The 104,649-nt window shown below is 58.8% G+C and overlaps 1 protein-coding gene across 1 annotated transcript; it reads left to right on the forward strand.

The window, feature by feature from the left end:
- The first annotated feature begins 31,297 nt into the window (after window positions 1-31,297).
- LOC144732228 (uncharacterized) lies at window positions 31,298-99,639 on the forward strand. Its single transcript, XM_078613627.1, is given in 15 exon segments — window positions 31,298-31,817; window positions 68,814-68,987; window positions 74,699-74,782; window positions 85,099-85,241; window positions 87,196-87,393; window positions 88,420-88,500; window positions 89,374-89,566; window positions 93,227-93,484; window positions 94,639-95,030; window positions 95,311-95,555; window positions 96,200-96,234; window positions 96,815-97,163; window positions 97,456-98,249; window positions 98,251-99,431; window positions 99,434-99,639. Coding segments are annotated over 15 exon segments (4,305 nt in total). The 5' UTR covers window positions 31,298-31,753; the 3' UTR covers window positions 99,548-99,639.
- Window positions 99,640-104,649: the final 5,010 nt, after the last annotated feature.

Raw genomic sequence — 104,649 nt, forward strand, 5'->3', positions numbered from 1 at the left:
GCTGTTGTTGCTATGATGCTGCTGCTGTATTGAGGCTGCTGTTGTTGGGCTATCGCTCGAGGCAGCCTCAGCTCCCAGGAGCCGTGAGAGTGACGAGTGAGTGACCAAGGTCTGATAATTCACCGGAGCAACCACCCGTCCCCCCCCCTCCTCCCCGTCCGCTCTCCTGGGAGGAAATTCCCGTGCACCCCCAGGCCCCCCCCCCATCCCAAGTGGGGGTGGAGGGGGTAGGGGGCAGGACAGCGTTCAGCACGCGCCGCGGGGGGTAGCCCCCCCCTCTCTCTGTAGAGACGCCCCGGCACGACTCGGAATGATTCCCCGCCGGAGTCGTTGCTGTTCGCGTTACACCAAGTAATCACCTGCAGCAGCAGCAGCACCATCACTCGCGTTCTCCCCTCGTCCTTCGGCCGTGTGGCCGCTGTCGCCTGTCGCTGCAGGGCAATAGCGAGCTGTGGTTCACATTGAGAGGTCGTCGCCCAGGATGATTTGCGGAGCGGAGCATCGCTGTGATGACGCCTCCGCCTCCCTCCCTCCGTATTTGCAAATCCGGTGCCGGAATCGTTTCATGCTCCAGGGTTCTGTTCTGGGCCCACTGAACGGAGATTTTTAAAAATGAATTTTCCATTCGTCATCATCATCAGCGGCGAGTAGAGCCGCCTCTGCCGTTGCCATAGTTTGTGTGCGGTCGCGAGTTCGGGTGGTGGTCCGTGAGATCGAGCCAGGGAGCTCGTGCGCCAGGCTTCTGCGAGGAGGAGTTTTTGTGGCTTCTTGTGCAGCACATTCGGCCTTCCAAGCATCATCGTGAGGGTTGAAGTTGCACCGTTATAATCACCAGGGTCTCATCAGCAGTACACCAGGACCCATTCACAACAGACAGGGACCTGCAGGATTGTTTCAAGCGAGACAGGGACCTGCAGGATTGGTTCAAGCGAGACAGGGACCTGCAGGATTGGTTCAAGCGAGTCTGACTGCTGACGAGCCACTGAATGCCAAAACCGGTGCGGAGTTTTTCGTGGGTTGAACCAATGCCGCTGACAATGTCGTGACGAGGCCGATGAGAGGTGCACATCATCATCATCCTCGTGGGGTTGTAGATGCAGAGACCCCGATATGTAAAGGAGGCGGATTGTGGGGTTATATATTTATTTATATTCATGAGTATTTGCGTGATCACCTGCGCAGGTGGCTCCCGCTGCTGCCGGCCTCCGTCTATCCCGGGGCGGAACGAGTCTGGGCGCGTGCCGAGTGCGAGACGGGAAGCGACTTGGGCACGAGTCGTACGTGGGACGCGTGAGACGCGTGAGACGGGGCCGTGCGCGAGACGCGTGTGTGACGGGACCCCGCGGGTGATGGCGCTGCTCTCCGACAATTATAATTACCAGTCCGATCGCAAGTGGCGTCTCCAAAGCCACCGTCTTAGTCGGGCAGCCTTGGCGGGGAGAGGACAGGGGATGGGGTGCAGAGGGGGGAGGAGGCGAGGGTAATAGCGGGCAGCGTGTGCAGGAGGGCTGCTTCTAGACGGCGTTTGTGGTAGGGTCAGTGCAGTGGATAGGGGGAATGGTACTGGAGTTGTAAACGGGTTGGAGTTGGGATTGGCGTTGCGCAGTTACTCTGCTGAGTGTCGTGGCCAGGACTATGGCTGTGTTCGCGATAGTGTGGTGGCTATGGCTGTGTTCGCGATAGTGTGGTGGCTATGGTTGCGTTCGCGTTGTTGGCTGTGGTTGTCGCCGTTGCGGTCCGCGTTGGGTGTCGTGAGCGGTGAGGAGCGGTCAGGCTGTGGCTGACCGTCTCGCCGCCTCTGGGCGTCAGCGCGCATCGCTGTGCCGACGTCGCCCCCTGCTGCCCGCAGCCTCAATCACGCGGGGAGCAGCGGTCAGCGAGCGGGGGGGGGGTCATTGACAGGGGGGATCATTTATCAGGGCTCAGTAAGCGGGGATCATCGATTAGGGATCGTGGATACAGGATTCTGTATCCGGGATTAAAGATCGCGGAGGAGGAGGAGGGCCGTCGTGTATGGAGGACGAGGAGGGATCAGGGCGTGGTGGATGCGGGGGCCTTGCACTGGGCGAGTTTGCGGGTCGTGGAGGAGGGATCAATGAGGAGGGATCGTGTCTCAGGGCCCACGCTGCAGGCAGCAGGGAATAGGGATCACGCGGAATCAATGTCGCGCTCCGTGTGGGGCCCCCCTCGTCGCGTTAGTGGCCGCAGGGGGAGTTGGGGGTGGCGGGCTGGGAGGGGGGGAGGACCACGTGGGGAGTGGTGGAGGGGGGGTGGTGGGGGGTGGTGGTGGTGGGGGGTACACTTGAAGTGGCGCTCCCCCCACCACCTCCCCCCCACCCCCCATTTGCATCTCGCGGTGGGTGGGGCGAGGGGGTTCAAAGCGAGTCCCCGGCGCTTGAGGATTAAGCATTGCGTGAAGAATCGCAATGCACCACTCGCCCCCCCCCACACCCCGAGCCCCCCCCCACACCCCGAGCCCCCCGCCCACACCCCATCGCGACCCCACGCGTGGGGTCTTGAGTCGGCGTCCCGCTTTTTGCAGGTGACCCCCGTGCAAGCAAGGGGGGTCTGATCCGGCGGGAGGTGGCGTGGTGTGTGTGGTGTGTGTGTAGTGTGTGTGGTGTGTGTTGTGTTGTGTGTGTTGTGTGGAGTGTGTGTAGTGTGTGTAGTGTGTGTAGTGTGCGGTGTGTGTGTGTGGTGTGCGTGGTGTGTGTGTGCGTGTGCGTGGTGTGTGTGTGCGTGGTGTGTGTGGTGTGTGTAGTGTGTGTGTTGTGTGGTGTGTGTTGTGTGGTGTGTGTGGTGTGTGTGTATGTGTGGTGTGTGTAGTGTGTGCGGTGTGTGTGTGTGTGTGCGTGGTGTGTGTGTAGTGGTGCGTTGTGTGGTGTGTGTGTGTTAGCTGGGGGGGGGGGGGGGAGATATCGGCATTGTCATTGGAGCCGCCACTGGGTGTGAGGGGTAGGAGTAAAGCCCCAGCCACGTTCGCACCCCTCACCCCTCACCCCGAGCGCCTTTGTTTCTCCCCCCCCCCCTCCTCCCCCCTCGACAACAAAAGCGGCGCCTCCGGATTAATTTCATAGCAGGACACGGGCCGCCCCCCGCCCCCCACGCCCCCCTCTCGCCACGCGCCCCCCACTCGCAGTGCAAAATGTCCTTCGCTTAACATTTCACTTAATTACAGAGCTCGTGGACATGCTAATGAGGCTGGCCACGCGGCGGCCGGTCGTGGCGTCCGTGCGCCGTTCCGTCCGTGCGTCAAATATCTCTATTTTGGTAGCGCGCTGGCGGGAGGTAGCAGGGGCAGAGGGGGGGGCTGGAGGGGGGGGGGCTGGAGGGGGAGGGAGGGGGGGGCAGCCACTAATGAGATCCAGCGCCGTGTAACCCGCGGAGAAGTGCGCGTCGCGCTATCTCCGCCGTGCGAGCGGCGCGGAGCAGCGCCGCTAATCTGCCGCTAACAGGCGGCCCAGTCATCAGCCCCAAAAAACTCGCAGCTCATTTGCTTATGAATAGTCATGCGGAGATAGCGCCTCGGCCGCCTCCTCCTCCTCTCTCCTCCTCCTTCTCTCTGAGTGGCCGCTAACGTCACTTGATATTCACGGCACACATCAGATTTGCATGCCGCGCGCCGTGGCTGTGGCCGTGTCGCTCTCTCTCTCTCTCTGTATTTATTTATTTTATTTCTCAAAACTTTGGCTCATTATCTCGGTGGCCATAAATGTGCAGATAAAACACACGCGGCCCCCCACCCCACCCCCCCAATTCGTAAGCAAATTCCTCGCGCGCCGCTTTCTTCATGCGAGGCGACCATAGCGCCGCTCGAGATACTTGATGATTTATATTTGTCCCCGTGCACCCTATCTGTGCTCATTTCACTTCACCCACACACACACGAGATACACACACACACAGATGATACACGTTCAGAGATACACACACAAACAAAGGTCTCACTCCATCCCGTGTAGCCTACGCAGGCCGATGGGGCAAGGGATTTTTAGCGAACGGTATCTACAAAGACCGGAACGGCGCACGAATGGGTGGTGTAGCCGGAACGACCACCCACCCCCAGCCGCCTTTGTCTCCCTGGTTATGATGTTTGCGCATCGCGCCGGGTGCTCACATGTGGCTGAGTCGACCTAGGGGAGACCCAGTGATATTTTGTCGTGAGCGAGAATCGAACTCGGATGGCCGGGTTCGTAGCGCAGTGCACTACCGCTCCCCATAATGACAACATTAGAACAAGAACAGCGGCCATTCTCAACTAAGTGTCTGTGAAGTCATCGCGGCGCTTGTGCCAGGCTAGGTGCACTTCTAATCCGCATGAAGTGTCGAAGGCTCGCTGACATGTGTTCACGGGACAGACGTAGTTGCCATGGATTGACTGAGATGACTGCAGATGCACCACTTGGGTTCCCTGCTGTGCCAACTTGCTGTATTTTAACCACCTGGCGCTCCGACCGTTGTTGTGAGCGTCGCTCGTCCGTCCCCCGCTTTTGTTGGATGGAGACTGCCTCCCACTGCCCAGCAGCGTCCTTCACGAGCCTCCTCCACAGAATCCGATCTTGGCACTGCTGGTACCAATCGTCGGCAAGTCCACTCAGCTCCACATCCTCCTGTACCACATCACTCCATCTCTTCTCTAGCCCGTGCTGCGCCCGTTCAGCACCCTCTATTCGATCAAACATTAGCTGCATGGGCAAGCAGTGTGGCTGGACATGAGGGCTACATGACCCAGCCAACACAGCCGTTCAAGCATAAAGGGAAGGCATAACTCGGCACGGACTGTAGAAGAGATGGACTGATATGGTGCAGGAGGATATAAGCCGAGCGGACTTGCCGAAGACTGGTACCAGCGGTGTCAAGATCGGCCGGCCTCTGTAAATGTGGCTTGTGAAGGGCGCTACTGGGCAGTTGGAAGAAGTCGCCCTCCAACAGCAGCGGAGGGCAGAGGTGTGACGCTCACAACAATGAGTGGCGCACCAGGCGACTAAAATACATTAAGTTGGCACAGTGGGGAGCACAGGTGGTGCAACTGCCAGTCATCCCAGTCAACCCGTGGCACCTGGGTCCGTTCCATGACCTCTTGCAAGCAAGCCTTGTACACCTCAGATGGCCTCAAAGTGCACCTAGCCTGGCACACGTGCCGTGGTGACGTCACCTGCAAACTTAGTGGTGAATTATGGCTATTGTTGTTGTTGTTGCTTTTGTGTGGTCGTGGTGGGAGATGGGAGGGAGAGTCGGAGCGAGAGTTCGCTATATGAAAGCATGCGGCCCGTATCTTAGGCGAGCAATTGGAAGGAGCTGATGAGGAGACAGACGTCCGCTCAGAGCTCATCAGAGGATTAGGATTACTGGGGGACGTGAGGAGCAGGAGCAGGAGGAGGAGCAGGCGCCGTTATCGGCGGTAGCAGCTCTGGTCGTGACGGAACGGGGCCTGCATGGGGGGCGGGCGGGGGGGATGGGGTGGGGGGATTGGGGGGAGCAGGGGGCTCCCTACCCCCCCCCCCCCCACGGCTCCTCCAGATGAGGCAGCAGGTATTTTTTTTTATCCCTAGAAATTAAAAAGGGAAATTGTGCCCGTGGTGCCGCCGCGCCCACCGCTCTCCGCGTGTGACGCGCGGCGAGCGGCGTGTGACGCGTCTCCTGTATTGTTATTGTTGTTGTTGCCACCTGTTGTCTGTAAACAGATGGCAACAACGTGGAGTGGCCAGCAACAACCGGCACGGTAAAAGTTGTAATCGTTCACAGGTTTCTTAAATTGAGCAAGGTTGTTGCGATAATAGCTCTGGGGGAAGAGGGAGGATGATGGGAGGAGGAACTTCCGTAGTGAAGCAGCACGAGGGAAGACGCAGAAAGAGAAGTGAGGTGACCTGCAGTTTGGTGAGTGGATGGGTGGGTGAGTGAGTGAGTGAGTGGGTGGGTGAGTGGGTGGGTTGGTGGATGAGTGGGTGAGTGGGTGGGTGGATGGGTGGGTGGGTGAGTGGGTGGGTGGGTGAGTGAGTGGGTGGGTGAGTGGGTGAGTGGGTGGGTGAGTGGGTGGGTGAGTGGGTGGGTGAGTGAGAGGATGAGTGGGTGAGTGAGTGGGTGGGTGAGTGATTAGAGAGGATGAGTGGGTAAGTTAGTGTGATTTGACCAGTAGTGTCCAGATTGGCCTTTGTGGAGGAGGTTCGTGAAGGACGCTGCTGAGGAGTTGGAGGCAGTCGCCCACCAGCAACAACGAAGGGCAGAGGAGCGACGCTCACAACGAGAGGAGCACCGAGCGGCTAGAACACGGCGAGTAATCTCACTCAGTCAACTCGTGGCACCTGGGTCTGTTCCGTGACCTCCTGTCAGAGGGCCTTCGACACTTCACGTCGCCTCAAAGTGCACCTGGCCTGGCACAAGCGCCGAGGTGACGTCAGAGTGATTGAGAACCCGGCACTCACCGATTCCCTCGTCGCTCGTGGGCAGTCGCCTCCTTGTCACTGTTCTATCGCGACTACCACGGTCACTCTTCCCGTGAACTTCACTGGTTGATTCCTGCACCCATCTCAATCGCAGTGTGTTCAACTTCCACCACACTGCATGCAGGTCATAAAAAAGAGACAAGGACAAAGATCCCCCATATAGCCTTAACAGACTGTTGGGGCAAGTGCTATTCACGAGCACCTATGAAGGCCGGAACGGTACACGAGGGGGTGGGTGGTCAGCACCACGCCCGATCGCCTTTGACTCCCCAGTGGCGATGATTACACATCACACCAGGTACTCATTTGAGGCTGAATCGACCTAGGGGATGCACAGGACCGGTTCAACTAATCGTCACTGGTGTTAACCGTGAGCGGGAATCCAACTCGGGTAGCCGGGTTCATAGTGCAGCATGCTAACCACTACACTACCGGTCCCCAGCCACTCACACCCACTCACTCACAACCACTCACAACAACAACAACCGCCATTCGCCACTAAGTGGCGGTGACGTCACCACGGCGCTTGTGCCAGGCCATGTGCACCTTGAGGCCACGTGAAGTGTTTGAACGCCCGCTGGCAGGTCACGGGGCAGACCCATGTGCCACGGGTCGACTGACTGAGATGACCGAGATGACTGGCTGATGCACCACCTGTGCCGCCTACTGTGCCAACTTGCTGTGCTTTAGCCACTCGGCGCTCCGCTCGTTGTTGTGAGAGCCGCTCCTCCGCCCTCCGTTGTTGTTGGAGGGCGACTGCCTCCAACTGCCCAGTAGCGTCCTTCACGAGCCTCCTCCACAGAGGCCGATCTTGACACCGCTGGTACCAGTCACCGGCAAGTCCACTCAGCTCCACGTCCTCCTGTACCACATCACTCCATCTCTTCTCTAGCCCGTGCCGCGCCCGTTTAGCCCCCTCGATCCGGCCGAACAAAAGCTGTTTAGGCATGCGGTGGCTGGGCATGCGGGCTACATGACCTAGCCAACGCAGCCTTGCCTGCCGGAGGAGCTCACCGATGGGACTTTGCCCAGATCTTTCAAGGATTTGTGAGCTCCTCACACAATCCAGCCTGGTTAAACTCAGGATGGATCGTAGGCAGGCCAGCCTAAATGTTTCCAACCGGCGAAGATGCTCCATTAGGGGGGTCCACGTTTCGCAAGCGTAGAGAAGGGAGGGAATGACTCACACCCACTCACTCACAACCACTCACACCCACTCACTCACACCCACTCACACCCACTCACTCACTCACTCACCCCTACTTACTCTCACTCACTCACTCACACCCACTCACTCACACCCACTCACACCCACTTACTCACTCACCCCCACTTACTCTCACTCACTCACTCACACCTACTCACTCACACCCACTCACACCCACTCACACCCACTCACACCCACTCACTCACTCACCCCCACTTACTCTCACTCACACCCACTCACTCACACCCACTCACTCACACCCACTCACTCACCCTCACTCACACCCACTTAGTCACACTCACTCACTCACACCCACTCACTCACAGCAACTCACACCCACTCACCCACACTCACTCACACCCACTCACACCCACTCACTCACCCCCACTCACACCCAATTACTCACACTCACTCACTCACTCACACCCGCTCACTCACTCACAGCAACTCACACCCACTACTTTGACAAACACGGGAGTGGTGTAGCCAGCACCACGTCTGTCTCCCTTTGTCTCCCCAATGTTGATGTTCACACATCACATCAGATAATTTACAGCACTTTGTTTATTCCACTGCTGGATGAAAGCCTGCCCACATCATATCAGTCATGGGATTTGTTTGGCTATACCTCACCACGCTGGGCAGTGCAGGTTGGTGAAGGTGGTAGTCAGGACAGCTTCAAATCTCACTCAACACCGATGTAACCTGGGTTCATAGCGCAGTGTACTAACCACTGCGCCACCGTTCCCTACGAACAAACAGCATCACACGCTCTCAAGAGACGATTCCCTCTGTGGTACATACAGACTGTTGGAGCAAAGACAAACTCCTCCGTACAGATGTTTTAAAGAAGCATGCTGTTACATCATGGGACCTGCTTTGCCTGCACCAAAATATGAGAAGAGGTTTTCCACTTTTTTCTGGCAACAAAACAGCTGTTAAGTTGTTTAAACACCAAACTGAAACCCTTTACACCGTTTTGAGAATAGGCTCAAAAGAAAGTTGTCTCTGGTGTGGACCAATCAGTTTCAAAGACAATGCATCAAATATTATCAGAGTACGTTTTTTGTTTGCATTCTGACCACAAGTATTGTGGTTAATGCAGACATGTTGCTGGTAAAAAAAGGTTTCAGTTTGGTGTTTAACATCTTAACACCTGTTTTGTTGCCAGAAAAAGGGAAAACCCTATTCTCAAGCATGCTGTGAGTGAGCACTTATTAAGGCTGGCACAACGCACGAGGGAGTGCTACGGCGGACAGCACACTTTGCCGTCTTTGTCTCCCCGGTGTTGATGTTTACAAACTACACCAGGTATTCATTTAAGGCTGAGTCGACCTATGGGAGATCCGGAACCAGTTCAGATATTCACCACTGATGTTAGCTGTGGTCAGGAACCACACTCGAGTAACCAGGTTGATAGCGCAGTGCGCTCACCACTGCACCATCACTCCACATGTTGAGACACACACAATATCATATTGACATAGGGGAGGTTCATGGCAGGTTCAGATATTCGCCACAGATGGCAGTCGTGACCGGGAACTGAACTTAGTTTGCCGGGTTTGTTGCACAGTGCGCCAAGCACGAACACCGCCGCTTATGGCTCGCAACCACTGCCGCGCTCGCGCACACGAACACACGCACACCCACGCACGCACACACCCACGCACGCCCGTCCGCCGTGAAGGAGCGTGTGGGTCCCCCGGTGTGCACGCGCGCGTGCCGTGCTCGCGAGCTGTGGCTCATTCTCCATGGATTCTGGCCTCTGTTGTGCAACAAGAATTGTGACAACACGACTCGCTTCTCCTTTTTGTTTCTCAGAAGTGAAGTGGCTCTTCCCTGCATGCATTGCCCGTATGCCCTCCCATCACTCTCGCCCATTAACACCATGGGGCCGACTGCCGATGATTCGTTTAGAAGATGTTTATCAGACGCATCGCACTTTCAAACGCCCGGACGGGTGTACGTTTACGCGCATGTAAATACTGCCCCTCCTCCCATTCCCCATTAATGAAATCTGAAATTTGAAACCGCGATTTCACGAGGCACGGCGAGAAATTTCACACGCGCGCCGTTGCCGTGGCGACATGAATGGCGAGCGGTGCTCTCGGGCTCTGCATCTCCGAGCCACACGCCGATGATTTCACGGCCTCGGTCACGTTTCATTGAACATTAATGGACACGGCAGCCCCCCCCCACGCCCCAACCTTCCAATCTACAAGGGGGGGCCGGTCGGGGGGGTGGGCATAGGGCGAAAAATCCCACAAAATAAAGAAGCCCTTGTCATAACAGGCGTGATGTATCATGGAGGCAGGAGGAGCGCCGAGCTCGTTTCGCGATGCGATAGCCGAGTTTGGCGTCAACAGGTTATCAGCCAGGAGCAGCAGGGCTGGCTGGACCATAACCGGAAGCAGATGCTCCCAGTGTCTCGACCGCAGACCCTGCCCGCTGGCTTGCACCACCTCCGTGGACCCGCGGGGATCTGCCCTCGTCCCTTGGCCGATTGGTGCCGGTGTCCCGCTATCGTGCCCTCCCGCTCTCCTCTGTGTCACCGACGTCAACCAGAAAATTTATTTGCGGTCTCCCGCCGCGGGATGATGCTGCAAAAAGCGTGCGGTTGGGCGGTAGCGTGGCGCGCGGCCCTCGCTCGCGGGCGACGGGGCGAGGAGCGGCGCTCCGCTTCGCTCGGGCCCGGTTGGGGCGCCGTCCACGTCGCGTGGCCCGGGGCCCCTTGGCTCAGAGACAAAGAGGAGCAGCTCCGGCCTCCGTAGCCTCCCGACATGGTGGGCCCCATCTGACCCGGCGGCGATGGCATCGTACACTCGCCTAACCCGCCTTCGCTCCGCGTTGGTTGCGGCTCATGAACACAGGCCCCCGTGCCAATGTGGCCCACGGCTTTCTTCTTACAGCGCAAAATAATGATTCACGTGGTTGGGGAGAATATAAGTAACTCAATAAATCATCAGACAATATGCCTGATTGAGCCTGACTGCTGACGTGCTATGGAATGTTGAAACTGGTCCAGAGTGCGCTTGTGTTGAACCAATACTGCTCAAATGGTGCACTCCCCGATGGCCCTGGAGGGACATATTTGGGAAGGAGGTGAATTGTCTGCTTATTGATTTAGTTTCTTCTGATTGTGTATGCTATTTTCCATCTCCAGGAATTATCCAGGTCAAATATTTAAATCGGTAAAGTAAAAAATTAATAATAATGGGTACCTGGGTGAGGCCACGCCACAGCGTCATGGTCTGCAGTGTCCCGTGCTTTCAGTCCTCCACCCAGTCCAGGCAGATGGCAAGAACCATCATCCTCCTTAATATGCGTCGCGGTTGGCACTTGTCCACTGCAATGTGGAGGTCATATCCAAGCAGAACCTGACGAACAACAAGACGTAGACAAATGAGGAATGCACATGGATGGACGCACTGCGACTCGCCCTCACGCGTGAATGCGGTGGTAGAAATGTTGCTGGTGAAACAACGCTAAGAGCAATATCCACAGGCAAAGGAGGTCCCTCTAATGCATTCATTAAGTATACGGTTCCTCCCATGCAGTAGATCTCGAGGCGCTAAAACATGGTGGGGGGGACATTTGAGAAAATGACAAAAGATTTAGTCCGTAAAGAAGTGATTTCAGACTACGTATAATTAGCAAAACCAATGTAGTATAGACAATACCCACAAACAACAGCGTGCATACTCCGACGGTGATTCTCAGGGTTGTGCTGCTCCGATGTGTTTTGTGGTTGTACCGCATGTTGTCTGGCACAATGTCCAACATTCTGGGAGCTTCTTCAGAAGCTGAATTGAGCTGCTCACCTTCTCTGCCGGTTACAAAGCATCATTGCTGGCTGCTGCTGGTTTCCGATGCAGGCTGTCCGATGTTGTTGATTCACTTCACCTGGGAGGAAACCGAAGGACCCGAAGAAAGGATAACGGCACTTTAAAAGTCCACAATTGTGTTTGTTTATTTCTTCCAGGACTCATGGCCGTGGAGGAGGGTGGCGCAGCACCGTTGGGCCATGAGGTGTGGGCTTCTTGTGCCGTCCGAGGGCCCCAGCGCAAGGTCTCAGCGCAAGCACCGGCCGTCCTGCCACAGTGATGACCCAGCTACCAGCGCGTGCCTCATCGCCGACGCGGGGCGGCACCGGCGGGCGGCTCACGGGCGGCGACGATGAGCAATCGCTGCAGGCGCGACCTCGCATCGTACATCCACGAGCATGACGGCGGCGGCGACACGGACGAGGCGCAATGGCGCGCGGAGGTGCTGTGCCGACGCTGCTCGTCAACGGATGTACGGCGAGCGGAGCATGTGGAGCACGTGGAGCATGTGGGGCGCATGGAACATGCAGCAGCAAGAGACGCCAATGTCTGTCGGGAGGCGACGGCGCACACGCAGGTGGCAAGCGCCGAGCGGGAGAGGGAACGGTGCGACTGCTGCAGGGCCCAGGGGAGGGCCGCTGGCCACGGTGGAGACGCCATACGTGGCCCAACGTCCCCAGAGAAGCACCGGGCGCCGGAGCGAGTGAGGAGGAACAGCCGTGGGGAAGGGACACACGGTGGTCTCTGCAGGAATAAGCCGGGTGGCCCCAAGAGCAACCCTACCATCGGAATTGCCTACCCGCAACAGAAGGCCGTTCCACACAGGAGGGCCCCAGGGCCGCGGCCGCCCGTCAACGGGAGCTACCGCTTCCACGTGCCCCGCATCCCCGAGCGCGAAGCCGAGCTGCAGAAGGAGGACATTGGCCACCGGCAGCGCGGGGAGGCACCGCACTTCCATGCCCGGCCGCCCGTGGGAAAGTGCCCGCCGCTGCCCACGCGTACCGCTCAGCAGCAGCAGCAGCACGATGCAAGCCCGCGGGTCTTCCCGGACGGGCGGACGCAGGGCGGTGCCTTCCGCGAGGAGCTGGGTTCTGTCGGTCACGTCCCGCACTTCCGCCGCGGCGCGACTGCCGCCACTCCCTGGGGGTTCGCGAGCGCCGGAGGGGAAGCGGCATCGTCTGACGAGAGCAACTTGCTCCCCGGCGTCGTCGACACCTCGCTCCTCGCACAGTCGCTGCAGGCCGTGTGCGGGCAGCAGCGGCCTCTCCCGCGTGAATCCCCCCCCGAGCCGCTCGCGCAGGGACCCTACTCGCTACAGCCGCCACCGCGCTTCTGCCACGGAGAGCACTCCGTGCACAGGCTACCCTACGGCGAGATGCACTCCGTACCTTTCCAGTGCACCGCGCAGCTCCCCGTCAAACACTTTCCTCTGCCCCTATTACAGCAATCCACCCTGTACCACCATGGGCCAATAGCACCCTGGGTGGAGTGCACGCACCCATCTGCCCCGTTCAGCCCCATGGAGCCCTCGGATGACGACCCGTCTGGCCCTGCGCAGGCGGCGCCCTTCGGCTTCCAGGGTCCGTGCTTGCCGACGTTCGACGGCAGCGCCACCTCCGACTGCGGCTTCCTGATTCAGAAACACGGCAGCCTGAAGCAAATGCCAACCAGCTTCTCCGCTGGCAATGCGGCCGAGCAAGTGGCCGGCGATGGCGTGAATGGCACGGACGCATTCCTTCTGCCTCCGTGGGAGCTGCAGGAGGCGCCGTCGCTGTGCGTGGAGGCCGACAAGGGACTACCGTTCCTGTGCGGGCAGGAGCCTCGCTTGGACCAGCTGACACATGGCACCTTTCCCAGCAACAGCAGCAGCATTAGTGGCAGCAGCGTGGGTCATCAGGAGCAGCACATGTCCCTGGGCCCGGTTCCCCTGGGCCTGGCCAAGCTGCCCTGGCAGCAGATCTACCACGCGCCCATCACGACAAACCAGAACCGGATTGAACTGTCGCGCCAGCTGAGCCACCAGCAGCACCTGGTGATGTCGGCATTGGGACCGCACGGCAAGGACTGCGCAGACAGGAAGCGCCCACCACTCCCTTTGGATGAGGTCTCGGCTTGGAGATGCGAGGCGGTTGAGGGCTACTCCGGGGCCCCGCAGGGCCCTGTGCCCGCTTTTCCTCCCCACGAGAGCCAGGAGCCGAGGATTCCGGGTGTTTTCTCTTTGCCGCAAGTTTTCTTCGGTGCTCACGTCGGCAGAGGGAAGGCGGCGCCGGTACCCGTTAATGCGGCGAGCGTGGCCGCTTCCCTGCAGATGTCGCCGTCCTGCACTGGTTCTGGAGGGCCCTGGTCGGGACGGGCGCGCGCAGGGCCCTGGGGCTGCGAGGGGGGCGTGCCACCGAGCGACGCGGGACTCGACTTGCCGGCGCCGGGTGAACGACAGTCTCGGCTGGACGCCGCGGGGCAACTCTTACAGGATTCACTGTGCAGGGTCATGGGAATGCACGTGGCTGCGCAAAACCAGCAGAGCTTCCTCAACTCCCTCAATGGTGCCAGCTTGGATGGTCTGGACGTGTTCTTGACGTGCCGGCAGTGCGACAAGAACTTCGTCGACGTGGCATCGCTGCTGCAGCACCGGCAGACGTGCAGCGTGCCGACCGGGCCGAGTGCCGCTCTGCTGGAAAGCGTGACCTCCTCGCTCGGCGGCGGCTCCTGTCGCTCGGCAACGCAGCGGCCCGTGTCAACGCAGCTTCCCGAGGGCGGAGGTGTGAGAAGCTTCGAGTGCGGCTCGAGGGGCTCCTCCTCCTCCGTCTGCGCCGAGAATATCCCGGCAAAAGCCAACAAGGACGAGCTCTCGGTCAACCCGAGCCAGCTGGTCACAGCTCCGGGCCACCTCGCTCACGCGACGGATTTGGACATGGACGACGCGGCCCGGCTCGACAACCTGATCATCGAGACGCTCAACGGACTGGGCTACCACACGGACGATGGCGAGCTGGACAGCAGCTTCATCGAGGCGTTCGCAGATGAAGATGCGCCCGTGCCACGTCGTGCCAGCGACGTCGCAGCGGCGGCCGCGTTGCCACAACCTCCGGAGAGCACAGCGGAGGTGGCCGCAATGGACAACGACGTCGGGAAGGGACGCGAGGAGACGTCGCCCACGGCGACCGCGGGGCGAGGCAGAGCCAGTCGACACCGGGGTAGGCGCGGGCGAGGCAAGGACATGCGGCAGCTGTACCACACCAGCCGGAGGAGCAAGAAGAAGCAGCGAAGGGGACGGTGGGCAGCCCTGCCGACCGGGAAGCGGAATGGCTATAACCTCACGATCACAACACCTGTGACGTGCGTGCCCACAACACCTGTCTACTTGAGACGAGACATCCTGGCACCATCACCAGACAGCGCGAGTAGCCCCCTCCGGCCACACCATACATCCTCACACGATGTTGGTGGTGCCACTGGTGGAGGTCTGGGAGATGGCGCTCTTGATGGGAACACGTGTGGAAAGGATGGACTCGGTGCTGACATGGTGGAGTCCCTCGGCTCACGCCCGGAGAAGCCTCTGCCCTCCGTGTACAAACCCATTGCTCACAGGAGCATTAAACATGTGGACGTGCTGAGCCGGAGGGGAGTGAGCGGCCGGCTAAACAAGGAGCTCATTCACAAAATCGTGCTGCAGAAAAACAACTTCTATAAAGTGAGAATGAAGCCATGGAGGTCGCCCCTCGACAAGTTGAAGCTCGTTTTAAACATCCCAAAGTCCGTGGAGAAAGATCAGCCACTCAGCGAGTACGACTACATATCTGATACAGACACGGATTATGATCCCATGGGAGCCAAGGGCATAAAGACCGACCTAAGAGAGGTTCCTTTGAAACAGCCCATCGCACCAAGTGAGAGGTTGAACATCGCCTCTAATACACAGACCACCACAAATTTCTCACTGGGGAAAAACAGACTCCAATCTGATACTGTGCAACAATCAGAATTTCCTGAGCACCAGAAAGAATCACACGCCTGGAAGGAGCAGCACAATGAAGACACAGAGCTGGGCATGGCCACTGAACATTGTAAGCATGACGGTGGCAGTTGTGTCAGTTCCGGCGAGGCGGCAGTGTCAAGGCAAGAGGAATCTCAGCCAGGGATGGATAGGGGGTCCCTTGGGGGCATATGCAGCCCAGGGCTACAGGGAGGGCCCCAGTTCCATGAGGGAGCTTCTCTACAGGCCCTCACCAGTCCCTGCTGGAGACTGGAGGATCATGAAAGGTGGAGCGATGCCGTGAGCTGTGAGTCAGGGAGCAGCAGAGATGACCCGACACAGAACTGGGAACCCGGCGCTCAGCACTCGGACTCAACCAGGCCCCTGGAGGATCCGTTGCCGGCAGTCTCTCCTGGCGCCAGCCACTCACTGGCGAGTACTGCCCTCGAGGTATTTGACTTGGGTGGCAGCGCCAGCCCTCAGCTGCCCTTCCCGCCGGGTGGCCACCTGGGCAAGACAGCGGCTCACTTTGACGCAGAGGACATCCTGGAGGCACTGCAGCTCAGCGAGCTGGGCGAGCGGTCGCGGTGTGAACCGATCGAGGCCCGCGGAGTGGCACATGCCACTGACATCGGCCAGGATGGCAGCGCGGCCCACGTGGACACTCTGAGCACCACGGATGCCATGGAGAAGGAGTGGTCCTTCCTAGACGAGATGAGCAGTATTTTCTCGGGGAATTTTGACCTCAACCAAGAGCTGAACTCAAATCTAGCGCAGCCACTGCTGAGTCACGGTGGAAAACTGTCGCTGAATATAGAAAGTAATTTCGAAGAACAGACAGACATCAGCTCTACAGAATTCCACATGACAGACACGTTTCACACCCCGCCTTTAGTCCAGGGTAGCAAGATCAAGAACATAATGGACACCATTAAAAATATCACAGATGTGGAACATCTTAAGAACACAGCTTTGCACAATGACACTTGCATCTGCACTTCAGAGAGCAGCAGCAGCAGTAGCAACAGAAGCAGCCTCGGTGAAGGACAGCCAGCCGAGTGCAGGAGAGGAAAAGCACAGTCGCCCGAGTCTGTTGTAGCAGTGCCGAGTGATGCCAAGCTAGCCAAGACAAAGCCCATCAGCTTCCTGTCGCCAGTGCTGCACTGTGACTTCTGGACAGGCGACTTCCACCCATTCAGCCCTTGCTTCGATGAAGCGCCATCACCGTCCCCGGACTCCCGTGCACTCACCGTGCTCGAGCGCTATCTGCCCTGCGACAACAGCACAAGCGAAAGTGGTGCTCTAACCATGTCCCCAGTGACCCGGAGCATTGCACCGGGGCTGATGATGAGGACGACGACAACAATGCCACTTGGAGCGAAGTTGCCGCAGGTTGAATTGGGGCAGCTTGGTTCGCAAGCTCCCGAGGACACGAGTTTCCTGCCATCAGCTCCACTAAGCGTCCTCGCTGCACTGTGTCACTCGGATGAAGATGCTGCAGCAATGGTCGCCCCCTACGGCATGCTGAAACCGTCAGACTCTGAAAAACTAGAGCCTTCACATAATGGTAATGTTACTGTGTGCGAATACACGGGGTCTCTAACAGCTGAGCAGGAAGCAGGAAGAATTTCACTGGGACTGGTAAAGAACTTGGAATGCGATGAGGTCCACACACAGCCTGCAGTTACTTGTGATGAAGCTACATGTCTCTCTGAAAACGCCACACTGAACGGAGTCCCTGAACTCTGTGACGAAGGCCCTGAAGCTGCAGTAGCATGCATCAAGGAGAAGGCCATGGTAGTTTCAAGTTCAGCGCAGGGTGACCCACCCATCTATTCAGAGTTGGAACCCAGGGACTCACCTTACTTCCCTACAGATGGAGCACCTGGAGTTGGAATACATTCGCCCAAGTGCCAGATGCCCATGAATCCTGCCGTGGGCCTTCACGACGTTCTCTACTCCCCTATTTCCCCTGACAGCTTCATCTTCGGTGACGCGGTGAGTTGTGATGGTGGCTCTGAAACTGACATCGTGAGCGGTGCCGAGTGCGGTGGATTTGCAGGTGGAGCCTCTGCCAGGGAGGACATGAAACCAGTTTGCAGAAGCCTTGTGCAAATTAATGAAGATCTCCACGTGAAATCTCTCCTGGACTCTTCTACACTTGAGCACAGCCCAAAAGCAGATCCGGAAATAGAGCTCATGGACAGCATAGTTAAATCTGTTGAATCAAGTTATGCAATAACAAAAGAGAATGTTGAAGCAGTTGGTGAGTGCATCGAGTCCGCAAAAACTCCAGAAATGAAAAGACCAAAGGCCACATGTGAAGGTTTACTCTTTGCAAGCGAGCACATCTTTTTGGGTCATAAGAGCAGCAGTTTCTCAGCCACAACAGAGAGTGTCATGACTTCTTCTCGTGCTTGTCCACACTCCTCTAGTGGTGACCCCTGCCCTGACGAGCCTCAGCAGCAGCAGCCACAAGCAGCTGCGGGAAACAGATGTCATCTCACCAATGCTACCAAGTCGCCTCGTAGAAGGAGAAATTCATGCCCCAGTGAAGGAGCGATGGGTCAGCAGCTGCGCTTCGCAAAAGAAAATGGAGAATGTATCACCTCTCAGTCTGATGCCGTCCCACTGAATATTCTGCACTCATCTAAAATTGAAAGCAAAACTGAACGGGCATTGGAAACCAAGGCAATGAACCCTTCAGGTGAAACTTGCTTGGGGGAGTGTGGGAACCCAGAGGCCGTTTATCTTCACGCCGAACCCCATCGTGGCCTCCCTACCAAATCTGCCGAGCTCCTGGTCACTGTCGTGGCCCACCATGAACAAGAACTCAATCGCACCGCTCAGCACTGGGGCCTGGGTGCCACGCGGCTCCAGGTGGATGAGGATAACAGCGCACATCCGGTGGCCTTCACAACAAGCCGAGGATCACAACCAGCGCAGCTTGTTGACCGGTGTGAGCCAATAGGCGAGCAGGATGCCCCTTCGTGTTTGGGCTCCTCCGTGCTGGAGTTCACTGCTACAGGAGGAGGACGCGGAGGTCACGAAGGAGGCAGAGATCACGGTGGAGCCATCGTCAGCGGGGGCCATGAGCTCCCTCGTTTAAACACGGAGCACACAGGTCCCGACCTTGATCAGCCAGTCGCAGGTTCAGCCACCAAGAGAGAAAACCACTCTCTCGATTACGAAGATGCAGAGACAGTGCCATTGTTGGCGCTGAGTGGCACATTTGGGAAGTCACCTGCAGATGTGGAGGTGAGAGCCCTGAGCAGTGGTGAACCTGAAGCTCTGGAGGAAGAAGAAGCACCACCACTCAAGAAGGGCCCTCACTCCAGCCCTCCTGATCCAGGGTCCAAGATAATGAGCCACCCTTGTCCACATTCGGTAACCCAGGCCCCCAGTTCCCCAAGCATTGAGGTCATCACGGGATGGGGTCCAGAGGAGGCCCCCTCATTGTGCAATGTGTGCCAGGCTTCCTTCAGGTCCCGGGTGGGATTAGTGCGGCACAAGGCCATCAGACACAACGCACAAGTGCAGCTTGATGACATCTCGCACGTGAAGGAGGATGCAGTTGAGGGGGCAGAACCGGTGGTGGCAGAATCAGCGGGGGCAGCACAGGAGGAAATATCGCATCCTAACCTTTCCATGCTCACACACAACTCCGACCTGCGCTGGCCACACAAGCAACCTGTGGCAGACATTGACGGCTGCTCACGTGCCCATATAGCACAACTAGACTCGACCATAACGACCACCAACATCTCGCAGGTGTGCAATGCAGACATGGCCACGACTGTGAACAGTTCCCGACCAGCGCAACCCGAACTATCGCCACCGCAATGTGGTTCTCTCAGCCCGTGCACACCAGTGGTGGAGAACACAGCGCAGGCTTTTGTCGAGAGTTTGTTCCAATTCAATGAACTGGACCAAATTCCTGCAGCTGCGACACATGAGAGCTCAGGTACTGAGATGGACGGTGCAGACAACAGCCCTAAAAGAGCTGGTGGTGTTGGTGAATCCGTGATGCACACGCACCGGCTGCCGTCGCTGCTTGCGGGAGACGCAATAAGAGATCTACATGCACAAGTGGATGCGAGTGCCGGATTAGTGAAGATGTGGGAACCCCGTGCACAACCGAGAGTGACAGAGGAGGATGCAGATGTGGGTGGACAGAGAACACCGGAGCCCCGAAGCCCCTTCCTCATCGCCACTGCTCCAAGGGTGATGCCTGGCCCCTACGACCAGAATAAAAGTGTGGAGGATGAGGAGGACAAGGAGGAGGAGGAGAACGAAGACAGAGAACGACAGGACATGGCATCACATGGCAGCAGCAGGGAGGAGCCGATGGTGCTGCAGGATCACGGAGCGCGCATCTTTGAGGCCGACCTTTACCAGAGCCCCTGCAGCCTGCAGGCTTCGCTACCCCTACGAGACACGTATCCTGGTAGCCCCAGCGTGGCCATGTTTAGCGGGATTCTGGAGGAGAGGGACGAGAATGGCAGCTGCAATGGTAACAGACATCCCCAATGCATTCCAGAGGTGGCGCCCATGGAGATGATGGGCCAGTGCGAGTTGAACAAAAGCCCGATGCTGGACCTACCCGAGGACCCCTTCATCGAAGCCATCGAGCGGCACCTGAGCACGGTGCGGGCGCACGCGGATGCCCCCCGCGACGTCCCAATGCGCGGCACCGCCGAGCCGAGCGCCGAGGAACCGCACATCTGTGACCTCTCCTCGGCCACAGCAGCCCACGGCGGCCGATGCTCACCGGTGCTGGACGAACAGCTCCTGCCATCCTTCGTGGAGGAACGTCGCCTCTTCTCGCCGTCTCCATCCGACGCGTCCGAGGCTCTGGTGGACGCGCACCTCCTGGCAGAGCCACTGCCACCGGGGTTTCTCGAGGGGGTCCTCCGGGAACTCGCCGACGAAATCAAAACGTGTTCCCGGGGCCGGCACGAGCCGACCGTGAGGAACCGCGACAAGCAGTACAAGTGTCGCGCATGTTTCCAGTGGTTCCTCACGCTGGGCGAGCTGGACTTCCACAAACTGTCACACATCCCGGCACCGCCCCCCACTTGCTACATGTGCGTGCAGCGCAAGTTCAGCTCCCGCGAGCAGCTGCGCGAGCACCTGCGCGAGAAGCACTGCAAGCAAAGTCAGCAGCGCACGTGGAGCTGCGGAATGTGCCTCAAGGAGCTGTCGGACATGTGGATGTACAACGAGCACCTGCGCGAGCACGCGGCACAGTTCTCCAAGAAGGGCCAGGTGCACAAGATGGCGCTCATGATGGCCGCGTGCAACGACGAGTACGGCGCCCGCGACTCTGACAACGACGAGGAACGGGGCCCGAAGCCGCAGGCGCCGCCGCTGCCCGCGGGGGCCCTTCCCGAGCCGGTGGCCGGAACCGGCGTGGACGCGACATCCGTCTCTCCTGGCCAGGGCCCCAGTGGGGCACGAGAGGGACCGGCAACGAAGGTCGCGACTGCGGGACCCGAACAGGAACCCGAACAGGGACCCAAACAGGGACCCGAACAGGGACCCGCGTGCGAGCTGGCGGCCGCGCGCATCCCCGCCGGGGGGGTCCACCCCGACTGCAAGGACCCTTCGCGCGACTGCCACCACTGTGGCAAGCAGTTCCCCAAGCCCTTCAAGCTGCAGAGGCACCTGGTGGTGCACAGCCTGCAGCGTGCACACGTGTGCCAGCTGTGTCCCGTCGTCTTCCTCGACGCGTCGGACCTGCGGGCGCACCTGGGCGCGGCTCACGGCGTGGACGAGGAGGAGGCCGAGGTGGTGCGCCACGTCACCATCTACGACTGCGAACAGTGTGCCGACGTCATGCACGTCATCAAGAAGTCCTTCATCTGCAGCGCGTGCAACTACACCTTCTCAAAGAAGGAGCAGTTCGACCGACACATGGACAAGCACCTGACGGCCGGGGGAGCCGTCAGGGCCTTCCGGAGGGCCGTGAGGCCACGGGAGTTGCCCCGTGCCAACACCAGCTCACGTGCACGGACCATGGATTGCGGCCCACGACCGAAGAGGTGCAAACTGGGGGTGGACGAGGGCGAGACACTCGAGATGTTTGCAGAGCGCAGGCGAATGATGTTCGGCGAGGAGCCTGGTGAAATGGACGGAGATGCTAAGGAGAACCCCATGCACTCGGAGACGATAGGGGCAGCCAATGTCTTCACGATGTGTGTGGCGAGGTCACATGGCTTCCAAGCAAGGATCTTCCCTTCTGAAGCACCTGCTGATGATGATGATGATGGAGATGATGATGGAGATGATGATGGAGATGATGATAGAGATGATGATGGCGGTGGTGATGATGATGATGATGATGCTGATGATGAAGTTCTGCAAGGAAACAGCTACTTCACCGTTCCTCATTCCCCGCCTGCACCCCTCACCGAGGGCAATGTGTATGTGGATGAGGTTGCCGTGTCCCGAGAAAGGGTGCTGCTCCGAGGGGTCTCAATCCCCGCGGGGGGGACCAACTACAGCACCAGCAGAGGGGGCACCAATAACAGCAATAACACGAGGGACACCATCCACAGCAATTGCACAGAGGGAAATCATATCAGCAGGACAGGGGGCACAATCAGCAGCACAGGGGGCACAATCAGTTGCAGCAACAGCACGGCTAACGCCAATAATGGCACAAGCGCGGGAGACGTGAGCCACAGCACCGGCACGGGGGATGCCGATAGCAGCAGTAACAGCGGCACAGAGAGCACGAGAAATAATTGCAGCATAGGGGGTATTAACAGCACCAGCAGTAACAGCAATAGCAGCACGATCACCAGCAGCAGTAGCAGCACAGATATCACCAATAACTGGACTAGCATGGGGGGCCCTAATAACACCAGTGCCAGCATGGGGGCCAGCAATAACAGCACTAGCATGGGGGCCACCAATCACAGCACTGGTACCGGGGGCAATGATAGCAGCAGCAGCACGAGGAACACAAGACACAGCGCCAGCAGCAGCAGCAGCAGCACCAATACAGGGGATGGCACCAACAACAGCTGCAGCATGGGGAGTGCCGACAGCTACAGCACCAGCACATCAGGCACCAGCTACAGCGACAACACGGGGGACACGAAAAGAAGAAACACAGCGGACACCAACATTAGCATCAGCGGAGGGAATACAGATAGCAACAGCATGGGGGACGCGAGCAATGACAGTGGCAGCAGCACATGGGGCACAGGAACCAGCGGTAGCACCAGTACAGGGTCCATCAAGAATAGCATCAGGAACAGCAGCATGGGCATTACCGATAACAGCAGCGACACAAGGGGCATCGGAAACAGCAGCTCCAGAATAGAGGGTTCCAGTGCACGGGGTACCAGGGCAGAGGGTAACGGTGCAGAGGGTACCAGCATGGGGGTCACCAGCGATACCAACATTTCAGAAAGCATCAGCGATAGCAGCAGCATCACACCGGGCATCTCCGGCACGAGCGCGGAAGAGTCTCCCGCAGGGGACGGCACCGCAGGGGTCGCCGTCATGGGGCACACCAGCAGCACCAGCAACAGCAGCAGAAGCAGCAGCAGAACAGGGGGCAACATCACGGAGGGCACCAACACGCGGGGCACCGGCACAGGGGACACTTCACCAGGGGGCACCGGCCAGGGAGGCTCCTATACTCTGACAGAGGGCACCAGCGATAGCAGCAGCGCTGGGTGTACTTTCATGAAGAACATCAGTAACAGCCACGGTACGGGTGGTATTAGCAAGGGAGGTAATAACACGTGGGCCGCCGCCTGCAGCACCACCAGCAGCTACAACCGGAAGAGCTCACCTGATAAGCCCCAGAGAGGCCCCAAGCGGCTCTGTGACAGCGCTGGTCCCACCGGCGGTTGCAGGGAGGCACCCGGCAAGCGCCTCAAGGTGGCGGCAAGGGCCCCCAAGCCCGGCCACCCCAACCAGACCGTACCCCGTCATGGACACCACCTGGGTCTCGCCTGCGGTGGTGGGGGAGGAAATGTCGGTGGAGTCGGCGGTGGAACTGGCGGCAGAGGTGCTGGCGTTGGAAACGTCACCGTAAGCGGCAGTGGAAATGGTGGTACTGGTGGCGGGATTGGTGGAACTGGTGGGGGAAATGTTGGTGGTGGAGTTTCTAGTGAAAAAGTTAACAGTGCCGGAGGTGGAAACATCAGTGGAAAGATTTACGGAGCTAGTGTTGGAAGTGGTGATGGAGTGTCCGGTGGAAAGCTCAATGGTGCTAGTGGCGGAAACGTCAGTGGAACTTTTAGTGGAACGTCCGCTGGCAATGTCAACGGTACGAGCTCGTCTGCTGGCGCAAGCGGTGACCTTGAAGACTCCAGGTCGAGCGTCGGCACCCTCTACACGGCCTTCTTCTCGAGCCACTCCTCCTCGCGCGAAGTGCCGGGGCCCCACAGGAGGCCGCTGCTCGATTCCCTCTGCGGCGGGAGTCGCACGGGGGGCCCTCACACCCCGAGGCCACGGCCGGCGCTGCCCGCCAGCTGCAAGTCGGCCCAGTCGCAGCGGGATCTCCTCAACCAGATGTTCGGCCACCGCCTCACGACCTTCAAGATCCCGCTGAGAAAGGAGTGCAAGGAGCAGCTATCGGAATAACCAGGAGGCTTATCAACTATCGCCACGCAGTGTGGCCCTCTCCTGATATTGTGCAGCCATCACCATCAGCAGTTATCTGTCCACTGCTGGATGAAGGCCTCCCCATGCCATCGCAGTCCAACGCTGCTTCTATGCATCTCACTTATACTCAGGTGATCAAGTACCATGAATTACCAGACCAAAGAAGCCTTTACATTTCTTCTGTCCTGCTGTACCTCTCCAAGATGTGGCAGATTGTATTTTATACAGACGCGTTTGTTGAATTTCCTCTGCCGAGGTGGGCGAGGTGGTGACACTGAAGTCAGTGGCCTAGCTACTGAGTGCGCAGGCAGTGCAACTGCACCGGGGGATTCCCACGGGCCAGAGGGGAGGGCCCGGACACCAGGAGGGTGACGCTGACAAGGGGGAGGGCCCATTTAATTCCTTGCAACAGCGCCCATGACAACCACGCCGTGCCACTGGTGTCAGTATTCTGTGTTATCTCCTGTATTTAAATGTTTACAGCTGTAGCGCTGAGCAATCGCTCTCGGACACAACCACGATTTGACGGAAACCGCAACCCAAACACCACGAGCAACTCTTATCCCACCCATCCCAGCCGGCACAATGCTGCATCATTGATTAATATTGATTCTGAAGCTCGCAGCGCACGCGTCGAACTGCGGTGGCGCAGTGGTTAGCGCGCTGCACTATAAGCTCGGCCGCTTGAGTTCAATTCCCAGCGCATGGCTAACATGAGTGCTCACATCTAAATTGGTCCTGCGTCCCCTCCCCCAACCTTCACCAACCTGGACTGAGCCAGCGCGGTGAGGTATGGTCAGACAACACCCCCACGACCGAAATGGCATGGGGAGGCCTTCATCTAGCAGTGGATTGACTATAGGGGCCTGAACATTCTTATTTTACATGTAATGGGCTGACGTTACCCATCGCAGCAGCCACGAGTGGACGTTTAATTCACCAGGCTGTGTTACGGGCTGTCACACACGAGTTTGTGTAGCTTCATCATTGACAAACCAACAAAACAAACCCCTGAAAAGTCACTGTCAGAAGTGCTGCATTGACGTCACTCAACTCCCATGGACATGCGAGCGTTTTACGTCGACATAAGTGCGACGATAAGCGCGATAATTTATATCGCTGCAACTGCCACGTGGCGGCTCTGTCGGCTCTTAGTTACCACCCACAAGGGCAGGCTCATATCGACGGCACGGATGCTAAACATCGGCACCCGTGCCGATCTCGCAAGATTTGAGGTGCTAAGAACCACACATATATAGAAGCCTATATATAGATGTGCAGAATAACACTATATACAGGGTATATATACATAGCACTATGAGTGCAGTATAGACTGCGCATCTGTAGCTTCTACTACATGTGCAGTATGCTGTATGACTATGTAATGGTGTAATACAGTACTATTAGTGCAATAGATGTGTAGTATAAATAGTCTATATACTGTACATACTATAAAAAGTGTGCAGAGAAGGCTATTCACTGATAGGTAAACAAACAATTTAATATCTACATTAATATATGTGCTTTTGTGTATATGTGCCTTCATAGGTGCTCGCTAACAGCACTTGCCCCAACAGTCTGTTAAGGCTATACGGGGGATCTTTGTCTTTGCCGAGTGCAACCTTGGACACATTATGAAGTTAAGACACAGCGATTATGCGGCCGTGGTTCTGTGATCTTTCTTTTTACGCGAATACGGGACGAGCGTGGCCAGCGAAGGGGCAGGAGCCAATGGGAAGTGAGATGAGTGGAGGCCGCGCTTCACCGCGCGTGGAATTCGCGTCGGAGAAAATATTGGATCAGGTGAAGTCGACACAAACACCCACACGTGAAATTCTAGCTGCGCCTCTTGGAGACGGAAACGTAATTTGACGCCTTGTATCGATATAACCAAGTCACGTGGCAAGTTAAGTCGACATCGCTCGTGTCGCATACATAAGCCGTTGTTAATCCTGCCCTCAGTGGGGTCACTGCATCACTGCTGCTGTGACTTCACAGTCCTTTCTCTCGGTAAGAAAGCTTCACACTCGCGTGGGATGGCCCGGGACACTCAGCCCAAACGTGCAGCTACAAGAGAAGAGGTGTTCATTGTTTTATTTGGGTCCCGTATTCCTCTAAGAATGCGAGACCTGGGAGTGAGGGGAGAGACGGGGGGCGGGAGTGACGGGTGGGTTTGCTGCGAAGTCTGGGCCCAGGTCTCCCCTGTGCCGTGTGGCCCTGGGTGGGGGATCAGAGCAGACCTCCATGCCACCACCGCCAGCCCGTGCGCAGCCAAGACAACTTCGATTTGAATACTGTGACAGGTGCACGGGTGGGGGCCGTGCGGCGGTTGTGCGAACGGCTCGCTGGCCCCAGGTCCAAGCCCTTTACTCTGATCCAGCCCTGACGACGCTAACCCCGACAGTATTTCTGAGCCTAACCCTCGCCTTGCCCCTAGCCCTGAGCCTAGCCCTAGACCTAACTTTACCCTCGGAGACCTGAGTCTAACCCTGAGTCTAACCTTACCCCTAACCCTGAGTCTAACCCTGAGTCTAACCTTACCCCTAATCCTGAGCCTAGAAGCAACGTTATCGGTTGCCCTGAGCCTAACTCTGAAGATAACCCTCACACTAATCCTGAGCCTAGCTCTGAGCCTTACCTTACCCCTAACCACGATCTTCACCCTAACCCCGCTATACACCCTACAGGTGACCCCTAAGCTTTGCTCTCACATGAAGCCTTCAACACACGCGTAATTTCTTACCCAAACCCTGATCCCGAGTCTAACTCGAACCCTAAAAGCTTGCTGCCGCCATGTGCAAGCGCTGCATCTCATCGTTCGTCATTGTCTGTGTTGATGTTTTAGTGTTGTGTGGTGGGGGACAGAGGGAGGGGGTCATACCTGCCCCCCCAGGTTCGTTCCCCAGAGTTTAATGTCTGACTAAATATGTTACGGGTCACTGGTAGATTCGACTAGGTGCCACGTGACGAGTAGCCACAGCCATAGCGAGAGGAGGTATACTGGATGTGGTGTGCCAGATGCAGAACTATGGTGTTACCCTCCACTCCTCCTCCTCGATCACCACCACAATACTTGCTGTATACCTGCACGCCTCTCGTCAGTACACAAGTACACGTACACAAGTACAAGCACATGTGTGCTTCCACACACGCACGTACACGTGTGTATAAACAAGGTGCTTGCATTGAGGGGGGTTGGTGGGCCACGTGAGGACGGGAGTCCTTGACTGGCCCGCGACCGCCCTCCTTCCACTCGCAGTGGACCAAACCCCATGGTGCTATCAACTGACACAGGTGTGTTACCTGCAGCGTAGGCGAGAGTGATGTCCGATATGAACACGAGGCTCCACGCGGCGAGGGCCGAGATGGAATCGTGCTCACGGGGACCTGGGACTCCACAGAGATGTTACAATGACAATTATTATTTTAAAAATAAATGAATTATAATTATTATTGATATATTAATGACGAAGGTGATGATGATGATGATGAAATAAATACTCATCGCAGAGATGGTGCCGGCTGCTGCCTGTGTCCTGTTTTACTGCTGTGCGCAGCAAGAGAGATGGAGGCCGGTCGTGTTGGGGTTAGGGCTGTAGGTAGTAAGTGTTGTTTATAATGTTGGAGCTGGAGGAAGCTTTAGTGTTTAGGATAGACGAAGGACTAGGGCTAGGGGGGGTGTATGGGATAGAAGTAGCATGGGTGTTTGGGGTAAGGGGGTGGTGTTGGGGATAGTCAGCTAGTGATAGTTATATTCTCGCACACAGAAAAAGTGTGCTCAAGAGCTAAATGGCAATGTTGAGGACTGCTAGCCACGAGAGGGCTGCGGGAGAGAGAGAGTTCATGTCGCGTTGCTGTTCCTCCTCAATGTAAGGAGCGCAGGCTATAGTAGTTTGCTGCGTGATCTCTAGCTCGGGTTGCATGCCCACCATCACACTCCTGTGGCTTGTGTCTTTAAGTTTCCATTCATGAAGATGTGCTTATCGGCCTGTTGATGTTCTGATGCAGCTGATCGTTACACCAACGTCTTCAAAAGAATGTCAAAGCCATGGGGTGCGATGTGTGTGTCTCGAATGAGGTGTTTCTTTTGGACGTCTGCGTTGTTCCACTCTGCCCGCCAGTGTTCTTCCAGATCTGGGTGAGATGTTCGGATGGTGAGAGGGTGAGAGGGCGATTCAAGGGGGATCGGGACTTGAGTTGGCGGCGAGGAGCATTGTTAAGGTCTTGCTTGATATTTAAGTGGTTGTCGTTGGCAATAGAACGTGTAAACTACCTTGCAGTTTGCACGGCTTTGCGGGTATTTGGTGGCAAAATGTTCGATAATGGTAGTTTAAGGGGTATATATATAGGTGGTGCTATTGCTAAGGGAAGAGGCAGTGTTTGTGTTAGTTATAGAGGTGTGTTAGTAGTTCCGGGGTAAAGATGGGGTAGAGTAACAGCGTACTCGCACAGAGGCATGGTGCCCTTGCTCTGCAGGTGATAGGCAGGGGGAGCTCTCACACAGGTGAGAAAGTGGTTGTTACTCTTAGGTTTTTTCCGGTAAAGTCACCTAAGAGTATGAATCCTTGCAGTCACGAAAGCTTCAAATCTAAAGTGGTTGTTGATGATTTTGGTGATTGTCACGATGGTATTAGGGAGGATGGTGAGGATGATTTTTGTCGTGATAAAATTAGTGATGATGATGTTGATGGTATTAGGTGATGATATCGATGAAAAATATGCTATTTATTCAGATGATTATATTCGTGAGGATGGTGCCGAGAATATACGTGATAATTATGATGAATACTCCTGATTATGGCGATGGTATGAGTCAGAGGTGTGGACTCGAGTCATGTGACTTGGACTCGAGTCAGACTCGAGTCATGAATTTGATGACTTGCGACTCGACTTGGACTTGCATAACAATGACTTTGTCCCACCTATGAGATGTGGACTCGAGTCATGTGACTTGGACTCGAGTCAGACTCGAGTCATGAATTTGATGACTTGCGACTCGACTTGGACTTGCATAACAATGACTTTGTCCCACCTCTGGTATGAGTATATTTGTTGATGGCGATGAGTGATGTAGATGAGATGATCTCAAACTGCGGTCTGCGGACCACGCTCCATTCAGGCGGTCCGCGGAAAGGTTTCATAACTAGGGAAAGGAAGTGGCAGCGTGTTTATAGATCATATATAGTGCAGCCTTTCACATACTGATAGAGGATGGTTTAGTTATACCCTGACAACTTTTGACACGTATGGTGTTGGAATCAATACAACTAATGTTCGATTTTACGTTTAGCTTGATTACACGTTTTCTCGTCGCACAACTGATTCTGAGCTCATGACGACTCGGTTTGTCCACCACTGGTCACACGGAAAGCATTGTACCAGAATGAAGTGCGTTTTCTAAAAATGCAGTGAGTGCAGTGGGCTCGTATCAGTCGTTAAACATCCAGAAATGGATGTGGCTGAAATGGGATCTTTTCAAACGACAACAACTAATATAGCCAGTGATGACACAGTGAAAAGTCGCGACTCAAGAAAGCGGACATCCACATGCGGAGGACTTGGAGTGCAGGTGCGTGGTGCTGTTGTTGTTGTTGTTTCGTGGTCAGCGCTACGCTGCCCTACGAACCCGGCGACCCGATTTCGATTCCCGTTCACGGCCAACTCCAGTGACGATTATCTGAACCGGTCATGGTCCTCCCCTAGGTCGACTCGGCCTCAAATGAGTACCCGGTGCGGTGTGTAAACATCGCCACCGGGGAGACAAAGGCGGCCGAGCGTGGTGCTGGCCACCCACCCCCTCGTGTGCCGTGCCGGCCTTCATAGGTGCTCGCTAACAACACTTGCCCCCTCCAGCCCGTTAAGGCTACACGGGGGATCTTTGTCTTTGGTAAGCAGCACGAGTGGCCGTACCGGGAATGGGCGCGAAATGACCTCCCCAAAACCCAGACATAAAATACGACTCGAGCTGTGTGAACGCAACATGAAATGTAAAAGGTCATGGAAAGTTCATATCACGCCAGCCTTCGAATCGCACAAACAGGGAAGCCACCACACACGATTGACGAACAACCTCCTCTGGCTTGCAAGTAAATAACTTGTCTACAATGCGGGTAAAGAAGCAGAGGAGGCTCGTGAAGGACGCTGCTGCTGCTGCTGGGCATTGGAGGCAGTCGCCCTTCGGCAACAACAGAGGGCAGGGGAGCTACGCTCACAACAACGAGCCGAGCGCCGGGCGGATAAAACGCAGCGAGTTGGCACACGGTGGGTGCATCTGGGAGTCATCTCGGTCAGTCAACCCATGGCACCTGAGCCTGTCCCGTGGCCTCCTGCCAGCGGGCCTGAGAATACTTCACGTGGCCTCAAAGTGCACCTAGCCTGGCACAATCGTCGTTGTGACATCACCGCCAATTAATGGAAAAAGGCGGTTGTTGTTGTTGAAAGTGATGGCGTTGGTGATGTCGGTGAGACTGATTTTGATGGTATTAGTGATGTTGCTGAGGGTGATGTTGATGGTATTAGTGATGTTGCTGAGGGTGATGATGTTTGGTGATGGTGACTGTGATGGTGGACATCACCAAACTCACCCTCACCTTTCCCTCACCTGTGGGTTCCACCAAAATCCGCAACGCGCATGCGCAGCTTCTGTTCACACTTGGTAGTGCTGATAAGCGCCTCTGCGGACACCAACGGTGATGGAAAGCGGCTATACAATTGCCAATCTGGATACGCGGCCGATTGCCCCGCCCCCTCCGCTGGTATGGGCGGGGCTCGGGAGAGGAAGGCGAGGCCCAAACACCGAGCTGCTCCAATAGGAGGCGTCGAGCTGCCAAGCGGGGGGAGGGGTCGTGGGGGTTGTAGCTGCGCCAATCGGGTTGGGTGAGCACGGCGGTGGGCGTGGCAATTGTGGGGACTCGTAGCCAATCGGCGGCGTTAGGCGAGAGGAGGGGCGTGGTGGGGGGCGTGGCCCAGTCCAGGGGGAGAGGGGGGTGTTGGGGGGTGATGCGGGGGGGGGGGAGCGGCTGTCAGTGGGAGCGGAGCGGGCAACGCGGACCCCGGCTTCACGCCGCGCTCTCGCTCGCAACATTCGCGGGGGGCCACCGTGCTGCTGTGCTGGGGGGCACGGGACCTGGGTGACATTGTTTGGAGCGGCGGCCGGGGTGGTGGGGGGGGCGCCTTGCCTGTGGTGGTGGGAGGAGGGAGTGGGGGGGCGCGAAGCGGGGGGCAGGAGACCCGAGACCCCCTCAGTCGGGGTCTGGGGGGTGTTGTCAGAGTTGAGTTCCCGGCGACGCGAAAGCGCAGGTCGCGGGGGGGGGGGCGGGGGGCTCTCCTCTTCTCCGCGCCTCGCTCCGCCCCCCGCGCACGTGCGGCGCGGCGGGGACAAGTCGGCGGCGGCAGCAGCAGCAGTGGCAGCATCAGCGGCATCAGCGGTGTCGCGGACATCATCATCATCATCGTGACCATCACCATTGCTAACCCCATCACTCTCAGCATCACCTCCCCCGTCGCAAACAACATCACTATCGCGACAACTATCACCACCATCATCATCACCGTTGACACGCGCAACAACAACAAGATCACCACCACACTCATCGCCCCCATCGCCCCCATCATCACCATCATTGACGCACGCACCACCATCATCATCGCCATCGCCCGCGGCGCCGGCGGCTTGGCGATGTCCCGGCGCAAGCAGCGCAACCCGCGCCAGATCAAGCGCAGTCGACCCGGAGCCCTGGCGGGTGAGTGACAGAGTGAGCGAGTGAGTGACAGAGTGAGCGAGTGAGCGAGTGAGTGAGTGACAGAATGAGCGAGTGACAGAGTGAGCGAGTGAGTGACAGAGTGAGCGAGTGAGTGAGTGACAGAATGAGCGAGTGAGTGAGTGACAGAATGAGCGAGTGACAGAGCGAGTGAGTGACAGTGAGTGAGTGAGCGGGTGAGTGACAGAGTGAGTGAGTGACAGAGTGAGCGAGTGAGTGAGTGACAGAGTGAGTGACAGAGTGAGCGAGTGAGTGACAGAGTGAGTGAGTAACGCGGCACACAGGTGAGTGAGCGGTGCTGGCAAGCGAGTGACGCGGTGAGTGATGTGATGTTGTGAGTAGGTTACTCACTTGGGGAGTGAGATCATTGGTGAGTGAGTGGCAAGTGTGTTCGTGACTTGGTGAGCTCTCGTCGTGAGTAACTTTCCTAGTGAGTGATGAGGTTTTCTTGACGTGGTAAATGAGTGTGTTGACGAGTGAGTGCTGGTGAGCGAGTGGCTGGGAAGATGACTTGGTGAGTGAGTGAGATAATTGGTGAGTGACGTGGTGAGTGAGTGTTTGTGAGCGAGTGACTTGGTGAGTGAGTGAATGTGGTTGGTGGTTGAGTTTGGGAGTGAGTGCCACTGTGAGTGTGGTTGGTGAACGGGTGTCTAGCACACGGGTGGATGTTTCACAGAGTTGGTGACGACATGGTGAGTGTGCCAGCGAATGGACGGGGGTCGTCAGTGTGTGAATGAATGAAGAGCGAGCCGGCGAGTGGTTGATTTGGCGGTCTCTCCGCGAGTTACTGAGAGGGTGAGTGAATGAGTCGATGAGTTTGTGAGTGAGAGGGTGAGTGAATGAGTCGATGAGTTTGTGAGTGACAGGGTGAGTGAGTGAATGAGTCAATGAACTTGTGAGTGAGAGGGTAAGTGAGCGAAAGAGTCAATGAACTTGTGAGTGACAGGGTGAGTGAGTGAATGAGTCGATGAGTTTGTGAGTGACAGGGTGAGTGAGTGAATGAGTCTATGAGCTTGTGAGTGACAGTGAGTGAGTGAATTGGTCGATGAGCTTGTGAGTGACAGGTTGAGTGAGTGAATGAGTCGATGAGTTTGTGAGTAAGAGGGTAAGTGAGCGAATGAATCAATTAACTTGTGAGTGAGAGGGTGAGTGAGTGAGTCCATGAACTTGTGAGTGAGCGGGTGAGTGAGTGTATGAGTCTATGAGCTTGTGAGTGACAGGGTGAGTGAGTGAATGAGTCTATGAGCTTGTGACAGGGTGAGTGAGTGAGTGAATTGGTCGATGAGCTTGTGAGTGACAGGGTGAGTGAGTGAATGCCCTGGTGCGAGAGTTCGGCAACCAAAATAAATAGAGGAGACATTTTTTCGTTCGAGCCGCGGTGCCATGTGGACACGAGACGGCGGTCCTTCATAATTCACACGTCGCGATGCAGCAGCAGCCATCAAGAGCCGCCACATGCGTCTCTGGAGCAGCAAGTTGATGAGCCGAGCGCGAGGTGAGGGCCCAGTGGGTGGGTCAGCGTGAACGAGTGAGTACAAGCGGCTGTAGGTGAGCGAGTGCGGTGAGCTGGTGAGCGAAAGGGTGCGTGGGTGAGTGAGTTGGGAGGTGGGTTGGTGAATGGTCGTGTTTCTCCGGAGTTGTACAGCCGCGCGTGCGCCTGGGAGCGACTCACGCGTGGACACAGGGAGGGGGACGCGGGGTTCAGATGTCCACTGAGACTCGCTGAGACAGACTCAAGGAGACGCGGGGATTTGGATGTTCACTGAGACACATTGAGACGGACGCCGGGAGACAGGCGCGTGGGGACACATTGTACACATTGACAGCGGGAGATACGTGCGTGTGACCTCTGCGTGTGTGATGTGTGTGTGATGTGTGTGTGTGATGTGTGGGTGATGTGTGTGTGATGTGTGGGTGATGTGTGATGTGTGGGTGTTGTGTGTGGGTGATGTGTGTGTGTTGTGTGTGTGTTGTGTGGGTGATGTTTGTGTGATGTGTGGGTGATGTGTGTGTGATGTGTGTGTGTGTTGTGTAGGTGATGTGTAGGTGATGTGTGTGTGTGATGTGTGTGTGATGTGTGTGTGTGATGTGTGTGTGTTGTGTAGGTGATGTGTAGGTGATGTGTGTGTGTGATGTGTGGGTGTTGTGTGTGTGATGTGTGGGTGATGTGTGTGTGATGTGTGTGTGATGTGTGGGTGATGTTTGTGTGATGTGTGGGTGATGTGTGTGGGAGTGGTAGTGTAGCAGTTAGCACGCTGCGCTTACGAATCCGTCGACCCGGGGTCGATTCCCGCTCACGGTCAACAACCCCCTCGTGTACCGTGCCGGCATTCATAGGTGCTCGCTAACAGCACTTGCCCCAACAGTCTGCGAAGGCTATACAGGGGATCATTGTTCTTTATTTGTGTGATGTGTGTATGACCACACTGCGCGGTTGAAGTGTGCGTGGGTGATATGTGTATGATGTGTGTGTGAGTACACTGTGTGTGTGAGTACACTGTGTGTGTGAGTACACTGTGTGTATGATGTGTGTGTGGCCACACTGTGTGACCACGTGCGTGTGTGATGTGTGGGTGACCGCACTATGTGTGTGGTGTGTGTGTGGGTAATGTGTGTATGGTGTGTCTATGATGTGTGTTCAAACACCAAATATATACCTTTTTCAAGGCATCAAGTCCGCATTTATTGCCAGAAAGGGTAAAACCTATTTTTTTTTTCATAATTGTTTGATCCTGGCAAAAAGGTCCCATAGATATGATGGGGAGAGGTCGTGTAGCGGTTAGCGCTACGCTGCGCTACGAACCCGGCGACCCGAGTTCGATTCCCGCTCACGGCCAACACCGGTGACGATTATCCGAACCGGTCCTGGGCCTCCCCTAGGTCCACTCAGCCTCAAATGAGTACCTGGTGCGGTGTGTAAACATCGCACGGAGTTAGACTGATTGCTTTAATCTAAGCTGTCTTGTGGTTGTTGTTGTTTGACTTGCATCCCACTGGGATTTTGCACACAGCGTTAGTGTATGGTTCTTTTTTCTGGAATATTTTTGCTGTTTTTTTTCTGTTTGTGCTAAGTCACTTTAAGATGTTTTCTTGTTCATGTTTTTGATTGTTGCGATTGCACCCGAGTCAAGAGCCGATTGAAATGAAACTGAAAAAAACCCAGAAAAAAAATCGCCACTGGGGAGACAAAGGCGGCCGAGCGTGGTGCTGGCCACCCATCCCCTCGTGTGCCGCTCTGGCCTTCATAGGTGCTCGCTAACAGCACTTGCCCCAACATTGTTACAGGCTATACGGGGGGTCTTTGTCGTGTGCTGTGGGTCTGACTCCCCCATCACTGGCAGCTTGATGGGACTGCGGCAATTAGGCACGGGAGTTCTTCGCCTTGCTGATGGTGATGATGGTGGTGGCAGGAGGAGGCGCGGGGGGGGGGGGCTCTTTGCGTGTGGGATGTGCAAATAGGGAGGCACGCAAAGTGTCGGGGTGAGTTTGTGCACTGTACTCCACAAGTATATCGATTTCCACGCGGTGTCACGTGTGCTCTCCCCATCGCACTGTACGTGTTTACACACAATCAGTGCCACCCGCTGTGTGTGCGTGTGTCAGCTGTGTGTGTGTGTCAGCTGTGTGTGTCGGCTGTGTGCCGGCTGTGTGTGCGTGTAGGGCTGTAGGCTGTGTGTGTGTGTCAGCTGTGTGTGTGTGTCGGGCTGTAAGCTATGGGTGTATGCTGTGTGTGTGTGTAGTGAGGAGCGGTGGTGCAGCGGTTATCGCGTTGCGCTACGAACCCGGCGACCCGAGTTCGATTCGCGCTCACGGCCAACACCGCTGACGATTATCCGAACCAGTCCTGGGCCTCCCCTAGGTCGAGTCAAACTCAAACGAGTACCTGGTGCGGTGTGTAAAAATCGCTACTGGGGAAACAAAGGCGGCCGGGCGTGGTGCTGGCCACCCACCCCCTCGTGTGTCGTTCCGGCCTTCATAGGTGCTCGCTAACAGCGCTTGCCCCAACAGCCTGTCACAGGCTTTGTAAGCTGGGTGTGTGTGTAGAATGTTCAGCTCTGAGAGTGTATGAAGTGTCTCCGTGTGAAGGCTGTGTGTAGGCTGTGTGTAGTCTGTGGTGTATAGGCTGTGTGTGCATAGGCTGTGTATATAGCGTGTGTATATGCTGTGTGTGTATATAGGCTGTGTGGTAGGCTGTGCGTGTGTATAGCCTGTGGTGTATAGGCTATGTGTGTGTAGGCTATGTGTGTGTAGGCTATGTGTGTGTAGGCTATGTGTGTGTAGGCTATGTGTGTGTAGGCTATGTGTGTGGAGGCTATGTGTGTGTAGGCTATGTGTGTGTAGGCTATGTGTGTGTAGGCTATGTGTGTGTAGGCTATGTGTGTGGAGGCTATGTGTGTGTAGGCTATGTGTGTGTAGGCTATGTGTGTGTAGGCTATGTGTGTGTAGGCTATGTGTGTGTAGGCTATGTGTGTGTAGGCTATGTGTGTGTAGGCTATGTGTGTGTAGGCTATGTGTGTGTAGGCTATGTGTGTGTAGGCTATGTGTGTGTAGGCTATGTGTGTGTAGGCTATGTGTGTGTAGGCTATGTGTGTGTAGGCTATGTGTGTGTAGGCTATGTGTGTGTAGGCTATGTGTGTGTAGGCTATGTGTGTGTAGGCTATGTGTGTGTAGGCTATGTGTGTGGAGGCTATGTGTGTGTAGGCTATGTGTGTGTAGGCTATGTGTGTGTAGGCTATGTGTGTGTAGGCTATGTGTGTGTAGGCTATGTGTGTGTAGGCTATGTGTGTGGAGGCTATGTGTGTAGGCTATGTGTGTGTAGGCTATGTGTGTGTAGGCTATGTGTGTGGAGGCTATGTGTGTGTAGGCTATGTGTGTGTAGGCTATGTGTGTGGAGGCTATGTGTGTGTAGGCTATGTGTGTGTAGGCTATGTGTGTGTAGGCTATGTGTGTGGAGGCTATGTGTGTGGAGGCTATGTGTGTGTAGGCTGCGCATTGGCCAAGGGGAACGAGTCGCGTTGTGGTTGGGGGGGAGCAGAGGGGGGGGCAGAGGGATTTCAGAGCGCTGTTGGCTGCTGTTAGCGAGCGCCTATTGAGGCCGGCAAGGGGTACACGAGGCCAGAACCATGCCCGGTCGCCTGCCTGCACCAACCCAGGGGTTTAAAGCTGCTCCTGCTGCTGATGCTGCTGATTCTGCTGCTGATGGCACCGCTGATGCTACTGCTGCTGCCATTGCTGCTGATGATCCATTAATAGTGTGACGGGGAGGTGTGATGCAAGGTGTGATGGGAGGTGTAATGCGAGGTGTGATGCGAGGTGGGCCATCCTGCGGTTTGCGAGAATAACTTTGAGTCACGTGACACTCATACGCGGGCTACGACTGCTGCTGCTGCAATGACTGCTGCTGCTACAATGACTGCTGCTGCTACAATGACTGCTGCTGCTACAATGACTGCTGCTGCTGCTACAATGACTGCTGCTGCTATTGCTGCTGCGGGGAGCTGATTGGCAAAGTGGGAGCTCGCCCTGTTTACTGAGCCACCACCAACATCACCACCACCATCATCACCACTACCATCATCATCATCACCACCACCGTCATCATCACCACCATCATCATCATCACCACCATCATCATCACCACCACCATCATCATCATCACCACCATCATCATCATCATCACCACCATCATCATCACCACCACCATCATCATCATCACCACCACCACCACCATCATCATCATCATCACCACCATCATCATCACCACCATCATCATCATCATCAGCACCATCATCATCATCACCACCATCATGATCACCACCACCATCATCATCATCACCACCATCATCAGTGTAATCATCATCAGCAGCCATTGCGAGTGAGTGAACCCACGGAGTGGTGGTGCAGCAGTTAACACACTGCGCTAGGAACTCGGCTACCCCCCCGTTCCCCGTTCGATACCCGAACATAAGTGGCAAGTGATAGGTGACGCGGGGCCTGGGCCTCCCCTTGGTCGGCTCAGCCTCAAACGAATCCCTGATTGCACGTTGCGTGACCATCAGCGCTGGGGAGGCAGGAGCGGCCGTGCGTGGTGCCGGCCACCCACCCCCTCGTGCGCCCTGCCGGCCTTCACGTGATGCGTTGCTCGCTAGCAGCACTTGCCCCTCAAAGTATGTAAGGCTATAAGGGGGATCTTTTGTGTGTGCCCCCCCCCCCCGCACGGCGCACCCCAGCGCATGCTAACGAGCCCTGACCGCACACGTTAAGTGGGACCGTGGGGGGCCCCTAATGAAGGACGTGCCCCTCCACGCCCGCACCCCCTCCGCGTGAAAATAGACCCCTGGGTAGTTTTCATCTCTCGCGATAAGGGCCCCTCCCCACCCACTCCCACCCACCCACTCCCCCACCCACCCACTCCCCACCCGCTCCCCCCCCACCTGCTCTCCCCCCCCTCCCACTCGTTCTCCCTCCATCCACTCCCTCCCCACCCACTCGCTCCCCCCACACCCGCTCCCCCCACCTGCCCCCCCCCGCGCTCTCCCCCTCCCCTCCCTCTCGGCCACGTCTCCTTGCATGACATTGGCCAGGGAATTAGCAGCTTGGAGAGCGCAACTCCTCCTCCTCTCTTGTCTGCTGCCTCCGCTGCCCCCCACTGCCCCCCCCCCGCTACCCCCCCCCCCCAACGCACCCAGGAATATAATAATTATGTTAATCGCTGGGCCGTGTGATTAGAGCCGGGAATGTTAAGTGCTTATCCTGCCAAAATAGATTAACGGTGGGGGGGGGGGGCGCATGAGGGAGGGGGTACGAGGGGGTTGGGGGGTGGTGAGTGGGTTGGTGAGTGAGTGAGCGTCGGGGTGTTGCGCTGTGTGGTGTGTGAGTGGTGGGGTGATGTGTTTTGGCGTGATGATGGAGTGGTGTTGGGTGAGTGGCTTGGTTGGTGAGTGAGTGTCAGGGTGTTTGGTGGAGCGGTGACGCAGTGGTTGGCCTCGCGCTGGACTTTTTGAGCCTGGGCACCACCTGACTCCGAGTCTCGGTCACGGCTAACATCAGTGGCAGCACGTGATATCTCAACCTGTCCGAGGTCCCACCCCTCCACCTTCATCAGCCCGCATTGACCAGCGTGATGGTCAAACAGCCCCTGACACTCGACCGACACGGCGTGGGGCGATCTTCTTCCAGCAGTGGATTGACAAGGAGCTGTGGAAGGTGTTGGACAACTGAGCGAGTCTGTGTCCGGGTGTTGGTGGAGTGAGTGTGGGTGTGAGTGTTGGTGGAGTGAGTGTGGGCGTGAGTGTTGGTGGAGTGAGTGTGGGTGTGAGTGTTGGTGGAGTGAGTGTGGGCGTGAGTGTTGGTGGAGTGAGTGTGGGCGTGAGTGTTGGTGGAGTGAGTGTGGGCGTGAGTGTTGGTGGAGTGAGTGTGGGCGTGAGTGTTGGTGGAGTGAGTGTGGGCGTGAGTGTTGGTGGAGTGAGTGAGTGTGGGCGTGAGTGTTGGTGGAGTGAGTGTGGGCGTGAGTGTTGGTGGAGTGAGTGTGGGCGTGAGTGTTGGTGGAGTGAGTGTGGGTGTGAGTGAGGGGGAGCGGTGGCGCGGTGCTTAGCACGCTGCGGTACGAACCCAGCGACCCGAGTCCGATTCCCGCTCACAGCCAACATCGGTGACGAATTTCTCAACCTGGCCTGTGCCTCCCCTAGGTCTACTCAGCCGTAATGATGAGTACCTGGTGCGGTGCGTAAACATGAGCACTGGGAAGACAAAGACGGCCGGGCGTGGTGCTGGACCCCCTCGAGAGCGCCGCGGTGGTCTTTATAGGTGCTCGCTAACAGCGCTTGCCCCAACAATCAGTGCAGGCTACATGGGGGAGCTTTACCTTTTGTGTGTTTTTCAGGTTTAAAGTTTGAAGTTTGTTTAATCAGCTGTGCGCTGGTGAGCGTGGTGAGAGGCCGGCATTTCCGGCCTCTCACGGTCCCGTGTCAGGCCAGGTGTGTGTGCACGCTGTCTGCCTGCCCCGTGTCAGGTGCAGGTGTGTGTGTGTGCTGTCTGCCTGCCTGCCTGCCCCGTGTCAGGCCAGGTGTGTGTGTCTGTGCTGTCTGCCTGCCCCGTGTCAGGCCAGGTGTGTGTGCTGTCTGCCTGCCCCGTGTCAGGCCAGGTGTGTGTTTGTGTGCTGTCTGCCTGCCCCGTGTTAGGCCAGGTGTGTGTGTGTGTGTGCTGCCTGCCTGCCCCGTGTTAGGTGCAAGTGTATGTGTGTGTGCTGTCTGCCTGTCCCGTGTCAGGCCAGGTGTGTGTGTGTGTGTGTGCTGTCTGCCTGAGTGCCAAACGCAGTAATTTCCAGAGATTCCTCCCCAAATGCTCACTCCCACACACACAAGTCTCTCCCGAAACGCACACACACACATCTATCCACCGCCTCCTTTACGTATCTTTCTGTTTACATGCAAAGAAAATCCAAGCCTCTGGGAGTGCATAATTGCAGAAGCATTGGTTAAGCTCACCAGTTCTGAACCCACGGGGGGCCCTTCATGGAAGGTGCAGGCTGCGGCATGCATCCCGTGCAGGATCATCAACCCCACGTTGCGTTGACAAAACAGCCTGGTAGACAACATTAAACAAATGCCTTGCTCCCACCACTGTGTAGCCCGCACGTGCTGTTGGAGCGAGTGCTGTTCTCCAGCACCTATGAAAGTGAGCACGGGACACGAGGGGGTGGTGTGGCTAATACCGTGTCAGGCCGCCTTTGTCTTCCCAGTGCTGATGTTTACACACCGCACCGATTACTCATTTGAGGCTGAGTCGACCTCGGGGAGGCCCCGGACCCATCGAGATATTCATCACTGATGTTGACCGTGAGCAGGAATCAATCTCGGGTCGCCGGGTTCGTAGCACGGCGCGCTAACCGCAAGAGCAACGCCAGCCGCCGTTCGCCACCAAGTGGCGGTGACGTCACCAAGTGGCGGTGACGTCACCATGGCACTTGTGCCAAGCAAGGTGCACTTTGAGGCCACGTGAAGTGTCTAAGGCTCGTTGGCAGGAGGTCACGGGACAGACCCAGGTGTCACTCGGGTGACTGGCAGATGCACCACCTGTTCCCCCTACTGTGTCAACTTGCTGCATGTTCGGCCCCGTACGCTCCGCTCACTGTCACTCATCTGCCCTCCGATGTTGTTCGAGAGCGACTGTCTCCAACTGCCCAGTAGAATCCTTCACGAGCCTCCTCCATAGGGGCCTATCTTGACACGGTTGGTACCAGTCATCGGAAAGTCCACTCATCTCCACATCCTCCTGTATCACATCAGCCTATCTCTTCTCGAGCCAATGCCATGCCTGATTATTTCCCTCTCTGACCAAAAAACAAGCTGCTTGGGCATGCGGTGGCTGGGCATGCAGTGGCTGGGCGTGTGTGTTACATGACCCAGCCAACGCAGCTTTGCCTGCTGGAAGGAGCTCTGATGATACAGTGTCCAGATTCACACACTCTATTCTGGTTAAACCCAGCTTGGATTGTAGGCAGGCCAGCCTGGATGATTCTAACCGGCGCAGATGGTCCATTAAAGGGGGCCACGTATTGCAGTCATAGAGAATAGAGGGGATAATTCTAACTGAGAAGACCCAAAGCATTGTGGAACGAAAGACAAGGTAGCTTCCACACAGTGTTAGACAGCCGATGAAAATATAATGGCGCTCGACTGATTTGGAGTGAGACCTCTGATGCTAAACTGGAGCTGGTCATAGGCATGCTACTCAAATATGGAAACTCCTCCACTCTCTCCACAACTGCCCCATCATTCATTGGGAGTTGAGAGGGTGGAGTGTTTGATGACACAAAATAACCAGGCATGTTTTTGTGTCAGTGGGGCTGATGGTAAGGCCCCACCTCTTTAATGGAACGCTCCAGGTTTAGGAGCAGAGCCTCCAACTTTTTCTCAGTGCAGCAATTACCAAATCATCAGCATACGTGACATAGTTGGCCCATAGGGAGCCATCCCTCAACCATACCCGGGCATCGATCATCCTTCCGTAGTATCTGTACCAGATGCAGATTCATCTGGGACAGCCATGTAAAGCTTCTTGAACTACGTCATCGAAAACGATGTTAAATAATGTAGGAGCCAGTTGACATCCCTGTCGCGCACTGCAAGGTGAACAGGGAATGGCCCTGACTCCCGGCCAGGTCGTTTTACCCACGTCTCCCGACTATCGTAAAGGTCCTTGATGATTGTGAGCAAGGAGTCACAGACCCCAGAGCACCAATAACAACCCAGACCTTTTGATGGTTATCAGAGGCCTTGACCAGGTCAATCAAGTCGATCCTACACCTCTGCTGTAGCAGGCGGACAGAGAATATGGCGTCTGCAGAACCGCCCTGGCCTGAAACCACATCGTGGCTCTCAGCGTGCCTAGCAAGGCGATGTTGGATAATCCTTTCCAGGACCTTTCGCGGCACACTGATGAGGAAGATACCCCGGTAATTGTTACAATCATTAGGGTCCCCCTTCTTAAAGAGGGGGACCACCACCAGGGCATCCTTTCAATCCTGCGGAACCCGTCCAGTGCTAACCACCGCAAAAGACAAAGATCTGCCATATAGCCTTAAGAGACTATTAGGGCAAGTGATGTCCATGAGCACCTATGAAAACCGACACGGCACACGATAGGGTGGGTGGCCATCACCACGTCTGGTCGCCTTTGTCTCCCCAGTGGCGATGTTTACACATCGCACCGATTACGCATTTGAGTCGACCTGGGCCTCGGTTCAGATAATCGTCACTGAGGTGGAATGGAACTCGGGTCGCCGGGTTCGCAGCAGCAGCAGCAGCAGCGGCGCGCTAACGGCGACACGACCGCTCCCCATGCACATGGACACACACTCGCACTCATCCCAATCCCAAGCCGCCTCATCCCTCAACTCCCCCCCCAGCGACGACCCCTCCTCCACTTCGCTCAGCACCCCCCCCTCCTACCCAACCCACACCGCCCTCGTCTCTCCGCCGCGGCCCTCGGCAAACAGATAAAGGCGCGAGTTAAACCGGGACCCATTAATTTGCAGCGATGTTCGGCGCGATAACAGCCGAGGCGCAGATAATGGGGCCGATAAGACGCCGCCGCCGCCTCGGCCCGGCCCGGCCCGCGGAGTCTGCATCGCCGCTGCTGCTGCTGCTGCCGCCGCCGCCGCCGCCGCCGCCGCTGCTGCTGCTGCCCCCGTGACGGTCTCTGCGCGGCGGGGCGCTCTGCGCGCTCCGATAGGGAGGGCCGCCTCCTCCGTTCCCATCACTTAGCGCGATAAGGGCAACGCCGCGCAGCAGAATACGGCCCCGGCGGTGGCTCTGCCTGATTACAGTGTCTGGATATTCTCGATAATGCGTTGATAAATTATGGCTGTATTAGGCATGAAAAAGAGAGGGAGAGAGAGCGGGGGGGGGGAGTGTGTGTGAGAGAGATCCGGAGAAATGTGACGCTCTGAGATACATACGGCCAGGCACACGTGCAGATATAACGCGGTACAAAGACAAAGGTCCCCCAGCCTTTAACATGCGGGAGCGAGTGGCCATCACCACGCCCGGCCGCCTTTGTCTCCCCAGTGGCGATGTTTACACACCGCACCAGGTACTCATTTAAGGCTGAGTCGACCTACGAGAGGCCCAGGACCGGTTCAGATAATCGTCACTGGTGTTGACCGTGAGCGGGAATCAAACCCCGGTCGCCAGGTTCATAGCGCAGAGCGCTAACCACAACACTACCGCTCCCCACCTAGACATACAACACACACAGACAGACACACACAGACACACACACAGACACGCACACACACAGACATACAACACACAGAGGCACACATACAACAACACACACAGACATGCACGCACACACAGACATGCACGCACAGAGAGCATATCCACAGACTCGCACACCGACATACAACACAGAAACACCGACGTGCACACGACGCATAGACACAAAGACAAAGATTCCCCGTGTAGCCTACCAGACTGTTGGGGCAAGTGCTGTTAAGCGAGCAGCTATTAAGGCCGGAACAGCACACGAGGGGTGGGTGACCAGCACCACGCCCGGCCGCCTTTGTCTCCCCAGTGGCGATATTAACACACCGCACCAGGTACTCGTTTGAGGCTGAAGCCCAGGACCGGTTTAAGTTCATTGTCACCGGTGTTGGCCGTGAGCGGGAATCGAACTCGGTTCGCTGGGTTCATAGCGCGGCGTAGCGCGAACCGCTCCACCACCGCTCCCCACACACACACACAGAGACGCACACACACACAGAGACGCACACACACACAGAGACACTCACAGAGAGACACAGAGACACATACACAGAGACACACAGAGAGACACAGAGAGAGACGCACATACACAGAGACACACACACAGCCGTACATCCACACAGAGACGCACACACCAACAGAGAGACACACACAGAGACACACACAGACGCACACACACACAGAGACACACACACACATCCGTACATCCACACAGAGACGCACACACCAACAGAGAGACACACACAGAGAGACACACACAGAGACGCACACACACAGCCGCACATCCACACAGACGCACACACAAACAGAGAGACACACACAGAGAGACACACACAGACGCACACACAGAGAGACACACACACAGAGACACACACACAGAGACACACACAGAGACACACACACACAGAGACACAGTGAGACACACAGAGACACAGAGACACACAGAGACACACACACAGAGACACTCACACAGAGACACACACACAGAGAGACACACACAGAGAGACACACACAGAGAGACACACACACAGAGAGACACACACAGAGAGACACACACACAGAGAGACACACACACAGAGAGACACACACACAGAGAGACACACACACAGAGAGACACACACACAGAGAGACACACACACAGAGAGACACACACACAGAGAGACACACACAGAGAGACACACACACAGAGAGACACACAGAGAGACGTGCGGAACTTTGCGCTGAGTTTGGTCTCTAAGCCCGAGGCAGGGAGCCGCAGTGTGAGAGCGGCTCCAGATTGAGAGCAGAGATAGTGGCCGTGTGTCTGTGTGTGCGTGTGTGTCTGTGTGTGTGTGTCTGTGTGTGTGTGTCTCTGTGTGTGTCTGTGCGTGCGTGTGTGTCTGTCTGTGTGTGTGTGTCTGTGTGTGCGTGTGTGTCTGTGTGTGTGTGTCTGTGTGTGCGTGTGTCTGTGCGTGTGTGTCTGTGTGTGCGTGTGTCTGTGTGTGCGTGTGTGTCTGTGCGTGTGTGTCTGTGTGTGTGTCTGTGCGTGTGTGTCTGTCTGTGTGTGTGTGTCTGTGTGTGTGTGTCTGTGCGTGTGTCTGTGTGTGCGTGTGTGTCTGTCTGTGTGTGCGTGTGTGTGTCTTTGTGTGCGTGTGTGTGTCTGTGCGTATGTGTCTGTGTGTGCGTGTGTCTGTGTGTGCGTGTGTCTGTGTGTGCGTGTGTGTCTGTCTGTGTGTGTCTGTGCGTGTGTGTCTGTGTGTGTGTCTGTGCGTGCGTGTGTGTCTGTCTGTGTGTGTGTGTCTGTGCGTGTGTGTCTGTGTGTGCGTGTGTCTGTGTGTGCGTGTGTGTCTGTCTGTGTGTGTGTGCGTGTGTGTGTGTCTTTGTGTGCGTGTGTGTGTCTGTGCGTATGTGTATGTGTGTGCGTGTGTCTGTGTGTGCGTGTGTCTGTGTGTGCGTGTGTGTCTGTGTGTGTCTGTGCGTGTCTGTCTGTGTGTGTGTCTGCGTGTGTGTCTGTGCGTGCGTGAGTGTGTCTGCGCGTGTGTGTCTGTGTGTGTCTATGTGTGTCTATGTGTCTGTGTGTGTGTGTGTCTGTACGTGTGTGTCTGTGCGTGCGGCTGTGGCACCGTGCACTGTGTGTGTGGGGAGCGGTGGCACAGTTGTTAGCGTGGCTGGACTGCGATACCCGCTCATGGTCACCAGCATCACTGACGATTATCTAAACCGGGCTTGGGCATCCCCTCGGTCGACTCAGCCTCAAATGATTACCTGGCGTGGTTTGTAAACAGCACTGGGGAGACAAAGGCGGTCGGGCGTGGTTCTGATCACTCGCCCCCTTCGGGTGCCTTCATAGGTGGGCAATAACAGCACTTGACCCAAACGTGTACGAAGGGTATTAGGGGGATCTTTGTATTTGGTGTGTGTGTGTTGCACGCCGCACATCAGGAGCAGGGAGCGTGGTGGGTTGTGTGGGTTGACGCGTACGTGTGTGATGGGGTGGGTGGAGGTGTGGTGGGTGGTGTGTGTGGGGGGGGCTGAGAAGGGGGGGGGCACACCAGGCCCTATCAATGCTATCTCTGAATCTTTTCTCACTCCCTGAACAGGCTGTTGTTTTTAGCCTTATCAGCGCCGCTCCAAATGCGAGTAAATTTGTGTATAGATTGCGCCGTGCCACACGACTATCGCCCAATTTATTACAGAGGCAGAGAGGGGATGGAGTTATGGGCGGCGCGGGCCCTGCTGCACTCCTCTGATAAAATTGTGCTGCTGCTGCTGCTCCTGCTGCTGCTGCTGCCCACGACTAATAATAATCATCATGCCGCTGCTGCTGCTGCCGTGAGCTGAGGGAGCGGTGAGCTGAGGGCGGTGAGCTGAGAAGTGAGCTGAGGGCGGTGAGCAGAGAGGACGGTGAGCTGAGAAGTGAGTTGAGAGGGCGGTGAGCTGAGAGGGTGGTGAGTTGAGGGAGCGGTGAGTTGAGAGGGCGGTGAGCTGAGAGGGCGGTGAGCTGAGAGGGGGGAGCTGAGAGGGTGGTGAGCTCGGAGAGAGGGGAGCTGAGAGGGTGGTGAGCTGAGAGGGCGGTGAGTTGAGGGAGCGGTGAGTTGAGAGGGCGGTGAGTTGAGAGGGCGGTGAGCTGAGAGGGCGGTGAGCTGAGAGGGCGGTGAGCTGAGAGGGGGGAGCTGAGAGGGCGGTGAGCTGAGAGGGTGGTGAGTTGAGGGAGCGGTGAGTTGAGAGGGCGGTGAGCTGAGAGGGCGGTGAGCTGAGAGGGGGGAGCTGAGAGGGTGGTGAGTTGAGAGGGCGGTGAGTTGAGAGGGCGGTGAGTTGAGAGGGCGGTGAGTTGAGAGGGTGGTGAGTTGAGGGAGCGGTGAGTTGAGAGGGCGGTGAGCTGAGAGGGCGGTGAGCTGAGAGCGCGGGACCTCTCACCGGGACCTCCGCCACCCCACCACGGCGAGTGGGAATGGAGAGTTTGTGAGCGTGCGGAGCGGTGGCGCAGCAGATAGCGCGCTGCCCTTTGAACCTGGCGGCCCGGATTCGATTCCCACTCACGGCCAACATCGGTCCTGGGCCTCCACTGGGTCGACTCAGCATTAAATTAGTACCTGATGCGGTACGTAAGGGAGAACAAAGCGCCATCACACAGTGTGTCAGTTTGCAGTGTCGGCCATCATAGGCGTTTTCTAACAAGCACTTGGCCCAACAGTTTGTGGAGGCTACATGGGGGAATTTTGTCTGAGTGAGTCTGTGTGCGGTGATTGCACATCCAGCCCCATGCCCAACGTGACTCCCCCCTCCTTTCACCCCCCTCGCCCCCCCCCCCCTCACCCCCCCATCACCCTGGGCCACTCATCCCGACGTGAGTTACAGTCGCATCCCCAACGCCTGTGGGAGCGGAGGGCGCGAGGGAGAGTGCGGAGGAGGATGTGAAAGTGTGAGAGAGCATTTGCGAGTGTGTGGGAGTGAGTGAGAGTGTGTGAGAGAGTGTGAGTGTGAGAGAGTTTGAGAGAGCGAGAGTGTGAGAGAGTGTGCGTGTGAGAGTGTGAGTGTGAGAGAGTGTGAGTGTGAGAGAGTGTGAGTGTGAGAGAGTGTGAGTGTGAGAGAGTGTGAGTGTGAGAGAGTGTGTGTGAGTGTGTGAGTGTGTGTGAGAGTGTGAGAGTGTGAGTGTGTGTGATTGTGTGAGTCATGTGAAATTTTACTGACACAGTGCCACACACTGACACTGACACACTGACACACACAGACACACTGACACTGACACGCTGACAGTGACACACTGACACAGTGACACACTGACAGAGTGACACAGTGACACACTGGGACACTGACACACTGGGACACAGTGACACACTGACACAGTGACACGCTGACACACTTACACACTGACACACTGACACACAGACACACACTGACACACAGTGACACGCTGACACACTTACACACACTGACACACACTGACACACACAGACACACTGACACACACTGACACACACTGACACACTTACACACAGATACACTGGGACACTGACACACTGGGACACTGACACACTGACACACTTACACACACTGACACACAGACACACTGGGACACTGGGACACTGACACACTGGGACACTGACACACTGGGACACTGACACACTGACTGTGTTTACCGTGTGTGTGTTTACCGTGTGTGTGTGTTTACCGTGTGTGTGTTTACCGTGTGTGTGTTTACCAGCTGTGTGTGTTTACCGTGTGTGTGTTTACCGTGTGTGTGTGTTTACCGTGTGTGTGTTTACCGTGTGTGTGTTTACCGTGTGTGTGTTTACCGCGTGTGTGTGTTTACCGTGTGTTTGTTTACCGTGTGTGTGTTTACCGTGTGTGTGTTTACCAGCTGTGTGTGTTTACCGTGTGTGTGTTTACCGTGTGTGTGTTTACCGTGTGTGTGTTTACCGTGTGTGTGTTTACCGTGTGTGTGTTTACCGTGTGTGTGTTTACCAGCTGTGTGTGTTTACCGTGTGTGTGTTTACCGTGTGTGTGTTTACCAGCTGTGTGTGTTTACCGTGTGTGTGTTTACCGTGTGTGTGTTTACCAGCTGTGTGTGTTTACCGTGTGTGTGTTTACCGTGTGTGTGTTAACCGTGTGTGTGTTTACCGTGTGTGTGTTTACCAGCTGTGTGTGTTTACCGTGTGTGTGTTTACCGTGTGTGTGTTTACCAGCTGTGTGTGTTTACCGTGTGTGTGTTTACCGTGTGTGTGTTAACCGTGTGTGTGTTTACCGTGTGTGTGTTTACCAGCTGTGTGTGTTTACCGTGTGTGTGTTTACCGTGTGTGTGTTTACCGTGTGTGTGTTTACCGTGTGTGTGTTTACCGTGTGTGTGTTTACCGTGTGTGTGTTTACCGTGTGTGTGTTTACCGTGTGTGTGTTTACCGTGTGTGTGTTTACCAGCTGTGTGTGTGTTTACCGTGTGTGTGTTTACCGTGTGTGTGTTTACCGTGTGTGTGTTTACCGTGTGTGTGTTTACCGTGTGTGTGTTTACCGTGTGTGTGTTTACCGTGTGTGTGTTTACCGTGTGTGTGTTTACCAGCTGTGTGTGTGTTTACCGTGTGTGTGTGTTTACCGTGTGTGTGTTTACCGTGTGTGTGTTTACCGTGTGTGTGTTTACCGTGTGTGTGTTTACCGTGTGTGTGTTTACCAGCTGTGTGTGTTTACCGTGTGTGTGTTTACCGTGTGTTTACCGTGTGTGTGTTTACCGTGTGTGTGTTTACCGTGTGTGTGTTTACCGTGTGTGTGTTTACCAGCTGTGTGTGTTTACCGTGTGTGTGTTTACCGTGTGTTTACCGTGTGTGTGTTTACCGTGTGTGTGTTTACCGTGTGTGTGTTTACCGTGTGTGTGTTTACCGTGTGTGTGTTTACCGTGTGTGTGTTTACCGTGTGTGTGTTTACCGTGTGTGTGTTTACCGTGTGTTTGTTTACCAGCTGTGTGTGTTTACCGTGTGTGTGTTTACCGTGTGTGTGTTTACCGTGCGTGTGTTTACCGTGTGTGTGTTTACCGTGTGTGTGTTTACCGTGTGTGTGTTTACCGTGTGTGTGTTTACCAGCTGTGTGTGTTTACCGTGTGTGTGTTTACCGTGTGTTTACCGTGTGTGTGTTTACCGTGTGTGTGTTTACCGTGTGTGTGTTTACCGTGTGTGTGTTTACCGTGTGTTTGTTTACCAGCTGTGTGTGTTTACCGTGTGTGTGTTTATCGTGTGTGTGTTTACCGTGTGTGTGTTTACCGTGTGTGTGTTTACCGTGTGTGTGTTTACCGTGTGTGTGTTTACCGTGTGTGTGTTTACCGTGTGTGTGTGTTTACCGTGTGTGTGTTTACCGTGTGTTTACCGTGTGTGTGTTTACCGTGTGTGTGTTTACCGTGTGTGTGTTTACCGTGTGTGTGTTTACCGTGTGTGTGTTTACCGTGTGTGTGTTTACCGTGTGTGTGTTTACCGTGTGTTTACCGTGTGTGTGTTTACCGTGTGTGTGTTTACCGTGTGTGTGTTTACCGTGTGTGTGTTTACCGTGTGTTTGTTTACCAGCTGTGTGTGTTTACCGTGTGTGTGTTTACCGTGTGTGTGTTTACCGTGTGTGTGTTTACCGTGTGTGTGTTTACCGTGTGTGTGTTTACCGTGTGTGTGTTTACCGTGTGTGTGTTTACCGTGTGTGTGTTTACCGTGTGTGTGTTTACCGTGTGTGTGTTTACCGTGTGTGTGTTTACCGTGTGTTTGTTTACCAGCTGTGTGTGTTTACCGTGTGTGTGTTTACCGTGTGTGTGTTTACCGTGTGTGTGTTTACCGTGTGTGTGTTTACCGTGTGTGTGTTTACCGTGTGTGTGTTTACCGTGTGTGTGTTTACCGTGTGTGTGTTTACCGTGTGTTTACCGTGTGTGTGTTTACCGTGTGTGTGTTTACCGTGTGTGTGTTTACCGTGTGTGTGTTTACCGTGTGTTTGTTTACCAGCTGTGTGTGTTTACCGTGTGTGTGTTTACCGTGTGTGTGTTTACCGTGTGTGTGTTTACCGTGTGTGTGTTTACCGTGTGTTTGTTTACCAGCTGTGTGCGCGTGCGGTCTCCTACCCATCGTACCCCCCCACCTCTCGCTTGCGCCCAACAAGGTCAAGAGAAACAAACACCAATCACTCACCAATCACTCACCAATCACTCACTCGCCACCGCACAGATCTCGCGATGAGATGGGCGATAGCGAGCTATGGAGGGAGGGAGGGAGGGCGAGGAAGGCAGCGAGGGAGATCTGGAGTCTGAGCAGATGTGGCGGGGAGATAGCGAGGGATGATGATGCTGCTGCTGATGATGTTTATGACGAGACGCAGGTGTCTGCGAGCCGCGGGGACGTCTCCTCGCCGCTTGTGCTTCGTCAGGGCGCACGCTGCCGCTGCCGCTGCTGCTACTGCCGCTGCTGCCGCTGCTGCTGCTGCTGCCGCTGCTGCCGCTGCTGCTGCTGCTGCCGCTGCTGCTGCCGCTGCCTGCGGAGTGATCGCGCGATTGGCACGGGCTGGGGCCGCTTGCTAGCGGCACAGGCTGGCGGGACGGGATGGTGGGGAATGTGGAAAATTCCACATTCCCCACTATCTGGAGCAGGGAATCACTCGGGACTTCGCTCGCTCTGTTCGCTCCGTGAGCCTCAGTGTCACAGCTGCAATCCCGCCACGAATCACGGGACAAGTCACCCTCGATGCGTGGTGATGCCGCGTGTCTCTCTCTGTGTGTTGAGTGTCTCTGTGTGTCTCTGTGTGTCTCTGTGTGTTGAGTATCTCTGTGTGTCTCTGTGTGTCTCTGTGTGTCTCTGTGTATCTCTGTGACTCTGTGTGTCTCTGTGTGTTGAGTATATCTGTGTGTCTCTGTGTGTCTGTGTGTGTCTCTGTGTGTTGAGTATCTCTGTGTGTCCCTGTGTGTCTCTGTGTGTCTCTGTGTGTCTCTGTGTGTTGAGTATATCTGTGTGTCTCTGTGTGTCTGTGTGTGTCTCTGTGTGTTGAGTATCTCTGTGTGTCTCTGTGTGTCTCTGTGTGTCTGTGTGTGTCTCTGTGTGTTGAGTATCTCTGTGTGTCCCTGTGTGTCTCTGTGTGTCTGTGTGTGTCTCTGTGTGTTGAGTATCTCTGTGTGTCCCTGTGTGTCTCTGTGTGTCTGTGTGTGTCTCTGTGTGTTGAGTATCTCTGTGTGTCCCTGTGTGTCTCTGTGTGTCTGTGTGTGTCTCTGTGTGTTGAGTATCTCTGTGTGTCCCTGTGTGTCTCTGTGTGTCTGTGTGTGTCTCTGTGTGTTGAGTATCTCTGTGTGTCCCTGTGTGTCTCTGTGTGTCTCTGTGTATCTCTGTGTGTCCCTGTGTGTCTCTGTGTGTCTGTGTGTGTCTCTGTGTGTCTGTGTGTGTCTCTGTGTGTTGAGTATCTCTGTGTGTCTGTGTGTGTCCCTGTGTGTCTCTGTGTGTCCCTGTGTGTCTCTGTGTGTGTCTGTGTGTGTGGAACGGTTGGCAAACCCGGCACCCGTTATTTGATTCCCGCTCAGGGCGAGCAACACCGGTAACGATTATCTGAACCGTTCCTGGGTCTCCCTTAAGTCGCTTCAGACTCCAACGAGTACCTGGTGCGGTGTGTAAACATCACCACTGCGGAGACAAAGGCGGCCGCGCGCGGTGTAGCCCACCCACCCCCTTGTTTTCCGTGCCAGCCTTAATAGGTGCTCCTCGCAAACAGCACTTGCTCCAACAACCTGTTAAAGGCACAGGGGGCGGGGATTTTTATCTTTGTTTGTCGTGTGTGCGTGTGTGTGACCAGAGTTGTGTAACCTTATTGACAGCGGTCACGCGAGCGCCGTGCAATCCGTTCATCATCATCACCGCCGCCCTTCGCCGCTCTCAGCCTGCGAGCGCTTCTCTGCCGGACGATGATCTCCTCATCGTCCGCCAGGAGAGCGCTCGCACGCTCCTCATTGTCCCCCAGGAGAGCGCTCGCACGCTCCTCATCGTGCGCCACAAGAGCGCTCGCACGCTCCTCATCGTGCGCAGGAAGAGCGCTCGCACGCTCCTCATCGTGCGCCACAAGAGCGCTCGCACGCTCCTCATCGTGCGCAGGAAGAGCGCTCGCACGCTCCTCATCGTCCGCCACAAGAGCGCTCGCACGCTCCTCATCGTCCGCAGGAAGAGCGCTCGCACGCTCCTCATCGTCCGCAGGAAGCGGTCGAGTCGGCGGAGCCGGAGCTGTGACGGGCGAGTTTGAGTCGTGCTCCCGAGCGATGGCACGCTCCGCTTCTCCCCGCTCGCCATCCCCCTCTCGCGAGGGGCCGCGTTGCCGATCCACCGCTGGATGGAGGCCTCCTCCTGCCATCGCCGTCCGTCGCTAAGGACGCCGGCGCAGTCAGCCGTCCGGCTCCGGCGCGCGAGCATATTCGCCGCTCCGTCTCCGTGCGTTGTCGAGAACGTGGCCTTCCCCCAAGGGCCCCGCTCGCTTCCCGGAAGTCTGCTGGCCCGCACGAGCCCAGCCCGCTCCTGTGATTGCGGGCGTGCGTCTCTCCCGCTCTCCGTGTTGGCGTGGCCCAGCGGTGCCTCGCGGAGCCTCTCGGTTCCAGTGGCCGCCGCCGGCTCCGACTGCGGCGTGCGGCCTTGACCGGAGCGCAACTCCGAGCCGCCTGCTGCACCCACAGCGGTGTGGACGATCCCCTGACGTCGAGCGCAAGAGTAGGCCGTTGTGTGCCGGTGCCGGGGTCGTCATTTTTGACGTGACAATGGCACCGTCACTCCGTCGGGATCCCACAGCGGCAGCGACAATCAGCGCCCCCCGACCGGCACGCTGATGCCCCCGGGTCGCTCTTGCAAACGAGACTCCACCCCGGGCAGCTCTCGAGGTCTCAGCTCACCCGGCGGTTCAACAAAATCAACGTGAACTCTCTCCGACCTTTGTTCCATGCCGCTCTTTTCGGCAGCGTCTGCGTTTCTGCCCCACGCGTCCTGGCGATGGGTGATGATGCCGATCTCTCTCCTCGCGGGGGGGGGGGGGGGGGGTTTCGCTACCCGATTTTCCCGAGCGCTGCTCCTCCCTGCGCTCCCTCCACCTCTCCGCGTCTCCGGCGGCGCGATGCCGTGGCTCGTGTCGACCCAGCGTCTCCCTCGTGCCGCGTTAAGACGTGAGCCATGGGGGGTGCGGAACCTGCAGCCCGCGGGTCAACCGCAGGTCAACCGCGGGTCAAACGCGGGTCGAACGTGACTTCATCTCGCACGGCCTGTGGCCAACGTGGGCACCGCCACTTCGAGTGCGGCACGCAGACGACGTCCATCCGTCACCGCACGAGCGCCGGAGCCACGTCGGAGCCGCCCGGAGTTGGGATGGGGGTGGAGATTGTCGACCTGGCAGCAGGGCCGCGTGTCGCGCCGTTGCCCTCTGCCCGCGTTGTGATCGCGTGGCGATGTTGGCGTTGTGATCGCGTGGCGATGTTGGCGTTCGTGCCGAACGTTCGAGCTCCGACGGTGGCGCCCGAAAGTCCTGACGCGGTGCGGGAGAGGTTCGACGCACGGCAGCGATTGGCAGCTGGCAGCAGAGCGCGCAAAGCAGGATCGAGAGGCAGGAAGAGGATTGGACAATGGCATGACCCTCGCTGTGAAGGGAAGTGAACGGGGGGGGGGGGACGCGATGGCCGAGGGTGGAGCGTGACAGCTGAGCTGCAGCCAAGGGATGGAGCGCACCCGAGACACGCGGAGAGAGAGGGAGCCGCACGTCCGGCGCGGAGACGGAGCGATGAGTGAAATCAGCTCGTCGAGCGCTTGGCGGAGGCCTTCATCCAGCAGTGGATTGACCGTGGCTGCTGCTGACGCCGATGACAGTGGCGAGGTGCTGGTGGTGTCTGTGCCGCCGTGGGCCCAGCGTGGTCCCTGCGTAACGGGACGCGCGCGGTAGCGGACGCGGTAGCGGACGCGGGGAGCCATCGCCGCGCGGGGTTTATGGCCCCAGCAGCGAACGCCGCTGCCGCCGCTGGGGCTGTAACTCCGTGACGACACCCGCCCGCCCGCCCGCGGTGCGCTACGCGGCATTCTCACAATGCCAGAGCAGAGTGTGTGCGGCGTGTGTGTGTGTATGTACGTGTGTGTGTGTGTCCACATGTGTGTGTGTGCGTGCGTGCGTGTGAGTCCATGTGTGTATGTGCGTGCGTGTGCGTGCGTGCATGTGAGTCCGTGTGTGTGTGTGTGCGTGCGTGTGTGCGTGTAGCGTGCGTGTGTGTACGGGGAGCGGTGGTGCTCTACGAACGTGGCGACCCGGGCTCGATTCCCGCTCAAGGTCAACACCGGTCACGATTATCTGAACCGGTCCTGGGCCTCCCCTAGGTCGACTAAGCCTCAACTGAGTACCTGGCGCGGTGTGTAGTAAACATCGCCACTGGGGAGACAAAGGCGGCCGGGCGTGGTATTGGCCACCCATTCCATCGTGTGCCGCACGTGCCGGCCTGTATAGGTGCTCGCGAACAGCACTTTCCCCTACAGTCTGCTAATGCTATACGGGGGGGGGGGGGTCTTTGTGTGTGCGTGCACACACACACGTGCACACACACGCGCACACACACGCGCACACACACGCGCACACACACACACGCACACACACACCGTGTACACGTAAGCACACACGTGGGGGGGGGCAAGCCGTTGTCACAGATTGCAACACGTGGCCTCGCTATCAGCGAACTCATCTGGGCGACTGAAAATAGTTTTGGCCGCGATAAGGAGGAGGGGAGAGCGGTGCTTCTGAGATAGTGGCGGGCGGCGTGGGTGCTGGGTGAGCGGCAGGGCGAGTGGAGCGAGTGGAGTGCGGAGCGGTGGGTGATGATTGGGAGCGGGGTGGGGGTGGTGAAGTGATGTGAGCTCTGGGTTGGCAAACAGTGCGAGTCACGCAAAGCACGCGGGGTGGGAGGAGGAGGTGGGGGGCAGAGACACGATGGTGCGGGAGCTGCATCGGGGCGTCCCGTGTGTGTGTGTGTGTCAGCGTGTGTGTGTGTGTGTCAGCGTGTGTGTGTGTCAGCGTGTGTGTGTGTCTGCCTCGTTTCAGGTTGTACGCGCGTGCGTTGTAGTTTCAGGTTGTACGTGCGTGTGTGTGTGTCAGCGTGTGTGTGTGTCAGCGTGTGTGTGTGTCAGCGTGTGTGTGTGTGTGTCAGCGTGTGTGCGTGTCAGCGTGTGTGCGTGTCAGCGTGTGTGTCAGCGTGTGTATGTGTCAGCGTGTGTGTGTGTCAGCGTGTCTGTGTGTCAGCGTGTCTGTGTGTCAGCTACCACGTGTCGCACGAGCGGCTCTCCCCTCGATGATGATGATGATGAGCGATGTTGACGATGGTGGTGATGGCAGCGATGTGATCTCGGTCAGAATACTATCTCACGGGGGCAGGCTTCGGGTTAGATGTCGGGGTCAGGTTTGGAAAAGGGGGGCATCGATGATCGTGGCAATCCCCCCCTCCCTCCCACCTCCTCCGCGCTGCCCGGGAACTATCGGGGGGATCATTATGCACAAACGAGGCGTGGTATCGGCCCTCTCCATCACGAGCTGTTTGTGTTCTTATCGGGCAAATACAGTGGTGGGAGTCAACAGCGTGGGGTTGTCATGGGGACATCGTAGGAAAAAGGTCAGCGTGGGCCCCTATCGCATCGCGAGCGAGAGGGGGGAAGGAGGAGTGGGAGTGGGAGAGCGGTTGCGAGTGTTGGGGAAGAAGTGCCGATGAGCGACGGAGGAACGAATTCACCCCCCTGCTCCCTTCCCTCAGCCGTCCGTCCCTTCCTCCGTCTCGTTCATCCCGTCAGTCACGTGCCCCCCCCCCCCCCGGGGGCCGCGTCTTCTCCGCGTTGTCTCGACGCGAGCTCAAACCCCGGGCCGCTTTCCGACGTTCGCCGTCCCGTCGGCAGAGGCGGCAGGGCTCTGCTCGAAGCCGAGCGCCGCTGAACTGCCCAGCGTTTAATAGGCGAGGGGGGGGGGCCCCCCCCCCTCTCTCCGTGAGGTCTGGGTCCTCCTCGTTCGACGCTAAACTCCGCGACACGCAACGCACAGAACTATCGCGGCGAGCGTCGTTGCCGAGAATATTTGGTCGTCCTCAGCGCGGCGGCAAATTCGCCTCCTTCACGGACACTCTGTTCTCCTGTCGACGCGGCGGTGGTCCTTGCGTTCCCGAGGAACACCGTGTAGTGGGAAACATCGCGTTGTAATGAAGCGTGACGCATGAGATGCGCACGCAGGCCGAACAAAGGCCGAGGCGCGTGGCTAGCAGCCAGAAGCATCCAGCAGCATCCCGCCCCCTCGCCGAGGCAGCTGCACCGCCGCTTGTTCCTGCTCGCGCGACGTCGTTCCGGTCACTCGATGCGCGTTCTGAAAACGCGCTGCAGCAGCAGCAGCACGGACTGCACCTGCCTGTAGGTCCACAACAACAAACACATCCCGCCAGGTCGGCTCTTGGTGCTGCCTGGTTGACGCCCTCCGTGGGTGTTGGGACAAGCGGCTCGGAATACGCGGCTGATGATTCATAGCGTTCATCATCATCGCCGCCATCATCATCATCGCCGCCATCATCATCACCACCATCATCATCGCCGCCATCATCATCATCACCGCCACCATCATCATCATCGCGTTCATCTCATAGCGTTCATCATCATCACCGCCATCATCATCGCATTCATCATCATCACCGCCATCATCATCATCATCGCATTCATCATCATCACCGCCATCATCATCATGATCGCATTCATCATCATCACCGCCATCATCATCATCGCGTTCATCTCATAGCGTTCATCATCATCACCGCCATCATCATCATCACCGCCATCATCATCATCACCGCCATCATCATCATCATCGCGTTCATCATCATCATCACCGCCATCATCATCGCGTTCATCATCATTGCCGCTATCATCATCATCACGTTCATCTCATCGCGTTCATCATCATCATCATCGCTGCCATCATCATCAACATCGCGTTCATCTCATAGCGTTCATCATCATCACCGCTATCATCATCATCATCATCACCGCCATCATCATAATTACCGCCATCGCTAGCCCCCTGCCCCGCGCGAGTGAATGAGGGCGCGAGTGAATGAGAGGCACACACTCGCTGTGTATAGCTCGTGAGGGCAGGTGGCGGAGATCACACGTGGCGCTGCCTGTGTGTTGCATTAACAGCTTCACAGTTTCATCTCCCGGGCGGATATCATCTCTCCCAGCCTGACAGCTCCCCGACTCTCCCATCATCTCCTCCCATCTCTCTTATCGCTCCCAATTCTGCCGTATCTCCCATCTCCTCCCATCTCTCTCATGTCTCGTATCTCTCTCATCCCTCTTCACCTCTCCCATCCCTCCAATCCCTGCCCTGCCTCGCAGCTCTGCTGCTCGCGCCTGAGACCGGGCAGGTGCTCGGCACGCGGCTGCGGCGTGTGGGTGGGTGGGGGTGGGGTAGAGAGTGGGTACCCCAGTAAGAACGTCGCTGACGCAGCGATGGTCATCGGGCGTTCGGTCTTGAGCCCCCTATCTCCAGCCCCCCTCCCCCGCTTCCCCCTTAGAGGGGTGGGTGGTGGTGTGGGGGGGCGGTTGCCGGACGGAATTGAAACCGCGTGGCTCCGGGAACCGGTCGCGAGTCCCGGTCGCGTTGCCTCACTGCGTTGCGTCGTCTCCGGCGGACGCGTGGCGTCACAGTGGGGGGGGGGGGGCTAGGGGGGTGGTGTCACACTCAGTGGGGGGGCTAGGGGGGGTGGTGTCACACTCAGTGGGGGGGGGGGGGGGGGCTAGGGGGGGTAATTATTAGCTGCGGTCTCTCCCCCCTCCTCCCCCCACCAGACGCGGGTGTTGTGCAACTCCAAGGGGCAGGTGCCACGATAGGGAGAGCGATAGGGCCGGGGGCTTGCGTGGGAGGGATGTGGATTACGTCCCGGCCGGATTTGATAGCGGTGATTAGATTGGGTTAGCAACCCCCCTCCCTCCCTCCCCCCCCCGTGAGGTCACTCCTCGTGCTTCACCCTCCTCCCTCTCCCGGCTCTTCCTCTCTCCACCTCGTCAATCCCCTCCCCGCCTCCCCCTCCTCATCCTCCTCCTCCGCACTATCGCCTCTTCCTCGCACTCCTCTGCATCCTCCTCCATGTCCCCCCCCCCCCCCGCTGTTCTCACAGCAGCAGCAGCCTCGTCGAGTCCGGGTGGAGTGAGCGCGCGGTAGGAGGGGGGGTGGAGGGGGGGGGGTGCAGGGTGGAGGGGGGGGATGGAGGGGGGGTGGAGGAGTCTCGCCTGTGAGTGAGACGGTGCGAGCCTGCGTCGTGAAGCGCGCTGCTGCTGGTGGTGGTGCAGCGGTTAGCGCTGCGCTACGAATCCGGCGACCCCAAGTTCAATTCCCGCTTACGGCCAACACCGGTGACGATTGTCTGAACCGATCCTGGGCCTCCCCTAGGTCGACTCGGCCTCAAATGAATAGCTAATGCTATGTGTAAAAACATCGCCACGAGGGGGAGACAAAGGCGGCCGGGCGTGGGGCGGGTTTAATGGTTCATCATGGCCAGAACCCCAGGTGGGCCTGTTACCCGTGGCTTTTACTCCGGGTTCTCTGCGTCCCTGCCAGAGCTGATCACACCACCGCTAGGCAGCCGCGCCACGTCTCGGAGCCGACACAGCGCGTCGCTGCAATTGGTGATCGCACACGGAGAGCAGCGACATCGCCCCCCCTCCCCCCCCTGCTGCGAGCACGTGGCAGGAGGGGCCCTCGTGAGCAAGGAGTTGTGAGGCTCTGCGAGGCTTTCGCGGGCAAACGAGCTGAGCCATCGGTGACTAGGCACGAGCGGGTGGCACGCTTGGCACACGGGGTCACAAGTCAGGGGTCACAAGTCAGGGGTCACAAGTCAGGGGTCACAAGTCAGGGGGTCACAAGTCAGGGGTCACAAGTCAGGGGGTCGCAAGTCGTGGGTCGCAAGTCGGGGGGTCGCAAGTCAGGGGTCGCAAGTCAGGGGGTCGCAAGTCAGGGGTCACAAGTCAGGGGTCACAAGTCAGGGGTCACAAGTCAGGGGTTACAAGTCAGGGGGTCTCGGTGATTTGCGCCGTGGCCGACTCGCCGGACACTGCACCCCCCCGCTCAGCACCTCCCCCCATTCTTGTCCCCCCCCTCTTGCCCCCCCCCCTCTTGTTCCCCCTCTTGCCCCCCCCAGCCCCCCTCTTGCCCCCCCATTTGCCCCCCCCAGCCCCCCTCTTGCCCCCCCCCAGCCCCCCTCTTGCCCCCCCCAGCCCCCCTCTTGCCCACATCCCCCTCGTTCGGGATTTGCATATTAGATTAGGACGTGTCCGTCTCGCGGCGGCGGGGAGGGAGGGAGGGAGGCGAGCGAGCGCTCTGCTCTCCGTGTTATCGTCGCGTCCGCGGGTATAATGAGGTTTTTGTCATATTTGGACGTTGGTCACCCAACTGGCCGATAAGCGCACGGGATAAGAAGAGACACAGGAATTCGCGATATGCGTGGGAGTGTTTTCGCTCCCTCTCCCGCGCTGGTGCAGCGCCCGGGACGCGGGACTGCCCGCTCCGTTCGGCAGCATCGCCCCACCGGACTTCACTCCCACGTCCCATCTCATGAACCCTTCCTGTGCGCGCGCCCGCAACGTGTCATGTGGGGAGCGATGGGGGCAGCGGTTAGCGCTACGCTGAGCTACGAACCCGGCGACCCGAGTTCGATTCCCCGCTCGCGGCCAACACCGGTGACGATTGTCTGAACCGGTCCTGGGCCTCCCCTAGGTCGACTCAGCCTCAAATGAGTAACCGTTGCGGTGTGTAAACATCTCCACCGGGGAGACAAAGACGGCCGGGCGTGGTGCTGGCCACCCACCACCCTCGTGTGCCGTGCCGGCCCTCACGGCTGTTCGCTAGCGGCACTTGCCCCAACAGTCTGTAGAAGGCTACATATGTCAGGGGGATCTTTGTCTTTGTGTTATGAAATCTCGCGAGTAGGCGGCTGTGGTGGCGATGTCTGTAACAGCAGCGACGGTAATGCCGCAGTTATCTCTGCCTTGTTCAGTCACCCCAGACCCCCCCTCCTCCTCCTCCCCCCGCCCCAATCCTCCCCCCTCCCAACGTCCTCCCCCTTTAATTCATTCCTGTAAAGTCTTGTGAACGCGACGCGCACGGAATGGTGCGAGTGTGCGCGTGTGTGCTAGAGAGGAGTGTGCGCGTGTGCGCTAGAGAGAGTGTGCCGTATTGTGGGGGGGGGGGTATCTGAGCCCATTTCTGGGCATCGCCTAGGTCGACTCAGCCTTAAATGAGCACCCCGTGCCGGTGTTGATAAACATCGGCGCTGGGCGGAGGGGGACAGAGAGCGGAACGCAGCGTGGTAGCTGCGGCTGGCGCCCCCAGCCCCTCCGTGTGCCGTGCCGGCCTTCTTCGTGGGTGCGACCCGCCGCCGGCCCCCGACCCCGACGGCCCCTTGAAGCTCCACGGGGGCGGCGGCGGCGTCGTCTGTCTGTGGCGCAGTGGCCAGCGAGTCGTGCTACAAACCCGAGTGCGGTTCCCGCCCATTGTCAATATCCGTGACCAGTATCTGAGCCTCCCCGAGGTCAACTCAGCCTCACATCGATAGTAGTACCTAGTTAGTAGTACCTAGTTAGTAGTACCTAGTTAGTAGTACCTAGTTAGTAGTACCTAGTTAGTAGTACCTAGTTAGTAGTACCTAGTTAGTAGTACCTAGTTAGTAGTACCTAGTTAGTAGTACCTAGTTAGTAGTACCTAGTTAGTAGTGCCTGGCGCGCGGTGCGGTGTCAACACGAGGGACACAGACGCGGCCAGGCGTGGTGCTACCCCCCCGCCCCCCCCCCCCCCCCGTGTGCCGTGCCGGCCTTCATGGGTGCTCGCTCACGACACTTGCCCCAATAGTCCGCTAAGGCCATCCAGGGGATCCTGGTTTGTTGCGTGTCTGGAGTGACTATCCACGGGGACACGACATCAGCTGTTCCGTGAGCCGCTCCGTCTGCCTGCGACGTAGCGCGTGCTTCCAGAGCTCGTGGCGGGGGGGGGCACGCTCCTCACAAAGTCGCTCGGCTGCGGTGGTTCACTCAGCATCCGCCTGCCGTGAGTGTCCCCCTGGACACACGCACGTGTGCGTGCGTGCGTGCGTGTGTGCGTGCGTGTGTGTGTGCAACTGCTGCTCCTTAGCCACACACACGCCACCACTCGTCACAGTCAACTACGTGTGTGTGTCTAAGGAGCAGCAGTTACACACACAGTAGCAGTGACACACACACGTGTGTGTGTGTCACTGCTGCTAGGCCCTAGACACACACACAGCAGCAGTGACACACACACACACATACGTGTGTGTGTGTCACTGCTGTCAGTGTCAGCAGCAGCAGCAGCACTGCTGGAGGCTGCCCTGCTCGAGGACGTGGCTACCTGGGTGGGTGGTGGCAGCTGTGATTTAATTATCATCGCCTGCAATGATTTGTTGCAAAACGGGACAGTGCGGTTACCGCAGAGCGCGTATCGCACAGGACACTGCGATATCTACGCATCTCGCTATCTTCCGTGCGCGCGCGCGTGTGTGTGGAGAGCGGTGGCGCAATGGTTAGCACACAGGGCTATAAACACGGCGACCCAAGTTCGATTTCCGGCCGTGACCAACATCGGTGGTTTCGTGATTTTGGACCCGGTCCTGGGCCTCCCCTAGCTCAATTCAGCCTTAAAACAAGTACTTTCAGCAGTAGGTGAACTCTTTAATTACTGGGGAGACAAAGGTGGCCAGCCGGGCGTGGTGCTGGCCAACCTTCCCCGATGCTCGCTAACGGCACTTTCCCCAACAGTCTGTTTCGGCTATACAGGGGACCTTTGTCTGTGTGCAGGTGTATATAATCCATAATAGTCGGTTAGATCGCGTAAAAATATAAATGTGTCATTAAACCCGCCACCACTCGACACAGACAACTCGTAAGGGTTGTCACGTAAACAGAACGTGCAAATTCGTCACTAGTACAGCACACCGGTGTGTTGGAGAGCCAAGCCACAACATTTACAATCTGTATGTGTGTATAACTGCTGCTGTGTACATACGTCTGCAATTAGGTATGTCTATATGTGTCTATATGTGTGTTTGTGTGTGTCTATATGTGTGTTTGTGTGTCTATATGTGTGTTTGTGTGTGTCTATGTGTCTATATGTGTGTTTGTGTGTGTTTGACTCCCGGCCACACAGTTACACAGAGTCCTCGCTCCCACATTATTCAACATCATCTTCGACCGTGTCATTCGAGAAGCCTTCCATGGCTGTACCAGTGGCACAGATACAATGGGAGGCTGATTGATGCCCGGATTCGGTCGAGGGATGGCTCCCTACTGGTCAACCATGTTACGGACGCTGATGATCTGGTGGTTGCTGCTCACTCTGAGAATGAGTTGGAGGTTCTGCTGAACCTGGAGCATGCCGATAAAAGGTGGGGCCTTACTATCAGCCCCACCAAAACTAGGCACCAGCCTGGGTATTTTGTATCATCCATTACTCCAACCCCCTCAACTCCCCATTGACGATCAAGCAGTTGTGGAGAGAGTTTTCCATTTGTGGGCAGTGTGCTTTTGACCGGCTCTGGTTTGACAGCAGAGGTCTCACTCCGAATCAGTCGAGCGGCATTATCTTTTCATCGGCTGCGTAACGCCGCTGTGTGGAGCTACCTACCTGGTCTGTCGCTCGGCACGAAGCTTCGGGTCTTCTCGGCCACGGTCATTCCCTCCCTTCTCTACACTTGCGAAACGTAGACCCCCCTAATGGATGGAACATCTTCGCCGGTTAGAAACATTTAGGCTGGCCTGCCTACGATTCCTCCTGGGTTTAACCAGGCTGGATTGTGTGAGCTCACAAATCCTTGAAAGATCTGGACACATTCCCATCACTGAGCTCCTCCAGCAGGCAAGGCTGCATTGGCTGGGTCATGTAGCCCGCATGCCCAGCCACCGAATTCCCAAGCAGCTTCTGTTTGGCCAGATAGAGGGGGATAAAAGGGCACGACATGGGCTGCAGAAGAGATGGACTGATGTGGTACAGGAGGATCTGGAGCTGAGTTGACTTGCCAAAGATTGGTCCCAGCAGTGTCAAGATCGGCCTCTATGGAGGAGGCTCGTGAAGGACGCTACTGGTCACAACGAGTGGAGTGCCAGGGAGCACAGTTGGAGCATCTAGCAATAATCTCAGTCAGTCAACCCATGGCACCTAGACCTCTTCCGGGACCTCCTGTCAGCGAGCCTTCAACACTTCACGTGGCCTCAAAGTGCACCTCGCTTGGCACAGGCGCCCTGGTGACGTCACCACCACTTAGTGGCGAATGGTGGTTGTTGTTGTTGTGTTGTTGTTGTGTGTGTGAGCACTCGTTATCTGATGCTGCTGTTGCTCGGGGAAGTCGCTGCTGCTGTTGCCGCGATCTTGGCGCCCACTCTCAGATTGAGACAAATGCAGAAGTTCCCTTCCGCGCTACCGGGAGGTGAAGAAAGCGCGCACACACACACGTGCACACGCACGCGCACACACACACGTGCACACGCACACACGCACGCACACGTACAAAGACAAAGACCCCCCCGTATAGCCTTGACAGACTGTTGGGGTAAGTGCTGTGAGCGAGCACCTAATGAAGGCCATCGCAGGACACGATGGGTTGGATGGCCAACACCACGCCTGGCCACCTTTGTCTCCCAAGGGGGTGATGGTTACACACCGCACCAGGTACTCATTTGAGGCTAAGTCACCGTCTTGGATTCCCAGGACTGGGTCAGATAATTATCGTAACCGGTGTTGGCCGTGAGCGGGAATCGAACTCGTGTCGGCGGGTACGTAGCGCAGCGCGCCAACTGATGCGCCACCACTCCCCACGTACACACACAGACGCGCACACACACGACGCGCACACAGAGACGCGCACACACAGACGTGCACACACAGACGCGCACACAGAGACGTGCACACACAGAGACACACACAGAGACACACACAGAGACACACACAGACGCGCACACACAGAGACACAAACAGAGACGCGCACACACAGAGACACACACAGAGACGCGCACACACAGAGACACACACAGAGACGCGCACACACAGAGACGCGCACACACAGACGCGCACAAACAGGGACGCGCGCACACAGAGACACACAGAGACGCGCACACACAGACACACACACACAGACACACACACAGAGACACACACACAGAGACACACACACACAGACACACGCACACAGAGACACACGCACACAGAGACACACACACACACAGAGACACACACACAGACACACACAGAGACACACACACACACAGAGACACACACACACACAGACACACACACACACACACACAGACACACACACACACAGACACACACACAGACACACACACACACATAGACACACACACACACAGACACACACACACATACACACACCACACAGACACACACACACACAGAGTCTTCTCTGCATGGAGCCGGCTCCGTGGGAATGTCGCCGTCTCTGTTATCACGCGCGACACAGAGAGGAGAGAGAGTGGGGGGGGGGGCTTGCTGGTGCCCCCCCCCCCCACTCTGCTGTCCGCACGATGCCCGTCTCCGTTCGAGCCTTCACCTTGGGAGGGCGAGCGAGCGAGCGAGTGGGGGGGGGGGGGTGTCCCCCCGCAGCGGTTCAAGGGGGGGGGGGGTATTGTGTCTCCCTCCGCCAGCCCAATTCAGTTCTCGCGGACTGCGCACTCCGTGGCCCCAGAAGGTGGGGGGTGGGGGGGGGATCTCGTGATCGCAGTCTCGGGGTTGTTAAGGCACGGCGGCCGGGGGGGGGGGGCTGTGGATGTGAGCGGCCAGGGAGGGGGCAGTCGAGCTGGGGAAAGGGGGGGATGGTGGTGGGGATATAAGCTGCCTGGTATGCAAAGCGGGCGGGCGATAGGGATCTGCTTGTCATTATGCTCTCATTTTCATGTCTATTTCCTTAATGAAGAAAGCCCGGATCAGACTTGGCCTCGCCGGGTCTGTGCGGGCCGATAACTCGCTCCCTGCGCCTCTCTCTCTCTCGCACGTTAATCCGCGGCAATTACTACGCCCGCGGGCAATCAGGCCTGATGCTCCACCAGCAGCACCTCCACCACCAGCAGCACCAGGCACGGCGACTCCACCGCGCTCGGTGATGCAAACGGGCAACGGCGCACCTACAGAGACGGGGAGAGTGAGCGGGAGAGAGCGAGAGAGAGAGAGTGAGCGGGAGAGAGCGAGAGAGTGAGAGAGAGAGAGAGCGAGAGAAATGGCATTGCCTCCGCCGCCCTGCATGTTATTCCCACTTTGGGAATGCGTCTATCTGCGGGATGGAGATGATCGGGGTGGGGTGGGGTGCGAGTCAAGTTCTTAGATTTATTTCTCCTTGCTGCCGATGCCGCGACTGGCGTTTTCATCTCCACTTTATTCCACCTCGGATTATGCAAAGCAGATTAACTCGGCCCGAAAAAAAATGAAAGAGAGAGTGATGGAATGGAAATTGCCGTCTTGAGGAGGAGGAGGGGGAGGAGGGGGAATCGGTGAGCGGCGCCGGGAGGGGCCGCGGAGACCGCCGAGGTTCGTCCGTCCGTGATCTCCGTCTCTCACTCGAGACGGACGGAGACACGCGGAGACACGCGGGGACACGCGGGGACACGCGGGGACACGCGGGGACATGGAGACCCATAGGGGGGCGGGGGGGGCGACACACGGAGACACCCGGCCCATAGGAACCCCGTCTCTCATGGGAACCCAGCGACGCGACATTTCCACCCACAGGGAACGCTCATCATCATCCCCTTCATCAGCGCCCCCATCATCATCATCCCCATCATCATCACCGCCGTCATTGTGCCTCCGCTCGGGGCAGCAGTGGCGAGAGTAGAGCCGATGAAAACTCGTGAATGCGCGAGACAATGGGCAGCCCCGGGGGGGCATCCAGGGCGCCCAGCCCGGGCACAATGACTCCCCAATGAAGTGTCCACATCCGGAGGAGAGGGGGGGGGGGAGATGGGGGAGCCACTCCCCCACATGAGGAGGGCTGCAGTGAAAACATCCGTGGCGCGGGATGGAGGCAGGGGCAGCAGCAGCCTGCCCTGTCTCCCCACGCTGCCGGCCCTGCTTGAGACGAGACACTGCTGGGCAATAAACAGCGATACGTGAACAAATGCACACGCAAAGACAAAGGTTCCCCGTATAGCCTGAATAGACTATTGGGGCAGCACCACGCCCGGTCGCCTTTATCCCTCACCGGTGTTGGCCGTGAGCGGGAATCGAACTCGGGTCGCCGGGTTCGTAGCGCAGCGTAGCGCAGCGTAGCGCTAACCGCTACATGACCGCTCCCCACACACACGACACAACACACAAAAACAAAGATCCCCGTTGTAGCCTGTAACGGACTGTAGGAGCAAGTGCCGTTAGCGAGCGCCCATGAAGGCCGGCACGGCGCACGAGGGGGAGGGGGGGGGCAGCATCACGACTGGCCGCCTTTGTCTCTCGAGTGGCGATGTTTACACACCGCACCAGGTACTCATTTGAGGCTGAGTCGACCTTGGGGAGGCTCAGAACGGCTCAGATAATCGTCACTGGTGTTGGCCGTGATCAGGAATCGAACTCGGGTCACCGGATTTGTACACTACCACTCCCACCACACACACCACACACACAACACACACAGAACCGCCGTTCACCACTAAGTGGTGGTGACATCAACACAGCGCTCGTGCCAGGCTAGATGCACTTTGAGGCCACTTGAAGTGTCAAAGGCCCGCTCACAGGAGGTCACGGGACAGATCCAGGTGCCATGGGTTGACTGAGATGACTGGCAGATGCACCACCTGTGCCCCCTACTGTGCCAACTCGCTGTGCCTTAGCCGCCCGGCGCTCCGCTCGTTGTTGTGAGCGTCGCTCCCCTGCGCTCCGTTGTTGTTGGAGGGCGACTGCCTCCAACTCCTCCGCAGCGTCCTTCACGAACCTCCTCCACTGAGGCCGATCTTGACACCGCTGGTACCAGTCATCGGCAAGTCCACTCAGCTCCACATCCTCCTGTACCAAATCACTCCATCTCTTCTCTAGCCCGTTCCGTGCCCGTTTAGCCCCCTCCATCCAGCCAAACACACACCACACACATCACACACAACACACACACACATCACACACACACATCACACACAGGTGCATTTTGTTAAGATAATATTGGTATTTGGTCGTTCTTGCCGTGTTTTTGGTGCCGTGTGGTTGGTGGTGGTGCAGTGTGGTTGGTGGTGGTGGTGCAGTGTGGTTGATCGTGGTGGTGGTGGTGTAGTATGATTGTGGTGGTGGTGTAGTATGATTGTGGTGGTGGTGTAGTATGATTGTGGTGGTGGTGTAGTATGATTATGGAGCGGTGGTGTCATAACGGGGTGTGTGGACAGGGCTCACCAGCTCGGACGGTGGTGTGTCGTAGGCGGTGAGGGCAATTCTTTTACCGATAGATAGGTTTGGCGGTGGCGGTGGTTGTTGATGAGGAGCGCTCTCTCATTGACTCATCGGTGGATGAGCTGACACGACACCAATCGGCGCGTCGGCACAACGCTTGTGCACATGCCCATCGAAGTGTTTGGCTGTGCTGGGTGGTGGAGGGTTTATAATCGCAGTGACCACGTGGCATAAACATGTGACTTGCTTGTGACGTCACTGGGGAGGGAGGGGCTTAGCGGCACGTGCTTCCTGTTAAGGTACAGTACATAGTCGATATACAGTAGAGAGCGGTGGCTGCTATCGTGAAAGTTGTCGGCTTTGCTCCCGAAGTTGTCTAAACAAGATTTACATGGGCTAATAAAGCTTCGTTTACCGTTATTTATCGATGCGAGACCACATCCTGAGTGTAAATCACCCTGAGCTGCTTAATTAGTGAGGTGCAGAGGGAGAAAGTTAATTAGACGCCAATCAACATCAAGCGTGAAGCATCGTCTTGGTGGCTTAATCATGTTGAGTGGTTGAGGTGGTGGTGGTGGTGCTCTTTGTGGTTGCGTTAGTGGTTGTGATGGCGATGTCAATGATGTTGATGATGATGATGATGTTGGCGGTGATGGTCATGTCGTCGTCGATCAAGTTTATGTTGATGGTGGTGATGTCGGTGATGTTGATGGTGGTGATGTCGGTGACGTTGATGATGGCGGTGATGTCGGTGATGTTTATTTTTATGGTAGTGATGTCCGTGACGTTGATGATGTGGGTGATGTTCGTGGTGACGGTGCTGCAGGCTGCGTGGGGGAGGAGGATGACGACGGCTCTCTGGCGGAAGTCCCTGACCTGGGGGGCACGGAGGGGGACACGGGGGGCACGGAGGGGGACACGGACACCGATGATCGCGACCCCTGCTCCTCCGACCCCGATGACGATCGAGCCCCGCCCAGCAGCGCTGCCGACTCACCAGGTGAGAGAAGGGGCGGAGAAGTGAGGGCTGCGAAAGAGGGGGGGTAGTAGGGCAGGTGAGGGGGTGGGGGGTAGTGTGGCAGGTGAGAGGGTGTGGCAGTGTGGCAGGTGAGAGGGTGTTATTGATTGTGATGGAGCAGAGCGGCCGTGTCGCGCGGGCCTGGGGCTGCGTGCACAATGAGGGGGAGGGGGAGGGGGCGGCTGAGCTCCAGCCTCCTGCCATAGCAGGAGGCTGGAGCTCAGCCACAGGTGCAGACACAAGGTTCTGTGTCGCCCCACTCTGCACGGCATTCCGTCTATCTGATGAAACCCGCCGGCCGAAACATCACCTAATTAATATATTCCTCCCCCTCGTCTGATACCCAACTCGCCTCTCGGTAACTGATATGGCAGCCCCAGCCCCAGCAGTGGAGCGGTCGCTTGGTCGAAAGCCGCTTTGTGCGGTCCATCGCCGGGTCGGGTCGCTTAGAGGTCACCCTTTTGACCCTTGTGCCGTGGGTGGTCTTTGGCGGAGGAGCCCGGGGACCCCGCACGATCGGGTCGCTTTGCCAACTCCGAAAGCTGCCGCGCAAATTACCCTGGCGTCTTGCCGATTGAACGTGGGTCCTCGTTCGACGCAAACCCCCATAATGCAGCGTGCGCTGTGGAGAATACGACTCCTGTTGTCCGCAACGACTCGCACAGAGACCCCTTAGCCGACGTGTTGAGTTGACCGTTGGGCTTGTGCGCCACTGCCAACCACAGCAGCATCGACAGATAGTTTATTTGATTTCAGAGAGCCCCCCACCGCCCACCGCTCACGTGTAAACTAGCGCTCTCGGACGGGAATTCATTTCCCCCTGAATATTTTCCGGGTCGCTGGGAGCGCCGGAGTCACGTGACCAGAAGCATCCACCGCCACGGCCTCCTGTCTTGCCGTGCCCCCGCCGAGAGAGGTGGGCACGCTAAGCGGCGGGCGCGTGCCTCCGGTGCCGCCGGCAGCGCCGTGCCCATTGCTGGCGGAGACGGGCGGAGCCTCTGGTGTCCGTGCCCTCAGATCGACGGCGGTTGGTCGGCGCGTCGCTGGTCGCGGCCGAACGGGGCGCTCGCGACGAGGGCGCCGAGCTGGCGATGACTCGTTGAGTTCACGTAAATCACTTGCGCCAGTCGGATGTTCAGGCGTGGGTCGGGGAAGTGAGACGCGACGCACACGAGGCCGGCAAAGGCCAGACCGAGAGAAGGGGTTTTTGGAATCGTGGGGATGAATCGGATTTTGCGGGACAGGGGCGGCTCCCAGCATGCGCACTTTGGCCACTCGGGCAACGCGACGATCGCTGCGATTGTCTCGAAACTAACGCGAGCATCGCACGCGCACGCACAGACATACACGCACCCACACAACAACAACAACTGGTTGTGCCGTCAGCATGCAGCTTTTACTAGGCAAGGTGCACCTTGAGACCCCGTGAAGTGCGGAAGGCTTGCTGACAGGAGACCACGGGACAGACCCAGATGTTATGGGTTAACCGACTGAGATGACTGTCAGATGGACCACACATGCTTCCCACTGGGTCATCTTGCAGTGTTTTAGCCGCCCGGTGCTCTGCTCGTTGTTGTGAGCGTCCCTCTTCTGCCCTCCATTGTTGTTGGAAGACGACTGCCTCCAACTGACCAGTGGCGTCCTTCACGAGCCTCCTCCAGAGGCCGACCTTTATACCTGCTGTCATTGGCAAGTCCGCTCAGCTCCACATCCTCCACGCCCGTTTAGCCCCCTCTCTCCGGCCAAACAGAAGCTGCTTCATCATGCGGTGGCTGCACATGCAGATTATATGACCCATCCAGCACAGCCACCATGCCTGGTGGAGGAGCTCACCGATGGGACTGTGTTCAGAGCTTTCAAGAATGTGTAAGCTCCTGGCTCCTGGTTAAGCCCAGGAGGGATTGCAGACAGGCCAGACTTAATGTTTAAAATCAGGGGAGATGCTCCTTCAGAGGGGTCCAGGTTTCACAAGCATACAGAAGGGGGGGCATGACTGACCGAGAAGACCCAGAGCTTTGTATGGAGCGATAGGTCAGGTAGCTTCTACACAGGGTTGCATCCACACAAAGAACCCCCGTATAGCCTGGAACAGACTGTTGGGGCAAGTGCTGTTAGCGAGCACGTATGAAGGCCAGAACGGCACACGACGGGGTGGGTGACAAGCACCACACCCGACCGCCTTTGTCTCCCCGGTGGCGATGTTTACACACCGCACCAGGTCCTCATTTTAGGCCGAGTCGACCTAGGGGAGGCCCAGGAACGGTTCAGATAATCTTCACTGATTTTGGCCGTGAGCGGGAATCAAACTCGGGCCGCCGGGTTCGTAGTGCAGCGTAGCGCTAACCGCTATACCACCGCTCCCCACACACACACACACGTACACAAACACACACAACCACGTGTACACAACACACACACACGTACACACACAACCACGTGTACACAACACACACACACCTACACACAAACACAACCACGTGTACACACACGTACACACACACACACTCACGCAGGTGCGTACAAGAGACACGCATCTTTGTATTTGCACGGGGAGAGGATGCGGGCGCGTGGGGCTATTCATGAAGGGTGACCGCAGGGCAGGAGGGGGTGGGGGGGCGCTACTTGCCGGCCCCCCGCCACGGGCGGAACGAAAGCAAAGCAGCCAGCGCTCCGTCACCGCCACCGTTGATCCCACGGCCGGGGAAATTCATCTGCTCCCCCCTCCACCCCTCCACCCCTCCACCCCCGGCCTTGTTCCCCCGCCGCGGCGCGCATCGGAGCCCCGCCGAGGCTTTGGTCGGCCGGACGTAGCGCGGGGTCACGGCTCTGTTGTCGGGACATTCAACACGGCGCACTTTCTGCCAGCAGCAGCAGCAGCGTGTTGAGCGATTGCAGGGCCGCACCTTGTAACCCGCAGGAGCCGCCGCGGGTGAATTGGTCGGCGCGGCAGACTTGCGGTCCACGGTTTTCGCCAGTTCAGCCTCCCATCATCTCCCTTTACCCTTACGGTGCTGTTCGTTGCTGGCCTGCGCTCGGCAATAAAAAAAAAAACCTTTCTTAAATGCCCTGCCCCCACCTCTGTCCACCCAGCGGGACAGCACAGTCTATCGGCAGGTCACGTGCAGTAGGGTGAAGTGTGGGTACTGCCACCTCTGCTAAGACGTGCTGGCCTGCGCATGGAAATGCCATAGCCGTATCAGCCTATGGATCCACTTGTTGTTATTCCGCTTGTTTACCTATAAAAGTCTCACCGAGTCTCAGGACTCTTTTTAAAGAGGGTCCTTCCAAGGGGGGGTGGGGGCGTTGTTGCTATGCAGACTCCCCACGCAGTCCTTTGCAGGTTTGGCCAATTCCCGGAAAACATTGCCTGGCAGAGAGCGACGCCGCGTCTCGACGGACAATCGCAAAGCGGCCCGGGAGGTGTCACGGCCCGGCACCGCTCTGCTCCTCTGCCCCTGCCGCTCCGTTCCTACTCCCCCGCCCCCTCCTCTCCAGCCAGCTTCTCCACCCCGTCCGATGGGATGGGCCGCGATCAGCAGTTTTCTGACGAGGGTTTATCGTACGCGCTGGCTTAAGTACGACTCTTGCGGCGTTTCTCTCCCCCGTTTTGCGAAGGAAAACCGGCAGGGCCTTCCTTGTTAATCCCGTGATGTCAAGGCCTGGTTGTGAGGCCCCGCTGTAGGCCCAGCTGTGAGGCCCCACTGTAGGCCCAGCCGTGAGGCCCCACTGTAGGCCCGGCCGTGAGGCCCCACTGTAGGCCCAGCCGTGAGGCCCCACTGTAGGCCCAGCCGTGAGGCCCCACTGTAGGCCCAGCCGTGAGGCCCCACTGTAGGCCCGGCCGTGAGGCCTCACTGTAGGCCCAGCCGTGAGGCCCCACTGTAGGCCCAGCCGTGAGGCCCCACTGTAGGCCCAGCCGTGAGGCCCCACTGTAGGCCCAGCCGTGAGGCCCCACTGTAGGCCCAGCCGTGAGGCCCCACTGTAGGCCCAGCCGTGAGGCCCCACTGTAGGTCCAGCCGTGAGGCCCCACTGTAGGCCCAGCCGTGAGGCCCCACTGTAGGCCCAGCCGTGAGGCCCCACTGTAGGCCCAGCCGTGAGGCCCCACTGTAGGCCCAGCCGTGAGGCCCCACTGTAGGCCCAGCCGTGAGGCCCCACTGTAGGCCCAGCCGTGAGGCCCCACTGTAGGCCCGGCCGTGAGGCCTCACTGTAGGCCCGGATGGCACCCGTCCCGGCGGCTCGGCCCGGTACTGCGCCCCCCATCGCGGCTTACTTTCGAGCGGCCATGGGAACGCGGTGCTAATTGCTCGGGGGGACCGACGAGAAGAGGAGACGTGGGAACGGGGGGGGGGGGGGGAGTGTTTGGGGCGAGCGCCCGGGAGGTGGGGGGGCGGTGAGGGGTGGCTCCCCGGCCCCCCCGTGCCCTGCGTGCCCCGATAGCTGCAGCGCGCCTTGAGGTTGCGATAAGATTAGCGCAGCCCTGGCGCCTCGAGATGAAACAACCAGAAGACAGTTTCAGTGGAAAGAATTACTTCTCCAGCGCCGTGTTCCCACCCTCTTCCCCCCACCCCCCCTTTGCTCATCCCTCCCCCCGCCTCACCCCCTCATCTCCCCCCCCCCATCTCATCCTCAAACCCCGATAAGCCCTGGTGCTCTCGAGAGCTCTGTCTCTGTGCCGCTGTGGTTCACAATTTGCCGGTGTTTGTCTCGGGGTTCGTTTGCTGCTGCTACTGCAGCTGCCGACGCGACTGCCGATGCTACGACTCCTGCTGCCACGGCTGCTTATGCTGCTGAGAATAATGAGCCTGCTGCTGCTGCTGCTGCCGCTGTCACAGCTGCTGATGCTGCCACTGTTGCTGATGTCGCGGCGGCGGCGCGTTTGTCTCTGACCGTGACGGTGTGCGGCGGTTGACCAGGAACGCTGTCCTTGCCGTACGATGACGAGACGAGCGCACGTCCTTTTTTAATGTCCTCAGAAGAGGCTGATTTCCCCTTCTCACTAGTGGGGCCTAGTTAGGCACCGTCAGCTCCTCGTGGACGGCCACAATGGCTCCCATGATCAAGCTGAATGCACACGCGCTCACCTTATACACCTCATACTACCAGGCGAGGGCCCGTGGCTGCCCAGGGGAATCTCGCCGAGCCTCAAGACTCATTCGCAGGAGGGATCCTGCGTCGGGATGTCTTGGGTACCCCGAGTAAAGCCACGCTCGTGCCGGGATAGCGTGGCCCTGCGTGCAGGTTCATGATCCCTGTTGCTCTATTACTGCCTCCGTGAGCGAACTACCGCGCCCCTCGCCCACCCCACCCTCACCCACCGCCGTGGGTGAATGGGGAAGTCTTCGCTGGGCATTGCCACGTCAGTCGGGGCTGATGATTCAAGCCCTTCCAGTGAAGTGTCACAGTTCGTCGGTGGCGGTGTTGTATTGTTTGTCGCAGCTTGGTGATGGTAACAACATTGGTGCTTGGTGGTGATGGTGGTGATGGTGGTGATGGTGGTGATGGTGGTGATGGTGGTGATGGTGGTGATGATCGTGGTGAAAATTGCAATGATAGTGATGGTGAAGATGGTGATGATGGTGATGGTGGTGGTGATGATGATGGTGGTGGTGATGGTGATGAGGATGGTTGCGAGGACGATGATGATGATTATTATTATTATTTTGACCCCTTTCTGCGCCCCCCCCCCCACCCCCCAGTTGCGGTCGATGCCGGGAGACGGTCACCTTCGGAAGACGAGCGCGACCAGGAGTCACCACGTCCACAGCGGTGGGCACTACCGGGTGAGCGTGACCTCGACCTCGCCCCTCACTCACCCACACACAACAAAGACAAAGATCCCCCCTGTAGCCTTAACAGACTGTTGGGGCAAGTGCTGTTAGCGAACACCTATGAAGGCCGGCACGGCACACGAGGGGGTGGGTGGCCAGCACCACGCCCGGCCGTCTTTGTCTCCCTAGTGACGATGTTTGAGGCTGAGTCGACCTAGGGGAGGCCCGGGACCGGTTCAGATAATCGTCACCGGTGTTGGCCGTGAGCGGGAATAGAACTCGAGTCGCCGGATTCGTAGCGCAGCGTGCTGACCGCTGCTACACTACCGCTCCCCACTTTACTCGCTCACAGACACACGCACTGACACACACACTCAGACACGCACTGACACACACATTGACACACACATTGACACACGCACTGAGACACGCACTGACACACGCACTGAGACACGCACTGAGACACGCACTGAGACACGCACTGAGACACACACTGACACACGCACTGACACACACATTGACACACACATTGACACACACTGACACACGCACTGACACACACATTGACACACGCACTGAGACACACACTGACACACGCACTGAGACACGCACTGAGACACGCACTGAGACACGCACTGACACACGCACTGACACACGCACTGACACACACACTGACACACACACTGAGACACTATACTATTGTTGCGTATGATGGCAATGTGTTCAAGATCTTAATGCCAATGTGGAGGACTGCTCACCACGAAAGGGCTTCAGGAGAGAGACGCTGGGTGTCGCTTTGCTGTTACTCCTGCGTTGAAGGAGTGCAGGTCACAGTGGTTGACTGTCTGGTCCAGAGTTCGGGTTGCATGGCCACAATCAGCACTGTGGCTACTCTTTAAATGTTCGTAAATTTTCATTCACGAATAAGATGTGCCCATCGGCCTGTTGATGTTCTGACCCACACACTGATGCACTCACTGACACACTGGCACACACACCGACAGTTAATGTGTGAGAGCGTGTGTGCGTGCTTGCGAGTGCGTGCGTGTGTGAGAGCGTGCGTGCGTGAGCGTGCGTTCGTGGGTGTGAGCGTGCGAGCGCGTTGGTCAGCGAGCCGGTGAGCGTGTGTGACTGTAGGCGTGCGGTTGTGCGTGACCGTGCGTGCGTGCGTACATCAAGATCGGGCGAGCTCAGTAGCCGCGATGGCCGTTGCACCAGGCCACAGGCCTCTCGTGTGGTCACGCAGGGCAGCGCGCGCACGGAAACGAGATCTCGCGTCGCGGTTCGGCGCCATCCACCGGCGTCCTGCACAGTGGCACAGCACAGAGAGAGGCACAGCAGAGAGAGAGTGGCACGGGAGAAGGAGTGGCAAGGGAGAGCGACACGGGAGAATCATACAGGAGAGAGAGTGCCACGGGGGAGGGGTACGGCTGAGTAGCACAGCAGAGGGAGAGAGTGGCACGGGAGAGTGGCACGGGAGAGTGGCACGGTGCCACACAGGGCGTGCACCCAGTGATTGTGCGTTGACCTGATTGGCGGTGTTGTCAGCGCCGGACGCTCACCGGTAGCGGTGATAATGGCAGTCGTGGCGGTGATGGTGGCGTGGTGGTGGTGGTGGTGGTGGTGGTGGCGATGAAAGCCCCGACCGAGGCTCCGACTCGGTGCCTGCTGTTTTCTTTCGTGGAATATTGCTGGGTGCCTGCGCCAAATATTAAGAAGTGCTGACACAGCGACAAGAAATGTGGAGAGCTCCTAATCTCTGGGGTGGGGGGCGAAGGGGTGGGGGGGGGTGGGGGGGCTACCGGGGCGGGGGAGGGAGGGGGTGGCACGGGGGCACCTCTTTGGCATCCTTCTGTGCTCCTCACTCGAGAGCCACGTGAACCGGTGACTTCCGCGCGCCGGGCGTGGTCAATCCGCTGCTGGATGAAGGCCTCCCTCCCCAAGGCGCCGCCGCCACCTCCCACGAGCCTGCGATACAGCGCTCTGCTCGACACACGAGCCGACTTCATCGCTCCATCTCCTCGCAGGTCGTCCTCTCGGATGCGTTCCATTCCTTGCGTTCTAATCGACTATGGTCCCTCATCATCATCATCAGCCGTGGTCAATCCACTGCTGGTTGAAGGCCGTCCTATGCCGTGTCTGTCGTGGAACGAGCGGCTCGGCAGGTTCTGAGTTTTTAAACAATCCTGGTGGTGGGGTTGATTCATCCCATGTGTGTACGTCTCTCGCACCGTACGTGGGCAACCTTGCTCATCGGAGGTGGCGGTTGGTGGGTGAATGGGTTGGTAGTTGGTGGGTGGGTAGGTGGGGTAGTTGGTGGGTGGGTAGGCGTGGGGTGGTAGTTGGTGGGTGGGTAGGTGGGGTAGTTGGTGGGTGGGTAGGCGTGGGGTGGTAGTTGGTGGGTGGGTAGGTGGGGTAGTTGGTGGGTGGGTAGGCGTGGGGTGGTAGTTGGTGGGTGGGTAGGTGGGGTAGTTGGTGGGTGGGTAGGCGTGGGGTGGTAGTTGGTGGGTGGGTAGGTGTGGTAGTTGGTGGGTGGGTCGGTGTGGGGTGGTAGTTGGTGGGTGGGTAGGTGGGGTGGTAGTTGGTGGGTGGGTCGGTGTGGGGTGGTAGTTGGTGGGTGGGTAGGTGTGGTAGTTGGTGGGTGGGTGGGTAGGCGTGGGGTGGTAGTTGGTGGGTAGGTAGGTGGGGTGGTAGTTGGTGGGTGGGTAGGTGTGGGGTGGTAGTTGGTGGGTGGGTAGGTGGGGTGGTAGTTGGTGGGTGGGTAGGTGTGGGGTGGTAGTTGGTGGGTGGGTAGGTGGGGTGGTAGTTGGTGGGTGGGTAGGTGTGGGGTGGTAGTTGGTGGGTGGGTAGGTGGGGTGGTAGTTGGTGGGTGGGTCGGTGTGGGGTGGTAGTTGGTGGGTGGGTAGGTGTGGTAGTTGGTGGGTGGGTCGGTGTGGGGTGGTAGTTGGTGGGTGGGTAGGTGGGGTGGTAGTTGGTGGGTGGGTAGGTGGGGTAGTTGGTGGGTGGGTCGGTGTGGGGTGGTAGTTGGTGGGTGGGTAGGTGGGGTGGTAGTTTGTGGGTAGGTAGGTGGGGTGGTAGTTGGTGGGTGGGTCGGTGTGGGGTGGTAGTTTGTGGGTAGGTAGGTGGGGTGGTAGTTGGTGGGTGGGTAGGCGTGGGGTGGTAGTTGGTGGGTGGGTAGGCGTGGGGTGGTAGTTTGTGGGTAGGTAGGTGGGGTGGTAGTTGGTGGGTGGGTAGGCGTGGGGTGGTAGTTGGTGGGTGGGTAGGCGTGGGGTGGTAGTTGGTGGGTGGGTGGGTGGGTAGGCGTGGGGTGTGTGAAGGGGAGTGGGCAGAGAGAGGAGCGGCGTGCGGCGCTCCGTCCGTCACGCCGCTGGGAGAACGTTCATTCGGCGTGGAAAAGTCGACGTTTGTGAAACAAAATAAAACTCGCGATGGAGGGGGGAGGGGTCTTGTTTTTTTTAGCGCCTCGATAAGGATCCGGGTGGGGGGGGGGCCGAGGAGGGAGATGGCGGCGGTGGCGGCGGCGCTGTTCGGGGTTGCGGTCGCGTTTCCGCGTCGCTCTATAAACTCCAGCGCGCCGCTGATTTATCGCGTCGATGTTGCGTTAGTGGTCGTATCGCCTCTCCTCCCCCCTCCACTACCGCCCCCTTCCCCAACCGCCACCCCCCTGCACCTCCGGCAGTAGTCACGAGGAGGGGGGGCTGCTGGGCGCGTTGGGGGTGAGGGCGACGTTACCCCCCCCACCCCCCCTCACTCTGCGGTCAGCTCTGAGGTTCGCTGGGTCGGCGATGACGGTGGTGGTGGTGGCGATGGCAACGATGGTGTCGCGATGGTGGCCGCGGTGGTGTTAGTGATGATTGCTGATAGTCACGCCGATGGTGAGGCCGAGGGAAATAGCGTCACGATCATGATGGTACGGTGATGATGGTACGGTGATGATGGTGGGGATGATATTGAGCCCTGATAACGCGACGGTGGTGGTGGCGATGATGATGTCGCGACGAGCTATCGCTTGGATAGAATCGTCGCGCGTGATCGCCCCCGACGAGCGTGGTCCCCCCCCCCCCCGCGGCCGATGGCGACGGCGCTGGCGACGGCGCTGGTGACGAGCGCTCGCGCCGGAGGAGCGGTAGGGAAGCGGCGACGAAGCCAAACAAGCGCTGGGCGGTTGTGTCTGGCTCCGCTCCAGAGCCCCGGGACCTGCGGCCGCTTCCCCCGGCGGCGGCAAGGCTCTTGTTCCCGGAGTTGTGCTCCCAGCTGCCTGCCGGCGGAACTCTCGACCGACCGGAGGCTCTAAAGCGCGCCGTCCGTCCGCGCGTGTGCCCGTGCGTGCGACCTGGACGCGCGTGTGCCCGTGTGCGCGCGTGTTTTTTGGTGTTAGGTTTCACTTTTTTAAGGAAATTCTATCAAAGGGTTTGGTGAGCAGGAAGGGGATGCGATTCACCACTGCTGTGTGCGTGTCTGTGTGTGTGTCTTTGTGTGTGTGTCTGTGTTTGTCTGTGAGGAGCGGTAGTGCAGTGGTTCGCGCGCTGCATTGCGAACAAGGAGACCGAGTTCGATTCACTGCCAACACCGGTGACGGTTGCCTGAACCGGTCCTAGGCCTCCCCTAGGACGACTCAGTCTCAAATGAGTGCCTGGTGCGGTGCGTAAACATCGACACTCCGGAGACAGAGGCGGCTGGGCGTGGTTCTGGCCACCAATCTCTTTGTGTGCCGTGCCAGGCTTCAAGGGTGTTCGCTAACAGAACTTGCCCCAACAGTCTGTTAAGGCTATACGGGGGATCTGTGCGTGTCCGTGTGTGTACGTGCGTGCGTGTGTATCTGTACGTCTGCATGCATTTCTCGCATCAGTAGCAGGGACCCCCCAGGAGTGAACGCGCAGGGGGAGTAGCGCACTCCCAGGGCAGCCGCGCCGATCGCGCGCCCAGCGGGTCGATCGGCGGTACGGGAGACGCGCAGCGGCACCCGCAGGGACGTGCGCCCTTGGCCGCCCGTGGTGCCGTCTCACGGCAGAGCCGGCCATTGTGAGCCCCCCCCCCCCCCCCCCGTTAACCACGAGTCGCTCGCCGTGCGGCGGAGCGGAGAGCACGCCGTGCCACCCGTGTGGCGACGTGGGCACCCGTGCCCTTGGACTCACCGCGCGCTCCCACCCCGCCACCCCCCCCCCGTCCCCGCCGCGGTGTCCGCTTACCATCAGATCGCGTCTCTGTGGCTGCCGCTGCCCGGACAGGAGGCCGCTGTCTCCGGAAGACAATGGCCAAGGCCGTGCGCCGCCATCCCCGCCATGCCCACCGTGCCCCGGCCACGTCCTGCCCGCGCATGAGCGCGTGCGTGCACGTGCATGCACGTGCGTGCGCGTGCGTACACGTGCGCGTGTGCGTGCACGCGTACACGTGCACAAGTGCGTGTTTACGTGCGTGCGTGTGTGTGCGTGTGTGTGCGCGTACACGTACGTACACGCTTGTGCGTGCGTGCGCACGCAAGTGCACGTGCATGAATGTTACTAATCGTAACGCCGTGACACGCAGTGTAATGCCATACGATGCCGTATAATACCGTGTTCACATTACGACCGCTGCCACCACGGCGTTAGTGGTCAGCAGCAGCAGCAGCGCTGGGTTCGCAATGCAGAGGTCGCCGGTTCGACTCCATTCCCCGGCCCGGGCGGCTGAAACAGACGCTGCGAGTTTCTTAAATCCCCGCTCCTGCCTCTCCTGGCGCTGTCCACCCAGCGAGCAAAGCTGAGCTCCACCGCAGTTTGGGGGGCGTCAGCAGATGGCGCGCGGTGGGGGGGGGGGGTGAAGCGTGGCTACTCCCGCCTCTTCCAACGAGCGCTGGGACAAGTGCTCTTGATTGGGGGGGAGGGGCCCATACCAAAGAGGTTGAGAATCCCTGCTGGACACGATCGACGGTGATTTAACTCGCAACGAATTGCCACGATTCAGGTCGATGATTCGGGGCCAGCGATTCGAGTCCCGTTGCCTCACAGGGGGGAGGGAGGCGGGGGGAGGGAGGCGGGGGAGACAAAGGCTGCCGGGCGTGGTGCTGGCCACCCACCTCCTCGTGTGTCGTTCTGGCCTTCATAGGTGCTCGCTAACAGCACTTGGCCCAACAGTCTGTTAAGGCTATACAGGGGATCTTTGTCTTTGGTGTGAGTGTGGGATCGGGGTGTGTGTGATGAGTGTCATGTGGTGGCTGTAGAGAGTGGAACGATCGCACTGCCCACGTAAAGGTCTCATTCCCAATGAGTTGAGTGGCACTTTTCATCTGTCACGTAACGCTGTGCGGAAGATACCTCGCCTGTCTCTCCACGTTCGTGCCCTCTCCTCTCTATGCTTTTGAAAACGTGGCCCCTTTTGAGGAAATATCTGCACCGTTTTGAAATATTCCGGCTGGTCTGCCCACAATCCATCCTTTGGTTAAACCAGACTGGATTGTATGAGGAGCTCACAGATCAATGAAAGATCTGGACACAGTCCCATCAGTGAGTTCCTACGTAAGGTTAGGCTGCGTTGGCTGGGTCACGTAGCCCGCACGCCCAGCCACCGCATGCTCAAGCGGCTTCTGTTCGGCCGGATCAAGGGGGCTAAACGGGCGCGGCACGGGCTAGAGAAGAGATGGAGTGATTTGGTACAGGAGGATGTGAAGCTGAGTGGACTTTCCGATGATCGGTACCAGCGGTGTCAAGATCGGTCTCTGTGGAGGAGGCTCGTGAAGGACGCTGCTGGACAGTTGGAGGCAGTCGCCCTTTTACACTTCACATGGCCTCAGAGTGCACCTAGCTTGGCACTTTGAGATCGAGATCTCTCAGCTCGCGATCCGTATTTTCACTATCGGCAGGGCCCAAAAAAAGCGAAACGTGTCAACCCCAGCCTCGCACCGGGCAGGCACATGCGTGCGCCTGTGTGTGTGCATGAATGTGTGTGCCTGAGCGCGCCCGTGTGCGTGTGTGTGCGAGCGTGTGCTATTTTTTGTTTTTGTTATAATTAGGGGGGGAAAGTTAACGATCTAATTTTATTTTTTTTCCGAACTCTCCCTGCAAGAATTTATCTTATCGAACAGAATCTGCAATCTAGAGCAAACATTTCCTGTTGTGACTGGCACCGCGCGGAGATTTCAGCTGAGTGCAGCCGAATCGAGCCGAGCTGAGCAGAGACCCCGCTTCCTGCTCCCCCCCACACCAACCCCCTACCCGCCCCCACCCCCACCGGACTGCCTACCCCCCACAATCATCACCTTCCTAAGCACCCACCTGCCTACCCACCTCCCGGTTAGCCTACCCAATCGCCTGCCTACCTAATCGCCAGCCTATCCATTCGGCTGCCAACCCACCTGCCTACTCGCCCACCTACCTACTCGCCCACCTACCCATTGGCCAGCCACCACACATAGCTGCTGCTGCCCTTTCTCCACTGAGCTGTCCTCACCCCTACCCCCCACCGTCTCACTCACCCCCCCACTCACCTGTCATCTCACTCGGTCACCCACACTCACCAACTCACCCACCCACCGCTCACCCCCCCCCCTCGTCACCCTCCCTCCCCGTGTCGCTGGGACCCCCAGGTCTGTCACACGCACGGCGTTGCCGTGCGTGTGGGTTCAGGTGTAGTGGCGGGTGGTTGCTGTGGTGGTGGTGGCGGTGGTGTTTGTGGTGGTGGTTGCTGTGGTGGTGGTGGCGGTGGTGTTTGTGGTGGTGGTTGCTGTGGTGGTGGTGGCGGTGGTGTTTGTGGTGGTGGTTGCTGTGGTGGTGGTGGCGGTGGTGTTTGTGGTGGTGGTTGCTGTGGTGGTGGTGTTTGTGGTGGTCGCGGCGTTGGTCGTATTTGTTGTGGTCGTGTGGAGGCTTTGTTTCAGGTGGTGCCTGCGTTTCCGCTGTTGGCGGTGACGGTGGTTGTGATGGCGGTGGTGGCGGTAGTGCCCGTGTGTTTAAGTTGGTGGCGGGCCGCGCCAGGCATCTGCGGCTGCTCGCCTCGTCGCCATGGCGAGCTAATCTCTGTTTTGACAATGTGTGCTCGCCTGCCGCTTGCGCAGACTTTATCTGCGTGGTGTTTTGAGACGATGGTTCTGCGCAGACACCCCTGGTATTAAACAAACACGTCCCTCCTCCTGCGTCCCGTCCGGGACACGCGCCGTTTCAGCTCGCGCCCGCGGGCGCATTAGCGCAGTTGCCGAGAGCGGGCCGCATCTGTACGCCGAGCAGGGCAGGAACGAGCGGCGCTCTGTCGAAGTGCGTAATAGATGGAGCGAGGTTGTGAGGCGCTTTGAGATGCCCCGGGTGTAATGGGCGCTCTCTCGAAAAACAACGAAGTGCTAACTTGGGGAGAAGAGACGGCGATGATGGGAGGGAGGGAATTCCAACGTGGAGAGGAGCAGTGCAAGGGAAGAAGTGTGTGAGTTAGTGGGTGGGTGAGTGAGTAGGCGGGTGAGTGGGTGAGTGAGTAGGCGGGTGAGTGTGTGAGACGGTGAGTGAGTGGGTGAGTGGGTGAGTGGGTGGTGTTGTGACCTGCAGTGTGGTGGTTGAACACCGTACGGTGGATAAGGCGACACTCTCGGTGTCTGATCACGACCGAGTCCTCAAAATGCGTGGAGGAATCAATGATTGACATGCACAGGAACGGTCACCATGGCAGTAGCGATAGGCGAGCGATAAGGAGGCGACGGACCGCCGGTGAGCGACTGGAGGGAGTCGGCGCTGGACCATCAGTGGCCCCTGATGTTGGGTCTGCACGTGAGCACGAGGTCACGGGTGGGCGTGCGTGCCAGGCTAGGTGCGGGTGACGTCTGTGCGTCGCAGCTGCCGGGGAGGGTGGTGGTTGCTTCTCACCACGGTTGAAAGGGAAGAGGGACGTCACTTGAGACGGTGGAGGGGGGGGGGGGAGTGGGGGGGGGTGGGGGAGTGGGGGGGGGTGGGGGGGTGGGGCGGGGGGGGGCAGCCCCCCGCAGCCCCCGCAGCCCCCCGCAGTTTAAACAAACACAGCAGCACTGCTGCTGCGGGTCACGTGACAAGTGCTGCGATTGCCTGTGTGGTCGAGCAGGGGTCAGGACCCCCACAGGGGGTGAGAGGTCACTCGTCTGTGACTCGACCCGTCATCCCACTGGGGTCGATAAAATAGGTACCAATCTGTGGGGAACTCAACAGTGGTTGTCCTGTAGATAGACTGGCCCCTGCCATCGGAACGTGGAATTGCCACCACTGGCTTTGCCGGGCTGTAAGCAAGAAGATGATTAGCCAATGCCTCAAGTGGATGAATGTTGAGATGTCACTTGACTGATGGCATCCAATCGCAGAGCGAGGGTCACAGCAACAGCTGCGTGTAAAATCGCAGGCAACAGTGGCCTCTCGTCGTCGTCGTCGTCATGGCGCTCATCATCAGCAGCCACGATCCAACCACTGCTGGATGACGGCCTCCCCAAGCTGCTGCCACCTCTCGCAGGCTTGCAATGTGACGACCCATCTAACACCGGCGCACGGGCGGAATCCCTCGCCCCATCTCCTCGGTGGAGGTCCCCTGGTTGCCCTCTCGGGCCGTGCCACGGCAACTCCGTTCTGGAGGAGGGTAGAGGTTCGTCGAGACAATTTAATTTTTGGGTACAAATCTGCCACTCAAAGCGTCGTCGTCGCCACATTAATATTCAAGTGTAAAGAATTGTATACAATGAGAGAAAAATCTACTATCTATAGTTACCGCACTAACGAATGAGTGACTCTCTCAGACACACACACGGTGTAGCCGGCATTGGCCACACACCCCAGTGCCAAACATCATCTGCAGTTCACTCGGTTGGGATCACACGCAGCAGCAACGGTGCCCCTTCGGCGAAAACTGGGCAGGACTCTCCTGAAACTCGTCCTGAGACTCGGCGAGGCTGTGCCGGGTGAACGAGCTCGGGAACGCCTCACGTGAATGAGCGAGCACGTCACGTGAACGAGCTTGCGTGCACGTCACGTGAACGAGCGTGCGTGCACGTCACGTGAACGAGCGTGCGTGCACGTCACGTGAACGAGCGTGCGTGCACGTCACGTGAACGAGCGTGCGAATGCCTCACGTGAACGCGCGAGCGTGCAAGTCACGTGAACGAGCGTGCGTGCACCACGGCTAAGTTAAGAAATGCATTGGGAGTGACACACACTGCTTTTTTAATGTCTGCCTTGATATTTATCTAATAAAGCGTGGTCCGTTATGGGAGTGGCGCCTTGGCTCCCCCATGTCTCCGTGCTGCCGTGTCTCCTTCTCCCCATGTCTCCCCCCTGTGTCTCCCCCAGGTCTGTCTCCAGGTATCCATGAGATGCGGATGAGTTGAGCACTAACGACCGCCGTGTCTCTGTCTGCAGAGGAGCTGAGCGCCAGCGAGGTTCCGCTGGAGCGGTGCCGCGTTCGCAGTCGGCGCCAGCTGCTGCCGGGGGTCACGTGGGGGCCCTACCCTGGGGTCATGCGACACGGGGGGCACGGGGGGCATGGGGGCGACGGCACGGAGGTGACTGCCTGCACCCACACCCCGCACGTGTGTGTGGGGTGTGGTATTGTGTCCGTGTGGCACGTGTGCGCGACTATGGCATTGTGTCCGTGTGGCCGCGTGTCCGTCTGGCGGTGTGTTTGGGGTTCTGTCTCTATGTGGTTGTGTGTGTGTGCAGTTGTGTGTGTGTGTAGTTGTGTGTGTGTGTAGTTGTGTGTGTGTAGTTGTAGGTGTGTGTGTGGTTGTGTGTGTTTGTTTCTTGATGACGGTTGCTGAGGACTGGCCCAGAATGCCAAGCAGCCAGCAACAATCAGCACCCTTGAAGGTGTAATTCGTTAGAGTGTAACACATTTCTTGATTTGAGTGAGGTTGTTATAAGAACCTGAGAAGAGAGAGACGATGATGGGAGGAGGGAATTCCAGAGTGGAGCAGTGTGAGGGAATGAGCAGAGAAAGAAGTGTTGTGACCTGCATTGCGGTGAGTGGACGAGTGGGGGAGTTGGTGGATGGGTGAGTGAGTGGGTGAGTGTTGTTGTGATGCACAGTGTGGTGGTGTAACACTCTGTAGATATAACAGACTCGTCTGGCACCCACGAGACTCGTTGAGTCTCAATCACGGCCGAGCCAGCCCCCCCGGGGCCCCCCCAGGGCTCCCCGGGGCCCCCCAGGGCCCCCCAGGGCCGTGTGTATAGATCTCTGCTCGATGGAGGCGGCGGTCCGATCCCCGCGGTGCGAGTCCCGAGCGCAGACCGAGTTGGCACGAGACGCAGCGCAGCTGTAACCCCGCGAGCGTGCCGCGCGGGGTGACGGGGCCGACCTGCGGGGGGGGGCGGGGGGTAGAGGGAGGGGGCTCTCTGTCTCGCTCTCCCTTTCGTTGTGTGTCTCCCTTTCGTGCCAAGAATGCGATTCCTCCGTAATCTTTTCCACTGGATAGCCGCGCTGGAGTTATCATTACAACTGTGGCCCTTCTCACGGTGATAGCCGGGTGCTGGCTCGTGGCGGGCGGGCTGGAGAGAGAGGGAGGGAGAGCGTCGCATCAGCCATAGATAAATAAATCTGCGTGTTTTTGTCGTTTGTGTCTGTTACCCCCGCTCACCCGATCTAAGCAGCGACCGCCCCCCCCCCGAAAAAAAAACGCTCGCAGAATCTCTCGCTGTCCACGCGACCCCTCGCTCATTCCCGCCGAGTTGTCCGTGCGTCGCCCCGCCGCGGCGGCGGTGGCGGCGGGGCGCTCGGCACGGAGAGGGGAGGAGCGGCGAGGAATCCGCGTCGTGGGCGCGGCTGGAAGTTTGCGAGGGCGGGGGGGGAGTGGAGGCCCGCGCGGATCTCTCTGTGACTAACTCTGCCCGGCCGCTATCAATTATTTCATTCTATTATTCTGATTTGGCTTCGGAGCGGTGGTGGCGGGTTGCGGGGGGGGGGTAGATAGGGATAAATGTGGCCGATAACGAGGGAGACGGGACGGTCCGTCCGCCTGCCCGCCGGGGTCTGGAGTTCGTCATGGCCAGCGCAGGGGGCTCACACGTCCGCCACGCCGGCAGGGTCCCCTTGGCGGGGTCCTGCCGACTACCGGGGTCCGATAGTCGGGTCTGATCGCCGTGGTCTGGCTCATGGGGTCTGGCTAACGGGGTCTGGCTCACGGGGTCTGGCTCACGGGGTCTGGCTCACGGGGTCTGGCTCACGGGGTCTGGCTCACGGGGTCTGGCTCACGGGGTCTGACTAACGGGGTCTGACTAACGGGGTCTGGCTCACGGGGTCTGGCTCACGGGGTCTGGCTCACGGGGTCTGGCTAACGGGGTCTGACTAACGGGGTCTGGCTCACGGGGTCTGACTAACGGGGTCTGACTAACGGGGTCTGGCTCACGGGGTCTGGCTCACGGGGTCTGGCTAACGGGGTCTGACTAACGGGGTCTGACTAACGGGGTCTGGCTCACGGGGTCTGGCTCACGGGGTCTGGCTCACGGGGTCTGTCCAAGGCCGTCCGAAGGCGTCGGCGCTATCGGTACGTGGCTGGCGCGTCGCCGCGTCTGGAGTCGTGGAACCCGGGCAGCGTTGAGAACCGGCGAGCAGACCTTGAGGAGAGCGATGCAGCGCTGTGGTCAGAGTCACGGGACCGAGGAGGGGGAGGAGCAGGAGGAGTCTTCGCTCATGGGAATTCAGAATGGAGCTACGGAGTAAAGGGGGGGGGGGGGGGGTGTTAGGTGGGCGGAGGGGTGTGGTGGAAATCAGAGGGAATTTAGGAGGGGGGGGCAGGGAGGCAGGCAGAGGTGGGGTGTGGGTGGGGGGGTGGCCTTGGTACCACACCAGCTGATAAGGGCTCCCCTCTCCTCCCACTGAACTAAAGGTGGGGTGCGGAGAGAGAGGAGAGAAAGCATGAGACACACACACGTACAAAGACAAAGGTCCTCTGTATAGCTTTTGCAAGTGCTGTTAGCGAGCACCTATTAAGACCGGCTACTATCTCCGTCCGCCTTTGTCTCCCCAGTGGTGATGTTTACACACCACACCAGGTACTCACTTGAGGTTAAGTCGACCTAGGGGAGGCCCAGGACCGGTGCATATAATCGTCACTGGTGTTGGCCATGAGCGAGAATAAAACTCTCGTCACTGCGTTCGTAGAACAGGCAGTGGCGAGTCGACCACACACATACATACAAAGACAAAGATCCCCGTATAGCCTTAACATACTGTAGGGGCAAGTGGTGTTTGCGAGCACCTATGAAGGCCGGCACGTCACACGAGGGGGTGGGTGGCCAGCACCACGCCCGACCGCCTTTGTCTCCCCAGTGGCGATGTTTACACACTGCACCAGGTACTCATTTGAGGCTGAGTCGACCTAGGGGAGGCCCAGGACCGGTTCAGATAATTGTCACTGGTGTTGACCGTTAACCGCTACACTACCGCTCCACCCACACATACATACCACACTCACGTACACACTCCCACACTCGCACAGGCACACACACACGCACGTGCCGCCACGGACACAAAATCATCTCCGTAAGAAACATCAAAAACATTTCCTCAGAGCAACAGGTCTGTGGCGTCATCTCTCGCTGCACTAATGCATCTCGCTCCGCCCACTCTGCCCGCTCCGCCCACTCTGCCCGACCCTCCCACTGACGGTGGTGGTCGTGGCAGCGGTGGCGGCGAAGGTGGTGATGGTTCCTTTAAAAGGAGTCCACGTTTTGCGTGCACAGGGAAGGAAGGGCATAACCGCGGCCGAGACGACCCAGGAGCTTCGTGCGGAGCGACAGGCCGGCCAGCTTCGACGCGGCGGCGTTAGGCGGCTGATGAAGAGACAATGCCGCTCGACTGATTCGGAGCGAGATCTCCGCTTTCAAACCGGAGTTTGTCATAATCACACTGCCCGTGTTCAGAAACTTCCCTCCATAATTGCCCCCCTCACTCGTGGGGTGGAGTATTTGATGACATGAAGTCCCGAGGCAGGTGCTTTGTTTTGTGAGACTGATGGTCAGGCTCCCATCCCGAAGTAGCACGTGTCAGGTTCAGCAGCAGAGTCGTCGCCATTCTGTCTGAGAGTGACCAGTCATTATACTACCAATCATCGGCCATTTTGGGAGCCATTCCTGGACCGCACCCCGGAATCGGATGTACCTGTACCAGATGTACCTGTGCCAGATGGAAACTCCTCCGGTACAGCCATAGAAAGTGTCTCAAATTACGGAGGCAGAAAATAAGTTAAATAATGTGGCAGCCAGAGGACATCCCTGTCGCACCCCTAGGTGAACAGCAAATGCAGCTTTACGCGTGCCTGCCCACCATCATGAAGGTCCTCATTGACTGTGAGCAGAGGATCAGGGACCCCGAAAGTACAAAAGTGGTGGTGGTTAAAAACTAATTTCTTTAGAACTGATGTTTGTGTTTCGTTTGTTGTCCTTCCCTGCACCTCCGATTAGCACGGTTGGCTACGTACAGTGCAAAAGACGTTCAACATACAAACATACATGGTGGCTGCTGGAGTGGCAGTGATCTTGTTGTTGGTGGCGGAGGCGGTGGTGGTGCTGGTGGTGGTGCTGGTGGTGGTGTTGGTGTTGGTTGTGGCGGTGCTTAAGGGGTTGGCGGCAGTTGCGATAGTGGACGGTAGTGGCGGTGATAGTGGGTCATAGTGGTGGTGGCGGTGTGGGTGGTAGTGGGTGGTAGTGGTGGTGGTGTGGTGTGCAGTGTGCAGTGTGCGTCAACTACACGGGGGGGTGGATCTTTGTCTCGCGTGCGGTGTGCAGCGGGCGGCGCTGGCGCGCCTGCCGGTGCCGGGCGACTGCTGGCTCCGCGCGCTCGAGGTCACGGACGCGGAGGAGCGGAGCAACTGCGTCGTCTTCGGGAAAGGTCGGTCCCGCACGTCACGTGACCCGGCAGCCCCCTCCTCCCACCATGGAGCACCCCCTCCCCTCCCCCCGCCCCACCCACCCTCCTCCGCCCCCTCCCACAATCCCCTTCCTTTCTCACTTTCAAAGGACTCTTGTTTTCCGTGTCTGTCATAGTGAGGGAGGAGGGCTGGAGGGCTGGAGGAAGGGAGGAAGGGAGGAAGGGAGAGGAGGGTGTTTGTTTTGAGAGCTGTCTGCTGCGCTAGCACGAGGGCCGGGCCCTGATAACGCAGCAGCGGCAACGATCGCGGATCTCTGGGGCTGGAATCGTTGAGACATTATCAACGTTCATCACGACCCGAGGGGGTGAAGTCTAATGTACACTTTTTTAATCACTGGGGGGGGCATGACGGGAAAACGTACAATGTACCCTGTGTCGGGGTCAAGAGGTCATCGTGGCCAGTGCCGTCATCGCCTCCTTCCACCTGCCAGGTGCCGCATTCGTTAAAACAAAATAACTGAGCGGGCGATTCTCCTCCTTCGCATGCGTGGGGTGCCACGGTGGCTAGGAGATGTTATCTACCTCGCCTGGTATACAGGAGGTCGTGGGTCCAATGCCGACCCTGACGCCTGTTGTGAATTTGAAGTTTGAATGTTCTCTCTCCCTGTGGTTGTGTGGATTTATCTCCAGGCCCTCCACGTTTAGAATCAACATGCGTTGGCTGCCATACATTCCCACGTGATGATGAGAAGCCACTTCGTTGAGCTGTCGTTTGGGGCCAGGTCGCTTCTGAAAAAGAGGCAAGATAACTCAGTGGGGCCTTATCTGGCAAAATAAAAATAGAAGTAAATCGTAAAGAATATCTGATCCTCCATACCTAGAACAATAAAAGTGTTTCTGTACACAGCCCATCAGCCACCGCCGCCTTCTGGGAGTTTCGGTCGTCTTGGTGCAACCCAGGCAACGGTTTTCGACATTCAGCGTCTCATCGGCATTTCTCACTCGCCAATTGCACGCCGCCACGGGTGAGGAGCGCGCTGGACTTGCAGTCCAGATTTTGATCTCCCGGCGCGACAGTTGTAGCAATGGGGCAGGCTGCATCCCCCCAGCGGTGTAAATGGGTCACACCACAGATAGCCGCCCAGCAAGCCGCGTGCGGTGGGGTAAAGTCTGGGAACTGCCACCTCTTCCAAGGCAGTCTGGCAAACGTGGAAGTGAGAATCAAAGTGATCTGCTGCTGCTCAAATGAGCTCGGTGCTCATCGTCTGTTCATAGCCCTGAGCCAGTGGTGGAAATTCCACGTTCCCATGGCGGGGAATGAAAAGAGTTGGTGAAACACTACTCTCTAGAGGGGCCCCCTAGAGCTCCCTGTAGTGCAGGCCGCTCCGCTAGCGGAGACGTGAGCAGGGAATTGCAGCGCTTCTCCTTTACCCCCTTCGTCCGAGCGGTGTGGCGCGGTGTGGCACTGCGTGGCGCGGCGTGGTGTTATTGTGCCCGCAGCACACCGCGCTCCGGCTTGCGATACCTAAGCCGCTGCGGCGGCAGGGCACGTTTCCCAGCGGCGATAAGCGGAGCTTGAGTCTGAAGTTTCTGCTGCTGCATCCGTTCCAAAACAAACACAGAGAGTGACTGGAATTGTGCGCTGAATTCAGCGCTTTCCGGACTAAGAGGTTCACTCCTGTTTCCTTGATTTGACGCGGATAAGCCTAAGCTGCTCTTGTAAGAGGGGGCGCTCCGAGTTGTAAACCGGAGTCGTTACGAGGATTTTTTCACTGTTTTCTCTCCAAGCGTTGTTCGTTTTCTTTGGCCGGCTGTCGCGAGCGATAGCCGGCGAGCGAGCAGCGCGGACCAACGCGCGCTCCACCCTCCACAGCGCGCCCACAGCAGCTCCCTAACCCAAACCCTCGCCTGAAACCCAAACCCTCGCCTTGAACCCAAACCCTCACCTTGAACCCAAACCCTAGCCTCAAACCCCAACCCTAGCCTTGAACCCAAACCCTAGCCTCAAACCCCAACCTCAAACCCCAACCCTAGCCTTGAACCCAAACCCTAACCTCAAACCCCAACCTCAAGCCCAAACCCTAGCCTCAAACCCAAACCCTAGCCTCAAACACAAACCCTAGCCTCGAACCAAAACCCTCACCTCAAGCCCAAACCCTAACCTCAAAGCCTAGCCTCAAACCCCAACCTCAAACCCAAACCCTAGCCTCAAACCCAAACCCTAGCCTCAAACCCAAACCCTAGCCTCAAACCCTCACCATAGCCCAAACCCTAACCTCAAAGCCTAGCCTCAAACCCCAACCTCAAACCCAAACCCTAGCCTCAAACCCAAACCCTAGCCTCAAACCCTCACCATAGCCCAAACCCTAACCTCAAAGCCTAGCCTCAAACCCCAACCTCAAACCCAAACCCTAGCCTCAAACCGAAACCTAATGTCTAACCCTTACTCTGATCTCTAACCTTTTCCCTAACTCTGACTCTTACCAGTAACCCTAAACTCTACCCCTAATCCTAAACCAAATCTTAACCCAAACTCTCATCCTAACCCTAACCTCTGACCCTTGCCCTGAGGGAGAGGCAGCGGCGAGTGGCGGGGCGCAAGGAGACACCAGCCTGGGTGGCCTCAGCCAGCGTTTAATCTGCGAAGGCCCCAGGCTGTAGGAGGAGGGGGAGGGGGGGGGGGCGACTCGTGCACGTGAACAAGTGTTAACGGCACCCCCTCCCCCCCGTGACCCTCACCCTGCCCAACCCTCACCCTCCCTTGACTCTCACGCCCACGCTGGTGAATTTGCACTGAGAATTATTCTCCCAGGGTAGAGAGGGGAGATGAGCTAGACGGGGAGCAGTGGAGGGAGGGGAGGGGAGGGGGGGAGCATGGTGTAGGAGATGGAGGAGGCAGGGAGGGAGAGTAGGGAGGGAGAGGAGCGGGACCTGCTGTAGGGCAGGAGACAAATCTCTTTGGTTTGTGTGAGTGGGAGGAGAGAGCAAGTGGATGCCGTTGCGATGAGCCAGCAGCGGGAGATGCTGATAAGTGGATCACGTATCCCAGCGCGCAGAGGGAGGAGGCCAGGGGTTAAACGCTCCGCTCGCTGATAATGCTCGGCCCGAGTCAACAGCTCGTGCCCCCCCCCCTCCTCTGTAAACCGTGGTCCCCTCCGTAACGAAGAGCCGGGTCCGCGGTTAATTGTCACGGTGGCTGGCCGTGCCACGGCATCTCTCTTGGGAAGGGGGGGAGGGGGGCGGTGAATCTGTGTCGCGACACCATGAGTCGGCGTCACGGCCGTCACAGGTGAGAGGAGGGCCTCTTTGTCAGCGGACACCTGGGCCATGACAGCGACGCCTCCGGGCATGAGAATCCACTTCCAAAACAACCCACGTGCCGTGACCCCTCCTTCCCAACCCCTCACCCCGACCCCACACCCCGACCCCTCACCCCGACCCCTCACCCCGACCCCTCACCCCGACCCCTCACCCCAACCCCTCACCCCGACCCCTCACCCCGACCCGAATGTGGCTCTTTGTGAAGCGTCATGTGATGAGGTCCCATTTCTCCTCTGTGTAAATTCAAATTACTGCTGCTCGTCACGAGTTGAGCGTGTACCCTCGTGTACCCGCGTGTGCCCACGTGTAACCTGGTGTTACCCGCGTGTAACCTGGTGTTACCCGTGTGTGTCCGCACAGGAGGGCAGCTGTGGTGCTCTCTGACGCGAGCCGTAGCCGGCGGAGAGGAGCTCGTGAGCTACCGGTTCGGCGGGGCCCGCGGGGGTCCGACCGGCAACGGCGCGTGGGACGGGGGGCCCACCGTGAGGCCGCCCGTGGAGGCTGCGGTGGTGGCGGCGGCACCGGCGTCATACCCTGAGCTGCGCGCGCCGCACACGGTGGTGCTGCTGCCCCAGCAGGCCTGCCTGGCATCGCTGATGCCCACCGCCATCATCAACAGTACGCGCCCCGCACCACGAATTCGCTCACCCCGCTCACTCGTTCGGCCACTCACTCACTCAACTATTAACCCAATCACTCGCCCACCCACCCACCCGCCCACCTACTAGCTCACCCACCCAGTAGCTCAACCACCCACTAACTCACCCACTCACTCACTCACCCACTCACTAACCTACCCACCTCGCTCACCCACTCCTTCGCTCATCCACCCACCCGCGTGTCTAGCACCTATTAAAACATTTTTAAGTGCGGCCGGGAAATGTGGGATTCATAGTGGCCGTGTCGGAAACGCCGAGCCAGCACCGCCGATTGCCTGGGCGTGAATCCGCATTTCGGCTGCCCGTCATGACACCGCGTAGCGAGTTGATGGTCTCAGCCTGGTCGGCCATTGGCTGTGAAACAACCCCCAATAGGAGTCACTTGTGCCTCTTCACCCCGTTCTGTGAACCTTCCCACGTCGCCTCCGAGTGAGTGGATACGAGAGGTCACGGGAAGGGGCCACCCGCAAAGCCGAGTCGTCAACAAATCCACCGCGGTCGGCACTCGCACCGCCTCCCGACAAGCCAACAGAGCGAGTAATTGGCCAACGTTTCGGGCAGCGGCCCTTGTGCACGGCGGAGAACGGAGCTCCGCGCACCGACCGAGGTCGGGGCGGCACGAGCGGCGGCGCATTTCGCCGCCCGCCGTCCACGGCCACTCCTGCCTGGACAGTCTCCTCCACTTGGCCGTCAGACTCGTGGAGACCGCTCTGAAGCCCATCTCGGCAACCGCCACTCCTCCCCCTGCCCTGTCCAATCGCATCTCCGGCACGCTCGTCCCACACGTTTGCGGAATCCCACCTCTCGGCTCTCTCCCGCACGCCTGCGTGGCTTCTCGCGTCTCCGCCACGACGTCGGTTCGCTCTAAAACAGAAGTGCCCTGCGCGCCATCTGCTTCGCAAGCAAGCATTTCAGATTTTCGTGAGGACGTTCAACCAGATTAGGCCATCGTGTGCGATGGTTAAAATTTGCAAAAATTACACCGCACACAGAAACTGGGAGTGCAGGGCTGCGATTGGCTGGGTTCGTGGTGGTTTTGGTGGTGACACTGCTGTGTGTGGTTTGTGGTGGTGGTGGTGGTGACACTGCTGTGTGTGGTTTGTGGCTCTGCAGAAGACCTCTTCCCGTGCAAGTTCTGCGGGATCTGGTACCGCAACGAGCGCAACCTGCAGGCGCACCTCACCTACTACTGCGCCGGGCGCAACAAGACGGGAGGAGGCAGAGCGGCCTCCGACGGGGGCAGTCCCCCCACGTCGCCCACGCACGGGGGAACCCACGCGGGCGCGCCCACGCACACGCCCACGACCGTGCACACGCCCGCTCACACGCCCACGCACGTGCCCGCGCACACGCCCACGCCCGTGCACGCGGGCGCGCCCGCTCACACGCCCGTGCACACGCCTACGCACCCGCCCACGCACGTGCCCGCGCACACGCCCACGCCCGTGCACGCGGGCGCGCCCGCTCACGCGCCCGCTCACACGCCCACGCACACGCCCACACACGTGCCCCGCGCACACGCCCACGCCCGTGCACGCGGGCGCGCCCGCTCACACGCCCGTGCACACGCCTACGCACCCGCCCACGCACGTGCCCGCTCACGCGCCCGCTCACACGCCCACGCACACGCCCACACACGCGCCCAGCCGCTCGCCCACGCACGCGTCTGTGCCCGCCGCCACACGCAAGGCGGAGCCCTCCCCCGCTCGCTCGCCAGCAGCTTCGCACGTGGGCACGCACGTGGGGCACGCACGTGGGGACGCACGCGCCTTCCCCTGCGTGCAGCCCCCTCTGCTCTCCCGGCCGCTCGCCGCCGGCCGCGACCCCGCCCGCGACCCCGCCCGCGACCCCGCCCGTGACCCCGCCCGTGACCCCGCCCGTGACCCCGCTCGCGACCCCGCCCGCGACCCCGCCTACCGCCACATCCCCGGCCGCCCCTGCCCGGGTCACCCCGGCCACTGGGAGCTGCCCCCCGGGGACGCCGCCCTCCGTGGGCCCCGGCCAACACAGGGACTCCGACCCCGGCGCAGGTGAGCAGCGTAGACTCGCACACAGAGACCCATAGACTCACACACAGAGACCCATAGACTCACACACAGAGACCCATAGACTCACACACAGAGACCCATAGACTCGCACACAGAGACCCATAGACTCGCACACAGAGACCCATAGACTTACACACAGAGACCCATAGACTCACATACAGAGACCCATAGACTCACACAGAGACCCATAGACTCACACAGAGACCCATAGACTCACACAGAGACCCATAGACTCACACAGAGACTCATAGACTCACACAGAGACCCATAGATATATACCCGAACGGTCTCTCACCATCTGCTCTTCCACTTGGTCATCAGACTCGTGGAGGCTACCCTCCTGCCCCCGCCCAGCCCAATCGCGGCACGCTCGCCCGCCACGTTCTCTCGCCGGCCTCCGAGTTGCTTTTTTCCGGTCCTCCCCCGCCACACTCGTCCCACTCGTTTGCGGAATCCCACCTCTCCGCTCCTCCCCGCACGCCTGCGTGGATTTCTCCCGTCCCCGCCACGACGTCCCCAGCGGGAAATTTGGTTCCCCGTAAACCAGGACACGCGCGGGCCGAGCGAGGAGACGGGACTGTTTATCTCGTGGCGTCGTGTCTACTTGTGTTTGTTTTCCACGGCAGTCGGTTGCGGTTGTCGTGTCCATCGGCCGGCGAGCGTGTGGTTTGCGAAGCGCGTCGTGTAATCGGGCAGGGGTGGGGAATTGCGCCACGTGGGAGGCCGCGGTTCTCAAAGCGCCGCACGTCGCATCCCACCCCAACCGCTTGCCCTGCTGCGGTCTGGCCTAGGGGACCCCAAGTGGCAGCCATCCCCGCGCGGCTTTAGGTGGGGTACATTGGCACAGGCCTACGAACGGGTAGATTCCGCTGGCGTGGTCTGATGTTGCGGATTTCCCAACCAAGGAAATGAATAACGGCCGGGGGTTCATTAGCGACGTCTCCACCGAGTTCTCCGGAGTCTAAGACGCACGTTGCCCTACCCGGCAAAAGCCTGGCCGGGGGGGGAGGTTGCGGCTTATAATCTGGTATCTGCGCGTTGGGACCCCAGATCCGTGTAGAACTGATACCAGGCGCGTAGATTTGATGTGCATCTCACTCTCTGGAGAACACGGCGCTTGGCAGCAATAATGGAGCGCGGTGGTCGAGAGTGAGGTCATTTCCACGCCCCCCCAGCGGGCAGGAGTGCGATGGCCGGTACTGAACCCCCCCCCCCCCGCCGCGCTGTTTTCCCCCCCGCAGGGGCGGTGGAAGCGGAATGGAAGATCAAGGGCCCCTCCCCTCGTCCCGCGTCGCCGAGCGCCGGCTTCCGGCCTCAGCCGCGCCCTCCGGCCACGCCGCCGGCCACGGGCGATCCGGGCCGGCCTGACCCCCATGCGGGGGCCGGCGACCTCGGCGACCCCGGCGACCCCGGGGTCGGCCTCCTCGCGACCCCCGGCTGCGCGGTGCCAGACCGCGGGACGATGCGCGGCGGCGGCGACGACGAGGCTCGGCGGGGAACGCCGGGCGTGGACCGGCGGGCGGCGGGCACCAGCGGAGGGGGACGAGGCGAAGGCAACAGAGACGGCGCCGGCCACGAGGGCGGCGCCGGGTTCGCGGGAGACGAAGCGGGGTCGCGGGTTTAAGCGAAGGCGCGGCGACGAGGAAGAGGAGGAGGGCGCGGAGGAAAGTCGGCTCGCGGACGACGTGAACCGGCGCGCCTGGGACGCTCAAACGGGCGGCGGCGGAGCCGATACAGCGACCGGCGCCATCCGCGTGGTGAAGAGGGAGGCGGGGGGCGACGCCTAAAGGCAGCGACGCGGAGGACGATTGTGCCGCGAGCGCCGTCCCGCTCGTCCCCGTCAGCCATCCCCACCGTGAAGCTGGAGCCGCTGAGTCCGCAGCCGGTGGCGTCGCCGGTGCAGCAGCAGGCCAAGGGGGCCGAGCGGCGGCGTCGCCCTGGCCTCCGTCTTCCCGCCTCACTACTTCTTCATGCCGCACCTACAGACCACGGACGCGCAGGCCTCGGAGATGCTGGCGCGCATTTCGGAGTTGGCGCACCACCGCCTGCAGCGGCAGGCGTCCGTCGCTTTCCCGGCGCAGACCCATCCGGGCGCCATCGCCGCCGCCGCCGCTGGCGGCCCCTTCTTCGCGGCCCGCGGGGCCGGCGGGGGCGTGACGTGCGTCGAGTGCAACATCAGCTTCAGCAGCCTCGACAACTTCATGGTGCACAAGCAGCTCTACTGCGCCTACAGGCAGCAGCGCCAGCAGCAGCCCGTGGGGAACGGCACGGCGAGGGACAGGCCGGGCCGGCAAGCCGGCAAGCCGGCGCACTGCTCCCCCGCCGACAAGAGCGGCTCCCCCAGCCCGACGGTGCCCGCCCGGCAGTCGGCGCCGGCGGTCGCGGACGGAGGCGGCGTCGCCCCCGCCCCGGCGAAGGCGATCAAGGCGGAGCGGGCGGAGGAGCCGGCGCGGGCATCGGGGGACGAGGGGAGGGGCCCCGAGGGGTCGCCCCCCTCCGGGGCGGACACGGCCGCCGATGACCCCGCGCGGACGACGTGCGACGCCTGCAACATCACGTTCAGCCGGCGCGAGAACTACGCCGTGCACAAGCGCTACTACTGCGCCACGCGGCACGACCCCCCGCCCAAGCGGCAGGCCCACGGCGGACGGGCCGCCTCCGCCGCCGCCGCAGCCGCGGCCGCCGTGGCGCCAGCGGCGGCGACGGTCGTGGCCGTCTCGCAGAACCAGCAGCAGCAGCAGCAGCGAACGCGCAAGAGGCGGCGGGGTGTGCGGCGCCGCGCACCCCGAGGCGGCGCCGGGCGGCAGGAGGCTCGCGGACCCGGCCAGCCCGCCCGGCGAGGACGCGGCTAAGCGGCGCCGAGAGGAGCGGACTCCGTCCTCCTGCTCGTCCTCCACGTCGCCGGCAGCCTCCACCGCCTCCTCGTCCTGCAGCCCCCCGCGGTCCACCGCCTCCGCCGCCGCCCCGGGGGTCGGCGCCCACGGGGCGGCGGGGAGCGCCGGCGTCGCCCGCCGATCCCCGTACCCATCGCCGCCTCCGCCGCAGGACGCCGACGCCCCCATGGACCTGAGCAGAAAGACGGCGGCGCCGGCGGAGCAGCCCGCGGCTCCGCAACGCTCGCCGGAGACGCCCGCCCGGCTCAGCGACTACCATAAGTGCGCGTCGTGCCAGATCACGTTCAGCCGCCTCGAGAACTACCTGGCGCACAAGCGCTACTACTGTTCCGCCACCACCGCCCGGCAGCCGGCGGCCGCCGCCACGCCCGGCGGACCGCCGCCGCTGGCGGCCGCGCTGCTGACCGGCAACGGCGCGTCCCCATTGGGCCCCGGCGTGCCGGTCCTACCGTTCGCTCTGAACTCGGTCGTCGCCGCTCCGGCCGGCAGAACCGCGCCGCGGGGAACGCCGGCGGCGGCGTCGGGAGGAGGAGGAGGAGCGCACGGTTGCCTGCTGTGCCCGGAGGGTCCCGACGGACCTGGCTCGCTTCCCGGGCCTCGCGCCGCTCGCCGAGACGAAGCCGGCGCTGTGCCCGTACTGCGCCTACGCCTGCGGCTCGGGCGACGGCATGGAGGAGCACCGGCGCCGGCACCACGGGGCCGCCACGCCGGGGCCGCCGCCCGAGGCCCGCGGCTCGCGGTCGCCCACGCCGCCGGGACGCGGCGCGGACGGGGCCGCGGGAGACGACGCGGACGGCGCCGCGGAGGGGCCCGCGATCGCCGGCGCCGCCGCCTCGCCCGGACCGCTCGCGCCCAGCCCGCGCCCAGCCCCGGCCGGGCGGGGCGGCTCGCCGGCGCCGGCGCTCGGCCCCCCCGCACGCGCCGGGCAAGGCGGCGGCCGAGCCGCCGGCGCTGGCGAACGGCGGCGGCGGCAAGTACTGCCGCCTGTGCGACATCCAGTTCAGTAGCTTGTCCAACTTCATCGCTCACAAGAAGTTCTACTGCGCCTCTCACGCCGCCGAGCACCACGCCGTCAAGTGAGGGCCCGCGCCGGCGGCGCCGACCGCGCCAAGCCGTTCCGCCGGGGCCCCGGGGCGCCCGATCGACGGTGGCGGGGAGGAGGGGCGCGGGGGTCGACGGGCGGCGGAGGGGGAAGCCCTCTCGCCACGGGGAGCGATTATTTATTTGTCTCCGCGCGCTCCCCGGACGCGCCGCCTCCCGACGGACGCGCACGCCGATGGCAAGATTCTGCCGAGTCGTTGTGAGCGGGCGGGGGGGGGGGCAAGAGGAGGGGGAAAGAGCGGGAGGCTCCCACGGCGATCGATACGTGCGGCGGCGGCGGTGACAGCGCCGTCGCAGCTGACGCGGCCGCCAGATAAGAGGTCACCACGCGGCGTCCATCGCTAGGGGGGTGGGGGCCACGTCCACCGCCGAGGTCGATACGTCCACCCGTGGCGAGCGTTGGCGTCCATCGGCGTGTGGAGCTGTGGCCGCCGGAGCCGAGTGGAGGAGGCCGGCGCCGGTCTCTGACCGGACCCCGTGCTGCCCCCCCTTGGCTCGCACGGGATGAGTCCATCACCCTCTCGCTGAGCAGACTAACATTGGACTAGCCACCTTGGCCTAGGGCTCAAGGTGAGGGTTTAGAGCTCTGGGCTTAGGGCTGTGATTTGCCCAGGGCTGGAGTTAGAGTTTAGAGTTGGAGCGTGGGATGTTGGCAGGGGTAAGTTGTGGTCATGGCTAGGTTAGGGTTATGATTAGCGGTAGGGTTAGCGGTTAGGATTAGCGGCTAGGGTTATGATTAGCAGTAGGGTTATGATTAGCGGCTAGGGTTAGAGGTTAGGGTTAGTGTCTCGGGTTAGGATTAGCGGTAGGATTGTCGGGTAGGGTTAGCGGTGAGGGAGTGCTCACACAGGCCTTGCTGGGTACCCGCGTGAGAGGCTGGAGCCTTCGCTCGGCCTAACCCAGCACTCTGAGGCGGCGTGCCGGCGTGAGGGGACGAGAGCACGATGGGCACGGGAGAGACGCCTCCGGAGTGGGGTACAAGAGGTATTCTCGTGTCCGTCGGACCGATTCATTTTTCACAACTTTGTGGGTTTTTTGTTGTTCCACTTGCATGAAGAGCGCTTATTTGAGCCACAAATAATCACTGGAAACCAGCGACACCCCCCCCCCCTCCCCCATGAATTACACAGCCCCCCCCCCCTCTTGGATTGACAAGCCCCCCCCCCTCACCCCGCTCGCGCCCCGCTCGGAGGCTCTCGGGAAGAGGCGGGACGGAGCCGTTTCACGGCGAACGCGAATGACCAATGCACTGACGATGCGGTACCGGCCGTGCCGGGGGGACCGGGGTAGTCCGGCTCCCAGTGGACTGGCTCCGCGCCGGGGTTTCTTCATCGCCGCAGCACAGGCAGCAGCAGCGTACCCCCCCCCCCCCCCCCCACTACAGACTGCCGGTGCAGTGAACAACACGCGACCCGGACTTTGGCTCCAGATGGACCAGGATCCACAAGCAAAAGCCTGCCACCTCACGGCCTCTTCCTGGAGCTGGCCATGGTGAGCCGAGGGCACGAGGCAGAGTTCAGCGGGAGCTCTGCTCATCTCGACTTGCTCACACGGAATACGGAGAGAGAGGTTCGAAGAAGAAGAAGAAGCTGTGACGATGGCGATGGCGACGGTGGTGGTGGTGGTGGTGTCAGGCCTGGGTCTGAGCTGCATCCCAACCCAGGGACGCGTCTTTGTGTCCACGCCCGGGTGGGTGGGTGTCTGAACCCTGGGTCTGGTGTTGAACCCGGAGTTATTTTGCTGCTGGAGCCCCATTCGAGTCCTCGTGTGTCTCCCCCTCTCGCTGTCGTTCCCCGCGGGTTCTCCACAGCCGGCGGGCAGCCTGTGTCGGGTTGTTGAATGCGTCTGGGAGTGAGTGCGGAATTCCATATCTGTGGAAGCTTAACGGATAGTGGTTGATTGTGTGTATATGCGTGTGTGTGTATGTGTGTATGGTGGGGAGTAGTGTAGCGGTTAGCGCGCTGCGCTATGAACCCGGCAACCCGGGTTCGATTCCCGCTCACGGCCAACATCAGTGCAGTGACGATTATCTGAACCGGTCCTGGGCCTCCCCTAGGTTGACTCAGTCTCAAATGACTACCTGGAGTGGTGTGTAAACATCGCCACTGGGGAGACAAAGGCGGTCGGGCGTGGTGCTGGCCACCCACCCCCTTTGTACCGTTTTGGCCTTCATAGGTGCTCGCTAACAGCACTTGTCCTTACAGTCTGACAGGCTACACGGGAGATCTTTGTCTTTGTTTTGTGTATGCGCGTGCATGTTGTTTGTGTATTTGTGTGTATGCGCGTGCGCGTTGTGTGTATATATGCGCACGTGTGTGTGTATATATGTGTGTGCGTGTTGTGTGTATTTTGTGCGTATGTGAGTGTTTATGTTATTGTACGGTATTTTGTGCCATAAAACACTCCACCCCCTCAACTCCCCATTGATGTTGGGGAAATTGCGGAGAGAGTGGAGAATTTTCCATACTTGGGCAGTGTGCTTATGACTCGCTCTGGTTTTACAGCAGAGGTCTCACTCCGAATCAGTCAAGCGGCATCTTTTCATCAGCTGCGCATTGCTTTGTGGAAGCTACCTGGTCTGTCGCTCCGCACGAAGCTCCGGGTCTTTTCGGCCACGGTCATTCCCTCCCTTTTCTGTGCTTGCAAAACTTTGACTACCCCCCCCCTCCAATGGAACATCTCCGCCAGTAAGAAACATTGAGGCTGACCTGTCTACCGTCCATCCTTTGGTTTAACCAGACTGGATTGTGTGAGGAGCTCGCAGATCAATGAAAGATCTGGACAAAGTCCCATCGGTGAGCGGCAGGCAAGGCTGCGTTGGCTGGGTCATGTAGCCCGCATGCCCAGCCACCGCATGCCTAAACAGCTTTTGTTCGGCCAGATAGAGGGGGCTAAATGGGCGCGGCACGGGCTAGAGGAGAGATGGAGTGATGTGGTACAGGAGGACGTGGAGCTGAGTGGACTGGCCGATGACTGGTACCAGTCGTGTCAAGATCGGCCTCTGTGGAGGAGGCTCGTGAAGGACGCTACTGGCAAGTTGGAGGCAGGAGCAGTGCTCACAACAACGAGCGGAGCGCCGGGCAGCTAAAACACAGCATGGTTAGCACAGTAGGGGGCACAGGTGGTGCATCGGCCAGCCATCTCAGTCGACCCGTGTCACCTGGGTCTGTCCCGTGACCTGCCAGCGGGCGTTCGACACTTCACGTGGCCTTAAAGTGCACGGAGGCCGGCACAAGCGCCGTGGTGACGTCACTTCTACTTAGTGATGAATGGCGGTTGTGTGTATGTGTGTATGTGTGTGTATGTATGAGTGTGTATGTTGAGTGTGTGTGTGTATGTGTGTGTATGTGAGTATGTGAGTGTGTATGTGCGTGTATGTGTGTGAGTGATGTTGCTGTCTGCCCCCCAGCCTGTGTTTTTTGTCTTCACGCAGAGTCAGGCGCCCCCTTGTGCCGGCAGCCAGAGACCCCCCCCCCCCGCCCTCCCTCCCCCCCCCGCCCTCCCTCCCCCTACCGGGCCCCTAAACCACGGAGTCTGGGGGGGGTCATCACTTGACCTTCACCCCCCCTGCCCCTCCCTACAGCACTTGCGCGGCACAAGCCGCCTCCTCCCCCCCCGTCCCCCTGCACCCCCCGCACGGACGCACGTGTGGTCGCCTCTCCTCTTTGTATACAAAAAACCCTTTACACGTAAATAAACACCTCTGTGCCAGGCACCGTCGCTGTCTCGGCGTCTGTCTCGCTGTCCGCGCGGGGGGGGTGGAGTTGGTGAGGGTGTGTGGGGGGTGGTGGTGGTGAGGGTGTGTGGGGGGTGTGTGGGGTGGTGGTGGTGGGGGTGGAGGTGGTGAGGGTGTGGGGGAGGTGTGGGGGGTGGTGGTGAGGGTGTGGGGGGTGTGTGGGGGGGGGTTGGATGGTGGGGGTGGAGGTGGTGAGGGGTGTGGGGGGGGTGTGTGGGGTGGGGGTGGGGGGTTGTGTGGGGTGGGGGTGGAGGTGGTGAGGGTGTGTGGGGTGGTGGTGGTGAGGGTGTGTGGGGTGGTGGTGGTGGGGGGTGGAGGTGGTGAGGGTGTGTGGGGTGGTGGTGGTGAGGGTGTGTGGTGTGGGGTGGTGGTGGTGGGGGTGGAGTTGGTGAGGGTGTGGTGGGGTGTGTGGGTTGGTGGTGGTGGTGGTGGGGGTGTGGGGGGGTGTGTGGTGTTGGTGGTGGTGGGGGGTGTGGGGGGGGTGTGTGGGTTGGTGGTGGTGGGGTGTGTGTGGGTTGGTGGTGGTGGTGGTGGGGGTGTGGGGGGGGGCACGCTGCCCCCTCGTGCTGCAGGAGGCCGCTGGCTCTCGTCGAGCTCCCTCACCTGGGGGAGCGGGAACCCCACGTGACTTCGAGAACCCCCACGTGACTTCGCATCTAAACTCGCTGAACACGTTTTTATTGATTATTTGACCAGGTAAGGCCCCCAACGGAGCTGTTATTGCTCTTTTTTTCAGAAGCGACCTGGCCACAAATGATAGCCCAACGAAGTGGCGTATCGCGTGGACATTTATAGCAGAAGCTAAATACTGTAGACGCGTGGTGATGTGGATTCTAAATGTGGAGGGGAAATCCGGAGGACCCGGAGAAAAACCCACACGACCACGGGGGAGATCTCCGAATCTACAGCAGCAGGCGTCAGGGTCGGGATCGAACCCACGACTTGCTGTACACCAGGCGAGTCCATTAACATCTCGCCACCGTGGCGCCCGACAATCGCCGGCGGAGGGGGCGAGCGATGCCCACGGGACGTCTCCGTCGGCCCAGACCCAGCGTGGCGCAGCAGCGTGGAGCAGCAGCCCCGGAGCGCACTGCGGCTTCCCCCACCTCTCCCCGTTCTGCTCGGGCTCACTGGGGGAGATCTCGGGCTCACTGGGGGAGATCTCGGGCTCACTGGGGGAGATCTCGGGCTCACTGGGGGAGATTTCGGGCTCACTGGGGGAGATCTCGGGCTCACTGGGGGAGATCTCGGGCTCACTGGGGGAGATCTCGGGCTCACTGGGGGAGATCTCGGGCTCACTGGGGGAGATCTAGGGCTCACTGGGGGAGATCTCGGGTTCACTGGG

Source organism: Lampetra planeri, chromosome 42, assembly GCF_965212315.1.
Source record: "Lampetra planeri chromosome 42, kcLamPlan1.2.h2, whole genome shotgun sequence".
In the NCBI taxonomy this organism is placed as follows: Eukaryota; Metazoa; Chordata; class Hyperoartia; order Petromyzontiformes; family Petromyzontidae; genus Lampetra; species Lampetra planeri.